The 126,103-nt window shown below is 49.0% G+C and overlaps 2 protein-coding genes across 3 annotated transcripts; one reads left to right on the top strand and one right to left on the bottom strand.

The window, feature by feature from the left end:
* Positions 1-17,638: 17,638 nt before the first annotated feature.
* Positions 17,639-59,455, bottom strand: CHIC2 (cysteine rich hydrophobic domain 2). 2 transcript variants are annotated; one of them, XM_038769356.1, is made up of 6 exons: positions 59,095-59,449; positions 38,888-38,942; positions 37,423-37,578; positions 22,747-22,803; positions 22,521-22,580; positions 17,639-19,305 (listed from the first exon to the last, which is right to left on the bottom strand). In XM_038769356.1, the coding sequence occupies exons 1-6, from the start codon at positions 59,211-59,213 to the stop codon at positions 19,255-19,257; spliced, it is 498 nt and encodes a 165-aa protein (XP_038625284.1). In that variant the 5' UTR covers positions 59,214-59,449; the 3' UTR covers positions 17,639-19,254. The 2 variants fall into 2 exon arrangements, with proteins under 2 accessions (XP_038625284.1, XP_038625285.1); XM_038769357.1 differs by lacking the exon at positions 22,521-22,580 and having other exon boundaries at positions 59,095-59,455.
* A 20,505-nt stretch (positions 59,456-79,960) lies between these two features.
* Positions 79,961-85,919, top strand: GSX2 (GS homeobox 2). Its single transcript, XM_038769120.1, has 3 exons — positions 79,961-80,393; positions 83,121-83,439; positions 85,907-85,919. The coding sequence occupies exons 1-3, from the start codon at positions 79,961-79,963 to the stop codon at positions 85,917-85,919; spliced, it is 765 nt and encodes a 254-aa protein (XP_038625048.1).
* Positions 85,920-126,103: the final 40,184 nt, after the last annotated feature.

A 126,103-nucleotide genomic window follows, 5' to 3' on the forward strand; every position in this document is an offset into this window, starting at 1 on the left:
AGCGCTGGGGGATACATGGTAATCAGGTTGTCCCACGTGGGGCTCACAGTCTTCATCCCCATTTTACAGATGAGGTAACTGAGGGCCGGAGAAGTGAAGTGACTCGCCCAAAGTCACACAGCTGACAAGTGGAGGAGCTGGCATTTGAACCCATGACCTCTGACGCCGAAGTCCGTGCTCTTTCCATTGAGCCACGCTGCTTCTCTGGTAATAATGTTGGCATCTGTTAAGCGCTTACTATGTGCAAAGCACTGTTCTAAGCACTGGGGGGATACAAAGTGATCAGGTTGTCCCACGTGGGGTTCACAGTCTTAATCCCCATTTTACAGATGAGGTAACTGAGGCTCAGAGAAGTTAAGTGACTTGCCCAAGGTCACATAGCAGACATGTGGTGGAGCCGGGATTCGAGCCCATGACCTCTGACTCCAAAGCCTGTGCTCTTTCCACAATCACCTAGGCAGCTATGGATGGCTCAGGCCCAGGTTTCTGGTCCCCTCTCCCCGCTTCTACAAACTCCTCTAGGGCATTGATGCGGTCCTTAACTTCCTCTGAACGATGGTATTTGTTAAGCACTTACTATGCGTTAGGCACTGTACTAAGTGCTGGGGTAGATAAAAGCAAATCGGGTTGGACGCAGGCCCTGTCCCATATAGGGATCACAGTCTTAATATTCATTCTACAAATGAGGGAACTGAGGCACAGAGAAGTGAAGCAAGTTGCCCAAGATCACACAGCAGGTGAGCGGCAGAGACGGGATTAGAACCCAGATCCTTCTGACTCTCAGGCCTGGGTTCTACCCACTAGACCAACTGATCGAGCAGCCGACTGATGATCAATAGTATTGATTGTGAGGGTACAGTAGAATCAGTACATTTGATCCCTGCCCTCAAAGAGTTTGCAAACTAGCGTTTGGGGCAGGAGAAGGCAGACACTAAATCCTTCTGGCCAACTGGGTCCTCACTCAACCAATTTCCTCCTCCCCCTGCCCCAAGATTGTTTCCCAAATTACCCCAGTAAGAGGGAGGAAGTCGGCTCAGCCAAACCGGCCTTGGAGAGGGTTCGGTGAGATTGAACGGGCTTTGAGGAAGAAAAGCCTTGGAGACCCCATCCACCCGGGTCTCCCCACCCTGGCCTGCCCCGATTTCCTCGGCGGGGCCTTGGAAAAAAAGCGGGACGGGACAGGCGGCAGGCCCGGAGTCCAGGCACACACGCTTTTCTATTTGACTTGCATTAGGCATTGTCTCTGCTCCAGAGGGACGAGGCTCCCGTCTTGAGTAAACACGCTTAGCTCCCTCTCAAAGGTGGAGGGTCTGGTTTTCCAGAGTGCTCAGAAGTTTTAAGCCCTAAACCCTCTCCGGAGGAAGAGAAAGCAGAAGGGGCTACTTGTCCAAACAAACACGGACGGAGGCTTAAATGTTACTTGAACACAAAGCGGCGGAGCCTCTTTGGCTTCCTCCAGTCCCCGGCCCTGGGGAGCTGTGCCGGGACATCGCTCTGACACCTCTGTTCATCCTCTCTCCGCTCCCCCTCCAAGCCTCTCATTCCCAGGAGGATGTCCCTCATTCCCAGGGACAAGGGGAGCCAGTGGGAAGTCACTGGAAATTGGGGAAGATCCGGGGTTCTGGATGGGAGGTGGTCCCACCACCCCCAATAGTCCTCCAGCGGGTATCCTAAGGTCACTCATTCACTCTCAGGGGGAGCCTTTTTTATGGCATTTATTAAGCACTATGTGCAAAGCACTGTTCTAATAATAATAATAATGGCATTTATTAAGCGCTTACTATGTGCAGAGCACTGTTCTAAGCGCTGGGGAGATTACAAGGAGATCAGGTTGTCCCACGGGGGGCTCACAGTTTTAATCCCCATTTTACAGATGAGGGAAATGAGGCACAGAGAAGTGAAGTGACTGGCCCAAAGTCACACAGCTGACAAGCAGCGTGGCTTAGTGGCAAGAGCCTTGGGCTTGGGAGTCAAAGGTCCGTAGGTTCTAATCCCAGCTCTGCCACTTGTCAGCTGTGTGACTTTGGGCAAGACACCTAACTTCTCTGTGCCTCGGTTCCCTCATCTGTAAAATGGGGGTTAAGACTGTGAACCCCCTGTGGGACAACCTGATCACCTTGTAACCTCCCCAGTGCTTGGCACATAGAAAGCGCTAAATAAATGCCATTATCATTATTATTATTATTATTATTATTATTGTACTCTCCTAAGTGCTTAGGACAGTGCTCTGCATGCAGGAAGCATTCAGTAAATTCACTCAATCGTATTTATCGAGCACTTACTGTGTGCAGAGCACTGTACTAAGCGCTTGGGAAGTACAAGTTGGCAACATATAGAGATGGTCCCTACCCAACAGTGGGCTCACAGTCTAGAAATAAATACCACTGATTGATGGATATGATTAATGAGAAGCAATAATGAGAAGCACCATGAGCTAGCTCTCTTCCTCCCTTCAAAGCCCTACTGAGAAGTCACCTCCTCCAAGAGGTCTTCCCAGACTGAGCCCCCTTTTTCCTCTCCTCCTCCCCATCCCCCCGGCGCCCTACCTCCTTCCCCTCCCCACAGCACCTGTACATGTTTGTACAGATTTATACTCTATTTATTTTACTTGTACATATTTACTATTTTATTTATTTTGTTAATGACGGGCATTTAGCTTTAATTCTATTTGTTCTGACGACTTGACACCTGTCCACATGTTTTGTCTTGTTGTCTGTCTCCCCCTTCTAGACTGTGAGCCCGTTGTTGGGTAGGAACCGTCTCTATATGTTGCCAACCTGTACTTCCCAAGCGCTTAGTACAGTGCTCTGCACACAGTAAGCGCTCAATGAGTACGACTGAATGAATTAATGATCTATTGGATAGAGCACTGACATGGGAGCCCAGAGGACCTGGATTCAAATCCTGGCTCTGCCACTGGTCTGCCGTGGGACCTCGCGTAAAACACAACTACTCTAGGCCTCAGTTACCTCATCTGTAAAATGGGGATTAAGACTGTGAGTTTCACATGGGGCCCGGACTGTGTCCTCCCTGATTAGTTTGTATCTAATTAGATCTAATTGTTAGACCTAATGTTCCAGGAATAGATTGAGTGAAGGACCAATGTTCAGCCTTTTTGGTTGAAAAATGCAACTAGAATGTTAATTTCCTGGGCAGAATCGATCAATGTTGTTCTGGTCATGTTTAAGCTCAGGAAAAGTTGTTTTTAATTTCAGTTCCCCTCCCCAACATCAGTGGTACTTATTAAGCATTTATTGTGTGAGGAGAACTGTACTAAGCGCTCGGGAGAGTACAACACAACAGAACCCAACAGTGTTGCCTAATGGATAGAGCACAGGACTGGGAGTCAGAAGATCTGGTCCCCCTCCTCCCCCTCTCCATCCCCCCCCGCCCCGCCTTACCTCCTTCCCTACCCCACAGCTCCTGTATATATGTATATATGTTTGTACGTATTTATTACTCTATTTATTTTCCTTGTACATATCTATTCTATTTATTTTATTTTGTTAATATGTTTTGTTTTGTTCTCTGTCTCCCCCTTCTAGACTGTGTGCCCACTGTTGGGTAGGGACCGTCTCTCTATGTTGCCAACTTGGACTTCCCAAGCGCTTAGTCCAGTGCTCTGCACACAGTAAGTGCTCAATAAATACGACTGATTGATTGATTGATTGATTGATCTGGGTTCTAATCCCTGCTCTGCCAGCTGTCTGCTATGTGAGCTTCTCTGGGCCTCAGTTAGCTCATCTGTAAAATAGGGATTACGACTGTGAGCCCCTTATGGGACATGGATTGCGTCCAACCTGGTTAGCTTGTATCTGCCCCCAGTGCTTAGTACAGTGCCTGGAACACGATAAGCACTTAACAAGTACCATAAAAGAACCAAACCATCCTAACAGGAGTGTGAAGTTAGAAAGTTCTGCGTTTTCCCCCTCCACCCCAACATTTTTAGGATCAAAATCATAATGTCTCCCTCTTAGGTCATTCCCTCTGGCAGAGAACGAGCTTAATTTGATGCGAAGTTGGCTTCTGAACCATCTAGCGTGTGCTGCGGGTCTCTAGGGGACAGCCAGCCTCCTGAAGTGTTGGCATGTTGCTTCTCCCCCTCCAGCTCTTCTGCGAAGGCTGAGGCCATGGGCAGGATACTCCCGAAACACCAAGGGACCACAGACGGGACTGGGAGGGGCCTGAAATCTCAGGTTCAGGTTTGCAGATTTGCCTCCCGCAAGTGAGGTGAAGTCTGCACAGCACCCGGGTCACTGAGGCTCAAAAATGGTCTGGATTATTTCAAGGTTGGCAGGTTTGGAGAAGGCAGGGTGGGAAATAGTGGGATAAGGCAGGCCAAAGGACACTGCAGGCCTCCGGGACCGTGGAGATGTAGACATGGGCAGAAGGGTACGATCTGTTCTAAAATGTTTCCTGTCTTTAACAGAGGACGAAGTAGTGGGAAAAGAGGTGAAGGAGCGGGAGGAGGAGGAGCCCAGGACTTAAGTCCATATCCTTGATTTATTGATTTATATTAATATCTGTGGCCCCCTCTTGACTGTAAGCTCTTTGTGGGCAGGGTAAATGCCTACCACTTCCGTTGTAATAATAATAATGGCATTTATTAAACGCTTACTAGTGAGTTGAGCCGCAAGAGAAGATATAAAGTTCTTAAGAGTGTTTGGGAAGGAGGAACCCAGGTTCACTAGGGGAACTGGGATGGGGGAATGCCTGGTTTTAATTATTATTATTATAATTGTTATCGTACTCGTTAAGTGCTCACTTGGTGGTAAGCCGTATTCTAAGCACTGGGGTAGGTTCAAATTAATCAGACTGAACAAAGCCCCTCTCCTAAGTGGGGGCTCACGGTCCGAATTGGAGGAGCTAGGCTTGAATCCACATTTTACAGATGAGGTAGCTTGAGGCCCAGAGAAGTTAAACAACCTGCCCGAGGTCACATGGCAGGCAAATAGTGGAGCCGGAATTAGAACCCAGGTCCTCCGTCTCCCAGGCTTGTGCTTTTTCCAGTACGTTACCCTGCTTCTCAACAGAGTTGAGAACAAACAAGGAGAAATAGGGTTTCTCTAACAGTCTTTAAGGGGGGAGCAGGGGTGTAAAGGAGGATAAGTCTACATGTTTTGTTTTGTCACCTGTCTACATGTTTTATTTTGTTGTCTGTCTCCCCCTTCTAGACTGTGAACCCGTTGTTGGGTAGGGACCATCTCTATATGTTGCCGACTTGTACTTCCCAAGCGCCTAGTATAGTGCTCTGCACACAGTAAGCGCTCAATAAATGCGATTGAATGAATGAATGAATACAAAGCACTGTTCTAAGCACTGGGGAAGTTGCAAAGTGATCAGGTTGTCCCACGTGGGGCTCACAGTCTTAATCCCCATTTTACAGATGAGGGAACTGAGGCCCAGAGAAGTGAAGTGACTTGCCCAAAGTCCCACAGCTGACAAGTGACGGAGCCGGGATTTGAGCCCATGACCTCTGACTCCAAAGCCCATGTTCTTCCCACTGAGCCACGCTGCTTCCAAAGCACTTAGGTACAGTGCTCTGCACATAGTGAGCACTCAAAAAACAGCATGGATTGATTGACTGAGAAGACTAACTGGGCTGGTCCAGTATGTGGGGTCTATTCTACCGCCCGCCTCTACCATCCCACTGATTTAAACCTCCCTCTGCCCCCTACTCTCTCTCTCTCTCTCTCTCTCTCTCTCTCTCTCTCACACACACACACACACACAGACACACACAGACACACACACAAACACACACAAAAAAACAAAACAAAAACAAAACAAAACAAAAAAACGGGCAGCCTCCTCACATATGGAAGAAGCTTTGCCTACCGGATTGATGAGGTGCTGGTGGGGAGCTGGGGGATGAAATCGTTTCATTCTTTCTGATTTTTCTTCACCCCAGGCTCTCTAATATGCTGAGGTAGCGCATCTCTATGTGTCTGTAGCAGTATCACCAGTGCTTCATTAGTGTAAGCCCTTTGTGAGCAAGGAACATGGTATTTCTTTGTTTTGTACGTTCCAAGTGCCTTAGGACAGTACATTTTTTCCCACTGGGCATTCAATAAATGCTGCTGCTCCTAATTCTACAACAACTACTACTATTACAGCATGGTGTAGTAAGAAGCAAAATGGTGTAGTGGACAGTGGTGTAGTGGAAGTCAGGAGGTCATGGGTTCTAATTCCAGCTCTACCACTCGTCTCCTGTGTGACCTTGAGCAAGTCACTTCACTTCTCTGGGCTTCAGTTAACTCATCTGCAAAATGGGGACTTGAGATTGTAAGCCCCACATGGACAGGGACTGCATCCAACCTGATTTGCTTATATCCACCCCAGCGCTTAGAACGCTGCCTGGCACATAGTAAGCATTTAACAAATACCATCATTATTATTACTATTATAGTGGCTGCCTTTAATTTGGTCTGGGCAGACGTAGCAATCCACTTCTATTGATGCTCTTGATTTTTAAAGTTCTCAGAGAGCCAGAGTCTGGGTATCAAATCCTAAACTGATCTTTTTTGTCTTAAAATGGTATCTGCTAAGGGCTTACTATGTGCTAGGCCTGTACCAAGAACTAGGAGTAGAGACAAACTGACTAGGTTGGACATAGTCCATGTCCCACATGGGGCTCACGGCATTAAATCCCCATTTTACAGATGAGGTAACTGAGGCCCAGAGAAGTAAAATGCCTTGTCCGAGGTCACACAGCAGACAAGTGGTGGGGCTGGGATTAGAACCCAGGTCCTTTTGATTCTCAGCCCCGTGCTCTATCCGATCTGTTGAGGAAGGTCTGGAGAGCCACGCTGTCTGATCCCAGACTGGGCAACACAAAGAGGTCACTCTTTCCCCAGACCCTGGGACATTTGGGCCAGTGGATGGGTGCGTGGGCACGTTGGAAAGGGGCACGATTGCCCCAGCAGAGCCGGTCAGATTTGTCTCCAGACCAGGAAGGGTAAAGCACATGAAGCCACCTCAAGGTCCCAGCTTGAGACAACTCGAAGTGTCAAAATCCTAAGTGGGAGAGAAAAGAACTGTTCGCTCGCCAGTGCTCTCTGATGAAGAGGGGGTTCATTCATTCATTCAATAGTATTTATTGAGCGCTTACTGTGTGCAGAGCATGGTACTAAGCACTCGGGAAGCACAAGTTGGCAACATATAGAGACGGTCCCTACCCAACAGTGGGCTCACAGTCTAGAAGGGGGAGACAGAGAACAAACAAAACATATTAACAAAATAAAATAAATAGAATAAATATGTACAAATAGAGTAATAAATCCGCACAAACATATATACATATATACAGGTGCTGTGGGGAGGGGAAGGAGGTAAGGCGGGGGGGGGGAGGTGAGGAGGGAGAGAAGGGGGAGAGGAAGGAGGGGGCTCAGTCTGGGAGCCTGGTTACATTCTTGGCGAGTGCCCTGCCCAGTTGTACAACTACGTCACATTCTGAACAGACGCACGCATGTTGCCAGACTGAAGAGCCCTAATTACAGCATCCTGTCCGAAGAGCAGAGTGAGAACAGATGCTGCAGGACCACTGAGTATGCATATGTGTGTACCAGATCTGTGAGTGGACACGGGGCCCGTTGGGGTGCTGAGTGTCGGGCTTAGAATGGAAGCTATCAGCCAGGGCAGGGGGTGGTGGTGTGTGGGCATGTGTGTGTTTGTTTTGCACTACAACCCACCACACTGAAATCACCATTTCGGACGGAGTTGCTTCAGGACAGGTTAGCCTCTGTATATAGTAAGTGCTCACTGTACCTCGTTCTCGCCTGTCCCGCTGTCGACCCTTGGCCCCCGTCCTCCCCCTGGCCTGGAATGCCCTCCCTCCGCACATCCGCCAAGCTAGCTCTCTTCCTCCCTTCAAAGCCCTACTGAGAGCTCACCTCCTCCAAGAGGCTTTCCCAAAATGAGCCCCCTTATCCCTCTCCTCCTCCCCATCCCCCCCGCCCTACCTCCTTCCCCTCCCCACAGCACCTGTATATGTTTGTACAGATTACTCTATTTATTTTATTTGTACATATTTACTATTCTATTTATTTTGTTAATGATGTGCATTTAGCTTTAATTCTATTTGTTCTGACGACTTGACACCTGTACACATGTTTTGTTTTGTTGTCTGTCTCCCCCTTCTAGACTGAGCCAGTTGTTGGGTAGGGACCATCTCTATATGTTGCCAACTTGTACTTCCCAAGTACAGTGCTCTGCACACAGTAAACGCTCAATAAATACAATTGAACGAATGAATGCTCAATAAATACAATTGATCGATTGATTGGTTAGCTTCCGAGGCCGGTCCCACTTCCCTAGCCGAGTCTGGCTTGGGGCTCCGGATGGATCGAGCCCGCAGAGAGCAAGGCATGGAGAGTTGGCCGTACACTGAGCTGCTTTCCGCAGTGTCCTGGTGCCCGGAAGGGTGATGCCCAGGCCACGTCATATCTGCAGCGGGGTGGGAAAAGTACGGGAATGCAGCCCATTTCGTAGGCTGCTGAGTGGTTGGCCCTGATCGCTTTTGCAGACATCAAAAGGGGACTGGTCACTCGTGGGATTGGAAGCATGGCCACGGCAACTTACAGATCAGGCCACGGTCCAGTCCACCTTCCCTCGCGGGCACCTTCTGCTGGAATCGGGAGCCGGCCCAGCCACTTGCCCTCCAACACCGACCCTTCGTCACCAGCCCTCCTCCCATTCCCATACAGGCCCAAACTCTGGAAAACCACTCTGCCTGTGGAGTCAGAAGCGAGCCGGGGGATGGAGACAGGGGAAGTAGACAGCTCCAAAACGCAACCTGTCAAACACCGTGACAGGTGTGGCCCGGACCCTTGGGCTGAGCTCAGGAGCCATCTCGAGGGACAACCACGTCCATCCGACCCAAACGCCACGAGCAAGCACCTGTGTCAGGCTGCACCGGTGCATTACCAGGGTCTCCGCGACCTCAGGGTCCCCCGGGCCGGCCAAGCATCAGAGCTCTCTGGCAGTTACCTACTGGGCCCCGGGTGGCACCGGGCCGTTCGAACCATCCCTCTCCGACCCCGGGAAGGGCCGGGTCCCACGCTTTGTCCCAGCCCCAACTTGCTCAATGAGGTAATCCATGGCATGCTAGCCGAGAGTGGGTGGTCCCCGAGGAGGGAAGCCCTCTCCCCGCTCTCTCCCCCGGCCTCTGGCCGGGGCTAGTTCCTGCAGCTGGGGCGCGGGCAGCCTGTAGACTGCGCTCGGCACATTTCTTCATTTCTCACTTGAGTGCTCTCCTTTGCTTCCCTTTCAACTGTCCACTTTATATCGGCTTCATTACACCACCGACCCGTTTGTCATGCAAATGGGGCAACTCGGGGAAGTTTTTCTTTTGGCCTTGTCTACGGAAGAATACCGAGAGGTATTCAAAACGTATTAACACAAATCAATGGCACCAATAAAAGCAAAATCTCCTTAGCAACATAATCTGGATCGCCAAAAGAAAACTGAGAGCATTTAGCAGACCACTGCCCCACACGGAACGCGCATTTGTCTGGAAGAATCCGGCACAAAAACCTCGAAGAGAGATTTTGAAAAAATCCAAAATGAACTCGGAGGGAACAGTTACTCTTTTTTTCAGAGGTCCACAATTGGCCACGTTAAATCTATCGTGTGCTTTTCTGCTCGGCAACATTGTATCATACTGCTTTGCAAGCCGAAATTACAACCCCCTGCATGCTTCGCAGGAGCTGTTACAGGGCTTTTCTTTTTTCTCTGTAAGGAGGGCGCAGGGGTTTCTTTAGGAGGGCAATCAAAAAAGCCTCCATGAACAGGCACTGCGCCCACAGAGGGGACGGTGTTTCCTGGCCAGGAGACCGGCCGCCAAATACAACGCCATGTCGCCGAAGGGCCGGCGTCAGGGAAGAAGGGCGGGTGTCGACCCCCATGTCCAGGGCCGGTGTATCCCACCTGAACTGAGTCCATCAGGAGGGAAGGGACTTCCCACTCGGTTTTCAGGGAAGAAGCCGCACCGTTTCCACCGAGGGAGAGGGAATTCACGTCTGGGAACACCAAAACGGGCTCAGGGTCCACCCCGGCCAAGCCTCTCATTCATTTGTTCAATTGCATTTATTGAGTGCTGTGTGCAGTCCACTGAACTAAGCGCTTGGGAGAGTACAATGCAACAATAAACGGACACATTCCCTGCCCACAACGAGCTTACAGTCGGGGTGGCGGGGGAGACAGATGTTAATATAAATAAATTGCAAATATGTACATAAGTGCTGTGGGGTTGGGAAGGGAGAAGAACAAAGGGAGCAAGTCAAGACGACACAGAGGGAGTGCGAGAAGAGGAAAGGGAAGGCCTCTTGGAGGAGATGTGCCTTCAACAAGGCTTTGAAGGGCGGGAGAGTCATTGTCCGTGGGATTTGAGGAGGGAGGATGCTCCAGGCCAGAGGTTGGATGTGGGCGAGGGGTTGGTGGCGAGACAGGCGAGATCGAGGCGTAGGGAGAAGGTTGGCGTTACAGGAGTGAAGTATGTAGGCTGGGTTGGAGTAGGAGAGTAGTGAGATGAGGTAGGAGGGGGCAAGGTGGTGGACTGCTTTAAAGCCAGAGGGGAGGAGTTTTTGTTTGATGCAGAGGTGGATGGGCAACCACTGGAGTTTTTTTGAGGGGGGAGATGTGCCCTGAACGTTTTTGAAGAAAAATGATCTGGGCAGCAGAGAAGTATGGACTGGAGTAGGGAGAGACAGTAAGTTGGGAGGTCAATAAGGAGGCTGATGCAGTAATCCAGGCAGGGTAGGATGAGTGACTGACTCAGAGGCTTCTGAATACTGCCTGAGGGGCTCACCGACCACACTGTGGGATTTAATCAGTGCCACTGATGAAGCTAAGATAACAAACATTAACCCAGAGCAGTTTGAATCCGGTGGGGAAGAAGCACCATGTCCTCCCAGAAGGGTCCGGGGGTCTTTATTACTCAGTAAAACACATTTTGTGTTGTTCCTTCCCAAGTGCTTAGTACAGTGCAGCAGGTGCTCACTAAATACCACTACTCCTCTTTTCCTCCTACTCGAAATAAAAATAACTGGAGTTTGGTAAAGCACACTTCCTACACGCATGTAAGCTAGAGCAGTGGTCTGACTGCACCCCAATCCGGACCTGGGAGCAGAACAAGATGCTTCGGTTCCAAATCGAGTCACGGGCACAAGGGTGAGAGCTTGGGGAACGGAAGCGGACAAGGCTAGATCTGGCTCAATATGCTGACGGGCAGCTGGGTCCATTTGGTAGGATTTCGGCCTTTCACTGAAAGTAGAAATCTCAACAGCCCCGTGTTCACAGAAGGGGACTGGATAAACTCATTAAGGGGACACTGGGGATAATAATTATAATAATTGTGGTGTTTGTTAAGCACTCACTATGTGCCAAGCACTGTTCTAAGCGCTGGGGTAGATGCGAGATAATTGGATCGGACACAGTTCCTGTCCCACGTGGGCTCCCAATCTTAATCCCCATTTTCCAGATGCCGTGGCTGAGGCACAGAGAAGTTAAGTGACTTGCCCAAGTTTACACAGCAGACACGTGGTGGAGCTGGGATTAGAACCCATGTCCTCGGGTTCCCAGGCCCGTGCCCTTTCCAGTTGGACATGCCGCTTCCCTACAACTGATTTAAAAACAGCACAGGCCCGGCCCTTAGCAATATGGGGTTTGGAGAAAGGAGGAGGCTTGCTTATGGCTATTTCTAAACGGACATTCACAGCTGCAACCCACACTTATTTTTCTTGTGGTAGTGCTTAATGTACATCGGCAGTCCCCCAAATTCAGCATGTGGCTAATACAGCCAGTTTGTCGGGTTGGCAGGCTCATCTCTTATCCAGTGTGCAGATATGAAGAACCTACATTCATGGGTTGTTCAAAGGTCGCCTGTTCGGCCAATTCGACAGAAATAGCTGAAGAGGAGATGGAGGACTTTAGTTTCACTTTCTCTAAAGTCCTTGATCTTCTCCTCCTCGGCTTCTCCATCTTACAAATCAGTTTCAAAATTCTATAATCCATGGAGACCAATAAGCAGTAAATCCAGGACGTGCTTTACGCTGGTGCCTGGGAAAATCTTGGAACAGTACATTTCTGCAGGAATCAATGTTTTTATTAATCCATGTAAACTCAGCTGCTGCATTAACCTTGGATAAGACACAACTTCTCTGGGCTTCAGTTACCTCATCTGGAAAATGGGGATAAAGACGGTGAGCCCTATGTGGGACAGGGATTGTGTCCAACCTGATTGTATTTAACCCAGAGTTTAATACAATGCCTGGCACATGATAAGTGCTTAATAAAAAACATAAAAAACCCCAAACCCTCAATTAGGGCCTTCATTCGGCTACCTGAAACAATTTACCCTGTGCTCTCTTTTAGTACGATGAGCACTTTGAGACCATGAAATGCGGCACTGTCATCACACCTGAAAATCACTTTAAAAAGTTCTCATTTAAATTCTAGACACATAACAAAAAGCAGCTCTCAACGGGGGGGTCCTGGAAACGGAGAAGAAACAGACAAACTTTGATCGGCCGCTCTGAAAAACGGCACATTTGACGAAAGGGTCTTGGAGTGAGCGGCTAGAAGAATATCGCTTACCTTATGAATGTGTCGCCTGCCAGTGTAGCTAGAGATCATTCCTCAGAGAACTGCAGCTGTCGGAACAGTCAAGTATTTTCTCTGCAAAATAGACCAGTCGCTGCTCAAAGTACCGGCTCGGGACTCTGCCACCCCCCACAAATGATCCCACTTTCTGCTGGTTTTGGACCCCTGAGTCAGAATCAGCATTATATTCATTTATATTCAACTTGTACTTCCCAAGCGCTTAGTACAGTGCTCTGCACACAGTAAGCGCTCAATAAATACGATTGAATGAATGAATGAATGATACCCAACCTAACCCAGAATAATTTTCCCCACCCTCAGGCCCACAGCCCTTATGGACATATCTACAAGTTATATATTATAAATTAGTTATTTATATTAATGTCTGCCTCCCTGTCTCGACTCAGTTCGTTTTGGGCAGGGAACTTGTCCACCAACTCTCTTGTATTATACTCTCCCAAGTGTTTAGTACAGTGCTCTGCACACAGTAAGCACTCAATAACTACGATTGAATGAATGAATGAATGTTGGGTAGGAACCGTCTCTATATGTTGCCAACTTGTACTTCCCAAGCGCTTAGTACAGTGCTCTGCACACAGTAAGCACTCAATAAATACGATTAGATCATTCTATGAATTACACCCACCTAACCCAGAATAATTTTCCCCACCCATTGGCCCACAGCGCTTATGTACGTATCTACAAATTATATATTATAAATTAGTTATTTATATTAATGTCTGCCTCCCTGTCTCAACTCAGCTCGTTTTGGGCTTGGAACTTGCCCACCAACTCTCTTGTATTATATTCTCCCAAGTGTTTAGCACAGTGTTCTGTGCATGATAAGCACTCAATAAATACCACAGATGATGATGAAGAGAGGAGTTTTTGAACAAGAGTAAGTCAACTCCTTATTGCTACTTAAGTAATGGAACGTATCATGTGCTTACGATGCGTCAAGCGCCGTGCCAAGAGCTGGGGTAAGATACAAGATAATCAACACTGCTCTCTGTGCCTAATCCATCAATCGTATTTATTGAGAACTTACTACGCATAGAGCACTGTACTAAGTGCTTGGAAGAAGACAATACAACAGCCTACGTATTCCTCGGTGCGTAGCTGATCTCCCCATTTTAAAAGACATACACGGGAGCACCTGTCTCTTAACTTCTGGCTAAGAGAAGACGTGATCCCCCGGGGTGAAATTTTAAGAAGCAAGGGCCAACCACGGCGAAAACTTCTGTATCGGGGTGACCGTCCCGGCAAACGAGAAAGCCACCCCCGCGGCCTTGTTCCGGCCGCCTCCCCTACTCACGTTCGCAGGGCTTAACTCCCGTGGGAGAGTTCAAGGCCGTTCACTCCCACAAAGGCTAATCTTATGTCAAAAGAAACGCGGGCTTTCGAGGGGCTCGGGCTCCTCCGGTCCGACCGAGCCTGGGTCGGCGGAGAGCTCCCCGAGCTGTAACGACTCGGGGAATACTCTTTAAGGGATACGAAGGCTGTCACCGTCCTCCACTCGGAGCCATTTCTCCTCAGGCCTGGCCAACTAGGCCTGAGAAAGAGTGGCCTGGCGGAGTCAGAAGGACCTCGGTTCTAATCCCGATCCTGCCACTTACTTGCCTGCTGTGGGACCTTGGGTAAAACCCTTCATTTCTTGGCACCTCAGTTAGCGGTGTTCAGAAGGGCAGGGTAGTGCGGGAATGTGCTATCAGAAAATAGTGAAACATGTTGGGGTCTTGAAGCCTCCCATCTCCAAACTATTCATTTTCTTGGGGATAATTGTGGTCATCAAGTGATTCGTGGCTCGGTGGAAAGAGCCCGGGCTTTGAAGTCAGAGGTCATCGGTTTAAATCCCGGCTCCGCCACTTGTCAGCTGTGTGACTTTGGGCAAGTCACTTCACTTCTCTGGGCCTCAGTTCCCTCATCTGTAAAAATGGGGATGAATCAATCAATCGTATTTTTTGAGCGCTTACTGTGTGCAGAGCACTGTACTAAGCGCTTGGGAAGTACAAGTTGGCAAGATATAGAGACAGTCCCTACCCAACAGTGGGCTCACAGTCTAGAAGAGCTTTAGTGAAAAACAATCAATTGCCCATTATCCCATACGGCAGGAATCCTACCATGCAAGCCAAATAACATCATTTTCAAGGGCACAGACTTTAGTCATTTTTTCATTTATTCGATCATATTTACTGAGCACTTACTATGTACAGAGCACTGTACTAAGCACTTGGGAGAAATAGAATCTAATCAGGTTGGACACAGTCTGTGCCCCATGTGGGGCTCACAGTCTTAATCCCCATTTTACGGATGAGGTCACTGAGGCCCAGAGAAGTGAAGTGACTTGCTCAAGGTCTCACAGAAGACAAGTGGCGGAGTTGGGATTAGAACCCAGGTCCTTCTTCATTCATTCATGCAATCGTATTTATTGAGCGCTTACTGTGTGCAGAGCACTGTACTAAGTGCTTGGAAAGTACAAAGCGGCAACATCTAGAGACGGTCCCTACCCAACAACGGGCTCACGGCCTATCCACTAGGCCAGGCTGCTTTCCTTCCTTTTGAAACTGGGATTTCTCTCCCAGTCACCCCGTGAGGAAACCACACCGAGGGACTGAAATGGAGGTCAAGCGGGAAGACACGGACTGATTTTTTTTTTATTTTTTTTTTTAGAAAAATGATCTATGCTGCAAAGTATGCACTGGAGCAGGTAGAGTCAGGAGGCAGGGAGGAGGAAGACACAGTAGTCAAGGCAAGATAGGGTAAGTGGGGGTCACGTCCTGGGTCAAATCTAGATTCCAGTGGCTGACCCCCGCCGCCCCCAGATCTAACCTGGGCCCCCCGAGAAGCCGTGCTACCGCTCCACTCTGAAGTTGCTTCTACTGTTCTTGACGGATCTTACGCCGAGAGCAATTTGGGCCTCACCAGCCCCAGGACACACTTCCCACCCCTAGAAAAGCGGGGGCAGGGTTAATATTTGGGGAAATGCCTCCCATTGGACATCAGGATGGGCAAGAGTCTTCGATCACTCTTGGACAAACAAGAACCAAGATGGAATTTTATCTACTGATTTACGGTTAATAAACAAGTCTGCAAATGTCTTCTGCTATTGCCTAAACTCTGATATCCAAAACATCAACCCCAAACTGCCCAAAATTCATTCAGTCACTCATTCATTCAATCATATTTATTGAGCACTTAAAATTCATTCAATCGTATTTATTGAGCGCTTACTGTGTGCAGAGCATTGTACTAAGCGCTTGGGAAGTACAAGTTAGCAACATATAGAGACGGTCCCGACCCAGCAACGGGCTCACAGTCTAGAAGGGGGAGACAGACAGCAAAACCAAACATGTGGACAGGGTTCAAGTCAGAACAAATAGAATTAAACCTAAATGCACATCATTAACAAAAGTTCACTTCCTCCTCTTCCTCCTCCTTTTCCCTCTCCTCCTCCTCCCTATCCCAGAGTGAAGGGGAGGCGCTCTTTCGGGGGGGGGGGGGGGGGGGTGTCATTCATTCATTCATTCATTCAATCGTATTTATTGAGCGCTTACTACGTGCAGAGCACAGCACTAAGCACTTGGGAAGTACAAGTCGGCAACACATAGAGGTGGTCCCTACCCAACAGCAGGCTCACACCAGCAGACCCCCCTAGAAAGGCAGGGCAGCAGCCTAGTGGCTAGAGCCTAGGCCTGAGAGTCAGCAGGACCTGAGTTCTAATCCCGACTCCGCCACTTGTTCGCCGGGTGACCGCGGGCAAGTCACCTCTCTTCTGCGTGCCTCAGTTCCCTCATGATTATAATAATAATAATGGCATTTATTAAGCACTTACTAGGTGCAAAGCCCTGTTCTAAGCACTGGGGAGGTTAAAAGGTGACCGGTGGCCCCACGGGGGGTTCCCAGTCTTCATCCCCTTTTGACTGATGAGGCCACTGAGGCCCAGAGAATAATAATAATGATGGCATTTCAAAAAGTACTGACCCCCTCCTTATGAACCTCCAATGGCTATCTGCTTCTCCTGCCTATTAGTGATAATAATTGTGATATCTGTTAAGTGTTTACTGTGCGCTGAGCATTATACAAAGAAGAAGGTGGGTACGAGATAATCAGGTCAGACAATCCCTGCCCGACGTGGTCTTAGAGTTTAAGAGGAGGCTCCTGACTGGTGGATGGCAGCAGGCGCCTCCTCATTACCTCCCTGCCCTCTTTCTCTCACTGCACCGCAACTGACCCTTTTCACTTCTCCCGAGCTAACCTAACCGTACTTGCGTTCGACTCTCCCACCTCCGGTCCCAGGTTCGCACTCTTTCCCTGACCTGCAGCCTCGACCGTGGCACAACCTATAGGATAAAGTGAGAGGGAAAGGGAGAAAGGCTATTGGAAAGTGCCACTGCTCCTTCACACAGTGGGCCAGAGGGAAGCGTCCATCCAGCCCAATGAAGCCCTGAATTTGGAAACATCTCACAAAATATGCCCCTCAAGCCCACACACTCCCCAGCAACTCAACTTTCCGCTGGTTTGTTATGTTGCCAACTTGTACTTCCCAAGCGCTTAGTACAGTGCTCTGCAAACAGTAAGTGCTCAATAAATACGACTGATTGATTGATTGATTGATTTGCAAGCCCTGAGGCAGATTCGACATTCCCCCTGCCATCCCTCCCCCAACACCCCAAGAATAAAAAAGCAGGAGAACATTAAGGGGTTTTTTTTGAATAGGAAAGCATCTGAACTGCACTATTCAAAGGCATCTGCTAAATCACTTGAGATCTGTGTTTGAGCGGGTTGCACTTTGAGCTCTTTGGAAGAAAGGCATAAGATGAACCCATGTTGCTGCCAGTACTGAGAATGTGGCTGTGTGACACCAGGGAATTCAGAAGGGAAAGAGTGCTTGACCTTTTTTCCGCAAATATCTGAAGCCGAATAGCCTGGGACAGGAGAGCTGACCACTACAATTCATAAACTATACAGTACATTAGAGTACACAGAAGAAGACAGAAGCTCACGGAGAAAAACAAAACAGGACATAAATTAACACAACTGGTATTTAAAAGGTTTAATAAAAGGAAGAGGGGATTCTGTAGTGGTACCAACTCAATACAAATCATTAGGCAGAGTATATAGTTTTTCCAAAGTTATTCACATTATTGCTCGATACCACAGCTGTTTTGGAACAGTTTCTGAACAGACATTAAAATTCATATAATTCCAGGCTTATAAAAAGAAAAAAAAACTTACACATACACCACTTGGTTATTAAAAAAAAGGAGGGAGAGAGAGAGAGAGAAACTTTTAAAAATGCAAGAAGGTATATACAACCAACAGAAAAGGAACTACAATGACATCGCTGGCCTGAAACTAACGAACAGGTCTCATCCGGTCTTAACGGTTCGGGAGCGGCAGAAACCGAACCAGGTGACCCCACGGGCAAAGACCAGATCCACCTGGAGGTCTGTCAGTCGAATCGTCATTCTCCGTGGGGCTCCTGTGCCAATCGGGGGGAAACTCTGGAGCCTTGGGTAGCTCTCTCCAAGTTGGAGAGATGGGGGTTTGGGAAGGAGGGGTTACGATTCCGGATCTCAGGGATGCCCCCTCCCCTCAGCACCCTCCTGTTGTTCTGTGCACCGGCAAGGGGAAGCGAGGCAGTGGGGATTTCAGGCTGGGCTTTGCAGCCCATCACACTCCCTCCCCCGGGGCCGACAGGGCCCAGGGAGTCTGGTTTTCAACGTCTCTGGCACGCTGGACCTGTCTACATCTTCACCCAGAATGTCACTGCTGCAGGGTTTTGTTTGTTTTTTGTTTTTTCTACAACAAAATAAAGATTTTTGGAACGACGAAAAAACAAGTTGTCCTCGGACAACTGATGTAGCAAAAAGAATCCCTCTGCACCTTTACGTAGGAGGTCTCGTAAACGATAAAAAGTAATGCAAGTAAGGCCATTATTCATGACGTCGCCTTGAAAAACCAAGATGTGGTGCTATGATGCTTCTGTGACCCCGAACTCTAAAAACCATTAGCTGCATGCATATCTTTCACTGGGTCTTCTATTCTAAATACAATACTTCACTGTCCTCTTTCTTAAAACCGAGGAGAGAACTGAAGTCAGGAAGGACTTCTTCGGGAGTGAATACAGGTAATACTCGAGGAGCAGAAAAGGGGCAAAGGGGAAAGTTTAAAAAGACGGTAGCCAGTATGACGTCAAGAGGACATTTTAGAAATGGCAAATTGAAGTGCCTGGCAAGATGACAAGGAGTGGGAAGCCACTTTGTTCTAGGTCAAAGGGAGCTACAGAATGACATTATGTGCAACAGTTTTCAAATCAAAAGGCCTGGCCATTTGGAGGCTACGTTCAGATGTATTTGCTCAAACGCTTGACAAAAAAAGGGGGGGAGGGGTTGTTATTTCTTTTCTGCAAACAAATGAAGATCCCCAAACAGAAACAAAGCACAATAACTTAAGTATTTAACACATGTATGATAGAACGGTCGCAACGTCGGACAAAAACGCACACTGGGAACATGCGGTTACAAACCCCAAAGCCCAGGCCACGACAGTCTGGAGGGCGAATGCTATGCCACCACCAGGAGAGCACCACGCAAGGCACCGTTGGAAAGACAATGTACTTGGGTAAGTCTCTATAAATAAAAACGCACAATGCTAATCGGGTCGGAAAATCGGTGTCTTTGGTAAGAATTCTATGAGGATGACCTGAAAGAAAACAGAGGGAAAATGCGTCAGGGCGGATTTCACTGGGCAAAACGCTAGCCTTTTCCCGATCGCTGAACTGGACAAAAAAGCCCGTTGGCTGGCTTTTTCGATCCTCGGAAACCCCCTGGTGAACAAGCCAACACTTACTGTCCCCTCCCTCCGATGTTTAAATGCCAGGAAGGGACCGTGACTCTTCTCTCCTCCCCAACCCCAAGCCAGAAAGCAGGGGTTTTGCCCCCCGGGGAGTGATGGGGTCCGGGTGGCCAAGCCAAGGCTGGAATCCAGCCTGCCTCTTTCTCAGGCTAACGCCACATTGGCCCTTTCCTGCTTCTGAGTGAAGGAGGACCCGGGGATGGTGGTCAGGGAAGAGATAGGAGGAGAGTCTGAAGAGGAATAAGCAACCCCTCACCCCAGCCTCTTAGGACCCAACAGAGAGGCTGGCAGATCACTTCACAGCTTCAAGAGAGTCCCCTGCAAACTGCCCACTGGCAAAACCGCCCACTCCCCACCACAAAAAATAAAAACAAGAAAAAAAAACACAAGACAAATCGGCAAATCAGCTCTCTGTTAGACATTTCCTCTTACAAAATATTTCAACATTGATGGCAGGAAGACCAAATCAGCACGTCTAATGCCTGCAAATGCTATTTTCATTCAAATATTTGAACGAGTCGTAAGGAGGCAAATGCCAAACATTCATTAGTGACTTATGACTGAATTATGCCCCCAGCCCTGTTCCAAGGAGAGCTGGTAGGCTGCCAAGCAGAAGGTGGAGGCCCAGGCTCTGGTCTCAGAGTCCTCGGTGGGGAGGTGACGGTGGGGGACGGGGCTACAGTGAGCCCAGCCTATGGCATTTGGCCATGAACGCTCCGCCCCAGTACTGGCTTGGTTCTCGTTAAAGAGAAAGAGCCTGGAGACAGCGGCCTGGTCTCCTGAAATCGGGAAGGTCAGGGCTCGTACCAGCCCGGTGCCCCCTTAAGCCTCCAAAGAACAGAAAAGTGGAAGTCGCTTGACGGTCTCCTGGCCTGCCAGAGGGCAAAGGAGGAGGAAGAGGAGAAGGAGGAGGAGGAAGGGGTGGGGGTCTGTTTTGTCTGTCCTTTGAGAAGAGCGGCAGTCTTTTACTTCCTGAATGTGGAATTTGAGCTTGGGAAGGGGTCCAGATCGGATTAGGCAGGGGAAGTCAGGTTCTGATTTCTGAGCCCTCCTCTTCGGGATGCCTAGGCGCTTCCCCTTAGACTGAAAGCTTGTCGTGGAGAGGGAACGTTTCTATGAACTCTACTGTACTCTCCTAAGCGCTTAGTACAGTGCTCTGCACATAGTAAGTGCTCAATAAATACGATTGACGGATTGAGTCCCTTGGACACAATCCATCCATCAACCACCGGTATTTCCATACCCGCACACTTCCTCACCTCCCTGAACGGGCCTTCACCGTAGAAATTGTTGTAGGAAAGCAAAACTTGGGGAAAATGACTATAATTTAACAAAAAAAGTTTTCATGGGTAGCTACAATTAGGAAATGCAGCCGAACCCTCTAGTCAAAAATGTTTTATGCTGGAAAGCCACATACAAGGAAATTTGCTTCATAGAGGCGTATAAGTTAGATGAAGGAACTGGTTAGATGGGGTACCCAGCTCAGCCTTCTCTTACTTTTAAACACCTCCAGTCATCGTGACTCATTCCTGGGCCTGCCGCTCATTCGAATAAGCAGCAGGGAGGGAAAGAGTTATTATGTACAAACGCAGCTTAAAAAGATGAACAGTGCAAGCTTGGCTTTTTGTGCTTCTTTCTCAATGGCAGATTCAAGTCTGCAAAAGTTTCAGTTAAATGAGAAAAGTGTTTGGGGTGACTGTGTTAACCACTTTTGTTAAAAGAAAAAAAAATCAGATTTCTGGTGAAAATAAGAGCACCGTTTTCATAGGTCAAGCTTAAAACAACCTACTAGGGTTTGCTTTTTTTATGGATTCAGAAGTATCGTGTGTTTCTCTCATCATCATAAATTAACATGTTTGATATAATAGATAATACAAAAAAATCTACATTATTCGGTTCACTGAATAGAGCTATTCTGTAAAAAAAAAAAGAGGCATTTTAAAAAAGGTCTTTTATGCTTCTAGGCTACAAATAGGACTCAATGGTAAGAAAATGGAAGAAAGGGGAAATGCTAGTAGAGAAAAGAGGATTTTTAGGCTAATTTCCAACTATTTAAACACCGCTTTAATCCATCTATCTCATATTGTCTCTGATGGTTGCATTGTTTCACAGACTAGACAGAATATCATCGGCTCATAAAAGACCGTGTGCCAGGTACTTCTTGAAGGTTTGGTCTTCATTTTCAATGATTAACCCCTTCTAAGATATCTCTCCCTCAACTGGAAGCCCCTTCACATTTCAGACCGAGATCCCAGTTTCAAAGCGGAATTCAGTCGACCAGAAATTTCCTACTTATGGTCGGTGTGTTTTTCAGAAGCGCCGTTCCCCCCGCCACCCCTCCCCACACCCTCCCTCCCCACGCACCCCGCCTCGGCTGAATTTTTTTTTTAAAGTTTTAAAAAATAATAAAATCAAAAGAATCGAGGGAGCCAGCCGGGAAAATTCCAGCCCAAACTCAATGGCTGCAACACCGAGGGAACAATAACGGTTGCACCGCAAATCCTTTTAGGCGCAAACCCGGTAAGAGATGGTCTCATCCTGTGGCTTCACTTCAAGATGAACTTGAATAAGAGCAACATTCTGGTGACACTTTCAAAGCTGCTTTGGAGGGTGCTGAGGTATGGGGCAGTTAAAATCTATAAAGGCTAAAGGTTTCTTCAGCTCCAGCAGCTTGGCTGAAAGGTCTCCTCCCATCCTCAGAGACCTGATTAGCATTATATAAACCGGCCATATCTGACTTGCTGCGGAACCAAAGTTGCGCTTATTCTTTATCCCGAATCTAAAATTTCACACTCCATCAACACACGTTCAGGCCATTTTATCTTGGCAATTAATTTATTATTTTTCAGAACACAGTGAAGCCTTGTTTTCAAGTCATTCATAACTTTATAAATCAGCCTTGCACAGGAGACCATGCATCTGTGAACCGTAGAAAATCCCTTGCGCTCGGGAGATTAAGCTCCTGACACCTTTGCTGATTAATAATCATGCAAAGAATAAGATCAGAGGCAAAATAAATGATCATTTAATAGAGAAACTCACAAAACAGCCCTTTAACTTACATATTCCATCATGTTATTCGTTTCACATTTCCTTTTGCTCAGCTTCCAGTGCAAGCACAGCTAGACAAGGAGGAGAGTAAAAGAAGAAAAATGAGGCCCGTTTTACTGCGGCCCGCAGACTCGCCCATTTGTCCACCTTTCATATTTTTAGCTCAACAAAAGCATCTGTTTCCATACTGTGCCATTCAAGCCGCAACAGTACGAAGCTGCTCCCTGCGGCACTCACCTTGTGGTATAACCGATTGTTTTCCCATTCTAATAACTTCTCAATCGATCTTCGTGTCTGCAAGACAAATGGGAAAAATTTTTACTCTTGACTGGTTTTAGAAAAACTTGGTTCTGCAGCTGCTTTGGGTGTGAAAGGGGGAGAGGTGCGGGACAGTGACTGAGTATGGGGTGGGCCACGGCGAGAGCAGGCGCTGAGAACGGAGATTCTCGGGTGTTGAACACTGGCTTCTGTTTATTGCTGTCTTGCACTCTCCCAAGTGCTTAGTACAGTGCTCTGCACACAGTAAGTGCTCAATAAATACGATTGAATGAATGAATTGGCACGGGAGCAGTTACACACACATACCCACCCACCCCCACACCCCCAAAATCCAGGTTTTTGGAGCACTAAAGTTTCACAAATGTCACTTGGGGCCTTAAGCGGGTGGATCTTAAACATTATGAACTCAGAGGGCTAGCTGATGTTCCTCAGATGGCATCCGTCTGAATGTCCTGTCCTGTAACTCTGCTTTCTCAGCAATGCGTGCCACTAGCGACACATCCCTAAGATCACGCACACGACTCCGGGTTGAGTTCCCATTTGGGGTTTTGCTTACTGAACCGAATTGCAGGCTACTTCTCACAATTGGAGAACCAATTTAAATTACCCAGGGACAAAATAAAAATCACGGGCACCCAAAGATCCATGCATATATTATGGCTCATTAACACAGACAGCCTATAAAGTGGAATTTGCTCCACGTTTCGGAGTCAGATTTCACCCGTGCGGGACCAGATGCCATTTCCAGAAAGCCACGGGTCGTGGCTGGGGGCTGGTCCAAAGCGGGAGCCATCGGCTCTCTGCCCTCCAAAGTTCACACTTGGGCTTGCCACGCAACCTGAGCTTCTTCCCCGGCGGGGCCGTTGGGCGAACCCCGCTTGGGTAGGTGCCCCCGGTCCGCCCCGACCGCTGAAGCCCTGAATGCGCCCGGCTCAGGCGAGAGAATGAAAGGGGGGATAATTCATGGTGCCAGGTGCCAAAGATGAGGCGGACACAGCTGCAGGTGCAGGAGGACCAGGCTCCGTCACGAGGATCAACCGCGACTCCGTGCAGCTGCAGCCCCTTTACAAGGCCTAAGGGGGGAGGGGGCACCACCCCGCCCCGGACACTGCCGCCACCACGACTGGAAAACAGCAGAGTCGCCATAAACAAACACAAACAAGCGCCCGCTGCAAATCTGGGCGTCGGGCAGGGATGATTTGTGGGTAAGTAAAGATGGACGTCCGGGGTGGACCAGTCTGGCGTTTCTTAATTACACTGGCCCGTATTTACGTCCGGCGACCGTTGCTATTCGGTTACCGTGCCACTTCTCGGTGCCAGAGGCCCGAACGGCTCCATTGGAGCCTTCTGGGTGCCAATTGCGACTCGTAACCATCTAAGGATAACTACTGCGTTCCCCTACGCTGGGTCATAAAAGCAGGAGCTGAAGTTGCTTTGTAGGTAGCGGTGTGCCAGCCGCTAATTTACTGCCTCTCCCCATCCCTTTTTTTTTTTTTTTGATCATGGTCTTTTTGCCCAGAATTTTTTTCTTCTTCTTTTTTATTTTCTTTCCTCCAGAAACAGTGCCCTTGTTAACAATGATAGGCAGACCTCACTTGTTTCTTTGTAAAGATAGCCTTTTAGAGGGTGCTCCCCTTTTAAATGAAAATAGGGCAGCAGTTAGGGTCACACTTTTTGTTAATTTAGTTGCCAGTCAGCTCCAAATCAAAAGAAAATAAGGCTGCAGAGTGTAATTAACATTCAGTTCAGTCGTTTTGTCCCTTGTCTAGCCCCCGAGCTTTGTTAAAATTGCCATCTGAATACTGAAGGCTGTAGGGAAATCGATTTGATTCTAATCGCACCATGAAAAGAACATGATCTAACTGCTTTCAGCCCTCGGTAAATCTGTACTAGGTCTTTTAGCACAATGCAACTTCCAATTTAAAAAGCACTGAATGTCTCGTCAATGACTTTGTGAAGAAAAAAGGACAAGGAGCAGACATAAAAATTCCAATAGTTGTTTAAGCATTAAAGTTCATTTGCATCACAGCAAACCTGAAAAGGGCTGACCTCTCAAACCGCCTCTCAGGTCTATGAAGTTGTAGCCTTGACAAGCTCACATTGACAGAGCTCATTGACTCTGAAAGGCTACTCTATCAATGGTGAAAAATGGCAATAGGGTCTACTCGGAGCAGGCATCTGCCTGCCCACCCGCTGCTAGACCAATGGCAAAACCGATTCAAAACCTGAGTCTACCTTGTAGCCGGCCTTTCTGGGGCCTTTTAAGAATAGATTAAGATTACTACACAATTTAAGGTTTTAATTTTACTGGTGGTTTGAAAAAGCAGAGGAGGTGGAGGGGTGGGGGCGCGGAGGGAGAGAGCGAGAGGCGGGGGACCCAACCCAAGCTTCCCAAGAGCTACTTTTTCCAACGTTGCGTCTGAAACGGGACTCGGTGGCGGCCCAAATTCCCCAACGGCCCAGCCGGCAACAGGGGCTTAACCACAGGCTGTTCGAAGCTGGAGAGGCCTAAACCACTCTAGAAAGCGCCTTCGAATCCGGCTCTGGGCGCCTGAGGAAAGGGTGTCCTCGTTTCCCGCGGCCCGGCCCACGCCCACCGGTTACGGCTCGCTTCACAACTCTGCCTCAACAGAGGCCGTCGCAACCGGCCCGGTGACGTTTGGGATTTTTCTATGTTGAGAACCACCCGGGGCTCTTTGGGTATAAGCTCGCTGAGGGCGGGGAATGTGTCTGTGATACTGTACTCTCCCAAGTGTTTAGTACAGCGCTCTGCACACAGTACACGCTCAATAAATGCAATCGACTGAGGGAATTTGTTTTATTCTTATATTGTCACAATAACTGTGGTATTTGGTAAGTGCTTACTAGATGTCAAGCATTACACTAAGTGCCGGAGTGGATACAAGCAAATCGGGTTGGTCACAGTCCCTGTCCCACGTGGGGCTCACAATCTCAATTCCCATTTTACTGATGAGGTAACTGAGGGATAAAGAAGTAAAGTGACTGGCCCAAGGTCACACAGCAGAAACGTGGAGGAGCCGGGATTAGAACTCATGACCTTCTGGCTCCCAGGCCCATACTCTATCCACTATACCACACTGCTTCTCCCAAGTGTTTAGTATGGTGCTCTGCACACGGTAAACATTCAATAAAACAACTGACTGAGGGAATGTGTCTGTTATACTGTACTCTCCCAAACAATTAGTATAGTACTCTGCACACGATAGGCACTTAATAAATACGACTAACTGAGGGAATGTGTCTGTTTTATTCTTATATTGTACTCTTCCAAGTGCTTCGTACAGTCCTCTGCACACAGGAAGCGCTCAATAAATACGACCAACTGAGGGAATGTGTCTGTTTTATTCTTATATTGTACTCTCCCAAGTGCTTCGACCAGTGCTTTGCAAATGGTAAGTGCTCAAAAAATATGACAATGAATGAATGACGTGCTTCGTATAGTGCTCTGCATTCATTCATTCATTCACTCGTATTTATTGAGCGCTTACTGTGTGCACAGCACTGGACTAAGCCCTTGGGAAGTACAAGCTGGCAACATCTAGAGACGGTCCCTACCCAACAGCGGGCTCACAGTCTAGAAGGGAGAGACAGACAACAAAACATATTAACAAAATAAAATAAATAGAATAAATATGTACAAAAAAGTAAATAGAGTAATAAATATGTACAAACATATATACATATAAGGTGCTGTGGGGAGGGGAAGGAGGTAGGGCGGGGGGATGGGGAGGGGACACAGTAAGTACACAGTACTTGCTGCACACAGTAAGCGCTCAACAAATATGACTGACTGACGGTGGACTTGACCGGTGTGTTTCTGCCAGCGGCACAGGCCGGGGCGGGCCCCGCGGAGGAGGTAGCATCGACACCTTAGAGCAAGACTTCTTTCCCGCTCTGACAGGTGAACAAAAGCCCGTGCACGTGTGACTCCATTAATCACCGTGCCGGGCAGCTCCGAGATTTCTGGTGGGGAGCAGGTGAGGACGACGCACCAAAAATCAATCAATCGTATTTATTGAGTGCTTACTGTGTGCAGAGCACTGTACTAAGCGCTTGGGAAGTACAAGTTGGCAACATATAGAGGCGGTCCCTACCCAACACTGGGCTCACAGTCTGGAAGGGGGAGACAGAGAACAAAACCAAACATATTAACAAAATAAAATAAATAGAATAGATATGTACAAGTAAAATAAATAGAGTAATAAATATGTGTAACCTACCAAAACAACCTGAGAGGCACACCCCAGTCCGGGGGATGCGCCCCCAGCCCGGGCAGAGAGTTGGACAGAGACCTGAGCAGCGCCAATTCCCGAAACCCTACACTCGCGACCCCCCCCCTTCTTCCCCACCCCTCTGTCCTCGAATGATTTGATAGTCACAACAGCAGCAGTGCAAATTCATTGGGAGCGCGCCTTAATTGTCGGGAATGTTTAATACTCTGCAATTATTTTGTTCGCAGAAATCAAAATATCATTTCACAAACAAATACAATGCTAATTTAACAGACTTTGGGAAGAGTACATCTGTGGCAGCTGGATTTCATTAGGAGCCTTTCATCGCCGCAAGTGTCTCGCAACTCCACTCAAAAAACGAAGCTATCGCAACATCCATGGGGCCCTTGGATGTTTCGACTGAATGGAAAACCGAGCTCAAAGCGGCCAATTTGGGGTGTTTAGCCTCTCTGGTCGAATCGAGTACAATCGAGTTAAACGGCCTTTCTGCGACGGAGATGTTTATTTGGGTTCAATATTCCCCAGGGTGCAGGAAATATATAAACATTAATTGCCAAGGGAGGTGCAGTATGAAGGGTGGGGGTCTGCTCAGCCTGACCCCCGTGCCTCCCCTCGCCCCCAAGACCCGGGAATACCAGTCCAGTTCTTAGAACAGTGATTGCACACAGTAAGCGCTTAATAAATGCCAACGTTATTATTATTATTGAGGCTCTGGCCACCTCCCACCTTTGATTACTGGCCTGAATTCTGTGCTTGAGGGGGGGCCCTGGACTATCTGGTGCCCTGAAACCCTTCAGCCACAAGGAAGAACAGCAAGGCAAGGACACTGGTGCCCACTCGCCCACCGTGTCCCACAAGTGTGCGTTGATCCTTTTTGGGCCTACATCCTGGCGTGGGGGTGGAGAACACAGGGGAGTTTCTCTGCCATCCTACCTCCCACCCCAGCCCCTCTGCTAAGCTAAATGGTGAGTGAGGAGTGAGTTAAAGGTACGTGGGATTCCGGCCATGGGGAAAAGGGAGCCAGGTGACCCTGAATTCCCTCCCCCTGAGCCCAGCACTCTGGATCGGACGCAAGGCCCCGGAAAGGGGAGCCCCGGCAGGCACTCAGCCGACCTGCGTCCTAGAGCTGGGAGCCTCCACCACCACTGTTACAACCTCCTCCTCCTCATCATCATCAACTCCCAATCACCGGGCTTTTCTCATATGCTTATTTCAACTTGTGAAGACTTTTCTTCATGCCGTGGCCTTTCCCTTCTCTTTAACTCCAAACCCGGGCGGGGGGAGGCAACTCTCCAGGACAGGGACGGCCTGCATCGCATCGCTTGAAGCTACAGCTAATTCAAATGACTGGTTCTGGCAAAAACTCAAAGCCTCCCCCCACATCCCTCACACCTCCCAATCCCATTCCAGGAAGCCTCAGGCTAGAGCTGCTAACAAGGAGTCATATGAACTGACTGGAGTTGCCTCCCTTTATTTCCTGCTGAGGGGCAGCAGGCCGGCAGGAAGCCAGCTAGGAAGGAGGGCAGCAAGGGCCTGGACAATCAGGCTCAGAGAAACAGAGGCAGTGGTCTGTCTCGGACCCTCTCCTGGTCCGTCCTACCAACGGGCCTGGGTCCCTGGTGGTGAAAAAGTCATTTTCTGGCCCCAGCTAACTCCTGGCCCAACCAGGCATTTGGGCTTCTGGGTCGGGCGGGTCCTCCCCGACGCTGAGAGCTCTTGCTAAGGTCCCCGTCGGGCCCCGGCCACCACGTTGGACATCATCCCCAAACCCAATTTCTGGGCATGCTCCTCGGCAGGCTCGCACATGAGTCGGAAAGAGTGTGCCAGGAGTGAGCTCGGACAACACGCCAATGCACACAGAGCTCCCCCACCAGCCAACCCATCTCTCCCTCCTGCCCTGCTCACCCTGGGGTTTGAGAAGGAAACCTGGCCTGATCTTGTGTCACACACACACGAAAAACCAGTAGGTGAATCACAAAAACAACTTGTTGAGCAGTCCTTTAATAATAACTGTGGTATTTGTTAAAGGTTTACTACGTGCCAATCAATCATATTTATCAATCATATTTATAAGCACTATAAGTATTTATATTTATATGCACGTATTTATGAGCACTATAAGCCAAGTGCTATACAGGATCATCAAGCCTCACATGGGACTCACAGTCTAACAGTAGTGAATCCCCATATTGCAGATGAGGCAACTGAGGCCCACAGAAGTGACTTGCCCAAGGTTACTCAGCAAACAAGCAGCAGAGCCAGAAGTAGAACCCAGGCCCTCTTGACTCCCAGTCTCATACCCTTCCCACTAGGCCACACTGCCTCCCCTTTAATTCACTGAACAGGAACACTTATTCTTTAAGAGAGAATTTTCCTCCAAAAGATGGGAGCTTGGTCTCAGAAAAGTTCATTCACAAGTGGAGTCAGAGTCAATAACAATAATAATCCTCTGAGTTTATATGATCCCCAGCTTCAAGGAACAAAAAGTGCTTAGAGATTAGTCACACACATGCAAAAAAAAAAAAAATCTAACTGGAAAATGTACCAGAGGAAGTCACAATGAGGAAATTTACCCAAAATTATTCTCAGGAACAATAAGTGCACCAAGATCATTTACATTTAGACTTGTTAAAAAGCGCCGTATTGACAGAGATGCAGAAATAAAAGTTTTTACCTCCTATATTGAGGCGAGGGGTCTCGGTTGTGTGGTTTTAAAATGGTAAATTGACATTATTCACAGTATCACAGGATACTAAAGTTCTAATCTCTAAGCGCTTTGTAAAAATAAAGGCCTTTTAAGTTTATAATGGATTAATGAGGTTTTAACATGAAACACCTTGAATATATTAATTTCAAAAAAGCATGCCAATACCATGCTTGCCTTTTCAACTATATGCAAATTAGCAGTGCTAAAATAAGTAGATTAAAAAATTGGAAAGAGCAACATTGTCTTCAAAAAAGGCAAAACCATACACCTTTCAGAGGACATTATTTCAGTATTGGCACAGATGCTCTTTCAGGCTGAAATAACGTCTAAGAGAAATTCAATAAGGAAGACCCCACTGTTAAGGTGTAAGAAATGTGCGAGACATGGATGATAAAACATCTGTAGCTTACTCACACACAGATTTATTGTTTCCATTTAAAAAGGAAGAACGTTGCTTGTGCACACAACTGATTGGAGGCTATCGATTCGAGTTGCAAACTGGGGAAACCCTTGAATGGGGTGCCCCCAGAGTCAATCCCCGGCCTGAATTAAATACCAGTGGTCTGGTTTGCTCATCCTTGACACCCGGGAATAAAGCTCAGAGTGGCCCAGATGAAGTCGGGAAAAGGCCCGTTCCAACAGGTAAAACTGTGGGGTGGTGCAGCCTAGTGGAGACAGGATGGGCTTGGGAGTCAGAGGACCTGGGTTCTAATCCTGGTACTGCCATCTGTCCACTGGGTGATGTTGAGCAAGTCAACTGCCTTCTCTGGGTCTCAGTTACCTCCTCGGTAAAATGAGGATTAAGTACCTGTCCTCCCTCCCCCTTAGACTGAGTCTCACGTGGGAGACAGATTGGGTCGGACCTGATTATATCTACCCCATTGCTCAGTAAAGGGCTTGGAACCTGGTAAGAGCTCAACAAATACCGCAATTATTATTATAAAATGAGGAAGAGGAGCAGGGCACAGGTAGGGCAGAATCAGGGAGGCGATGCAACTTAGTGGAAAGAACACAGCACAGGGAGCCAGGAGACAGACTGTAGACATGGTTCAACTGGCCCCACTTAACCTCTCTGTGCCTCCATTTCCTCATTTTTAAAATCGGGGGAAAATATCTGCGCTCTCTCCCCCTTAAACTGTGGGCCCTATGTGGGACAGGGAGTGTGCCCAATCTCATTATCTTGAGCTAAACCTCAGTGTTAAGCACATTGCTTGGCACCTAGTAAGTGCTTCATAAATGCCACAAGCAGAATATGAGCCTGTCAAGCATGAACACCCATACCCAGTAATTCTGATCATCTGTTTCCGGACCGTGCATCTCCCCGCTGAAAGAGCCGTGTCTTACCCTCAACAGGTAAGAAGAAGTGTGGCTTGCTGGATAGAGCTCAGCCCTGGGAGTCAGAAGAACCTGGCCTCTAGTCCCGGCTCTGCCACTTGTCTGCTGTGTGACCTTGGGCAAGTCACTTCACTTCTCTGGGCCTCAGCGACCTCATCTGTAAAATGGGGATTTCGACTGTGAGCCCCATGTGGGACATGAGCTGGGTCCAACCTTGTATCTACCGCAGCAGTTAGAACAGTGCCTGGCATATAGTAAGTACTTACTAAATATCACTAAAAAAGAGAAAAAGAAATGGTCCAGTAAATAGGAAGACTCAAACCTCAACGCTCTGCCTGCACTCCCAGGCAGACAGGAGAACGATTCTCTGGGCACTAATTCAGCACTTTTGGCTCCATGAGCTTCGTGGCGGAAAGCTCACTCAATGAATCTCTGTCAGAATTCAACGAACACTTAAACGGTTTTCAGCAGCTTCTTCTGAACACGCGACACAGGCAACCCGGTTCTTAAAATGAGTGAGAGGTCTTAATAGAGACAGCAGCTCTTAATCTCTGCCGTCTGACGGTTGAGTCCAGCTTTTAAAAGCTCCTTCTTTGCTTTGTGATGTCTTAGAGAACTGCTGCCAGTGAACTCATCTTTAAACAACCAGCGCTAGCTTTGAAAGCAGATCCTACGGTGGAGTCTTTTCTGTTTGGGTTTCGTATTTATAATACAGTGCTTGGATTTCTGACTGTAGCATAATTTAACTGGAAAACTTCCCTTACTATTTTGAAAAAGAGACTTCTCAGAGAAGTTCTGGGATTTCCGTGAAATTTCAGTTTGTAGGTATATTTTTCCATGGAGAACAGGAGTGGCCTAGTGGAGAGAGCCCGGGCCTGGGAGTTAGGGGACCTGGGTTCTAATGCCGCTTCTGCCGCCTGCCTGCTGGGTGACCTTGCGTAAGTCACGTATCTTATCTGAGTGGCAATTTCTTCATCTGAAACCAGGGATCCAATACCCTGGGCCTCATGTGGGACAAGGACTGTGTCCAATTTGATTACAGTGTACCTATGTCAGTGTTCAGAACAATGCTTGGCACAGAGCGCTGAGGAGGAGAGGTGGCGAGGAAAGAAAAAAAGCCTAGAATGTTTTGTGGATTTGGACTGGCATTTTCACAGTCCCCCAGTGTCTGCTGCCTGAGGTAAATGTTCAGGGGTCTGCCTTTGTTTTACGGTAAATACATGGTCTGAAAATGAGCCCGCTCCTCGGATCGGGGCAATGGAGGAAGGCCACGCAAGAGGTTAAAGTTATTACTGTATTTGTGAGCCAAGGTTGGGGCTTTATTAATGTCTGCCACCACCTCTAGGCTGTAAGCTCGTTACCGGCAAGGAACGTGTCTGCCTTTTCTATTGCACTGTACTCTCCCAAGTGCTTGGAACAGTGCTCTGCACTTAATCAGAATTCGATAAATATCATTAATACATTAACTGATTGATTGGGGCCTCAATCAGTTAATTCGGTGGTCCCTAGGTGCCAAGCACTATGCTAAGTTCTGGAATAAACACAAGATCATTAAATTGGACACAGTACCCATCTCACAGGGGGCTTCTAGTCTAAGAGGTTGGAAGGAATACTTATGTTTCAGTTTCTAAACACTTTTTAGAACAATACGCCACTCCTACGGCATCTACAGACAAGTGGCTGGAGGGGGAAGGTGGTCACTTTAGAAACTCTCAAAAACAACCCACCATATCAGGGAATTTTAAAAAACGTTCTTGAAGGAATGAATACAAGCTTTCATTTCACAGGCCAGTTTAGCCCTCACTGTCAAGGAAGTTAAGAGGGTCAAAATGGAGAAAAAGCAGTAATTAACTCTACGACAACTGAAAGAGTTATAAAGAAATGCCCCTAAAATTGTACTAGATAAGTACCTCACAGACCAATTTAAAATGCACTCACACATTGCTGGAGAGAAACTTGGAAACTGCAAGTCACAACGCTGTATTTCTAGGAACCAAAGTGTCTAGCAAGATATTAAAAGGACTACCGAGAGACGGTGCTAGGACACTGGGCAGATTAAAAGACATTGTCCTCCAAAGGAGATTGTAAAGGAGACACACAGAGGACCAAAGAGCCAATGTCCTAGAGAAGATGGCCCACTGAAACCACATGTGCAACACCTGTCATCATTTCTGCTGGCTGCTCTACATGTTAAAACAACCCAAACTCCCCAGGTTTGCTCATGGAATACATTTTCCTGGATTATTAAATGACTGACATACGAGACGGCTTTTCTACATTCAATAATATCACACCCAATATCCGGAAGAGGCCCACCGAAGGACATTTAGAGACCTAAAAGATCCCACAGCAAGATGAGTCTATTTAACAATTTAGCATTTTCAGTTTTCAAGGGACTCTTCTTTCTACTTACTAAACCACGGTGCAGATATTACAGTTGTGATAATTAAGATCTTACAATGTATAAGACCTGTGATTAATTCTATAAATATGTTTATTTCCAAATGTGAACAACACAGCAGGATGGGTGCCCAGCTCAGCTGGGTTTCCCCTTCATTTTCAACTTTATTATTATTATTATTATTAGATTTTTAAGGGCTTAATCGCTCTAAGGACTGGAGTAGGTACAGATATATTAGATCAGACTCTGTCTTTGCCCCATCTTAGACAGACACAGAGTAGCAGGATTTCTGGGTTACAGAAACCCAAGGCCCAGGGAGGTAAAGTGACTCATCCAAGGTCACACAGCAAAACAGGGTCAAAGCTGAGACGAGAATCCAAGTCTCCTAACTCCCAGTGCCATGTTCCTTCTACCAATTCTTATATCTGCTCCCCAAAGTTAGCTGATGAATACCTTTCAAGAAGGCAAGCGGATATTCTAAACTCGCCTTACTAGGGTTTGAAAAGCAGCACTGTCTACTGGATAGGACTTGGGTTTTAATCCTGGCTCTACTACTTGTTTGCTGTGACACCTTGGGCAAGTCACTTCACTTCTCTGTGTTTCAGTTCCCTCATCTGCTAAACGGAGATTAAGACTGTGAACCCATGTGGGCCAGGGACTGTGCCCAATCTGATTACCTTGTACCTACCCTGGCGCTTAGAACAGTGTCTGGCACTAGTAAGTGCTTAACAAATACCAGCTCCCCCCGACCCAAAAAAAGAAGGATGGCCACGTAAATGTCCAAAAATTAAGTGATATCAAATTGGGAGAGAGCGAAGTCGAGAGAGGGAGAGGTGTGTAGAAGAGTGAAGAAGGCAGGATGGAGCAGTGGCCCACAAAACCTCCCAAACCGGCAGCCAGGGTCAAGAAATACTGTCAGATGCTCTGGGCAGCAGGCGTCTGCCCCTCCTCCTCAAAACCCCTGACCCTCAAAGTTCGGCCTCCCCCTTTCACGTCATGAACATACGCTCGGCCTGCCGCAAGGAAGAAATCTGAACTGCGATGAGTCTGAGTCTCTGGTTCTGCTCTACTCAGCGGTCATGTGGAAGCAACTCTCCCAGGGGATTCGCATGCGAAACTGTAAATCACTGAATCACGGGTTTCAGGGTCGGCAAACCCTGTTGCAGAAAGGTCTATGGAGAAGTGGCGTCACCAGGTAAATGGAAAAAAAACAAATGGCTTCTGGAGACCAATGGACCTTTCCAAAAGGGTTTTCTGAACATAGGTCGGTGATCCCCCCCGTTACACAGAGGGGTGCATTTTCAATCTGAATTTCCTTCTTGGAATTCTGAAGCACCTCCTTGTGTAACACAGGGCCAGAAATGCTTGGGGAATTCCCACTTTCCTCATGTTCCCAGATTTGCAGAGTTGGAACCTGAGTCAGAAGATAGCTCTCTTTTTTCATTCTCTTTCCCTCTTTACATGGTATTTGTTAAGCGCTTACTATGTGCCAGTCACTGTGCTAAGCACTAGGGTAGATGCAAGATAATTGGGTTGGACCCAATCCATGTCCCACATGAAGCTCACAGTCTTCATCCCCATTTTACAGATGAGATAGCTGAGAACCAGAGAAATGAACTGACTTGCCCAGGGTCACACAGCAGAAAAGTGGCGGAGCCTAGATTAGAACCAAGGTCCTCCTGATTCCCAGACCCAGGTTCTATCCACTGGGCTGTGTTTCTTCCCTCTGGGGGAAGGAATGGAAGCTGAGCAAGCAGGCTCCTTCACAAGTTCCTTCCCCTTTTATGAGAACACAGCCCAAACTCCTGGCAGCCGGCTTGGAGATAATCAACTCTCTGCCTCCTTACTATCCTCTCTCTTTGCACGCTGCCCCCCAGCTCGCCCTCTTCAATCCCCCTAAGTCAAACTACTCATGTGCGTTCTTCTCTTCTCTTCCTGAGGCAATCAATTGCTCATGCCCTTTCTTCAGTATGCAACTTCCTTTCTCTCCCCACCCCGGCAGACTATAGCTCTCCCCTCTTCAAAGTGCTTCCGAAATCACATCTCCTCCAGGAAGCCTTTCTGATTAGTCATTCATCTCATCCACCCTATATCGTCCCCAAATACTACTTCTGCACTATCTCATCTCCCAATTTAGGTACTCACCCACACCCAACATATATATATATAGCTATAGATATCTTTATATTCTATTGCTTCCCCATACAAGTAATTTATTTATTTTAGGGCCTGTTTGCCCTGCTAGCCTGTATGCTCCTTGAGGGCAGGGATCACGTCTATTAATTCTAATGTACTCTCCCAACCTCTTACATAAAGCTCAACACACAGAAGGAGTTCAAAAAATACCACGGATTGACAACACAGCTGCTCCCTTCTGCTCTTTAAGTGGGAAAAGTCTAGAGAGCACCGAACTATAATCTCAGAATCCTCTGGAGCTCATTTTTACCATGGATTTATTTCCTCAAAAAACACTGTTTAGTTAACAGACCTGAATGCTTATCCTCTTTAAACATTATTTCAGCGGCCCCAACCAATACGCTTCTGACCCTGGGTGGTCTCCCAATGCTAACTGAAGATGTTCTACTTCTATAAGCAATAAATCTAACGTTCAGAAATTCTGATTTTTTTTGGCAGGTGTGCTTTTCTGAGGTTTTTAAAATTTTGTTTTCATTCAATTGTTCATTCATTCAATCGTATTTATTGAGCGCTTACTGTGTGCAGAGCACTGTATTAAGCGCTTGGGAAGTACAAGTTTTGTTTTTAATAAAGTGGATGTCAGAGAAGAAGAAAAAGAAAATGATCATGCTGGCACTAAGTGGAAATAAGGTTTCCTAGCTGTCAAAAAGATTCATGTTTTATTAATAATTATGGTATTTGTTAAGTGCTTACTATGTGCCAAGCACTGTTCTAAGCGCTGGGGTAGATACAAGGTAATCAGATTGTCCCACGTGAGGCTCACAGTCTTAATTCTCATTTTACAGATGAGGTAACTGAGGCACAGAGAAGTTAAGTGACTTGCCCAAGGTCACACAGCAGACGAGTGGCAGAGGTCAAACCCATGACCTCTGACTCCCAAGCCTGTGCTCTTTCCACTAAGCCACGTTGCTTCTGCATCCGTCCCAGACTCATGAATGGCTATGGCCAATTTCATGTCTATCTCTCCCCTGTACAGGGTATAAGGCCTCCTCGCAAACAGCCCCAAAGGAAATAATCGCTAAATAGCACAACCCCCGGCCCCTGATCCCGGGGAACTTACACTCTAACACAGCCCTTCCTTTTCTTCCAGTGGTTTTTGGCTATTTTCTCCTTATTTGTAGTTACTAAGTTGGCTTTCATTCTATGCCCCAACCAGGAAGAAGCCCCATTTAAGGCAAAGGTATAATAGGCACAGAAGTGTCCACTTTCCACCAAGCAGAGAAGAAGCACAGCCTAAAGGATAGAGCACAGGCCGGAGAGTCATAAGGGACTGGCTTCTAATTCCGGCTCTGCTGCTTGTATGCTGTGAGACCTTGGACAATTCACTTCTCTGTGCCTCAGTTATCTCATCTGCAAAATGGGGATTAAGACTGTGAGCCTCTTGTGGGACAGGGTAAACCCCACTAGCTCTTATCTATCCCAGTGCTTAGCACAGTGCCTGGCACACAGTAGGCATTTAATAAATACCAAAAATTAAAGTCAGAGGGAGAAGGCACTGGGGTGGGGGATGAAAGACTAGAGTAAATCATTTTAACTAGCCGCTTCATTGTCACCAACTTAAAATGACCAATTCATTCACCTGGAGAGATTAATGCCACTGGACAAAAAAAATGGAAAGAGCTGACAGCCCTTCTATAACTCAAATACTTTTCCTCGCCACATCAGTTCTGGAAAGCTATGAAATAAGGCAGAGATAACCAACACCCGGTGTAGCTCCAAACATAGCGTAAAATCTGACTTACTCTTTTACTGAGGCAAATGACTGGCCACATACTGCAACCCAACGTACAGCAGCAACAAAGGCAGCCACACAGTAGCCAGCGCACGTTCACAGGGAGGTTCTTCTTAAGACAGCTGTTCACTCTGTTGATGCTGGCTTTAAACTCCTCTGGGGCAACCTGCAGGTTAAAAAGAAAATGCACTAAAACATTGGTGGAAAAGAGGAGGCCCCTCCACTTCTCCCCAACTTCAAAGTCCTCCAAGATGTCTTCTCTGATGACTTTCTCCTTTCCCCCTGAAAATGCACCCCAACACTATGAACCAATGACACGGTTGGGTATGCACAACCACCTGTAGCACTTTTCCACCCACCTTGTTACTTAGGCCCTCACTCGCAGATCCTTTCCTTCCTCCTATCTGTAATCTATTTGGTGTCTGTCTCTCCTGCTAGATTGAAAAGCCCTTGCAGGCAGGGATCATGCCTACTGTTGTACTCTCCCAGGCGCTCAGGACACTGCACAAAATAGGTGCTCAAAAAATACCGTAAAATGAATGGGAGTGGAACTGATGCTGCTGTCCTTGTGCCGCTTCCTTTAAGCAATTTACCCAAGTTTCCCTGGTTCTGCTGAGCCAGAGAAAGTCAATGGATCAATCGTATTTACTGAGTGCTTACTGTGTGCCGAGCACTAAATTAAGCACTTGGGAGAGCAGAGTATAACAATCAGCAGGCACATGCCCTGCCCACAATGAGGTTACAGGTTACAGGGGGAGAAATACATTAATATAAATAAAATTACAGATATGTACATAAGTGCTTTGGGGCTTGGGAGGGGAGGTGAATAAAGGGAGCAAGTCAGGGCGACGCAGAAGGGAGTGGGAGAAGAGGAAAGGAGGGCTTCGGGAAGGCCTCGAAGGAAATGTGCCTTTATTAAGGCTTTCAAGAGGGAGAGAGTAGTTGTCTGTAAGATATGAGGAGAGAGGACATTCCAGGCGAGAGGCAGAATGTGGGCGACAGGTCAGTAGTGAGAAAGGTGAGACTGAGCTCTAGTGAGAAGGTTAGCATTAGGGGAGCAAATTGGTGAGTGAGTTCCCTGGGTGGCACACTAGAAGCCTCTCCTCAGGCTAGCCCCATGTGGGCCCTGGGGAAACCCCTCCTGCATGCCCCTTCTGCGCCACTTTCCCACCAACTCTAGCTTGAAGGCCCACCGTGGGCAGGGAACTTGTCTACCAACTCTGTTCTACTGTACTTTCCCAAGTGCGTGCTTACTACAGTGTTCTGCACCCACAATGCTACCACTTGCTGACTGACGGCCCCGGAGGACTAGGAGCTCAGGCGATCCCAAGGGAGAGAGGCCTGCAGTTAACCGACCCTCAGGCCCAGAGACCCCCACAGGCACCGCTTCCTTGGGGATCCACTTCCACGACCCAGGTTCCCATCCCACTGTCTTGATGGGGTGCTCCCAACGTCAATCGCTCACAGACACTCACTTTTCCAGTTAATGATGAAGGGAATTCAGCTTCAAATTTGTTGCTCAGTCCAAACCTGAGAAAGTAAAAACAGAAAATCATTACACAAGAAAAACAGTGGCTATTGAAATATCTGCTTGTCCACGACTCTGAGATTTGAGATCCCTCTCGATTTAAACTGCTGTCAATTGCCCTGCAAGCATGATCTCTCTGTGTCTCTTCCTCTCCCTCCCTCACTCACTCACACACACAGCTTCGATACCTTTTGCAAACATTCCAGCCAGCAATACAGGAAATATCTGCAGCCTACACTTACAAGCAATGATTTTGACGGTTAAATCACACCCAGTTGTTATAACAACAATAAGCGAAATGGTAAATTCATGCATTTCATTCATTCATTCATTCAATGGTATTTATTGAGCACTTACTATGTGCAGAGCACTATCCTAAGCGCTTGGGAGAGTACAATACAACAGAGTGGGCAGGCACATTCCCTGCCCAAAAAGAGCTTAAAGTCTAGGGTCTAGCTTATAGTCTAATGTCTAGACGGATGTTAATATAAATCAATAATTTATGATATACAATTAAAAGTATGTACATAAGTACTGTAGGGTTGAGGATGGGGTGAAAATCATGCCCAAAGGTCACAGAGCCAAGTGCATAAATGATGCAGAAAGGAGAGGGAGCTACAGGAAAGACAGCTTAACTGAGGAAGGCCTCTTGAACCAGATGTTGACCTTAACAATGCTTTAAAGGTGGGGTCAGTGGTGGTGTGGCATACATGGAGGGGGTTCCAGGCCAGAGAGAGGATGTGGGAAAGGGGTGAGCAGCAAGATAGACAAGATCAGGGCACGGTGAGTAAATTGGCACTAGAGGACTGGAATGTGCGGGCTGCGTTGCAGTAGGAGATTAGTGAGGTGAGGTAGGATGGGGCGAGCTGACTGAGTGCTTTAAAACCGATGGTAAAGAGTTTCTCTTTGATGCAGAGGTGGATAGACAACCACTGGAGGTTCTTGAGGCGTGGGGAGACATGGACTGATTTTTTTTTTAGAAAAATGATCTGTGCAGCAGAGTAAAGTATGCACTGGAGAGGGTAGAGGCAGAAGCAGTAGTCAAGGCAAAATAGGATAAGCAGTTAGATTACAGTGCTCTGCACATAGTAAGCACTCAATAAATACCATTGATGGATGGACTGAACGGCATGGTAGCAGTTTAGGTGGAAAAGAAGGAGGATTTTAATAATGTTGTGAAGATAGAACCGACAAGATTTGGTGACAGACTGACTAAGTGGGTGGAATAAGAGATGAGTTGAGGACAAAGCCAAGGTTATGGGCTTGCTGAGATGGGGAGGATAGTGGAATTGTCTACAGTGACAGGAAAGACGGGGGAGGACAGGGTTTGGATAAGTAGCAGAAACATACACGAAAGAATAACCTTTTCATTCATTTGTCCTATGTAATTTGAACTGTTGCCCTCTATTTTAAGAGATATTTCAAAACTTACTTCTGTCTTGGGAACAATCTGGTGTGACACTTTATGGTATTTGCTAAGCGCTTACTATGTGTCAGTGTTCTAAGTGTCAGTGTTCTAAGCGCCGGGATAGATACAAGTCAATCAGATGGGACACAGTCCCTGTCCCATATGGGGCTCACAGTCCAAGAGGGAGGACAGGTATTCAGTCCCCATACTAAGACGAGGTAACTGAGGCATAGAGAAGTTAAGCAATTTGCCCATGGTCCCACAGCAGACAAGTAATAGTAATAATAATAACAGTAGTACTTGTTAAGTGCTTATTATGTGCCAAGCATTGCTCTAAGCACTGGGGTAGATACAAGGTTGTCCCTCGTGGGGCTCACAATCGTAATCCCCATTTTACAGATGAGGTAACTGAGGCACAGAGAAGTTAAATGGCTTGCCCAAAGTCACACAGCAGATAAGTGGTGGAGCCAGGATTAGAACCCAGGTCCTCTGATTTCCCAGCCTGTGCTCTTTCCACTAGGCCATGCTGTTTCCTTGTTACATCCAACTGTGCAGTGTAAGGGTCACACCATTGAGGTCACCCCATATATACTCCAAAACTCTTTCGTTAACTGGAGAGGTCACAGTGGACTGGAGGGTTACCTTTATTTTCTTTTTTAAAAAACTAAAGTATCCTGAATAGGATTGTGTCTTTTTTCTAGTTACTTTATAAATTCATGCCAATAAAAGTAAAGCACACCTTGCATGCTCTTTAACCACACCACTTTTTTAATGCATCATGAGTTCTGAAATAGGCACAATGTCCCCACATTAGATGAACAGGGAAGCTGCACGGAGCACAGGTTTGTACTAAGTCACCTTGGATGATGTGGACTAGAGTAAGGATATCCACCTGTCAGTTGGCTATTCTAGGCACACTGATTAGGAGGCCCTGCCATTGACCTCGCTTCTCGGATTCATCCATCACCTATTTCCCCTAAATGGTGGAGAGAAATCTTACCCCCAATTTACCAACAAAGGATGGACTTCCAGGACAGCAGCCACGGTGGAAGAGTAAAAATCAACCTACAGGAGCGTCTAACCCTTTCCAAGGCATTACTGCAGCAGAAATGATTCCCACTGGACAATTTGAGGCATAGGGATGTGCTGAGCAGAGATGGGGATGGAGAAGCTTTGGTGGGGTGTTTGTCAATCACTCAATATCAACCAATGATATTTATAATAATTTAAATAGTAACAATGGTATTTGTTAAGCGCTTACTATGTGCCAAGCTCTGTTCTAAGCCCTGGGGTAGATTCAAGGTAATCAGGTTGTTCCACATGGGGCTCACAGCTTTAATCCCCATTTTACAGATGAGATAACTGAGGCACAGAGAAATTTAGTGACTTGCCCAAGGTCACACAGCAGACAAGTGGCAGAGCTGGTATTCAAACCCATGACCTCAGACTCCCAAGCCCAGGCTCTTGTCACTAAGCCACGCTGCTTCTTTGGGCAAGTCACTTGCCCAAAGTCAAACAGCAGGTATGTGGCAGAGCCAGGATTAGAACCCAGGGCCTTCAGGCTCCCAGGCCCGTGGTCTATCCACTAAGCTACACCACGGGCTTCCTGCCGGTGCTGACTCGGCACTTTGGCTGGAAAAACACGGCTCTTCACCTGCTCATTTGAAATCCCGTTAAAAAGAGCCTCGTGAGAACTGACCGGACTAACCAGAACCCTCAAAGACAGGTTTTCCTTTTCCCCAGTACTCCATCAGGCCCAAGGTTACGATCGCTTCCAAGACTGTTTGGCTCTGGGAAGGAAGCCACGTTCCCAGGACGGAGGATTCATCAACGCTGGAGGAAGGACCCTCTGGCTGACCCAGCGAGGCTTAGCAAACTGATCCCGGTGCTGGTCTTGGCCCGTACAGGCCCACGCTTGTCAAACGGCCAGGATTTCCAAAATGCTTTGTGGAAGGGAGACCTCTCATGAAAAGAGAGAGTCCAGCACTGGCATTCCCTGGCACACCCACCCCTGTGAGGCCTGCTCTGCCAAGCCTGGGGTGACCTGCCACTGCCCCTTGGGCACCAGGGCACTTGGGCGGCTTCTGGTAGGCCCCCAAGGCGGCCGCCTCTTCCAGATCCAGGTTGCCGCTCCTGACCCTGTGGCAGCGGGCTTGGCCGCCCCTACCATCTCCAGGCACTCTCAGCCTCTGGGGCGAGCAGAAAGTGCCTACATGTGGCTCCCAAGCCAATAACGATAAAAATAATACCTGTGGTATTTATTAAGCTTTTACTATGTGCCAGCCACTGTACTAAGCGTTGGGGTAGATACAAGGTATTTGGGTTGGACACATCCCCTGACCCACATAAGGCTCAGTCTTAATCCCCATTTTCCAGATGAGAGAACTGAGGCAGAGAGAAAAGCTGGACAGACCTCAAAAAGCCATCCCCAATCACAACTCCTCATCTTCCCACCCAAATCCTGTTCTCCCTCTTTCTCATACCTGTAGGCACCACCACCATCCTTCCTCTCACAAGCCCATAACCTTGATTCCTCTCTCTCTCAATAAATCCACATATTCAATCTACCACTAAAACCTGTAGATTTGACCTTCACAACTGCTAAAATCCATTCACTCCTCTCCACCCAAACTGCTACCACGTTAATCCAAAAGCACTTATCCAATCTCACCTTGATTACTGTATTAGCCTCCTTGCTGACCTCCCAGCCTCTTGTCTCTCCCCACTCCAGTCCAGACTTTACTCTGCTGTCCAGATCGTTTTCCTACAAAAACGTTCAGTCCATGTTTCTCCACTCCTCAAGAACCTCCAGGGGTTGCCCATCCACTTTCCCATCCAACAGAAACTTCTTACCATAAGCTTTAAAGCACGCAATCCCCTTGCCCCCTCCTACCATACCTCACTGCTCTCTCACTATAACCCAGCCTGCACACTTTACTCCTCTGATGCTAAATCTACTCACTGTACCTCGATTTCTCGTCTCTCTGGCCACTGACCTCTCCCCCATGCCCCGCTGCTGGTCTGGAACACCCTCCTTCTTCATATCCAACAGACAATTACTCTCCCCACCTTCAGAACCTTATTGAAGGTACATATCCTCCAAGGGGCCTTCCCTAGCTAAGCCCTCATTTCCTCTTCTCCCACTGCCCTCTGCATCACCCTTGCACTTGGATTTCCTCCCTTTATTTACCCCTCCCTGAGCCCTACAGCCCTTATGTCCTCCTCTGTAATTTATTTATATTAATTTCTGTCTTCCTTTCTAGACTGTAAGATCACACTGGTCAAGGAACATATCCACCAACTCTGTTATATTGTACTCTCCCAAGCACTTAGTACAATGCTCTGCACACAATAGACTCTCAATTCGTTCTAATCCCGGCTCCACCACTTGTCTGCTGTGTGACCTTGGGCAAACCACCTAACTTCTCTGTGCCTCAGTTACCTCATCTGTAAAATGAAGGACTGTGGGCCCCACATGGGTCAACCCAATTACCTTGTATCTACCCCAGGGCTTAGAACAGTGCTTGGCAGTGTAAGTGCTTAACAAATACCATAATAATACTAATTATTATTATTAATACAATTAAGCTGCATAAAGCAGCGTGGCCTAGTGGACAGAGAACAGGCCTGGGAGTCAAAAGGATCTGGGTTCTAATCCCAGCTCCGTCACTTGTCTACTGTGTGATCTTGGGCAAATCACTTGATGTCTCTTTGCCTCAGTTACCTCATCTGTAAAATTGGATTAAGATGGCGAGCTCCATTTAGGACATAGACTGCATCCAATCTGCTTAGCCTGTATCTACCCCGGCGCTTAGTACAATGCCTGACACATGGTAAGTGCTTAACAAATACCATATTAAAATAATAATAATAATAATCAAGCGATAAGCCACACAGCGCTTCCCCTTAGTCACACTTGCCATCGTGTGGGGTTTCAGTCTGTGATTTGGATAAGGAACGTTCTATCACACGTGTCCATATGGACGGAATGGAGCGTGGCATCGGTCAAGCAGTGAGCCCGACCACACCGGGTTTGTCGGGAACACCATCCTCAGGATGCTCTTGGAGGACCGATTGGGTCTCCAAGTAGGGCTTGGTCCAAGCTTCTCCTGACCCCCCCCACCCACCTAATCCTGGACAGCTGCCCCCTCTTTCTTCCACTTCTGAAGGCTCGCAGTCCTTAAAGGCAGGACTAAGGAGGTTTCCCTCCATATCTGGACCTTGAAATTCCATCTCATTTGGCTTCCAACTGGGTTCTACCCTCCCCTGTGGTCCCGGCCTCCCTGACAAAAGACAGATGCTGACCACTGCCCGACAATCTCTCTCCAGAGACTTGTAGACTGACCTCCTCTGCCATCTCTTTCCCAGCCTGACCACCCCAATTCCTGGAGCTTTTCCTGACGAGGCCCATTTCCCAGACTTTGAGTCATTCATTCGTTTATTCATTCAATTGTACTTATTGAGCGTTTACTGTGTGCACAGCACTGTACACTAAACGCTTGGGAAGTACAAGTCAGCAACATATAGAGACGGTCCCTACCCAACAATGGGCTCACAGTCTAGAAGGGGGAGACAGACAACAAAACAAAACATGGAGACAGGTGTAGTCACGTAGTCATATCCATTGCTCACCAACTCCTGTGTCTTAGGGAAAGACACCTCCTCCATCCACTCCGCCCTTCCACCTCCCCACCCTCCCGCCAAATCAGTGACCTAGTAGCTCCTCGATGACCTCGACAAAACCAAAACAGATTCAGCAGGCAAATTAGTGATGACACATTCTAGTATCATGAAAACAGCTGGGTGCCCCACGTTCCTGGGGCAGATGCCCTAAGTGGGCAGGAGTCTATCTGAGGTCAGTGGACTGGTATCCACAGGGATAAGGGAGATGGAAACTTAAAAAAGGGCCCAAAGGAACTTCAACTATTGACTGAACTGCTGCCACTGACCTCGTGTTAACTGAGAACCCCTTGGGACAAATTGGAACACCTCTGTCCCTTAACAAGCAAGATGGCACAGTGGAAAGCAGCTTGGCCAAGTGAATAGATCATGGGCCTGGAGTCAGAAGGTCATGGGTTCTAATCCTGGCTCCATCACTTGTCTGCTGGGCAGCCTTGGGCAAGACACTTCACTTCTCTGTGCCACAGTGACCTCATCTGTAAAATGGGGATTGAGACTGAGTGCCATGTGGGACTGGGACTGTGTCTAACCGGATTTGCTTATATCCACCCCAGCGCTTAATACAGTGGCTGGCACATAGTAAGCGCTTGACAAAAAGCCATAATTATTATTATTATTAGTCTCAGTGGAAAGGAATTCATACTCAGGGGGCTTTACCCATGGACCCAAGGATGGATGAGCGCTTGCTTGGTGGCTGGGGAGAATGTGTGAATCCAGTCATTTTGTTAGGTGAACAGGGCAAGTATTTGCCAAGCTTGACAGTTCTTCGGAATATTAAAAATTATACTTCTACTCTCCTGCCCTATTTGTGACTTTTTACTAAGGTGAGTTTGTCAGTATCTTAGTTATCACCCTTAAATTAACTGTGCTTAACTTCTAATAGGACAGGACCTCAACTGAATCACACTCAAGTCCCTCGCAGATTCATATTGTGTTTCAACCGAATTTAAAAGCCATCTTTCCTGGTTTAGACACGCGTTTTCTGACAATTCTCTATATTTTAGGGACAGGCCCACTGAAGGGAAATAAATTATAGTAACTGACAATTTGGAAGACAAAAGCCAAGAATGAACCGGTTTACAATAGACCCTGCCAAAATAATTTCTCTCTCTCTCAGAGGATAACTGTCCTGTTAATGGCTTCCACAGATTCTAATAAAGCAAATTTAATATAAAAATATGAGGAATACATTCCAGGTCATGAAGTCTTACAAAAAGCCACTTAATCAGAAACATGTAGGAGGAAGAATGGACTGAACTGCTGTGGAATGGAAAAGTGGTGGCATTTTGAGAATCTGGGGAAACACTGCCCACTGACCCAAGTTTCAGAGAACAGATAAAGGCACTTTGCCCATAAAGGGACTGGGCTTTATGACCTAGCCCCGGTCAGCACTGGGGATCTGGGTCCCAGACAAATGATGGAAAAGTTCCATCCCAATTTTTCCTAAGGGGTTTCATTGGAGACAATGTCATTACGCCTGCCTTGGCAGTGCTTAACACTTTGCTGAGAATGAACTCTCCCAGGTCCCAGATTCACAATGGGTTGGAAATGCCGTGCAGGGATAGATTTTTTTTTTTTTGACTATGAAGAACTGGATGGCTCTCCTCAGCGTAGACTGGACTGACTGTGCATAAAACTGGATTTTAGACTTGCTAAAATCACTAATTAAAGAATTAACATCAGTCTGGGCTTTAACGAGATGTTTTCAGACTAGAAGCCTTCTTTTACAATAACACACGCAGATGAGTTATTTTCCATTGCCAATCATTTATTCTTCACCATTCACTTAGCTATTCACTTTGAGAAGATCGTTGACATTTCCCTTCTTGGGGACTGGAAAGTGTGAACTGCAGCCCAAACAGGGAAAGTTTTACTGTGAAAATGGTGTAACCTTGATAAGCCCCCATTTAGAAAGCTTTCCCATAAGATATATTCAACGTCTTGGTTCTGTCCATGAATTTTCATTTCCTTCCTATCCAGTTTTACATCACAGATTCCTTGATAAACATCTTGAAAGGATTTCCTTTATCAAAATGGACAAAAACATTTCTGTTGGATGGGAGAATACACAAACATGCCAGTGTTCACCCTGTCCAACATTCCATCTCAACAGTGGCAACAGGGTCAATCAAGCTATCAATAAATGGTATTACTGAGCACTCTCTGTATGCAAAGCTCTGTATTAAGCAGTTGGGAGAGTACAGTAAACTAGTAGGCATGATCTCTGCTCTCGAGGATCTTACAACCTAGCAGGGGAGACAGACACTCAAATAAAATAGATGGGAAGAAGCAACAGAGTATAAAGATATCACCAAGTGGCTACTTGGGGGTAAGGGGATTGGGAGGAGGGGTGAGTACCCAACTGCTTGGCTGGCAGAGAGGGGCTGATGTGGCAGGAAGGGTGGCTATGAAGGTGGGGAGACTACAGAGGAACTGAGGAAGGAGGCAGTGTGACTTCAAAAGGGCTTCAAAGATGGAGAGTGCTGTTAACTGACAGATAAAAAGGGGAGAGTGTAAGAGGCCGGCGGTGGGAGGTATGAGAATGAAGTACAGTGAGTAGACTGACTTGAGAGGAAAGAAGTGTGAGAACTGGGGGTGTAGTGGGAGAGGGCTGATTGATGACCAGGAGTTTCTGCTTGATTGTGCTCAATCCATTCCCAAAAGTTGAACTGGCCTCTCGTGAATTTTAGTAGATTCACAGGAGCCGAGATGAGTGCTCCAACTTCTCAACATCTGGAAAGACAGTGAGGCTGGTCCTGCCCACCGCAGTGAAGAGCCCGAAGCCTCTGCCCTCCCTGGAGCGATGGGCTACTATTTTTATTGCTGCTGTTTTCACGGATATTCCACCGGACAGTCTTCCCCTAAGGAGCTGTTCTGTCCTCTCCCCATCACCCACTTCCAGACCTCAAGCCAGGTAAGCTGCAGTCAAAACCAGTATCCTTGCACTGCTCCACAGCAAGTGGTAACTTTGCTGGTGCTAAACATTATGGTGAACGACGAAGACCAACGCCAGACCCTTAGTTGTTGTTTCAGGAGAGGAACTGCCACCACTTGGAGTAAATGGCACCCCATATCTGGGACAATGGCACCCGCCCTCATCAGATGCAAACTCAGGCCGCCCAGAATGGAGGGAGGTGATTAGCAGCATCGGTTCAACCCACAAAGCCAATGCCCCAGATAGGCCGAGAGTCACCGGCCGATCCCAATGACCAGCTGCGATTGACAACTGTGGTGAGCCGGTCCCTCATATCTCACGTGATTTCTCACCAAAACACTGCGGTACGTGGGTAGGAAGCGCAGGCTCCAGGGGAGACATGATAATGGCGTTGGGTGAAGGAAGCAAGTTCGGAGTGCGGTGAGGGAAGAGGCGGCAGGTGCACAGTATGTTGCCAAGTCTCACGTGCGGGACTCTTCGAAGGCTGAAATGACCGCAGCCCAGTGCCAAGCATAGCACAGTGCTCTGGCACACAGCGAGCGCTCAATAAATACGGACTGATTGATGGTCTCAGTTCACCCCAGATGAACCGGGTACCCAGTTTATACCATGGAAGAGGCAGGTATCACGGCAGGAAGGAGCTGACTGCTGTACTCATGCTTCAATTACCGATTGTTCTCAGAAGTGGCTCTGGAGAAGGAAGCACTGTAGTTCAGGCTTCCTTCTCCCCTAGCCCATCCCCAAGGCAGGGCTTGTTGGATCTGGCCTCAGAACAAGGAACGCTGCTTGAATGCAGTCGCAGAGGGAGGAACTCAAACCTCTCATCACCAAGCATAAAAGTGCCTAGACCACCGTTACTAACGGCTGCCTATCACCCAGACTGTTCTGCCCTGGGATGGACAAAACAAGGCTGCAGATTAGCCTAGAGGAGAGTGGCTGGGGAGGATGGGTTGGAGAACACAGGTTCCAAGGGTGTCGCACACATCTACCCAACAAAATAAATGTTCTCAGTTAAAATTTTGCCTCCCATGTTCTCTGTTAACTTATCCTTTGCCAGGATACTTCAATTGAAAACAATTTATCACAATTAGCCTGATTTTAGCAAAGAGCAATTCCAGCAAAATTTTCTTTGGCGTAATAGATGGGTTTGAGACACAGAGTACTTTTCTCCTAGATCCTGTTTCCTTACGAAAGAGAGAGGAAGGGAAGGAGAAAGGTCTTGATTACAGCTAACCACTCAAGGACACGCTTTCTATTCAACAGCCTCTAAATGACCACTAAATTCATACAAGCACCCCTACATGGAGGAATGATGTCTCAGATTCAGCTTCCCAATTAACATGAGCAGAGGTGCCAACTCTTCATTTTGAAGAGCGGCAGACGGAGCATACAGACGGGGTGGGGTTGGGAATGGCATCCAGGCTTCAAAAAGTTAATGGGCCTTACGGGTCCAAGTCTGGGTCTTTTCTGTTTTGCTCGGAAACTCTCAGGTCAGAGATCTGGGGGTGGCTGGGGGAGGACCAGCCCCCCAAACTGTGAAACAATGACTTCCTCTACACAGCTGGAAACCCACAGCTCTCACCACTCCCCTGCCTCACCCAAGTTGGTTCCTACGAATATTAGCTGAGACCTAAAAGAAATAATTCTGTTTTACTCTTTCCGGTTGGCTTTTTTGTTTAGTTTTTAAGGTATCTGTTTAGCACTTACTGTGTGCCAGACACTTATTAAATGCTGGGGTAGATACAAGTTAATCAGGTTGGACACAGTCCACATCCCACATAGTGCTCACAGTCTTAATCCCCATTTTATAGATGAAGTAACGGAAGCACAAAAAAGTGAAGTGACTTGACCAAGGTCACACAGCAGACAATTGGCAGAGCTGGAATTAGAACTCGGATCCCGATTACCAGGCCCACGCCCACTCCACTGGGCCACGTTGTTTGTTCAGCTTCCGTGGGAATTTCTCTCAGCCAAATCCACAAACAACAAGAGAATGGGGACGGGAGTCAAAAGCAATGTTATCCAGCTTGCCATGGAATTCCTTTCCCTTTCTACTGAATCTTTTTAAAACTAACTTACAATTCTCCAGATTGCTTGGTCTTGACCCCAGACTCTCATTTCTCTGGAAAACTGAGTTCAGTGCGCTCAGTAAATATGATTGAATGAATGAATAAAGAAATGATGCCCAACTTGTTGTCCAGCTCACGTCAAGATTTGGTTCTGATTCTTTTGAGGCAATTCACATATTTACTATTTTATTTATTTTAATAATAATAATAATGATGGCATTTGTTAAGTGCTTACAATTTGCAAAGCACTGTTCTAAGCGCTGGGGGGGGGGATACAAGGTGATCAGGTTGTACCATGTGGTGCTCACAGTCGTCATCCCCATTTTACAGATGAGGTAACTGAGGCTCTGAGAAGTTAGGTGACTTGCCAAAGGTCACACAGCAGATATGTGGCAGATCCGGGATTTGAACCCACGACCTCTGACTCCAAAGCCCGGGCTCTTTCCACTGAGTCATGCTGCATCATTTTGTTAATGACGTGTATCTAGCTTTACTTCTATTTACTCTGATGACTTGACACCTGTCCACAGGTTTTGTTTTGTAGTCTGTCTCCCCCTTCTAGACTGTGAGCCAGTTGTTGGGTAGGGACCGTCTCTATATGTGGCCAACTTGTACTTCCCAAGTGCTTAGTACAGTGCTCGGCACACAGTAAGCGCTCAATAAATATGAATGAATGAATTCGGATCTGCAAGGATGAAAAGCGTTAAAATGAGGTGGAACGACCCTCCTACTGGATGAGCAGTCCCCTTGATTGACAGCTGCTCCCAGAGGTCCAGCGGCCCTGCAGCCATAGGAAATTATGAGGGCTGCCCTGCCCATAGCCCCATTCGCGGAGACAGCAGAACAGGGGTGGAAAGGCACAAAAAGGTTATCTGTCACTTCAGCGCAAGGCAGATTCTGGAGTTTCTGGGGCCGACTCAGGAGGAGATGGCTGCCAAGGGCTCCAGAAATTTCAGGTCTTCATGCCCAGCACGAGCCCTACAAACACAAGACTCGCAAACAGAATAAAGTTTACCTCATGAATATTTAGACCCAAGGCGGAATTTCTCCTGAGAAGTGGTCTTTGGAAAACAAGGTTAGCCTTGGCTTTCACAGAAGAGTTTTCAGAAAACCTCTTCAAATCAAAACTGGGGAAGCATCTGATGCCCTTTCCTTTGGACCTGGTCTTGCCAGCAGCTCCCTTTGGGTCTGGAGCCTAACCCTCTTCTTACACAGGCAATAAACTGGGTTCATTTAACCCTCCACACTGCCCCAACGGGTGTCACCACTCCGCTTTCTGGTGGCAGCACGCCAACATAGCGTGGTACGTGCCCTGCATTGGGATGGCTGCGTTCTGAGGCCAGAGTTTTCCTCCATGCAGAATTTGGCGAGAACGCAACCCGTGTACCTCAGGAAAGCCGGAGGTACTGGCTTTTCTCAGAAGGGTTCTCGTTGGACATATGGAGGTCAGAATGATGGTGATTCCTCCCACTCAGTTAGGTTTACCTCCGGTTCCACCCTTGAGACACCTCCTGGGGAATGCCCACGGATCACAACTTAATGCACAATGATTTGTGCTGACAAAATGCTGAGCAGAGGGAAACAACCCAGTGGGCCTACATGCCACTCCAGCCTTTTTTTAATTTAAACAGTATCTGTTAAATGCTTACTATGTGCCAGGCACTATATTAAGCACTGGGGCAGATACAAGCTAATCGTGTTGGACACAGTCTCTTTCCCACATGGGGCTCAGTCTTAATCCCCATTTGACAGATGAGATAGGAGGCACAGAATTGAAGTGACTTGTCTAAGGCCGAACAGCAGTCAGGTGGCCAGGATTAGAACCCAGATCCTTCTGAATTCCAGGGCCCCGTTCTATTTGCTACAACACACTGCTTCCAGCTGGGATTTTTAGGTGTTCCTGGTCTCAACCCCAGTGAAGCCACCCGGTCTGGGGCCCCTAGGCTCACTGTGGCCCTTCCTAGGAGAGCTTGGCTGGCCAGGAGAGTGGAAGACCACACAAAAAGTCCCCTAAGGCAATGAGAATCCCCAGGAAGCATAGGAAACCACTCAACCTGGGCTTCCAGCCTGGAACTAGAAAAGAATCAATCAATCAATCAGTTGTATTTATTGAGCGCTTACTGTGTGCAGAGCACTGTACTAAGCGCTTGGGAAGTACAAGTTGGCAACATACAGAGACAGTCCCTACCCAACAGTGGGCTCACAGTCTAAAAGGGGGAGACAGAGAATAAAACCAAACATACTAACAAAATAAAATAGAATAGATATGTACAAGAAAAATAAATAGAGTAATAAATATGTACAAACATATATACATCTATACAGGTATGTATAGATGTATATATATAAGGCACCCCTCTCACCAGATCTGGCTTGGACTCCAGGCTGAGGGGAGCCAGTGCTGTCTCACTGCCGGGCACACCTCTGCCTGGACCAAAGGGTCCCATCAAGCAGCCTGAATATTTTCATGGCCAAAATGAAGATTGAGAGGTTGCCTGGACCTTCCAGTGATGCCCATGCTCTTGGCTAACTAGCTTATGCTAGCATATTCTCACGGTTAGTTATGCTGACTTTAAAGACCTTGTCCAGGATGAAGCCTTGGTACGGGGGCACTTTCTCCTGTGGGATCTTAGCTGGGATGGGAAACAGCAGTCCCCTGGCCCAGAATTCAAACTTGGGGGATTCCTGGCCCTGAGAGAATCCCTGTAGATGGCCCCTATGTCTCCTGGTGGCCATTCCCTTCCACCCCACAAACAGGTTCAAAAGAAAGGCAAAGTAGGATTAGGCGGACCTGTTCCTATAACTCCCACTGTCCTAACAACACTCTCCAACAGAAATACCTACATTCTCATTCCTCCAGTCTGGAGTGGCACAAAACTTAAAAACAGCAGCTGAGCCATGCCAAAGAGTTAATGGTTTTAAAGAAATTACTTGAAAGCAGCTCCTCCCCTAGATCCCACCACTGTGACTGGGCTGGCTGGAATTAACCATTTTATGACTACTACTCATGGCAGGATCATGTAAAAAAAAAAAAAAAAAATCACAGCCAACGCCATAGCTCCCGAGAGCTTCAACTCGAGGGTAACACGTACACATGCCAAACTCATGACCATTATGTGAGCTACAACCCGAACAGAGAGTCAAGGCCCTGAAACAGAGAACTTCTACGTTAACCCCTTGGCACCAGGTGAAATTACCCCTCCTGAGTTCCTCCCTCTCCCCAGGAAAGTGCCCCATCTCAGTATTTAACTGTGCTTAGTTGGTAAATTCTCATTCCTAGTCCAAACCCCTGAAATGTCATTTGAAAATGGTAGCCAGAGGTTCTAACTTAAAAAATGAGTCGATGGCACACTTGGGAATAGTAATTTGGGTGGGTGCCCAACCTCTAGGTTCTAATTCAAGGATCCCACCCTCCTGATTCTCCAGGTACAAAGGTAATAGAAAATTTCTTCACCTAAAAACGGAAAGGGAATTTTTCTTAATGGGTCAAATGATAACCCCTACAGTACTGGGGAACTTCTGTGACACTTTATGGGCACACGTATTACATTCTGCATGTTTGAAACTTTGATCGATAGTTCTAGTTAAATCATTACACAGTTGTTTATTGTGGTGACAAATTCTACATTAGAGTAGTGGCGTTTCAGTCTCCCATGCACCCAGGAGTGAACTTAATCATGAGTAGCTTCTTCAAGTGCGAATGACAACTATACATAGAGTAGGGTGTGACAGTTACACGTAACTATCGTTTATATAGAGAGCTATGGGTGCTAAAGAAATTAGTGTTTCACATTACGGCACTCCATAAATGCTATGGAATAATGGATACCTACTCCCAACAGCCTCAGGGCCCAGTGAAATATGGAGAGATACAAGCATTCAGAAATCAAAACTCTTGCATATCTTGCTACATACACTTTACTCTCCATAAAGCAATACTAATCAGACTTTCTGCCCCCTGCATTTTGCCAAAGACGGTAAAGAATTAACTGGCAAATCTGACGTCCGGTTTCCCCGAGCAGTTGTGCCAAGGGATCATGAACAACAGGAATTGGGGGGTAAATGTCCCAAGTCAAGCTCTGTGCTTTCCACAGAAACGTTACCAAACTTCCATACAGTCCAATCTCTGGTTCAACTCTTCCCAATCCTAGATCGGTCAGTACCTTGGGGTGAAATTTCTCAACTGTTGTCACGCCAACGCCACACGGGCTTCCAAACGCAGCCGGGCAGGATGCCTGACAACCTCCCGGAGCCCGGCCCTGGAGGAGGTTTGGTTTTGAAGGAGGGGAGAGAGAAAGGGCAGAGGGAGGAAGTAGGTTCCGAATTCTCCACCGCCCCCGACCAAGGTGTATTGTTAAACAACTCGGCAGGGCGAAAACCGGCCCTCCGCCTCTCCAGATTGGGAAACCGGTCGGTTTGTTTATGTTTTTCCATAAGCAATCTCCTCCAGCCTCCACACGTTTCTGAGAGGAAGAGAGAGCCGCCCCTGCCGAAACTAACCAACACGGAAGAAGCAGGAGGAGACACACACACACACAACACTTTACACACAACCTACAGATGGTTTGCTCTCTGGGGAGAGGCCGGGGAGGGGAGGATAATTAGGGTGAGGGTACAGGAGGACCAGATCGCAAATTGGAAAAGAGAAGCCAAGGCGCAACCCTGGCTGCACGAGAAGCAGAACGGCCTGGTGGAAAGAGCTAGGGCTTCGGAGACGGAGGACGTGGGCTCTAATCCCGGCTCCGCCACTTGCCTGCAAGTTGCATCGCTTCTCTGGGCCTCAGTCTCCTCATCTGGAAAATGGGGATTCAGACCGCGAGGCCCCATGCGGGACAAACTGATTACCTGGTATCGACCCCAGCGCTTAGAACGGTGCTTGGCACAGAGTAACAGCGTTACAAATATCATGGCTCAATGGAAAGAGCACGGGCTTTGGAGTCAGAGGTCATGGGTTCTAATCCCATCTCCTCCACTTGTCAGCTGTGTGACTTTGGGCAAGTCACTTAACTTCCCTGTGCCTCAGTTACCTCATCTGGAAAATGGGGATTAAAACTATGAGCTCCCCGGGGACAACCTGATCACCTTGTAACCTCCCCAGTGCTTAGAACAGTGCTTTGCACATAGTAAGCGTTTAACAAATACCATCATTAACCGCCAACGACCGGGGGGGAGGGCATGTTGGCGTGGCTTAGTGGCAAGAACCAGGGCTTGGGAGTCCGAGGTCGTGGGTTCTAATCCCCGTGCCGCCACGTATCGGCTGTGTGACTTTGGGCAAGTCACTTCGCTTCTCTGGGCCTCAGTTCCCTCATCTGTAAAAGGGGGGTGAGAACTGTGGGCCTCACGTGGGGCAGCCTGATGACCCATCATAATAATGATGGTATTTGTTAAGTGCTTACTATGTGCAAAGCACTGTTCTAAGTGCTGGGAGTATACAATAAAAATAATAATAATAATGCATTTATTAAGCGCTTACTATGTGTAAAGCACTGTTCTAAGTGCTGGGGGGGATACAAGGTGATCAGTTTGTCCCACGGGTGGCTCACAGTTTTCATCCCCATTTTACAGATGAGGGAACTGAGGCCCAGAGAAGTGAAGTGACTTGCCCAAAGTCACCCAGCTGACAACTGGCAGAGCCTAGATTTGAACCCCTGACCTCTGACTCCAAAGCCCGTGCTCCTTCCACTGAGCCACCCTATATCTCCCCCAGCACTTAGACCAGTGCTCGGCCCACAGGAAGCGCCTAACCGACACCACTGTTATTATCTTCTAGACTGTGAGCCTGCTGTTGGGTAGGGACCGTCTCTATATGCTGCCAACTTGTACTTCCCAAGCGCTTAGTACAGTGCTCTGCACACAGTAAGCGCTCAATAAATATGATTGAATGAATGAATAGGGACCATCTCTCTATGTTGCCAACTTGGACTTCCCAAGCACTTAGTCCAGTGCTCTGCACACAGTAAGCACTCAAATAAATACGACTGAATGAATAGGGACCGTCTCTATATGTTGCCAACTTGGGACTTCCCAAGCGCTTAGTCCAGTGCTCTGCACACGGTAAGCACTCAATCAATACGATTGAATGAATGAATGAATAAATACGACTGAATAAATGAATGAATGACTAGGGCCCGTCCCTCTGTGTTGCCAACTTGTCCTTCCCAAGCGCTTAGTCCAGTGCTCTGCACACAGTAAGCACTCAATAAATACGATTGAATGAGTAGGGACCGTCTCTATATGCTGCCAACTTGTCCTTCCCGAGCGCTTAGTCCAGTGCTCTGCACACTGTAAGCGCTCAATAAATACGACTGAATGAATAGGGACCGTCTCTCTATGTTGCCAACTTGGCCTTCCCAAGTGCTTAGTCCAGTGCTCTGCATGCAGTAAGCGCTCAATCAATACGATTGAATGAATGAATTACTAGGGCCCGTCTCTGTATGTTGCCAACTTGTCCTTCCCAAGCGCTTAGTCCAGTGCTCTGCACACAGTAAGCGCTCAAATAAATACAATTGAATGAATGAATGACTAGGGCCCATCTCTGTATGCTGCCAACTTGTCTTTCCCAAGCGCTTAGTTCAGTGCTCTGCACGCAGTAAGTGCTCAAATACGATTGAATGCATGAATGACCAGGGCCCGTCTCTCTATGTTGCCAACTTGTCCTTCCCAAGTGCTTAGTCCAGTGCTCTGCACACAGTAAGCGCTCAATCAATACGATTGAATGAATGAATGACTAGGGCAGGGACCGTCTCTATATGTTGCCAACTTGTCCTTCCCCAGTGCTTAGTCCAGTGTTCTGCACGCAGTAAGTGCTCAATAAGTACGACTGAATGAATAGGGACCGTCTATGTTGCCAACTTGTCCTTCCCGAGCGCTTAGTCCAGTGCTCTGCACACTGTAAGCGCTCAACAAATACAACTGAATGACTAGGGCCCGTCTATGTTGCCAACCTGTCCTTTCCAAGCGCTTAGTCCAGTGCTCCGCACGCAGTAAGCGCTCAAATAAATACGATTGAATGAATGAATGAATCAATCAATCATGTTTACTGAGCGCTTACTGCGTGCGGAGCACTGGACTAAGCGCTTGGGAAGGACAAGTTGGCAACATATAGAGACAGTCCCTACATAATGAATGAATGACTAGGGACCGTCCCTCTATGTTGCCTTGTCCTTCCCAAGCGCTTAGTCCAGTGCTCTGCGCACAGTAAGCGCTCAATCAATACGATTGAATGAATGAATGACTAGGGCCCATCTCTGTATGTTGCCCACTTGTCCTTCCCAAGCGCTTAGTCCAGTGCTCTGCACGCAGTAAGCGCTCAATCAATACGATTGAATGAATGAATGACTAGGGCCTGTCTCTATATATTGCCAACTTATCCTTCCCCAGCGCTTAGTCCAGTGCTCTGCACACAGTAAGCGTTCAAATAAATACGACTGAATGAATGACTAGGGACTGTCTATGTTGCCAACTTGTCCTTCCCAAGCGCTTAGTCCAGTGCTCTGCACGCGCAGTAAGCGCTCAATAAATACGATTGAATGACTAGGGTCCGTCTCTACGTGTTGCCAACTTGTCCTTCCCGAGCGCTTAGTCCAGTGCTCTGCACACTGTAAGCGCTCAATAAATACGATTGAATGACTAGGGACCGTCTCTATATGCTGCCAACTTGTCCTTCCCCAGTGCTTAGTCCAGTGCTCTGCACACAGTAAGTGCTCAAATACGACTGAATGAATGAATGAATGACCAGGGCCCGTCTCTCTACGTTGCCAACTTGGACTTCCCGAGCGCTTAGTCCAGTGCTCTGCACGCAGTAAGCGCTCAACTAAATACGATTGAATGAATGAATGAATGAATCAATCGCGTTTACTGAGCGCTTACTGCGTGCGGAGCACTGGACTAAGCGCTTGGGAAGGACAAGTTGGCAACATAGAGAGACGGCCCCTACCCAATGAATGAATCATCATCATCATCAATCGTATTTACTGAGCGCTTACTATGTGCGGAGCACTGGACTAAGCGCTTGGGAAGTACAAATTGGCAACATATAGAGACGGTCCCTACCCAACAGTGGGCTCACGGTCTAAAAGGGGGAGACAGAGAACAAAACCAAGCATACTAACAAAATAAAATAAATAGAATAGATAGGTGGAATGAATGACTAGGGGCCGTCCCTCTATGTTGCCTTCATCATCATCATCATCAATCGTATTTATTGAGCGCTTACTATGAGCAGAGCACTGTACTAAGCGCTTGGGAAGTACAAATTGGCAACATATAGAGACGGTCCCTACCCAACAGTGGGCTCACGGTCTAAAAGGGGGAGACAGAGAACAAAACCAAGCATACTAACAAAATAAAATAAATAGAATAGATAGGTGGAATGAATGACTAGGGGCCGTCCCTCTATGTTGCCTTCACCATCATCATCATCAATCGTATTTATTGAGCGCTTACTATGAGCAGAGCACTGTACTAAGCGCTTGGGAAGTACAAATTGGCAACACACAGAGTCCCTACCCAACAGTGGGCTCACAGTCTAAAAGGGGGAGACAGAGAACAAAACCAAGCTTACTATGAGCAGAGCACTGTACTAAGCGCTTGGGAAGTACAAACTGGCAACATACAGAGACGGTCCCTACCCAACAGCGGGCTCACCGTCTAAAAGGGGGAGGCAGAGAACAAAACCAAACATACGAACAAAATAAAATAAATAGAATAGATATGTACAAGTAAAATAAATAGAGTAATAAATATGTACAAACATATATACAGGTTAGAGGATCTGAAGGTACTAGAGGCCCAGAAAGGACTCAGAGTTTTGTGGAGGGTTTGGAGGCTCTAAAATAATAATAGAGCCTTGTCCTTCCCGAGCGCTTAGTCCAGTGCTGTGCACGCAGTAAGCGCTCAATTAATACGATTGAATGAATGAATGACTAGGGCCCGACTCTCTGTGTTGCCAACTTGTCCTTCCCCAGCGCTTAGTCCGGTGCTGTGCCCGCAGTCAGCGCCCGGTGGGTACGATGGCCGTCGGCCGGCCGAAGGGAAGGGGGCAAGCCGAGGCCCGTCCTTACACGGTGACGTGCCCGGAGCCGCGGACCACCACCGGGTCCGGCGAGTACTTGAGCAGCTGCTCCTCCAGGGCCCGCTCCTCGTCCTCCTCCTCCTCGTAGATCTCGTCGAAATCCGCCATGCCGGCCGGAGGCCGGAGGCTGAGGCGCTGCGGGAGACCGGCACGGAGGGACTTCCTCGCCGCCTTCCTCGCTCTCTCGCCTCCCCGGCTACGGGGGAGACAGCAACAACGACAACGCCGCCATTACCGGGCCGAGAAACGACACCCAACTGTCAACATCCCCTCAGGGACGACGACGACGGCCTCCTCCTCCTCCTTCTCCTCAGCCGCCTCTGAGGCAACCACGGCAACCGCCCGGCCCGCTCTCGCGAGACCGCGCGCGTGAGCGAGAACGGGCTCGCGGCGGACCGCAGCAACCGCCCGTTCTCGCGAGACCGCGCGCGGGAACGAGAACGGGCTCGCGATGGGGGGGGGGGAGAGGAGGAGCGGCGGACCGCAGCAACTGCCCCGAGCGGTCTCGCGAGATGACGCGCGTGAACGAGAGCGAGCCCGCGCCGAAGGGGAGGGGGGGAGAGAAGGAGCGGTGGGCACCCTCGCGCATGCGCGGGACGCGAGCCTACTAATGAAAAGGAGCGGTGGGCATCCTCGCGCATGCGCGCGACGCGCGCCTATTAATGATAGCATGTATTAAGCGCTTGCTATTCATTCATCATCATCAATCGTATTGATTGAGCGCTTACTGTGTGCAGAGCGATGGACTAAGCGCTTGGGAAGGACAAGGCAACATATAGAGACAATCAATCATATTTATTGAGCGCTTACTATGTGCAGAGCACTGGACTAAGCGCTTGGGAAGGACAAGTTGGCAACATAGAGAGACGGTCCCTACCCAACAGTGGGCTCACAGTCTAAAAGGGGGAGACAGAGAACAAAACCAAACATATTAACAAAATAAAATAAATAGAATAGATATGTACGAGTAAAATAAATAAATAAATAGAGTAACAAATATGTACAAACATATACATTCATGAACACATTCATTCAATCGTGTTGATTGAGCGCCTACTGTGTGCAGAGCACTGGACTAAGCGCTTGGGAAGGACAAGTTGGCAACATAGAGAGACGGTCCCTAGTCATTCAATCGTATTGATTGAGCGCTTACTGTGTGCAGAGCACTGGACTAAGCGCTTGGGAAGGACAAGTTGGCAACATAGAGAGACGGTCCCTATTCATTCAATCGTATTTATTGAGCGCTTACTGTGTGCAGAGCACTGGACTAAGAGCTTGGGAAGAACAAGTTGGCAACATAGAGAGATGGTCCCTATTCATTCATTCAATCGTATTTATTGAGCGCTTGCTGTATGCAGAGCACTGGACTAAGCGCTTGGGAAGGACAAGTTGGCAACATAGAAAGACGGTCCCTAGTCATTCATTCATTCAATCGTATTTATTGAGCGCTTACTGTGGGCAGAGCACTGGACTAAGCGCTGGGGAAGGACAAGTTGGCAACATAGAGAGACGGGCCCTATTCATTCAATTGTATTGATTGAGCGCTTACTGTGGGCAGAGCACTCGACTAAGCGCTGGGGAAGGACAAGTTGGCAACATAGAGGGACGAGCCCTAGTCATTCAATCGTATTTATTGAGCGCTTACTGTGGGCAGAGAACTGGACTAAGCGCTGGGGAAGGATAAGTTGGCAACATAGAGAGACGGTCACTAGTCATTCAATCGTATTTATTGAGCACTTACTGTGGGCAGAGCACTGGACTAAGCGCTGGGGAAGGACAAGTTGGCAACATATAGAGACGGTCCCTACCCAAAAGTGGGCTCACAGTCTATGTGCCAAGCACTTTTCTAAGCGCTGGGGAGGTTACAAGGTGATCAGGTTGTCCCACGGGGGGCTCACAGTCTTCATCCCCATTTTACAGATGAGGTAACTGAGACACAGAGAAGTTAAGTAATAATAATGATGGAATTTATCAAGCGCTTACTATGTACAAAGCACTGTGCTAAGCTCTGGAGAGGTTACAAGGTGATCAGGTTGTCTCACGGGGGGCTCACAGTTCATCCCCATTTTACAGATGAGGGAACTGAGGCACCGAGAAGTTAATAATAATAATAATAATGATAGCATTTATTAAGCACTTACTATGTGCCAAGCACTGTTCTAAGCACTGGAGAGGTTACAAGATGATCAGGTTTTCCCACAGGGGGCTCACAGTCTTCATTCCCATTTTACAGATGAGGTAACTGAGGCCCAGAGAAGTTAAGTAATAACAATAATAATGATGATGATAGCATTTATTAAGTGCTTACTAAGTAATAATAATAATTATAATGGTATTTATTAAGCACTTACTATGTGCCAAGCACTGTCCTAAGCGCAGGAGAGGTTACAAGGTGATCAGGTTGTCCCACGGGGGGCTCACAGTCTTCATCCCCATTTTCCAGATGAGGTAACTGAGGCCCAGAAAAGTAATAATTACAATAATAATAATGGCAGTTATTAAATGCTTACTCTGTGCAAAGCACTGTACTAAGCGCTGGAGAGGTTACAAGGTGATCAGGTTGTCCCACGGGGGGCTCACAGTCTTCATCCACATTTTACAGATGAGGGAACTGAGACACAGAGAAGTTAATAATAATAATGACATTTATTAAGCGCTTACTCTGTGCAAAGCACTGTCCTAAGCACCGGAGAGGTTACAAGGTGATCAGGTTGTCCCACGGGGGGCCCACAGTCTTCATTCCCATTTTACAGATGAGGTAACTGAGGCACAGAGAAGTTAAGTACTACTAATAACAATAATGGCATTTATTCATTCATTCAATCAATCATATTTATTGAGTGATTACTCTGTGCAGAGCACTGTACTAAGCGCTTGGGAAGTACAAGTTGGCAACATATAGAGACGGTCCCTACGCAACAGTGGGTTCACAGTCTAGAAGGGGGAGACAGAGAACAAAACCAAACATATTAACAGAATAAAATAAATGGAATAAATATGTACAAGTAAAATAAATAAATAAATAGCGTAATAAATCCGTACAAACATATATACATATATACAGGTGCTGTGGGGAAGGGAATGAGGTAAGGCGGGGGGATGGAAAGTGGGAGGAGGGGAAGAGGAAGGAGGGGGCTAAGTGTGGGAAGGCCTCCTGGAGGAGGTGAGCTCTCAGTAGGGCCTTGAGGGGAGGAAGAGAGCGAGCTTGGTGGATGAGCAGAGGGAGGGCATTCCAGGCCCGGGGGATGAAGTGGGCCGGGGGTCGACGGTGGGACAGGCAAGAACGAGGCCCAGTGAGGAGATTAGCGGTAGAGGAGCGAGGGTGCGGGCTGGGCTGAAGAAGGAGAGAAGGGAGGTGAGGTAGGAGGGGGCGAGGGGATGGATGGACAGCCTTGAAGCCCAGGGTGAGGAGTTTCTGCCTGATGCATAGATTGATTGGTAGCCACTGGAGATTTTTGAGGAGGGGAGTAACATGCCCAGAGTGTTTCTGGACAAAGACAATCTGGGCAGCAGCATGAAGTATAGATTGAAGTGGGGAGAGACAGGAGGATGGGAGATCGGAGACGAGGCTGATGCAGTAATCCAGTCAGGATAGGATGAGAGGTTGAGCAGAAAGGATAGCGGTTTGGATGGACAGGAAAGGGCAGATCTTGGCGATGTTGCGGAGGTGAGACCGGCAGGTTTTGGTGATGGATTGGATGTGAGGGGTGAACGAGAGAGTGGAGTCGAGGATGACACCAAGATTGCGGGCTTGTGAGACGGGAAGGATGGTAGTGCCGTCAAGCACTATTAAGCTCCCTGTGGGCAGGGAACATGTCTACCAACTCTAGTATACTGTACTCTCCCAAGCACTTAGTACACTGCTCTGCACACAGTAAGCACTCAATAAATAGAAGTAGCATGGCCTAGTAGATAAGAGCACTGTCCTGGGAGTCAGAAGACCTGGGTTGAAGTCCCGGCCCTGCCATTTGTTTGCTGTGTAACCTCGGGTAAGTCACTTCACTTCTCTGGGCCTCAGTTCCCTCATCTGTAAAATGGGGATTAACTTTGTGAGGGACAGTATCCAATCTGATTATCTTGTATCTACCCCAGCACGTAGTACAACGCTTCGCACAAAGTAAGCTCTGAACAAACACCACAATCATTATTATTACATGGAGTGATTTCAAACTGATTACCTCGTATCTACCTCAGCGATTAGAACAGTGCCTGGCATATAGTAAGCACTTAACAAATACCTTAAAAAAAAATTAAAAGGCCCAGCTTCCCTCCACCAGAATCAAAAGTTGTGCTCATGTGAACAGGAACCTTGGAAGGGAAGAGAAGCAGCGTGGCTCAGTGGAAAGAGCACGGGCTTTGGAGTCAGAGGTTGTGGGTTCGAATCCCGCTCCACCACAAGTTTGCTGTGTGACCTTGGGCAAGTCACTTAACTTCTCTGAGCCTCAGTTCCCTCATCTCAAAAAATGGGGATTAAGACTGTGAGGCCCACGTGGGACAACTTGATCACACTGTATGCCCCTCAGTGCTTAGAACAGTGCTTTGCACATAGTAAGCGCCTAACAAATGCCATTATTATTATTATTATTAAGGGACTCTGAAGCAAGGGAAAGATCAGGGGTTGACGTGGGCACGTGCGCTAGGCTCCAGGATTTGGGCGGACTCGAATGACATCATTACATTAGGTTGAATATCTGGGGTAAAATATGAATGTCACGTAATGATGTCATATGGCACAGCAGGGATAGGGCGGTCACTATTTCCCCACATTAAGGAGGATGAATATCTGAAGCCAAGCATGCTCAAAGCCCTCAGAATCTGCAGTTGCAAAAGGCGAACTAGACAGGCAAATAAATGATTTTTGTGTCCTTTGGATTATCCTTCCTGTTTCCAGTTTCTTCACAAGCACCAATTTATGTTGATGGTACTTTTTCTCCATTGGTCTCTCTCCCAGACCCAAGACCACTTCACAGGAATTCCGTTCCACGAGGCAGTTCCCTTAGATAAATTGTTGTTCTCAGAGCAGAGAGGTTATTGTAGTTCCTCAAGTTATCAGGGGTTTGGTCAGGCCTATGTCAGAAGGGGTCACTGAGTCAGGGATGGAGAGGAGAAAATCAGTGGTGCTGGAGGGTTCATGCTGGGTCACTGGGGAGAGACAAGGATGGAGAGGAGAAAATCAGAGCAAGCAGCATGGATTAGTGGAAAGAGCACGGGCCTGGGTTTTAATCCCAGCTCTGCCACCTGCCTGCTGTGTGACCTTAGGCAAGTCACTTAATTTCTCTGTGCCTCAGTTTGAATCCCTTGTAAAATAATAATAATAATAATGGCATTTGTTAAGCACTTACTATGTGCAAAGCACTGTTCTTAGTGCTGGGGAGATACAAGGTGATCAGATTGTCCCACGTAGGGCTCACAGTCTTAATCCTCCTTTTACAGATGAGGTAACTGAGGCTCAGAGAAGTTAAGTGACTTGCCCAAGGTCACACAGCAGACATGTGGCGGAGTCGTGGGGATTCAATATCTGTTCTCCCCCCTTGTTAGACTGTGAGCCCCAGCTGGCAAAGGGACTCTGTCCAACCTGCTTGCCAGGTACCTAGCCCAGTGCTTAGAAAAGTGCTTGGCACAGAGTAAGTGTTTAATAAATACCGTAATTAATATTATTGGATGGTCTGTTGGGTCACTGTGGGGAGAGTTTATAAAGGGAGAGGGGTGGGTTGGGAGTGTGGGATAGTCCATGCTCAGTTACCAGTGGGAGAGTCAGGGATGGAGAGAGGAGAGTCAGGGGAGGTGGAGGGTCCGTGCTGGGTCACTGGAGAAGAGCCAGGGATGGAAAGAGGAGATTCAGGGGAGTTGGATGGTCTGTGCTGGGTCACTAGGGGAGAGTCAGGGATGGAAAGGGGAGACTAAGGGAATTGGATCAATCAATCAATCAATCAATCATATTTATTGAGTGCTCACTGTGTGCAGAGCACTGTACTAAGAACTTGGGAAGTACAAGTCGGCAACACATAGATACGGTCCCTACCCAACAGCGGGCTCACGGCCTAGAAGGGGGAGACAGAGAACAAAACCAAACATACTAACAAAATAAAATAAATAGAATACATATGTACAAGTAAAATAAATAAATAAATAAATAGAGTAATCAATCAATCAATCGTATTTATTGAGCGCTTACTGTGTGCAGAGCACTGTACTAAGCGCTTGGGAATTACAAGTTGGCAACATATAGAGACAGTCCCTACCCAACAGTGGGCTCACAGTCTAAAAGGGGGAGACAGAGAACAAAACCAAACATACTAACAAAATAAAATAAATAGAATAGATATGTACAAGTAAAATAAATAGAGTAATCAATCAATCAATCAATCAATCATATTTATTGAGTGCTTACTGTGAGCAGAGCACTGTACTAAGCGCTTGGGAAGTACAAGTTGTCAACATATAGAGACAGTCCCTACCCAACAGTGGGCTCACAGTCTAAAAGGGGGAGACAGAGAACAAAACCAAACATACTAACAAAATAAAATAAATAGAATAGATATGTACAAGTAAAATAAATAAATTAATAAATAGAGTAATAAATATGTACAAATATATATACATATATACAGGTGCTGTGGGGAAGGGAAGGAGGTAAGATGGGGGGGATGGAGAGGGGGACGAGGGGGAGAAGAAGGAAGGGGCTCAGTCTGGGAAGGCCTCCTGGAGGAGGTGAGCTCTCAGTAGGGCCTTGAAGGGAGGAAGAGAGCTAGCTTGGCAGATGGGCAGAGGGAGGGCATTCCAGACCCGGGGGATGACGTGGGTCGGGGGTCGATGGCGGGACAGGCGAGAACGAGGCCCGGTGAGGAGATTAGCGGCGGAGGAGCGGAGGGTGCGGGGTGGGCTATAGAAGGAGAGAAGGGAGGTGAGGTAGGAGGATAGTCTCCCCATAGTCTCCCCAAGGACCAAGGATAGTCCTTGGTGGAGAGTCAAGGATGGAGAGGGGAGAATCAGGGCTGTTGGATGATCCATGTTGGGTAACTGGAGATGAGAGAGTCAAGGGTGTCGGATCTTTAACTTTGCAGATGAGTATCCATGAGGGTGACCACACACAATTCCTTCAGTGTTCTGGTTCCCTTGTCAGAGACAGAGTCTTGACCCAGACAGGTCATGGAGCTAACCTAGAAATGGCAGTGCTTGTGGTCACATATTAAAAGCCAGTCATTGTTTTGACTGGGAAGCAACAAGAAGGAGTGGAAGAAGAAGACGATTCTGAATTCGCCTGCTACATGACCTTAGTTTGAGCATCTCCGTTTTGTACATTAGGTTCTGTGTCTACGTGGGCGGAACTGCTGTTCCACACTTGTTTATTCCGCCTCTCTTAACAAAATAAAAAGGAACTTCACCCTTTAACTATGTTTTTCAGAAGGAACGCGCATGGCATGGCTTAGTGAAACATCTTTTCAAAGTAAAGGAGATGTTCTCCTTCCCCTCTCCATCCCCCCCCGCCTTGCCTCCTTCCCTTCCCCACAGCACCTGTATATATGTATATATGTTTGTAGGGATTTATTACTCTATTTATTTAATTTACTTGTACATATCTATTCTATTGATTTTGTTTTGTTAATATGTTTTGTTTTGTTCTCTGTCTCCCCCTTATAGACTGTGAGCCCACTGTTGGGTAGGGACCGTCTCTATATGTCGCCAACTTGTACTTCCCAAGCACTTAGTACAGTGCTCTGCACACAGTAAGCACTCAACAAATATGATTGATTGATTGATTGATTAAAGAATCTGTCTCGTTGACGCTTCTACTCTGCCCTCTGTTCCAAGAGCAGATGGAGACAGCGTGACTTGGTGGAAAGAACCCAGGGCTCCGAGGCAGGAGACCCAGTTTTGGCTCCCAGTGCTGCTCCTGGGTCACTTTGGGCAAGTCACTTAGCCTCTCTGAGCCTCCATTTCCTCATGGGTAAAATAATAATAATTATGGTATTTGTTAAGCACTTACTATGTGCAAGGCAGTGTACTCAGCGCTGGGGTGGATACAAGCAAATCAGGTTGGACACAGTCCCTGTCCTACGTGGGGCTCACAGCCTCGATCCCCATTTTACAGATGAGGGAACAGAGGACCAGAGAAGTAAAGTGACTTGCCCAAGGTCACTCAGCAGATAGGTGGCAGAGCACGGATTAGAACTCATGATCTTCCAACTCCCGGGTCCATGCTCTATCCACTACGTCATGTTGCTTCTCTAAAATGGGGAGACTAATCTCCTCTAGACTGTAAGCTCGCTTGGGCAGGGATCGTGACTACCAACTCTGTTATAACATACTTTCCCAAGCATTTAGTACAGTTCTCTGCACTCAGTAAGTGTCAATAAATATGATTGATTGATTAATTCCAGTCTCCCAGGAATGATGTGATGAGAGTCACAGTCTTTTAGACTGTGAGCCCACTGTTGGGTAGGGACTGTCTCTATATGTTGCCAACTTGTACTTCCCAAGCGCTTAGTACAGTGCTCTGCACACAGTAAGCGCTCAATAAATACGATTGATTGATTGATTGAGAGAAAGAGAAAATTAGGGTGAAGAGAGCTTTGGAAAATAAAACTGCTTTGAAAGTTCCAGGTGTTATTTTTATTACTGTTGTTTTTTGTTATTTTTCCAAGGACCAAGACTTTAGTCTGTACCTCATCTTCAATCCTACTGGGTGCTACATAAGTGAAACTGGGCTCAGTTTAGAACAGTTAGCCCTGGGAAAGCTCTTGCTACCTTAGGCAAGTCACTTAACTTCTTTGTGCTTCAGTTCCCTCATCTGTAAAACGGGGATTAACACTTTGAGCCTCACGTGGGACAGGGATTGTGACCAACCTGATTAGCTCGCGTATCTACACGGCGCTTAGAACAGCACTTCACGCAGGGTAAGCACTTAACAAATATCATCATTATTATTACCTCTGTTTTCCAAGCAGACTCAGGGGACCAGCATTCCTTACCAAATAGGCACAAAACACCACGGAAGCCTCTGTGACTCGTCAGCATTTTACTCATTTGCACAAGGGCTCTCTCTAATGAAATTTTGGTTGGTGGTCTCCTGGTGACTGCCTTTCCTCTCTCCCACTCCTGCCCCCTGGTCCCCAGCTTCCAGCTTCAAGGGAGTGGAGAATACAGCTTCTCTCTCCCCACTGCAGGGACCCAGAAATTCAACTTCATCCAACAATTCCTCAGACCGAGATCTTTACAGTCCAGGAGTGAACTGATCAAGAAAAAGCGTGGTGTAGTGGAAAGAGCATGGGCTTCAGAGTCAGAGGTCATGGGTTCTAATCCCACCTCTGCTACTTGTCAGCTGTGTGACTTTGGGCAAGTCATTTAACTTCTCTGTGCCTCAGTTACCTCATCTGTAAAATGGGAATTGAGACTGTGAGCCCCACGTGGGATGACAACCAGATTTCTGTGTATCTACCCCAGTGCTTAGAACAGTGCTTGGCACATAGTAAGTGCTTAACAAATACCAACATTATTATTATTATCTCATTAATCGATCAATCAATCAGTGATGGGTGGATGATTCCCAAATCTACATCTCCAGCCTTGATTTCTCGCCTGCTCTGTAGTCTCACATTCTCTCCAGCCTTCAACACCAATTCTACTTGGATGGCCTGCTGACACCTCAAATTTAACATGTCCAAAACAGAACTCCTTATCTTCCCACCCAAACCATCCTTCCCTGTTTTTTTTTTTATTTTAGGCACATAGTAAGTGCTTAACAAATACCATCATTATAATTAATTATTATTGACCACAGCTCAGGCCTTCGGCTTCCCGCACCTTCCACCCGCTGGTCCCGCCTGCAGCTCCCTCGCCCCACGGCTCCCGTCCGCAGTGCTTGACCGCAGGTCCTGTGAGGAGTCCCTTCCTGCAATTTTCCACAGCTCCCTCCCACAGTTTTCCACAGTTCCACCCGATGGCTCCCAGGGAAAGCTGAATGGCCAGCGGGCGGGAGGGCATGCGGGACATGCGAGAGGAAACCGCCTTCATCCTCCGCGCCCATCCAACACGCACCTGCTTGGTCCAGAGGGAGAGCAGGCAGCGACCAAAGGGAGAGAAGGATGGGGGCAATACGGGGAGCAGGAGACACAAGGAAGAAGAAGCCTTCCCCTCTAGACTGTGAGCTCGCTGTGGGCAGGGATGATCACTCTTGATTGCTGTATTGTAGTTTCCAAGCACTTAGTACAGTGTTCTGCCCACAGTAAGCACTCAATAAATAGGATTGAATGAAAGAAGAAGAGAACAGTGCAGTAAGTGCTCAATAAATATGATTGAATGAATGAGGAGGACCAGGTTGGGTGTTAGGGAAGGAGGGGGAAGACGAGGAGAAACAGCAGTATGAGGAAGAGAGGAGGGGGAGGAGGATGAAGGAGAGGAGAAAAGAAAGAAGGAGAAGTAGGAATAGGGAAAAGAGAAGAGGAAGAAAAAAGAAGAGGAGGAGGGGAAGAAAAGGAAGATGAGGAGGAGGGGGTGGAAGAGAAGAAAGAAGGGAAGAAGGGAGAGTTGGAGAGCAGCAAAAGAAGATCGAGGTGGGAAGAGAAGGAGAAAAAAGAGAAGAGGAGGAGGAAGAAGAAGAGGAGAAGAGAAGAGGAGGAGGAAGAAGAAGAGGAGAAGAGAAGGAAGAGGAAGGAAAAGAGGGGGGCGGTGCCCCTCTTTAAAATCCACAGTGCAGAAAGAAGGAGCGCGTGCGTTGCTGGCCTTTCCCCCCTCACTTTCTGACAGACGCAAGCTGGGAGCGTTTCGCCCTGGTCGAAGAAGCGGTAGCCCGGCCTCCCGCTCCGGAAAATCACAATTTATGATTATTCAAATGTTGGGGGACTGCGAAAAGCGAAGGAGAAAGAGAGAAAATTAATATTGCAGCTGTTCCCCTGATTAATGAGAGATAATTGCTCATGAAAAGTCACCCCCGTGGCATTTTGTTGTCTCTGGATCTTTGTTCTTTTCCCACTATTATTGAGGACTTTCTTGAAGACTAAGCGGCTCTTTTCAGTTTTGAGTATTCAGCGCGGGTTGCCTGGTTACGAGTAACGGGCAAATCCGGGCCCTCCGAGGGACTGGCGGCCGGGGGCTGGTTGGGGCCCGGGGCTCTCTTGGAGACGACTTGGGGGACGCCAAGATCGGGAGAAACGAGACGAAGTGGGTGACTCTCCTTACTGAGAGCTCACCTCCTCCAGGAGGCCTTCCCAGACTGAGCCCCCCTTTATCCTCTGCTCCTCCTCCCCTCCCCATCGTCCCCACGCCCCCCTTCTGCTCCACCCTCTTCCCCTCCCCACAGCCCTTGTGTATGTATTATTCGCTTTATTTTATTAATGATGTGTATATATCTATAATTCTATTTATAATAATAGTGATGATGGTATTTGTTGAGCGCTTACTATGTGCAAAGCACTGTTCTAAGCCCTGGGGAGGTTACAAGGTGATCAGCTTGTCCCATGGTGGGGGGGGGCTCACAGTTTTAATCCCCATTTTCCAGATGAGGTAACAGGCACAGAGAAGTTAAGTGACTTGCCCAAAGTCACACAGCTGACAGTTGGAGGAGCTGGGACTTGAACCCACGACCTCTGACTCCAAAGCCCGCGCTCTTTCCTCTGAGCCACACTGCTTCTCCATTTTGATGCTCTTGATGCTTGTCTACCTGTTTTGTTTTATCTGTCTCCCCGTTCTAGACTGTGAGCCCAGTGTTGGGTAGGGATCGTCTCTGTTGCCAAATTGTACTTTCCAAGCGCTTAGCACGCAATAAGCGCTCAATAAATGACTGAATGAATGAATGACAAGAGATGGGCCGATGTCACCGCCCACTCGGGGCGAGGAGACCCCGACAACGGGCCTGGCCAGAGACCTCAGCTACGTAGGGGTGACGGGGACAAGGACGCCAGGGGTCCCAGCTTTAGGGCGAAGAGTGCCTGAGTCAATCAATCAATCAATCAGTCGTATTTATTGAGCGCTTACTGTGTGCAGAGCACTGGACTAAGCGCTTGGGAAGTACAAGTTGGCAACATATAGAGACAGTCCCTAACCAACAGTGGGCTCACAGTCTAAAAGGGGGTGACAGAGAACAAAACCAAACATACTAACAAAATAAAATAAATAGAATAGATATGTACAAGTAAAATAAATAAATAAATAGAGTAATAAATATGTACAAACATATATACATATATACAGGTGCTGTGGGGAAGGGAAGGACAAGTTGGCAACATATAGAAACAGTCCCTACCCAACAGTGGGCTCACAGTCTAAAAGGGGGAGACAGAGAACAAAACCAAACATACTAACAAAATAAAATAAATAGAATAGATATGTACAAGTAAAATAAATAAATAAATAGAGTGATAAATATGTACAAACATATATACATATATACAGGTATATATACAGGTCCCCGAGTTCCTAGCTGTGGGATGATGCGGGGGGAAGGGGTCCATGTCTCCTAGTTCCTAACTTTGGGATCATGGGGGTCCGTGTCCCCGGGATCCAGCTGTGAGATGATGGGGTGGCCCGTGTGCCCGAGTTCCTATCTGTAGGATGATGGCGGGGAGTCTCGTGTCCTCGAATTCCTAGCTGTGGAGTGATGGGGCCTGTGTCCCCAAATTCCTAGCTGTGAGGTGATGGGGCGGCCCATGTGCTCGAAAACTGCAGAGTGGCTCAGTGGAAAGAGCCCGGGCTTTCGAGTGAGAAGTCATGAGTTCAAATCCCGGCTCCGCCAATCGTCAGCTGTGTGACTGTGGGCAAGTCACTTAACTTCCCTGTGCCTCAGTTACCTCATCTGTAAAATGGGGATTGAGGCTGTGAGCCCCCTGTGGGACAACCTGATCACCCTGTAACCTCCCCAGCGCTTAGAACAGTGCTTTGCACATAGTAAGTGCTTAATAAATGCCATCATTATTATTATTATTATTATTCGCTGTTCCTCAGTTACTTCATCTAAAAATGGGGATTAAGACTGTGAGCCCCACGTGGGACAACCTGATTACTCTGTATCTACCCCAGTGCTCCATAATTATTATTATCATTATTATTATTATTCTCTATTCCTCAGTTACTTTATCTGCAAAATGGGGATTAAGACTGTGAGCCCCACGTGGGACAACCTGATTACTCTGTATCTACCCCAGTGCTCCATTCTTATTATTATTATTCTTATTCTTATTATTATTATTATTATTATTATTATTATTCTCTGTTCCTCAGTTACTTCATCTGCAAAATGGGGATTAAGACTGTGAGCCCCACGTGGGACAACCTGATTACTCTGTCCCAGTGCTCCATCATTATTATTATCATTATTATTATTATTCTCTGTTCCTCAGTTACTTCATCTGCAAAATGGGGATTAAGACTGTGAGCCCCACGTGGGACAACCTGATTACTCTGTCCCAGTGCTCCATCATTATTATTATCATTATTATTATTATTCTCTGTTCCTCAGTTACTTCATCTGCAAAATGGGGATTAAGACTGTGAGCCCCACGTGGGACAACCTGATTACTCTGTACGTACCCCAGTGCTAAGAACAGCGCTTGGCACATAGTTAAGTGCTTAACAAATAACATCATTATTATTATTAGATATGGGGAAGGTGGTGGCGGGGGTCAGTTTTCCCGGTTCTCGTTGTGGCTGAATGGGGGCCCGTGCCCCCGAGTTCCTAGTTGTGAGGTGGCAGGGTGTCTGTGTGTCCGGGTTCCTAGCTGAGGGGAAGATGAGGACCAGTGCCCCCCAAATCCCGGTGTGGGTCCCCCTCCAGCTGTCTGGGCAGGCCTCTCAGCCTCACTTACCCCATCCGAGAGCTTCAGGGGGTGGCTGGAATAATAATAATAATAATAATAATGGCATTTATTAAGCGCTTACTATGTGCAAAGCACTGTTCTAAGCTCTGGGATGGTTACAAGGTGATCAGGTTGTTCCACGGGGGGCTCACAGTCTTAATCCCCATTTTACAGATGAGGTACCTGAGGCACAGAGAAGTTAAACAACTGGCCAAAAATCACACAGCTGGCAATTGGCGGAGTCGGGATTTGAACCCATGACCTCTGACTCCTAAGCCCGTGTTGTTTTCCACTGAGCCACGCTGGAAGAACCCCCAAACCGTGTCTCTGCCCCCGCTGCCTCGCACATGTCTGCCCCCTTTTAAACTGTGAGCCCACTGTTGGGTAGGGACTGTCTCTATATGTTGCCAACTTGTACTTCCCAAGCGCTTAGTACAGTGCTTTGCACACAGTAAGCGCTCAATAAATACGATTGATTGATTGATTGATGTCCGCCCTTCCCCTTCGACCCCCTTGCGGCCTTCACCCTCGCCCCCCCCGTACGTCCAGGGTGCGCTTGTCCCCTTCAGCCGGGTTTGGCCCTTGGGTTTGGGGGTGGCGTTCGCCCAGGGCCAGCAACAGTGATCCAAATTTTAAGGGCGAGTTTAGGAATCGCCCCTACATTTGGGGCGGGGAGGGAAACTCGGGTCGGGGGCGTGTGTCCGCCCTTTCCAGGCCCAGGACTGGGAATTTTGGGGGGTCCCAGCTGGCGATCCGGGGGTCTCTGGGTCCGGCCCTGGGCTCGAGGCAGAAGGAAGGGAATTAAAGGCTTTTCCCTTAAAAGGGCTCATTTTCCCCTTGAATTATGAAAGCAGCGACTAGGAGATGGTGGGCGCGCTCGCTCGGCCCCACCGCTTAATGCCGGCTAAACCCTTCCACGTGGCCCCAACCCGGGCAATCAGAGCTCATTAGGGGCTCATAAGAGCTCTCATTTCGGGGATTACTTAATGAGCAGGGAGATGTCATCGGGAAAAATGATGGGGGAATGAAATTGGGGAGGGGCGGTGGGCAGGGAGGGTGGAGAGACAGGGGAACGGGAGAGATAGGGAGACCAGGGGCTTGAGGAGATTAGGGTAGGGGGACAGGGAGGATGGAGAGACAAGGGAAGAGGAGAGACGGGGAGAGCGGGGATTCGGGGAGACGGGGGCAGGGAGGATGGAGAGACAGGGGAACAGGAGAGACAGGGAGAACGGGGCCTTGGGGAGACAGGAAGGATGGAGAGATAGAGGAACGGGAGAGACAGGGAGAGTGGGGGCTTGGGAAGACGGGGGGAGACAGGCAGGATGGAGAGACGGGAAGGGGATAGACAGGGAGAGCGGGGATTCGGGGAGACAGGGGGCAGGAAGGATGGAGAGACAGGGGAACAGGAGAGAAAGGAAGAACGGGGGCTTAAGGAGGCAGGGAGGATGGAGAGATAGGGGAACGGGAGAGACAGGGAGAGTGGGGGCTTGGGAAGACGGGGGGAGACAGGCAGGATGGAGAGACGGGAAGGGGAGAGACAGGGAGAGCGAGGATTCGGGGAGACGGGGCAGGAAGGAGGGAGAGACAGGGGAACAGGAGAGACAGGAAGAGTGGGGGCTTGGGGAGGCAGGGAGGATGGAGAGATAGGGGAACGGGAGAGACAGGGAGAGTGAGGGTTTGGAAAGGCGGGGGGAGACAGGGAGGATGGAGAGACAGGGGAAGAGGAGAGACAGGCCATGGGCATGGGGAGACGGGGGAAGAGGAGAGACAGGCCAGGGGCATGGGGAGAGGGGGGAGACAGGGAAGATGGAGAGACAGGAGAAGAGGAGAGACAGGGAGAGCGGGAGGTGGGGGCGAGCCCGGGGATAGAAGTCAGAGGGCTCCGCTTCTAGTCCTTGTGGGTGACTTAATAATAATAATAATAATAATAATGATGATGACATTTGTTAAGCGCTTACTATGTGCAAAGCACTGTTCTAAGCGCTGAACATTGTTCTAAGCGCTGACTTGGAGAGCGTCTCTGAACCTCTTTGGGCCTCGGGGTCACCATCTGCCAAAGGGGCCGGGAAAGGCCTGAGCCTCCCTGCCTCCCGGCGATGCTGAGGGGAAAAGAGCGAGAACGGCCGGAAAAAGGGGAGAAACCCCCTGCGAGCTGAAGGGCCGGGAGGCTCGTCCTTTCGGGGGTCGTTCTCCAGGGGTGCGGCGGAGGAGACCCCCATCGACGAGGCGAGGGGACGGGGGACTGGACCCCCCGGGGGGTCCCCCAAATCTGGGCCGAAAACCGAGACCTCCGGGGGTAAGCGGACCATGGAGAGGAAACGCCAACGAATCTCCATCCTCAACGCAGGCGCATCCTGGAACCCAGACCCCGCGGGCGGGGACTGGTCCCGAAATTGCCAGTTCGCGGGGGTCTCGTCCGAGGGTCAATCAATCAATCAATCGTATTTATTGAGCACTTACTGTGTGCACAGCACTGTACTAAGCCCTTGGGAAGTACAAGTTGGCAACATATAGAGACAGTCCCTACCCAACAGTGGGTTCACAGTCTAAAAGGGGGAGACAGAGAACAAAACAAAACATATTAACAAAATAAACTAAGTAGAATAAATATGTACAAGTAAAATAAATAAATAAATAGAGTAATAGTCCCAGGGGGGCTCGGGAAGCTGCGGGTGAGGAGGGGTGATCGTGCAGTTGGACCCGGGCCGTTAACATCGACCAGAACCGTCTGTGGCCTAGTGGTAAGAGCACGGGCTTGGGAGCCAGAGGTCGTGGGTTCTAAACCCGACTCTGCCACTTATCTGCTGGGTGACCTTGGGCAAATCACTTAACTTCTCCGTGCCTCTGTTCCCTTATCCGTAAAATGGGAATTGAGACTGTGAGCCCCACGCGGGACAAGTTGATTATCTTGTCTCTCCCCCAGCGCTTAGAACAAACCTTAGCACATAGTAAGCGCGTAACAAATACCATCATTAGTATATGCAGAAGACCGGACGAGGGTTATACGAAGTAAACCCATCTGTAAAATGGGGATGAAGACTGTGAGCCCCATGTGGGACAACCTGATTACCTTGTATCTACCCCAGCGCTTGGAACAGTGCTTGGCACGTAGTAAGCGCTTAACAAATACCATCATCATCATTACAACGCGCTTGGATCCGCCGGGAATTTCCCTCTGTGTTCCCGTTCCCGTTGTCAGTGTATCCCTGGCTGTGAGCCCACTGTTGGGTAGGGACTGTCTCTATGTGTTGCCAACTTGTACTTCCCGAGCGCTTAGTCCAGTGCTCTGCACACAGTAAGCGCTCAATAAATACGATTGATTGATTGGAGGGGAGACCAGGTCGGGGGGCGAGAGAGGGGGAGGGGACACGGTCCAGGGAGGGTTTAGGGTAGAAGGTAGTTCAAGCTAACCCGCTTTAAGCCTCGAAACGGGCTAATGGTTGTCACAAGATGCTGGATTAGCGCATTTCTGGAATTGCTGTCTGTTTACACGCCCGAGACCCGCCGTTCGCTAAACACTTTCTAATTGAATCCTAATCGCATTCAAATAGCTCAATAACCAGCCTCAGCTGCAATTCATAAAACTTTAATTGCCATCCATAAATCCTCAGCTCCCGAGCGCGGAGTGTCCCTTCGAACCAATTACCACCCCCCACCCCCTTCCCGCTTCGCCCCCCGCCCCTCTTGCCAAGGAGAGACAGAAATGATGGTGGGGGAGAGGACAGACACAGAGACAGAGAGAGGGGGTCAGAAAAAGAGATAGGCAGAGAAGCAGACAGAGATAGAGAGACAGACAGACTAACCGAGACAGAGGTAGATGAGGAGAAGCAGGCAGAGAAAGACAGACACAGCGAGACAGAGAGATCACCATCATCATCGTCAATCGTATTTATTGAGCGCTTACTATGTGCAGAGCACTGTACTAAGCACTTGGGAAGTACAAATTGGCAACATATAGAGACAGTCCCTACCCAACAGTGGGCTCACAGTCTAAAAGAGATGGAGAGAAAGAGATAGGCGGGGACAAAGATAAGGAGATAGAGTAGGTGTCCATCACAGAGAGCGAGGCCTCCTCCAGGAGGCCTTCCCAGACTGAGCCCCTTCCTTCCTCTCCCTCTCGTCCCCCTCTCCACCCCCCTCGTTTTACCTCCTTCCCTTCCCCACAGCACCTGTATATATGTTTGTACATATTTATTACTCTATTTATTTATTTATTTAACTTGTACATAACTATTCTGTTTATTTTATTTTGTTAGTATGTTTGGTTTTGTTCTCTGTCTCCCCCTTCTAGAGTGTGAGCCCACTGTTGGGTAGGGACCGTCTCTATATGTTGCCAACTTGTCCTTCCCAGGCGCTTAGTCCAGTGCTCTGCACACAGTAAGCGCTCAATAAATATGATTGATTGATTGATTGATTGATTGAGAGAGAGGCCCAGAGACGCACAGGTACAGACACAGACAGAAGGGCAGACGGGCGGAGATGGAAACAGAAGGGAAGCAGAGATGGGCCTTTCCGAAGCCCACCTCGTCTCTCCCCCGGGCTGGATATCGCTGTCTAAGGACCCCTGGTCCGGGGGTGGGGCGGGGTCCCCTCGAGCTCTCACCCACTCGGGAGGCTGTGGAGCCTGGTTCATTCATTCATTTAATCTTATTTACTGAGCGCTTACAGTGTGCAGAGCACTGTAAAGCGCTTGGAAAGTACAAAGCAGCAATACAATACAGCCTGGTCCTCGCCCAGGCCAGGGGACCGAGGAAACGTCTTTTCCTCACCGGGATGCCTGGGTCCCTCCGCTCGACCTCGCCCTTCCCACCCCTGGGGTCCCGGGGTGACGGGAGACTCCCTCCCACCCGTTGGGCCCGGTTCCTTAGTACAGCGGGGCGAGGATAATTCCATTTATTTATATTGACGTTTATTTACTCGTATCGATGTCTATCTTCCCGCCCCCACGTTAGATTGTGAGCCCGTGGTGGGCAGGGATGGTCTCTATTGCTGTATTGTACTTTCCAAGCGCTTAGTACAGTGCTCTGCACACCGTAAGACCTCAATAATACGACTGACTGACTGACTGAATGAATAATTATATTCATTTATATCGATGCCTGTCTCCCCCATCACCCCGCTAGTCTGTGCGCCCATGGTGGGCAGAGATTGTCTCTATTTCCTCGGTCCAAGAGCTTAGTACACTTCTCTGCACACAGTAAGCACTCAATAAATACGACTGAATAACTGAAGGAATGAATAATTCTATTTGTGTCGATGCCTGTTTACTTGTGTCGCTGTCTGCCTCCCCCACGCTAGACTGTGAGCCCCGCTAGACTGTGAGCCCGTTGTGGGCAAGGACTGTGTCTCTTTATTGCTGTATTGTACTTTCCAAGCGCTTAGTACAGTGCTCTGCACACAGTAAGCACTCAATAAATACGATTGAATAACTGAAGGAATGAATAATTCTATTTATGTCGATGCCTGTTTATTTGTGTCGATGTCTGCCTCTCCCCCTCACCCCCCGGCTAGACTGTGAGCCCGTTGCGGGCAAGGACTGTGTCTCTTTATTGCTGCACTGTACTTTCCAAGCGCTGAGTCCAGTGCTCTGCACACAGTAAGCACTCAATAAATACGATTGAATAACTGAAGGAATGAATAATTCTATTTATGTCGATGCCTGCTTACTTGTGTCGATGTCTGCCTCCCCCCCGCCCCCCGCTTGACTGTGAGCCCGTTGTGGGCAAGGACTGGGTCTCTTTATTGCTGTATTGTACTTTCCAAGCGCTTAGTACAGTGTTCTGCAGACCGTGAGCGCTCAATAAATGGGATTAAATGAATGAGGTAGGAGGCTGGGGTGCAGGGGCAGCCCCTGTCCGCCTGAACGGCCACCTGCCCGTTCCGGGGGGCACGCGGGGGAGGGGTCTCCAGAGAGGGGAGGGGGTGGGGGTCTCCTTGAACAATCCTTCCACTTTGCCAAGTTTCTCTCTCTGCCTTGTCTTGTGTGTCTGTGCTGTCCCCTCCCCTCTCTTTTGGTGGAGAATAGAGGGAGAGCGGCAGCCTATCCCGAGGGGGGGGCTATGACGTGCCGGGCCGGGGGGCGGGGGGCTATAAGACGGCGGAGCGGGGAGCCGGCCGGCCGGCGGGCGGGCGGGGGACTGGAGACCAGCCCTCTCTCTCCCGGGACCCCCCTCTCGCCTCCCGCGACATCGGCGCCCCCGCCACACGACCTGACCTCCGGGCCCGGACGACGCCAGGACCGGACAGGACAGGACAGGCCCGGACAGGACAGGACAGGAGAGAACAGGACAGGACCGGCCAGTCCAGGACAGGACCGGACCGGCCAGGACAGGCCAGGACAGGACAGGCCAGGACAAAAGAGAACAGGACCGGACAGGCTAGGACAGGCCAGAACAGGACAGGACAGGCCAGAACAGGACAGGACAGGACCAGCCAGGACAGGCCAGGACAGGAGAGAACGGGACAGGACAGGACCGGCCAGGCCAGGCCAGGACCGGACAGGACCGGACCGGCCAGTCCAGGACAGGACAGGACCGTCCAGGACAGGACAGGACAGGACAAGAGAGAACAGGACCGGACAGGCCAGGACAGGCCAGAACAGGACAGGACAGAAAAGGCCAGGATAGGGCAGGACAAGAGAGAACAGGGCAGGACAGGACAGGACTGAGCAGGACAGGACAGGCCAGAACAGGACCGGACAGGACAGGATAGGACCAACCAGGACCGGCCAGAACAGGCCAGAGCAGGACAGGACAGAACAGGACAGGACAGGACCGGGCAGGACAGGACAGGACCAGCCAGGACCCACCAGGACAGGACAGGACCAGCCAGGACCGGCCAGGACAGGACCAGCCAGGACAGGCCAGGACCGGACAGGACAGGACAGGACAGGCCAGGAAAGGACAGGACCGGCCAGGACCGTCCAGGACAGGACAGGACAGGAGAGAACAGGACAGGTCAGGCCAGGACCGGCCCGGCCAGCTCCGTCCAGGCCCGTCCCGCCCGGGACCGTCCAGGGGGTCCGGGTCCGGGGCCGTGCCCCCGCGCCCCCGGGCCCGGCCCGACATGTCGCGATCCTTCTACGTCGACTCTCTGATCGTCAAGGAGTCGGGGCGCGGGGGTTCGGGCCCCCTGGCCGTCCAGGAGGCGGGTCCCGGGCCGGGCCCGCTGATCCCGCTGGGGGTGCCGGCCCCGCTGGTGGTGGCGATGGGCGGGCCGGGCTGCCCGCAGCTCCGCAAGGCGGCGGGGGCCTTCTGTGTCTGCCCGCTGTGCGTCACCTCGCACCTGCAGGGCGGCCGGGCGGCGGGGGCCGGGCCGGGGGCTCCCGCCCCCCTGCTCAAGGGGCACTTCCCCGCCGGGACCCCCGACGACGGCCCCTTCTGCCCGCAGACGCCCCCGGTCCCGGCCCCGGCCCCGCCGCCCCCCGCACCTGTCTGCACGGCCGCCGCCACCGCCTACAGCCTCTCCGACCCGCGACGCTTCCACTGTCTCGGCTTGGGTAATAATGACCGTATTTCCGAAGCGCTTACTACGTGCCCAGCAGTGGTAGGGCCCCCTCCCCACCTCCTTCGCCTCCCCGGGGTCGGGCCCTGCCCCCTCCCCAAGTTCGGGGGCTGCGCTCCCCCGGGACGCGGCCTTGGGAAAATGCCCAGGGAACTCAACGAATCCAACTGGGAAAGGGGGAGTGGGAAGGGGTGGGTGTGGAGCTGGGGGTGTCCCCCACTTCCTTCGTCTCCCGGGGGGCCTGAGAGAGGGGGATGCTAATCTGAGGTCCCCCTCAGCCCCCTCCCCAAGTTCGGGGGCTTGGGGGGACGGAGGGGTCCCCCGGGACGTGGCCGTGGGAAAATGTCCAGGGAACTCATCGAATCCAACTGGGAAAGGGGGAGTGGGAAGGGGTGGGTGTGGAGCTGGGGATGTCCCCCACTTCCTTCGTCTCCCGGGGGGCCTGAGAGGGGGGGACGCTAATCTGGGGTCGGCCCCTGCCCCCTCCGCCCCCTCCCCAAGTGCGGGGGATGGGGGGACGGAGGGTCCCTCGGGAATTCCCCAATTGATGAATTCAATTGATGAATTCCCCAATTCCTTGGGGAAGTGGGAAGGGGTGAGGATGGAGCTGAGGGGTGTCCCCAACTCCTTCGCCTCCCTGGGGGCCTGAGAGAGGGGGACGCTAATAATAATAATGGCATTTATTAAGCGCTTACTATGTGCAAAGCACTGTTCTAAGCACTGGGGAGGTTACAAGGTGATCAGGTTGTCCCATGGGGGGCTCACAGTTTTCATCCCCATTTTACTGATGAGGTAACTGAGGCACAGAGAAGCCTCAACGTCACACAGCTGACAATGTGCAGAGCCGGGATTTGAACCCATGACCTCTGACTCCAAAGCCCGGGCTCTTTCCACTGAGCCACGCTGCTTCTCTAATCTTCGCTAATCTGAGGTCGGTCCCTGCCCCCTTCCGCCTCCTCCCCAAGTGCGGGGGCTTGGGGAGACGGAGGGTCCCTCGGGACGCGGCCTTGGGGAATTCATCAATTCCAATTGGAAAAGGGGGAGTGGGAAGGGGGGGGATGGAGCTGGAGGTGTCCCCAACTCCTTCGCCTCCCTGGGGGCCTGGGAGAGGGGGACGCTAATCTGGGGTCGGCCCCTGCCCCCTCCGCCCCCTTCCCAAATTCAGGGGCTGGGGGGTCGGGGGGATCCTCTGGGATGCGGCCGTAGGAAAGTGCCCAGGGAACTCATCAAATTCAACTGGAAAAGGGGGAGTGGGGAAGGGCGGGTGTGGGACTGGGGGCGTTGGGATATGTGTGAACACGGGAAGGGGGGTGATGCTGTGCGGATGGGGGTGCGTAGGGGTGTGTGTGTGTGTGTGTGTGTGTGTGTGTGTGGCTCAGTGGAAAGAGCCCGGGCTTTGGAGTCAGAGGTCATGGGTTCAAATCCCGGCTCCGCCACATGTCAGCTGTGGGACTTTGGGCAAGTCACTTCACTTCTCTGTGCTTCAGTTACCTCATCTGGCAAATGGGGATTAAATGTGAGCCCCAAGTGGGACAACCTGATCACCTCGTAACCTCCCCAGCGCTTAGAACAGTGCTTTGCACATAGTAAGCGCTTAATGAATGCCATTATTATTATTATCCCACTCGTGGACGCGACCTAACCGTTAGTCATTCATTCAATCGTATTTATTGAGCGCTTACTGTGTGCGGAGCACTGTACTAAGCGCTTGGGAAGTCCATGATGGCAACATATAGAGACGGTCCCCAACAGCGGGCTCATAGTCGCGTCGCCTTTGGCAACCAAGGCCGCCTCGATCCTCGATTAGGGGGTGAAGTGGGGGCATCAACGCGGGTCTATAAAAATGGGTAAACGTGTGGGTGAGGGGCGGTGGTGAGATGCATTTGAAAAGCAGCGTGGCTCAGTGGAAAGAGCCCGGGCTTGGGAGTCAGAGGTCATGGGTTCGAGTCCCGCCTCCGCCACTTGTCGGCTGGGTGACTTTGAGAAAGTCACTTCGCTTCTCTGGGCCTCAGTTCCCTCACCTGGAAAATGGGGATTAAGACTGTGAGCCCCACGCGGGACAACCTGATCACCTTGTATCCACCCCCTCAGCGCTTAGAACAGTGTTCTGCGCATAGTAAGCGCTTGACAAATCAATCAATCAATCAATCGTATTTATTGAGCGCTTACTGTGTGCAGAGCACTGCACTGAGCGCTTGGGAAGTACAAGTTGGCAACATATAGAGACAGTCCCTACCCAACAGTGGGCTCACAGTCTGAAAGGGGGAGACAAATGCCATCGTTATTATTATTATTATTTGTGTGCGTATGCTAACTGTCGTGAGCTGTGTGACTTTGGGCAAGTCACTTAACTTCTCTGTGCCTCAGTTCCCTCATCTGTAAAATGGGGAATAAGACTGTGAGCCCCCCGTGGGACAACCTGATCACCTTGTAACCTCCCCAGTGCTTAGAACAGTGCTTTGCACATAGTAAGCGCTTAATAAATGCCATCATTATCCCAGCGCTTCGAACAGTGCTTTGCACATAGTAAGCGCTTAATAAATGCTAGCATTATTATTATTAGGGGCGGGCAGGTGCAGGGCCGCGGGGTGTCCCTGTGCGTGTGCCAGGGGGTGAGGGTGTGCCCTGCGCTGAGGACAGCGCTTAGTACAGTGCTCTGCGCACAGTAAGCGCTCGATAAATACGATTGATTGATTGATTGATCCGTGTGCCGCTCCCGCAGGCGGCTCCGACGGCAGCCAGCTCCCGCCCGGCAAGAGGATGCGGACGGCCTTCACCAGCACGCAGCTGCTGGAGCTGGAGCGCGAATTCTCGTCCAATATGTACCTGTCCCGGCTGCGACGCATCGAAATCGCCACCTACCTCAATCTGTCCGAGAAGCAGGTGAAGATCTGGTTCCAGAACCGCCGGGTCAAGCACAAGAAGGAGGGCAGGGGCCTGCCCAGGGGCAGCCACGGCCCTTGCAAGTGTGTGGGCCGCTCCGAGGACGAGGAGTCCCTCTCCCCGGCCTCGGCCCCCGAGGACAGGGACGTCTCCCCGCGGTGAGTACCGGCTGTGGGGGCGACTCCCCCAAGGGACCCGGCTGTGCGGAGAAAGCCACTGGCCGTCCCCTACACCGTCCCCCTTCCCCCTCCAGCTGTCACGACTGATGATGATGATGGCATTTATTAAGCGCTTACTATGTGCCAAGCGCTGTTCTAAGCGCCGGGGTAGTAATAACAATGATAATGGCATTTATTAAGCGCTTACTATGTGCCAAGCGCTGTTCTAAGCGCCGGGGCAATTATAACAATGATGATGGCATTTATTAAGCGCTTACTATGTGCCAAGCGCTGTTCTAATAATAACAATGATGATGGCATTTATTAAGCGCTTACTATGTGCCAAGCGCTGCTCTTAGCGCCGGGGTCATAATAACAATGATGATGGCATTTATTAAGCGCTTACTATGTGCCAAGCGCTGTTCTAAGCGCTGGGGTCATAATAACAATGATGATGGCATTTATTAAGCGCTTACTATGTGCCAAGCGCTCTTCTAATAATAACAATGATGATGGCATTTATTAAGCGCTTGCTATGTGCCAAGCGCTGTTTTAAGCGCCGGAGTAATAATAATAATAATCATGATGGCATTTATTAAGCGCTTACTATGTGCCAAGCGCTGTTCTAAGCACCGGGGCAATAATAACAATGGTGATGGCATTTAATAAGCGCTTACTATGTGCCAAGCGCTGCTCTAAGCGCCGGGGTCATAATAACAATGATGATGGCATTTATTAAGCGCTTACTAGGTGCCAAGCGCTGTTCTAAGCGCCGGGGTCATAATAACAATGATGATGGCATTTATTAAGCGCTTACTATGTGCCAAGCGCTGTTCTAATAATAACAATGATGATGGCATTTACTAAGCGCTTACTACGTGCCAAGCGCTGTTCTAAGCGCCGGGGTAATAATAATAATGATGATGGCATTTATTAAGCGCTTACTATGTGCCAAGCACTGTTCTAAGCGCCGGGGTAATAATAATAATGATGATGGCATTTATTAAGCGCTTACTATGTGCCAAGCGCTGTTCTAAGCACCGGGGCAATAATAACAATGATGATGGCATTTATTAAGCGCTTACTATGTGCCAAGCGCTGTTCTAAGCGCCGGAGTAATAATAACAATGATGATGGCATTTTTTAAGCGCTTGCTATGTGCCAAGCGCTGTTCTAAGCGCCGGGGTCATAATAATAATGATGATGGCATTTATTAAGCGCTTACTATGTGCCAAGCACTGTTCTAAGCGCCGGGGTAATAATAATAATGATGATGGCATTTATTAAGCGCTTACTATGTGCCAAGCGCTGTTCTAAGCGCCGGAGTAATAATAACAATGATGATGGCATTTTTTAAGCGCTTGCTATGTGCCAAGCGCTGTTCTAAGCGCCGGGGTCATAATAACAATGATGATGGCCTTTATTAAGCGCTTACTATGTGCCAAGCACTGTTCTAAGCGCCGGGGTAATAATAATAATGATGATGGCATTTATTAAGCGCTTACTATGTGCCAAGCGCTGTTCTAAGCACCGGGGTAATAATAACAATGATGAGGGCATTTATTAAGCGCTTACTATGTGCCAAGCACGGTTCTAAGCGCCGAAGTAATAATAATAATGATGATGGCATTTATTAATGCTTACTATGGGCCAAGCGCTGTTCTAAGCGCCGGGGTAATAGTAACGATGATGATGGCATTTATTAAGCGCTTACTATGGGCCAAGCGCTGTTCTAAGCGCCGGGGTAATAATAATAATGATGATGGCATTTATTAAGCGCTTACTATGGGCAGAGGACTGTTCTAAGCGCCGGGGAGGTTACAAGGTGATGAGGTTGTCCCACGGAGGGCTCACAGTCTTAATCGCCATTTTACAGATGAGGGAACTGAGGCCCAGAGAAGTTAAGTGACTTACCCAAAGTCAAACAGCTGACAGTTGGCGGAGCCGGGATTCGAACCCATGACCTCTGACTCCAAAGCCCGAGCTCTTTCCACTGAGCCACGCTGAGATAGAAGGTCATCGGGGTGTCCCACGCGGAGCTCACGGCCTTCATCCCCATTTTACAGATGAGGTCGCTGAAGCACAGAGAAGTTTAAGCGACTGGCCCCGAGTCACAAAGCAGCCAAAGTGGGGGATTCGAACCCACGACTTCTGGCTCCCAAGCCCGGCCTCTTTCCACTAAGCCAGGCTGCTTCTCACAAGACTGGACGCCCAGCCTCGCTCACCTGGCTGTCCGACTACAGCGGGGCTTCCAAGAGGGGTTGGAATAACCCCAAGTAGTAATTCGGGTGTTTCGGCCTGTTAGCTCCGCACAGCTCACGATAATAATAATAATAATAATAATAATAATAATAATAATAATAATAATAACCGGCATTAAGCCGGTTCTAAGCGCCGGGGTGGGGGGGAATACAAGGTGATCAGGTTGTCCCACGTGGGGCTCACAGTTTTTATCCTTATTTTACAGTTGCGGTAACTGAGGCCCAGAGAAGTGAAGTGACTCGTCCAAGGTCACACAGCAGACGTGTGGGGGAGCTGGGATTAGAACCCAAGGCCTCTGACTTCCAAGGTCGGGCTCTTTCCACTGAGCCACGCTGCTTCTCTAGGCGATGAGCAGGTGGAGCTATGGCCCTGGAATGGGGAGGGGGCTGCTGCCTCGACACCCCTCAGGGCTTCACCCTAACTGGTCCAAGGGGGCACGGTTTGGCTCTGATCTCTGGTTCCCTTCGCAGCGAAAAGGGGCTTTGGGGAAGGCTCCTGGGGGGCTTCTCAATCTCCCGGCAGAGACCCCAGACCCTCATCTCTCTGTTTCCCATTCCCTGTCTCCCCCAACCTCCCCCGCATCCAGGTATCCCCCCCCCAACTCTTTCCTTCCCTGCCTCAAATTAAGCCCCGCTCCCCCGCGTTCGTTTGGTTTTCCGGGGGTAATTCATTTCGGAGTTACCAACGATTTAACCTCGTAGGCCCTTGCCCTGAGATGGCCTCTAAAGAGCTACGAAACCAGGGGTGGGAAATTTCTTTGGATGTGAATAGTTTTCCAGCAGATTTATATTTCTATTTATTTAAATAAACGAAGGTGGAAAAAGGCCTTTGGGTTGGTGATTCCCGCCTCGCCCGCCCTGAGGGACCGCGAAGTCAATCAATCAATCAATCAATCGTATTTATTGAGCGCTTACTGTGTGCAGAGCACTGTACTAAGCGCTTGGGAAGTACAAGCTGGCAACATATAGAGACGGTCCCTACCCAACAGTGGGGACAAGAGTTTGTGGCTGGTCCCGGATTCAAGTCGCCCCAGGCCTGAATCTGCGGCCGAAACGTGTCCTAGCAGCCAGGAGCCCCCCAAACCCCCGAAGAACCCCGTGGCCACGATAATAATGATAATAATAATGATATTTGTTAAGCGCTTACTATGTTCCAAGCGCTGGGGTGGTTACAAGGTAAATCAGGTTGTCCCACGTGGGGCTCACAGTCTAAATCCCCATTTTACAGATGAGGTCACCGAGGCACAGATAAATTAAGCGGCTTGCCCAAGGTCACCCTGCAGACAAGTGGCGGAGTGGGGATTTTAGAACCCATGTCCTCTGACCCCAAGCCCGGGATTCATTCATTCTTTCAATCGCATTTATTGAGCGCTTACGGTGTGCGCTTGGGAAGTACAAGTTGGCAACATATAGAGGCGGTCCCTACCCAACAGCGGGCTCACGGTCTAGAAGGGGGAGACAGACAACAAAACAAAACATATTAACAAAATAAAATAAATAGAATAGATATGTACAGGTAAAATAAATAAATAAATAAAGAGTAATAAATATGTACAAACATATATACAACATATACCTAGTAATAATAATAATGATGATGGCATTTATTAAGCGCTTACTATGTGCAAAGCATTGTTCTAAGCGCTGGGGAGGTTACAAGGTGATCATGAACTAATATATATATCAATATAACAGACAAAAGATACACCGTTGCCCCTTCCTTGTTTAACTTATCTGTGCCTCAGTTACCTCATCTGTAAAAAGGGGATGAAGACTGTGAGCCCCACGTGGCACAACCTGAATACCTTGTATCTACCCCAGCGCTTAGAACAGTGGTTGGCACCTAGTAATAATAATAATGATGATGGCATTTATTAAGCGCTTACTATGTGCAAAGCACTGTTCTAAGCGCTGGGGAGGTTACAAGGTGATTAGGTTGTCCCACAGGGGGCTCACAGTCTTAATCCCCATTTTACAGATGAGGGAACTGGGGCATAGAGAAGTTAAGTGACTTGCCCGAAGTCACACAGCTGACAGTTGGCAGAGCCGGGGTTTGAATCCATGAACTCGGACTCCAAAGCCCGGGCTCTTCCCACTGAGTACTTATTATTATTATTATTATTATAGGCTGGAATTTAGCATCTCCCCCTCGCCCGCGGCGTCCTATCCAGAGGTTTAGGACATCCCCTCCAGCTCCAGGGCCTTATCTGTCCACTGGTTTAGCCCCTCCCTCTCCCCCGCGGCGTCCAGTCCAGTGGTTGAGAACAGCTAGTCCAGCTCCGGAGGCGTTATACCCAGCAATTTAGAGCCCTTTCTCCAGCTCCGGGGCGGTCCTAACTAACAGTTTAGCGCCCTCAAAGCCGTTTAGATCCCGCCCTCCAGGATGCTCGCAATCAATCAATCAATCAATCAATCAATCGTATTTATTGAGCGCTTACTGTGTGCAGAGCACTGTACTAAGCGGTTGGGAAGTACAAGTCGGCAACACATAGAGACAGTCCCTACCCAACAGCGGGCTCACAGTCTAGAAGGGGGAGACAGAGAACAAAACTAAACATACTAACAAAATAAAATAGAGTAGATATGTACAAGTAAGATAAATAGAGTAATAAATATGTACAAACAAGAAGAGAAGCAGCGTGGCTCAGTGGAAAGAGCCCGGGCTTTGGAGTCAAAGGTCACGGGTTCAAATCCCGGCTCTGCCGATTGTCAGCTGAGTGACTTTGGGCAAGTCACTTCACTTCTCTGTGCCTCGGTTCCCTCATTTGTGAAATGGGGATTAAGACTGTGAGCCCCTCGTGGGACAACCTGATCACCTTGTAACCTCCCCAGCGCTTAGAACAGTGCTTTGCACAGAGTAAGCGCTTAATAGATGCCATTAAAAAAAAAGGGCAGAGAGGAGGGGAGACGGGAGCTCTCGGACCCTCTCCCGGGTTGGGGGGCGGGGGTGAGAGCGGGGACCCTCCGTTTCCGCTTGAAATTGTTTTTCTCAGAGGGAGTTTTCTTTAGCCACCCACGCAGACAGGTAATAATAATAATAATGACGATGGCATTTGTTAAGTGCTATGTGCCGGGCGCTGTATTAAGCGCTGGGGAGGATAGCAGCAAATCGGGTTGGACATGGTCCCTGTCCCGCTTGGGGCTCACCGTTTTAAACCCCCGTTTTACAGATGAGGTGACTGAGGCACAGAGAAGGGAATCAATCAATCAATCGTATTTATTGAGCGCTTACTGTGTGCAGAGCACGGTCCTAAGCGCTTGGGAAGTACAAGTTGGCAACATCTAGAGACAGTCCCTACCCAACAGTGGGCTCACAGTCTAAGTGACTTGCCCAAGGCCACACAGCAGACAGTTAGGGATTAGAACCCATGACCTTCTGACTCCCAAACCCGTGATGTATCCACTATGCCACGCTGCTTCCCACCCGATTTCTGTCTCTCAATCTGGCCCTGAGAAGAGATGGGGTCATTAGCCTAGGCCCAGCCACCGGTCATCGGGACAGACAGGCGGCTGTCCGGCCGGGGACCACCCTTGGATGCCCGGGCACCTAGCCCAGCCGGAGGGGCTACTGTGAGGACGCCCAGAGAGGACTCACTAGGCCGGGGGGCCAACCTTCAAAGAAAGGCCGGGGGTCCTGGGGCGTGGAGCTTTTGGGAGGGGTGATCTCTGGAGCCACTGGGTGGGGAGGGGGCTGCCCGGCTCACGAATTGACCCCTTTAGTGCCATCCGACCAGTGGCACTGCCCCTGTGCGTGCCACACTGTGCGGGTGCGGTGGGCACTGCGGGGGGCATTGCGGCCGGCGTGCACCGACAGGTGCTGGGAGTAATAATAATAATCAATCAGTCGTATTTATTGAGCGCTTTACTGTGTACAGAGCACTGTACTAAGCGCTTGGGAAGTCCAAGTTGGCAACATATAGAGACAGTCCCTACCCAACAGTGGGCTCACAGTCTAAAAGGGGGAGACAGAGAACAAAACCAAACATACTAACAAAATAAAATAAATAGAATAGATATGTACAAGCAAAATAAATAAATAAATAAATAAATAGAGTAATAACTATGTACAAACATATATACATATATACAGGTGCTGTGGGGAAGGGAAGGAGGTAAGATGGGGGGGATGGAGGGGGGACGAGGGGGAGAGGAAGGAAGGGGCTCAGTCTGGGAAGGCCTCCTGGAGGAGGTGAACTCTCAGTAGGGCCTTGAAGGGAGGAAGAGAGCTAGCTTGGCGGATGGGCAGAGGGAAGGCATTCCAGACCCGGGGTAGGACGTGGGCTGGGGGTGGGGATGACGTGGGCCGGGGGTAATAATAATAATAATAATAATAATAATAATAATGGCATTTGTTAAGCGCTTACTATGTGCAAAGCACTGTTCTAAGCGCTGGACCACTTTCAGTGGGGAAGGCCGGGCCTCCTCCCCAGTCTTCCAGCCCAGGGGGTCCGAAGCAGCAGTGTCCCTGACCCCTCCCCCCCTTCAGTCTGTCGAGGAGCTTCGGGGTTGCCCTTCGTAGATCCAGAAAAGAGGAGAACAGGGCGAATTCCGGCCTTCCCATTCCCTCCCCACCGGGGAGCAGGACATCCATCGGAACAGGAGGACCACGGGATCGGAGCAAAACTTCTTCCCCTGTGGGAGGAGGGGTGAGCACGGGGTACCTGCTCCCACAGGGAGCTGAGCAGATCCCCGAGTGACTGGGGAGATCTTGGACGAGTGGTCCAGGCTGGGGCACTGGGGGACAGTCCGGGATGGAGAGGGGACAGTCAAGGGTGTTGGATAGTCCGTGCTGGGCCCCTGGAGGGGAGAGTCGGAGATGGAGAGTCAGGAGTGCTGGATAGTCTGTGCTGGGTCAGTAGGGGAGAATCAGTGAGGGAGAGGGGAGAGTCAGGGGTCATTCAATCGTATTTATTGAGCGCTTACTAATAATGATGGCATTTGTTAAGCGCTTACTATGTGCAAAGCACTGTTCTAAGCGCTGGGGGGATACAAGGTGATCAGGTTGTTCCACGTGGGGCTCACAGTCTTAATCCCCATTTTACAGATGAGGGAAATGAGGCTCAGAGAAGTTAAGTGACTTGCCCAAGGTCACACAGCAGACATGTGGCGGAGCCGGGATTCGAACCTATGACCTCTGACTCCAAAGCCCGGGCTCTTTCCACTGAGCCACGCTGCTTACTGTGTGCAGAGCACTGTACTAAGCACTTGGGAGAGTACAATACAACAACAGACACATTCCCTGTCCACAACGAGCTTGCACTCTAGCGGTAAGCTCTAGACGGTCCATGCTGGATCACTGGGGAGAGCCAGGGGTGGAGAGGAGAGAGTCAGGGGTGTTGGATGATCTGTGTTGGGTCACTGGGGGAGAGTTAGGGATGGAGAGGGGAGAGCCAAAGGTGTGGGATCATCCGTGCTGGGTCACTAAGGGAGAATCAGGGATGGAGAGGGGAGAGCCAAAGGTGTGGGATCATCCGTGCTGGGTCACTAAGGGAGAATCAGGGATGGAGAGGGGAGAGCCAAAGGTGTGGGATCATCCATGCTGGGTCACTAAGGGAGAATCAGGGATGGAGAGGGGAGAGCCAAAGGTGTGGGATCATCTGTGCTGGGTCACTAAGGGAGAATCAGGGATGGAGAGGGGAGAGCCAAAGGTGTGGGATCATCCATGCTGGGTCACTGAGGGAGAATCAGGGATGGAGAAGGGAAGAGTCAGGAGTGTTGGATGGTCCGGGCTAGGTCACTGGGAGAGAGTCTGGGATGGAGAGTCAGGGATGGACACTTCATGAGGGGGAGTGTCCAGCACATGGTTCTTTTAACTGCCCTGGTGCTGCTGTTGGAGATAAGAAACTGGTCTGGACTCCTCCCCCCAGGGCTGGACCTCTTAGCCACACACTCCCCCTTCCTCAACACTCCCCCTTCCTCAGACCACAGTAACTCACCAACAGCCCGTTAGATCACTAAATAGGTGCAGCATTTGATTTTCAAATGCCCCAGCTCTGCCTTTGGTAAGCTTCCTCCTTGTGCACTGTGAATGTGTTGATCTATTGGACTCTCCCAACGGCTTAGCACAGTGCTCTGTGCACAGTAAGTGCTCAATAAATACGATTGGCTGACTGACTCCCTCCCTGCTCCTTCCTCCTGAGTGGAAGCATTCCAGGACAGGACCAGAGAAGAAAACTGACCGCATCCTCGTTTCCAGTTCTGAGGGCCCACCCCTCTCCCCCTCCACTGTGGCCTTACCCTGGACGCCCGGCCCCGGCTCCACTGTCCCGGATTCCTCGGCCCTGCTCCGCAAGCGCAGGCTCGGGGCTGGTGAGCAAGGCCTTGTTGGGCACAGGGACAGGAGAGTCCTTATCAGGATAGGGTGGGCCTGGACTATCGCCAGAGAAAAAAGGATTAAAGATGAATACTTTGGGAGCTGGCACAGTTCAGAGGGATGGAAAGACGGACGGCGAGATGGATAGACAACAGATGATGTATAATAATTATGATGGCATTTGTTAAGTGCTTACTATGTGTCAAGCACTGTTCTACACACTGAGGGAATTACAACCTAATCAGGTTGAACTCAGTCCCTGTCCCACATGGGTCTCACAATCTTAATCCCCATTTTACAGATGAGGTAACTGATATGGACATAAGGGCTGTGGGGCTGGGAGGGAAGGATGAATAAAGGGAACAAGTCAGGGTGATGCAGAAGGGAGTGGAAGACAAGGAAGAGAGGGCTTAGATATGGAAGGAATATCTACGGAAGGAAGTCTTCTAGACTGCGGGCCCGCTGTTGGGTAGGGACCGTCTCTATATGTCGCCAACTTGTACTTCCCAAGCGCTTAGTACAGTGCTCTGCACACAGTAAGCGCTCAATAAATACGATCGAATGAATGAATGAATGAAATACAGATAGATAGGCAGTTAAGGAGTAGGCAAAAATAGGCACAAATGCTGTAGATCAATAACCCAGCAGACAAATGCTGATCCATTGATTGGATCTGATGATTCCCTGCTCATCTCTGGCAATACCAAGCAGAATTCTGTGGATTCCGAGTACGCACATACAAACACACACGCACACACATACATCATCTTCCCCACCCTTCCCTATGAGTGCCCCTCCCTCATCTAATAATAATAACAACAATACTAACGATGGTATCTGTTAAGCGCTTACTACGTGCCAAGCACTGTACTAAGCACTCAGGAGGATACAAGGAAATCGAGTTGGACACAGGCCCTGTCCCACGTGGGGCTCACAGCCTCAATCCCCAGTTTATAGATGAGGTAACTGAGTCCCAGTGAATCAATCAATCAATCAATCATATTTATTGAGGGCTTATTGTTTGCAGAGCACTGTACTAAGCGCTTGGGAAGTACAAGTTGGCAACATATAGAGACGGTCCCTACCCAACAGTGGGCTCAGAGAAGTGAAGTGACTAGCCCCAGGTCACCCAGCAGACATGGAGGAGCTCCTAATCTCTGAGCCTGCCATCCCCCACCCCTGTGCCCAATTTGTGGCCCTGTCGGTGGCCCCCAGGGACCCAGGCACCCTCCCTCCAACCCCCAGGAGCACTTTCTCCCACTCTAGGCAAGCGGGGATAGGAAGTTAGGGCCTTCCGCCGGCTCGGGCTTGGATGGAGGGTGGGGGGAGCCGGCCCCAGATTAATGGAGCCGTGACAACTGCAATCTGCTCGGAGGCGGAGGTTGGCACTGCCCGTCCCGAGCGTGGGGAGTTCACCAGACTCCGCGCTACATTGTCCGCCTTTCTGCAGGGCAGACAAAGATGGATAGAGCGACATTGAAAGGCGGGGGGCGTATTTCAAACAGGCCCCTAAAGGGGGCTGTCACTTGAAGACAAGAACCATAGTGCTTTGATGACTTTGTATTAGCCTTCCCGTTTCAAATAGTGACTCAAATCCTGAGAAGGGGGCGGGGGTCGACGGAGGGGGTGAGGGAAAGAGGGGAGGGGGGAGAAGGAGAGAGACTGAGGCACAGAGATCTACAGAGCCACGGGGAGGGGGAGAGCGACTGGAGAGACGGAGAGACAGAGAGAGGAGGAGGCCTCAGGCCTCTTGAGTCCTCTTGCTTTTAAACCTGCATTTTGGCAGGTGAAGTTGATGGAAGAGCGCAGGTCTGGCCGGGATTCAGGAGGGGTGAGGCCCTGAGAGCCAGGAGAGAGTGGATAGGAAGTCTGCTCCTCTCCAAGCCCAGCCCAGGAATCCCTAATAATAATAATAATGATAATTATGGTATTTGTTAGGCTCTTAACTAAGAGAAGCACTGTGGCTTGGTGGAAAGAGCACAGGCTTGGGAGTCAGAGGTCGTGGGTTCTAACCCTGGCTCCGCCACTTATCAGCTGTGTGACTTTGGGCAAGTCACTTAACTTCTCCGTGCCTCGGTTCCCTCATCTGTAAAATGGGGATTAAGGCGTCGGCGACCTGATCACCTTATACCCTCCCCAGCACTTAGAACAGTGCTTTGCACATCATCATCATCATCATCAATCGTATTTATTGAGCGCTTACTGTGTGCAGAGCACTGTACTAAGTGCTTGGGAAGTACAAGTTGGCAACATATAGAGACAGTCCCTACCCAACAGTGGGCTCACAGTCTAAAAGGGGGAGACAGAGAACAAGACCAAATATACTAACAAAATAAAATAAATAGAATAGATATGTACAAGTAAAATAAATAAATAAATAGAGTAATAAATATGTACAAACATATATACAGGATATACATATATACAGGAAGAAATACCTATCCTCCCTCCTCTTTAGGCTGGGAGTCCAATGTGGGGTAGGGGCTATGTTCAACCTGAATAGCTTGTATCTACCTCAGTGCTTAGTACAGTGTTTAATGTAAAGTAAGCATTTAAAGAATACCACTAAGTGACTTGCCCAAGCAGCCGGCTGACGCAGAGTCAGGCCTAGTTACCTCTCTGGGTACTGTACTTCTCTGGGTCTCAGTTCCCTCATCTGTAAAATGGGGATGAAGACTGTGAGCCCCATGTGGGACAACCTGATCACCTTGTAACCTCCCCAGCGCTTAGAACAGTGCTTCGCACATAGTAAGCGCTTAATAAATGCCATCATTATTATCATTATTATTGTTACCTGGGAATCCTGACTCCCAACCAGTGCTCAAAATATGCTAAATCACAACATTAATTTACAAACCACAACCACGGGGTTTTGCCAACAGAAAATAAACTATGATGACCAACACTTTTTTTCTATTTAATTATAAATCCCATATTTACATTAAAGCAAATTTAATCCATATGACTCTAATGATCTCATTTACCCTTAGCTCATCAACATTCCCTCCCTCCCACCCCACCTCCCGGAAATCTGCTTGGTATTCGAGGAGCTTGTTGTGCTCTGGGAACTCTTTCTTCAGAAGGCAGCGCCCTGAGTTGGTCATAAACTGAACTGGAGCCCAGAAAGTGGGGTCCTGGGGGACTCGTAGCAATTCGTTCTGAGTGGATTTCTCCAGCCCCCATGTGAACTATAATTTATTTTAGTGTTGGACTCCCTTGCTGAGCTGCAAGCTCCTTTTTTTAAAAAAAAAAAACAGAAAATGGTATTAAGTGCTTACTATGCGCTAGGCGCCACACTAAGGGTAAATACAAGAGCGTTACATTGGACACGGTCCTTGTCCCACGTGGGGCTAACGGTCTTAATCCCCTTTTTACAGATGAGGTAACGGAGGCACAGAGAAGTGACGTTATTTCCTTAAGGTCACACTGCAAATAATAATAATGATGATGATCATCATCATCAATCGTATTTATTGAGCGCTTACTGTGTGCAGAGCACTGGACTAAGCGCTTGGGAAGTACAAGTTGGCAACATATAGAGAGACAGTCCCTACCCAACAGTGGGCTCACAGTCTAAAAGGGGGAGACAGAGAACAAAACCAAACGTACTAACAAAATAAAATAAATAGAATAGATATGTACAAGTAAAATAAATAGAGTAATAAATCTGTACAAACATATATACATATATACAGGTGCTGTGGGGAAGGGAAGGAGGTAAGATGGGGCAAATGATGATGGCATTTGTTAAGCTCTTACTATGTGCCAAGCACTATTCTGAGCATGGATGACGGAGGTGGGATGAGAACCCAGGTTCTTCTACTTGGGAGCAGAACCGTGAGCCCACTGTTGGGTAGGGACCGTCTCTATATGTTGCCAACTTGTCCTTCCCAAGCGCTTAGTACAGTGCTCTGCATGCAGTAAGCGCTCAATAAATACGGTTGAATGAATGAATGAATGAACTGTAGCCTCATGGAAAGAGTCCGGGCCAGGGAATCAGGGGACGTGGGTTCTAAACCAAGCTCCCCCACTTGCCTGCTCTGTGGTCTTAGGCAGGTCACTTCATTTCTCTGAGCCTTCTCTGTAGAATGGAGATTCAATACCTGTTCCCTCTCCTATTTTGACTAGGAGCTCCTTGTGGGACAGGGTTATCTGACCTGATTATCTTGTATCCGCCCCAGGGCCTGGCAAGATCAAGATATAAGCGCTTAACAAATACCACAATCATTATTAATCATGTCTACTCACCCAGTTGTCCTCTTTCAAGAGCTCAGTACAGCGATCTCTGCATATATTAGTTGCTCAGTAGGTGTTCAATCAATTAGTTGCTCAATCAATAGGTGCTCAATCAATACTATTCATTTATTCATTCATTCAATCGTATTTATTGAATGCTTACTGTGTGCAGAGCACTGTACTAAGCGCTTGGGAAGTACAAGTTAGCAACATATAGAGATGGTCCCGACCCAACAACAGGCTCACGGTCTAGAAGGGGGAGACAGACAACAAAACCAAACATGCAGACAGGTGTCAAGTCGTCAGAACAAATAGAATTAAACCTAAATACACATCATTAACGAAAGTTCACTTCCTCCTCTTCCTTAGTGAGTGCTTACTGTGCGCAGAGCACTGTTCTAAGCGCTTGGAAAATACAATTCAGCAACAGAGACACAGTGCAGTGCTCTGCGCACAGTAAGCGCTCAATAAATACGACTGAATGAAACAGAGACAATCCCTACCCAACAATGGGCTCACGGTCTAGAAGAGGGGAGACGGTCAACCAAACAATACAAAGCAATGTTCCTCTGTTCCTAGAATATGCAAGCTGGCTTCTAGGAAAACCATGTGTTGTGAGAAAATCCCGCCATAGTAACCACTGACCCAAGGGAGATGGAGGGGTCAGGGGGTAGGGGCTTCAAACACATTTTTTTAATCCTCAGTTATTGTTTTTTAATTCCTCAGTTATTGTTGTCTCCCCCTAGTCGAATACTTTTTCTCCCTTGCTACTCATTGCTGTTTCACTGTAGTAAATTCCACAAAATTTCAAACATACAAAAAACCCACAAAGTTCTGTATAGGACACTGCTGAGGCAGGGGCAGGGCTCCTGCCTTAACAGACAGCACCCACTCCAACTCTTCTTCCCAAATCAAGAGAGTGAGGGTGTTTCCTAAGTGCCTACTCTAGGCCAACCACCTTCCTAAGCAACGGGGCAGATATAGGACACCCAGATTGGGCCCAGTCCCATATGGAGCTCACCGTCTACTAGGGAGGGAGGGCAGGGATCTTATCCCCATTTTACAGAGGAGGAAACTGAGGCCCAGAGAAAGGTTCAGTGCTGGGCCTGGAACCTGATTCTCCTGACTCTCAGCCCCATGCTCCTGCCCCACTAGAATAATAATAATAATGATGGCATTTGTTAAGCGCTTACTATGTGCAAAGCGCTGGGGGGGAGACGAGGTGATCAAGTTGTCCCATGTGGGGCTCACAGTCTTCATCCCCATTTTACAGATGAGGTAACTGAGACTCAGAGAAGTTAAGTGACTTGCCCAAGGTCACACAGCAGACATGGACAAGCCATCACCTGGACAGGGAAGTCATTCCCAGCCCAGCATGGACCAAGGCGTGGGGGAGGTTTGGGGAGGAGACTGTGAGCTCGTTTTCTTTTTCCTATGGTACTTGTTAAGCACTTACTATGTTCTAAGTACCGGGATAGATACAAGGTTGGACACAGTCCCTATCCCACATGGGGCTCACGGTCTAAATCCCCATTTTACAGATGAGGGAAGTGAGGCACAGAGAAGTGAAATGACTTGCCTAAGGTCACAGAGCAGACAAGTGGCAGAGCTGGGATTAGAACCCAGGTTCTTCTGACGCCGAGGCCCGTGCTCTCTCCACTAAACTATGCTGTTTCCCTTCGTTGTGGGCAGGGAACCTGTCTACCAACTACCAAGAGTTATGCTGTACTCTCCCAAGCGCTTAGTACAGTGCTCTACACACAGTAACCACTCAACCACTACTCAACCACAGTAACCACTTCTATAATAATAATAATAATGATGGCATTTATTAAGCGCTTACTATGTGCAAAGCACTGTTCTAAGCGCTGGGTGATTACAAGGTGATCAGGTTGTCCCACGTAGGGCTCACAGTCTTAATCCCCATTTTACAGATGAGGGAACTGAGGCCCAGAGAAGTTAAGTGACTTGCCCAAAGTCACACAGCTGACAAGTGGCGGAGCCGGGATTTGAACCCATGACCTCTGACTCCAAAGCCCGGGCTCTTTCCACTGAGCCACGCTACTTCTCTAACACTTCTAGACTGTGAGCCCACTGTTGGATAGGGACTGTCTCTATACATTGCCAGCTTGTACTTCCCAAGCGCTTAGTACAGTGCTCTGCACACAGTAAGTGCTCAATAAATATGGTTGATTGATTGAATAAGTACCATTGATTGATTCCCCAGGGAAACACAAATTCAGACTGATGCCTGAGTCGTCCATGTCCATATTTCTCATCATTCACCATCTCCCTCGTTCTCATTCCACCTCTCTGCCTATTTCGAGTCGATCATCATCAATCGTATTTATTGAGCGCTTACTGTGTGCAGAGCACTGTACTAAGCGCTTGGGAAGTACAAGTTGGCAACACACGGAGACAGTCCCTACCCAGCAGTGGGCTTACAGTCTAAAGCAGTCGATCACGTCAAGCCGCGGGTTTCTAAGCATTTGGATTTTTTCCAGTTTGGAGGGCCTGCCCCTATTTCCAGGCATAAGGATCCCAGCCCCGAAAGAGGCCTTTTAGTATCGTCAATCAGCTCCGAAGCTCTGGAAGCAGGCTTTATTCTCTCCTCCCGGACTCCAATCTCTCGTCGTCTACACTTGGTAAAAGCTCAGAAGTGAACTTGGTGGAGACGGAGGGTGTTTCGGCTGGCTCTCGGGTGGCCCGACCAGCCGGAGCCCTCCGAGTTGCTTTACAGGGCTGGGAGTCAGAAGGACGTGGGTTCTGACGCTGACTCCGCCACTTGTCTGCTGTGAGAACTTGGGTAAGTCACTTCACTTCTCTGTGCCTCACTTAACTCATCTGTAAAATGGATTTAAGACTGTGAGCCCCATGGGGGACAGGGACCGTGTCCAACCTGATTATCTTGGATCTACCCCAGGGCTTGGAACATAGTAAGCGCTTAACAAATACCACAATTATTAGCATTATCACTATTATAAAATGGCCACGCCTTCTGCACTTAATGATTCGTCTCAAGTGTTCTCCAAGGCTCACCGGTAATAATAATAATAATAATGATGGCATTTGTTAAGCGCTTACTATGTGCAAAGCACTGTTCTAAGCGCTGGGGGGGATACAGTGTGATCAAGTTGTCCCATGTGGGGCTCACAGTCTTAATCCCCATTTTTACAGATGAGGTAACTGAGGCTCAGAGAAGTTAAGTGACTTGCCCAAGGTCACATGGCAGACTTGTGGTGGAGCCGGGATTCGAATCCATGACCTCTGACTCCAAAGCCCGGGCTCTTTCCACTGAGCCACGCTGCTTCTCTACTCAATTATTGGTCAATGCAGTGACTTCTGTGCTCTCTAGGCTACAAGAGTGAGCTCGTTATGGGCAGGGATTGTCTCTCTGTTGCTGTACTGTACTTTCCCAAGTGCTTAGCACAGTGCTCTGCACACATTCCATAAAAATGATTGAATGAATATCATTTTTTTACCGGTACCTAAGTTTGAAGAGGTTTGGGTATATTCTTGGATGAGTGGTCCCCTCTGGGTGGAATAATAATAATAATAATTGGCATTTGTTAAGCGCTTCCTATGTGCAAAGCCCTGTTCTAAGCGCTGGGGAGGATACAGGGTGATCAGGTTGTCCCACGTGGGGCTCACAGTCTTCATCCCCATTTTACAGATGAGGGAACTGAGGCACAGAGAAGTTAAGTGACCTGCCCAAAGTCACACAACTGACAGTTGGCAGAGCCGGGATTTGAACCCATGGCCTCTGACTCCAAAGCCCGGGCTCTTTCCATTGAGCCACGCTGCTTCTCTAAGGTAATCAGGTGGTCCCAAGTGGGGCTTACAGTCCTAATCCCCATTTTACAGGTGAGGTAACTGAGGCACGGAGAAGTAAAGTGGCTTGCCCAAAGTCACACAGTTGACAAGTGGCGGAGGCAGGATTAGAACCCATAACCTCTGACTCCCAAGCCCGGGCTCTTTCCACTGAGCCACGCTGCTTCAGTCTAGAGGGGTAACCCCCTTTTGGGCAACACCAATCTCCCCAGCCAGCCCCATTTTAAGCACTTATGTACATTTTTTTGTATTCAATTACTCCTCCTGTTATTAATTTATGTCAGTGTCTACCTTTCTTGCTACACTGTAAACTCCTTATGGGCAAGGATCATGACTGCTAACTCTATTATACTTTCCCAAGCACTTAGTACCGCTGCACATGGTACTTTTTTATGGTATCTGTTAAGTGCTTACTATGTGCCAGGCACTGTACTAAGCACTAGGATACACACAAGCTAATCAGTTTGGACACAGTCCCTGTGCTACATGGGGCTCACAGTCAATCAATCAATCAATCATATTTATTGAGCGCTTACTGTGTGCAGAGCACTGTACTAAGCGCTTGGGAAGTACAAGTTGGCAACATATAGAGACGGTCCCTACCCAACAGTGGGCTCACAGTCTAGAAGGGGGAGACAGAGAACCAAACCAAACATATTAACAAAATAAATAGAATAGATATGTACAAGTAAAATAAATAAATGAGTAATAAATCATCATCATCATCAATCGTATTTATTTAGCACTTACTGTGTGCAGAGCACTGTACTAAGCGCTTGGGAAGTACAAGATGGCAACATATAGAGACAGTCCCTACCCAACAGTGGGCTCACAGTCTAAAAGGGGGAGACAGAGAACAGAACCAAACATACTAACAAAATAAAATAAATAGAATAGATATGTACAAGTAAAATAAATAAATAAATAGAGTAATGAATATGTACAGGTGTATATACATATATACAGGTGCTGTGGGGAAGGGAAGGAGGTAAGGCGGGGGGGTGGAGAGGGGGACGAGGGGGAGAGGAAGGAGGGGGCTCAGTCTGGGAAGGCCTCCTGGAGGAGGTGAGCTCTCAGTAAATCTTAATTCCCATTTTAGAGATGAGGCAACTGAGCCCCTGAGAATTCAGGTCTTAGCAGCCAAGTGGCAGAGCCGGGATTAGAACCCAGTAGATGCTTAATAAATACTATTAATCATATTTCACTGCGATAAAATGAATAAAGCCCCTTCCCTGCCCACTGCCAAGACCTCAGAAAGCCCCTCCCCAAGGCCTTGCGGTCTTGTAAATATGCCCTCCTTGCCAAGTATCCTGGGACCCAGAGGGAGAGGGGTGGGGAAGGGATACTCCGCACTCAAGATGCTCTTCTGCCCCCTTGGAAGTCCTGGAGGAAACCTGTCCCTTCTGATTGGACAATCTCAAGTTGTCAATTTAAACACTAATTCACTGCCATGTCTCCTCCTTTTCCTTCTCTTTTTTAAAAACAGTATTTGCTAAGTGCTTACTATGTGCCAGGCGCTGTAGTAAGCACTGGGGAAGATTCAAGCCGGTCAGGTTGGACACAGTCCCTGTCCTCCTTAGGGCTCACTGTCTTAATCCCCATTTTACAGATGAGGTAACTGAGACCCAGAGAAGTGAAGTGAGTTGACAGTAGATAAATGGCAGAGCCAGGATTAGAACCCAGGTCCTTCGGACTCCCAGGACCAAATTCGATCCACTAGACACTTCTCTGAGGACAAGTAGCAGAGCTGGGATTGGAATCCAAGTCCTTCTGACTGACATGCCCATGCTCTACCCATTAGATAATAATAATAATGATAATAATAATAATAATAATAATAATAATGGCATTTGTTAAGCGCTTACTATGCGCAAAGCACTGTTCTAAGCGCTGGGGGGGGATACAATGTGATCAAGTTGTCCCACGTGGGGCTCACAGTCTTAATCCCCATTTTTACAGATGAGGTAACTGAGGCTCAGAGAAGTTAAGCGACTTTCCCAAGGTCACACAGCAGACTTGTGGTGGAGCTGGCATTCGAACTCATCTGACTCCAAAGCCCGTCCTCTTTCCACTGAGCCATACTGCTTCTCTAATTAGATCCTGCTGCTTCTCCTTTCCCTGGTTTCAACAATTCTCCATTTACAATCCCTTCACATTCCAATCTTAGTAAATCAATTTTGGAATAAAAATCCTTCCAGCAGCAAAGGGAATAATCCACCTTCCCAACAGCCCCAACCGGATGGACTTTGTCTTCCAATGACGGTAGAGAGCAAGGCTTCCAGCCCCAGTGAGAAACGGCCTTCAGGGAAACAACAGATCCTCTTACCACGGCAAAGTCATTTTACCAACAGCCACGACTAGGACTCTGAAAGCAAAACAATTTCTTCATCTCTCTTTCAAAAATGGCTATTTAGTGTACTTTTATTTGCGCATAATGCAGTAGAACTGCTGGGAGAAGTGGGAGAAACCAGGCAAAGGGCCTTTCTGGTGAATGGGAAAAAATGATTTTTTTTTTCAATTTAAAGGAAACCGTATTTAAAACACAATTTTCGGAAACTGTAATAAGGTGGAATATAAATATTGTGAACAGCTGTTTCTTAAGAAGTCTCTGAAGTGAACAGCAGCCATCTGGAAGCAGGCACAATGCAGAGAAGGTAAGCAGGCACCTGCTCCTTTCTTGGAAAAATGCAGCATCTTTTCCACCAAATTATAAACGCGTCTGATGATCTCTGAAATCGTACTTTTGGATGCGCCAACTGGCTGGCAATGTACGGATAAGAATGGAGGGGCTTTAGGATGCTCAGTTTGTGAAAGGCGCCAGGCAGAATGGCAAGACCACATGGATGCACAATGTTTCTGATATTCTTAATGTGTGTGTGTGTAAGAGAGAGAGAGAGAGTGGGTCCAGACCCCCTGGGAGGATGGTACTCAGGGGTCCTAGAGAAGGAGGAGGAGGGACACACCTTTCGTAGAATATCGGGAAAGGAGTTTTCGGGGAGAGGGAGGGAGGGAGGATCCATCCAAGGACCTCAGGAAAGGAGTTTTTCCGTCTCTTTCAGCAGCCGGATCCTGCCTTCAATGCCTTCTCTTTGCTTTGGAGTCGCCCGGACCATCCAACGCCCCAGTTCTCATTCATCCACTCAATTGTATTTACTGAGCGCTTACTGCGTGCAAATCAATCAATCAATCAATCGTATTTATTGAGTGCTTACTGTGTGCAGAGCACTGTACTAAGCACTTGGGAAGTACAAGTTGGCAACATATACAGTCCCTACCCAACAGTGGGCTCACAGTCTAAAAGGGGGAGGCAGAGAACAAAACCAAACATACTAACAAAATAAAATAAATAGAATAGATACGTACAAGTAAAATAAATAGAGTAATAAATATGTACAAACATGGCAAAACATTGTACCAAGTCCCTGCCCACAATGAACTTACAGTTTCCCCTCTCCATTCCTGATTCTCCCTCCAGTGACAATGCACAGATCATCCAATATCCCTGACTCTCCCCCAGTGACCTAGAAAGGACCATCCAATGTACTTAACTCTCTCTTCTCCATCCCTAACTCTTCCCCAGTGATCCAGCACGGACCATCCACCACTTCCCACTTCTGATTCTCTTTTCTTTCAGATGTTATTTGTCGAGTGTTTGCTCTTTGCCAGGCACTGTTCCAAGGGCTGGGGTGGATATAAAAGAATCAGGTTGGACACAGTCCCTGTCCCATGTGGGGCTCACAGTCATAATCCCTGTTATACAGATAAGGTAACTGAGGCTCAGAAAAGTGAAGTGACTTGTCCAAGGTCACACAACAGATGAGTGGCGGGGCTGGGATTAGGACCCAAGTCCTTCCGACTCCAAGGCCTGTGCTCTATTCACGAAGCCACTCTAACCCTGACTCGTCCACCAGTGACACGCTTAGTACAGTGCTCTGCACACAGTAAGTGCTCAATAAATACGATTGATGATGACACAGTATGGATCATCCAAAACTCCTGACTCCCTTCTCCATCCCTGACTCTCCCTTCAATATCCAGCATGGACCACTTGACACCTCTGACTCTCTCCGCTACATCTATGACCCTCCTTTCAACGATCAGGCACAGACCCCCCCTCTTTACTTTCTCATTTTCATTTTCTGTATCTGAACCACATGCCGTTGGGTGCGGGAAGTGGTGGGACTGGACTCTTTCATTCATTCATTCAATCATATTTATCGAACACTTACTGTGTGCAGAACACTGAACTGAACATTTGGGAGAGTACAATACAACCACAAACAGGCACATTCCCTGCCCACAGTGAGGACATCCCGTGAACTGCCATGATCTCAGTGGAAAGAGCCCCGGCTTTGGAGTCAGAGGTCATGAGTTCAAACCCCGGCTCCGCCAATTGTCAGCTGTGTGACTTTGGGCAAGTCACTTAACTTCTCTGGGCCTCACTTATCTCATCTGTAAAATGGGGATTAAGACTGTGAGCTCCCCGTGGGACAACCTGATCACCTTGTAACCTCCCCAGCGCTTAGAACAGTGCTTTGCACATAGGAAGCGCTTAATAAATGCCATCATTATTATTATTATTATTGTTATCCACCTACACGAAGAAATGTAGGACCCTAAGCCCAAAGCAAATTGACACGTTTCCTAAAATGGACTTCCCTAACTTCCCTAAGAAAGCCCACCTTCCCCAGCTCCATTCTCTCTCCCAACGAGTCTTTCTGACTCATTACTGCAATGAGGCCGTGTTTCTCGTAGGCCCCTGGCAGAGGAAGGGCAAATAACAGTAATAATAATAATTATGATATTTGATAAGCACTTACCATGTGCCAGGCACTGTACTACAGCTGGGGTAGATATGAGGCAATTGGGTTGGGCACATTCCCTGTCCCACATAGGGCTTGCAGTCTTAATCCCCGTTTTCCAGATGAGGTAACTGAGGCTCAGACAAGTGAAGTAACTTCCCCAAGATCACACAGCAGACAAGGGGTGGAGCTGAGATTAGTAGCCTGTGCTGTATCCACTAAGCCAAATTGCAAAGATTCGGGCTGAGACTGTAACACAGGTAGAAACTAAGGCTACTCAGGAAGTTTGGGGTAACGAATATCCCTTTCTCTTGGTGGCAACTGGGGATGAAGTGTTTTCTGTCCCTGGCTGCCGTGCCTACAATAATAATAATAATAATAATGGCATTTATTAAGCGCTTACTACGTGCAAAGCACTGTTCTAAGCACTGAGGAGGTTACAAAGTGATCAGGTTGCCCCACGGGGGGCTCACAGTTTTAATCCCCATTTTCTAGATGAGGGAACTGAGGCCCAGAGAAGAGGCCGGGCTTTGGAGTCAGAGGTCAGGGGTTCAAATCCCAGCTCTGCCAATTGCCGGCTGTGTGACTTTGGGCAAGTCACTTAACTTCTCTGTGCCTCAGTTCCCTCATCTGTAAAATGGGGATTAAGACTGTGAGCCCCCCACGGGACAACCTGATCACCTTGTAACCTCCCCAGCGCTTAGAACAGTGCTTTGCATGTAGTAAGTGCTGAATAAATGCTATCATTATTATTATTATAATTGGCAGAGCTGCGATTTGAACCCACGACCTCTGTCTCCAAAGCCCGGGCTCTTTCCACTGAGCCACGCTGCTTCTCTTGAAGCAAGAGAATGCAATGCAAGCGGACAACGGGTGTTCAGCTTTTAAAATCATCGTTATCGTAATTCCAGCTGGACCTGAAAGGGTAGTAGAACAGCTCAGAGTGACTGGCTGGGAGGGAGACGGGGAGCAGATGGTGAAATTTCCCGTAATAAGTGGGAAAACCCCTCATCATCGCTATTTCCAAGATGCGCGGTTTGAAAGTGGAAATACATCAAAGCCGAGATAACCAAAACATAAATGATTCAGTCTACCGTGTGCAGAGCACTAGACTGGATGCCTGCTGTAGTGCAGAGCACTAGGCAGGATGTCCGACGTGTGCAGACTACTGTACTGGAAAAGCAGCGTGGCTCAGTGGAAAGAGCCCGGGCTTTGGAGTCAGAGGTCATGGGTTCAAATCCCGGCTCCGCCAATTGTCAGCTGTGTGATTTTGGGCAAGTCACTTCACTTCTCTGGGCCTCAGTTCCCTCATCTGTAAAATGGGGATGAAGACTGTGAGCCCCACATGGGACAACCTGATCACCTTGTAACCTCCCCAGCGCTTAGAACAGTGCTTTGCACATAGTAAGCGCTTAATAAATGCCATTATTATTATTACTGGATGCCTACTGTGTGCAGGGCCCTGGACTGGATGGCAATTGGGTGCCGAGCTTCTAGACTGTGAGCCCACTGTTGGGTAGGGACCGTCTCTATATGTTGCCAACTTGGACTTCCCAAGCGCTTATTACAGTGCTCTGCACACAGTAAGCGCTCAGTAAATACGACAATGAATGAATGAATGCAGAGCCCTGGTCCGGGCACCTACTATGTGCAGAGCACTGAGAAGCAGCATGGCTCAGTGGAAAGAGCCCGGGCTTTGGAGTCAGAGGTCAGGGGTTCAAATTCCGGCTCCACCAATTGTCAGCTGTGTGACTTTGGACAAGTCCCTTCACTTCTCTGGGCCTCAGTTACCTCATCTGTAAGATGGGGATTAAGACTGTGAGCCCCCCGTGGGACAACCTTGTAACCTCTCCAGCGCTTAGAACAGTGCTGGGCACATAGTAAGCGCTTAACGAATACCAACGTTATTATTATTACTGTGTGCAGAGCACTGTACTGAATGCCTACTGTAGACAGAGCCCTGGACTGGATGCCAACTTTGCAGAGCACTGGACTGGATGTTTACTGTGAGCAGAGCACTGAGCTGGATGCCTACTGTGTGCAGAGCACTGGTTTGGGCACCTAACGTGGACAGAGCACAGGCTTAAGTGACTAGGATAGTACACAGCATAAGCCAAACGGCCAGTCCCTACCCTCTGGAGGCTTACAGTCAGAATCAATCAATCAATCATATTTATTGAGCGCTTACTGTGTGCAGAGCACTGTACTAAGCGCTTGGGAAGTACAAGTTGGCAACATATAGAGACAGTCCCTACCCAACAGTGGGCTCACAGTCTAAAAGGGGGAGACAGAGAACAAAACCAAACATACATTTGTATGTACATTTGTATGTACATTCGTACATATTTATTACTCTATTTATTATTTATTTATTTTACTTGTACATATCTAGTCTATTTATTTTATTTTGTTAGCATGTTTGGTTTTGTTCTCTGTCTCCCCCTTTTAGACTGTGAGCCCACTGTTGGGTAGGGACTGTCTCTATATGTTGCCAACTTGGACTTCCCAAGCACGTAGTACAGTGCTCTGCACACAGTAAGCGCTCAATAAATATGATTGATTGATTGATTGAGTTAGACGCAGTCCCTGTTCCACGTGGGGCTCACGGCCTTCATCCCCATCCCCATCTTCTCGACTGTGAGCCCACTCTGCGAGACTGTGAGCCCACTGTTGGGTAGGGACTGTCTCTATATGTTGCCAACTTGGATCATCATCATCATCAATCGCATTTATTGAGCGTTTACTGTGTGCAGAGCACTGTACTAAGCGCTTGGGAAGTACAAGTTGGCAACATATAGAGACAGTCCCTACCCAACAGTGGGCTCACAGTCTAAAACTTCCCAAGCGCTTAGTCCAGTGCTCTGCACGCAGTAAGCGCTCAATAAATACGATTGAGTGAACAAATACAATTAAAAAAAAAAAAAGGAACTGGTCTAATTTTGAGGCGGTGCCCTTTGACCTCCCCTCCCGGCTTTCTGCCCCAGCACAATCTCCCCAGGCACATTCCGGGGAAAGTCTTCTGAATTCTACAATTCAGGGATTGAGTGACTCCGCTGATGGAGAGGGCCTGAAAGTCGCCCTGGCCTCCGGGAAGGCGGCCATCCCTGGTGGGCTCCTTTGTTCCCCTCCCACCCTCTTCCTCTTCTTCCTCCTCCTCCTCTTCCTCTCCACTCTCCCCCGCGGGCACCCCAGAACAAATCCATTCTATTTATTTTATTTGGTTAGTATGTTTGGTTTTGTTCTCTGTCTCCCCCTTTTAATAATAATAACGATGGCATTTATTAAGCGCTTACTACGTGCAAAGCACCGTTCTAAGCGCTGGGGAGGTTACAAGGTGATCAGGTTGTCCCACGGGGGGCTCACAGTCTTCATCCCCATTTTACAGATGAGGTCACTGAGGCCCAGAGGAGTGAAGTGACTTGCCCAAAGTCCCACAGCTGACAAGCGGCGGAGCCGGGATTTGAACCCATGACCTCTGACTCCAAAGCCTGGGCTCTTTCCACTGAGCCACGCCGCTTCTCTAGACTGTGAGCCCGCTGTTGGGTAGGGACCCTCTCTATATGTTGCCAACTTGGACTTCCCAAGCGCTTAGTCCAGTGCTCTGCACACAGTAAGCGCTCAATAAATACGATTGATTGAATTCACCTCTTCCAGGAGGCCTTCCCAGACTGATCCCCCTCTCCATCCCCCCCGCTTTACCTCCTTCCCTTCCCCACAGCACCTGTATATATGTATATATGTTTGTACCTATTTATTACTCTATTTATTTATTTATTTTACTCGTACCTATCTATTCTATTTATTTTATTTTGTTAGTATGTTTGGTTTTGTTCTCTGTCTCCCCCTTTTAGACTGTGAGCCCACTGTTGGGTAGGGACTGTCTCTATATGTTGCCAACTTGTCCTTCCCAAGCGCTTAGTCCAGTGCTCTGCACACAGTAAGCGCTCAATAAATACGATTGATTGATTGATTGATTGATAGGGACCATCTCTCTATGTTGCCAACTCGGACTGCCCAAGCGCTTAGTCCAGGGCTCTGCACACGGTGAGCTCTCAATAAATACGACTGATTGATTGATTGACTGATAGGGACCGTCTCTCTATGTTGCCAACTCGGACTGCCCAAGCGCTTAGTCCAGTGCTCTGCACACAGTAAGCGCTCAATAAATACGACTGATTGATTGATTGCTCGATAGGGACCGTCTCTCCTATGTTTCCAACTCGGACTGCCCAAGCGCTTAGTCCAGGGCTCTGCACACAGTAAGCGCTCAATAAATGCAGCGTGGCTCAGTAGAAAGATCCCGGGCTTTGGAATCAGAGGTCATGGGTTCAAATCCCTACTCCGCCACATGTCTGCTGTGTGATCTTGGGCAAGTCACTTCACTTCTCTGGGCCTCAGTTCTCTCATCTGTAAAATGGGGATTAAGACTGGGAGCACCACGTGGGACCACCTGATCACCCTGTATCCTCCCCAGCGCTTAGAACAGTGCTTTGCACATTCATTCATTCAATCGTCTTTATTGAGCGCTTACTGTGTGCAGAGCACTGTACTAAGCGCTTGGGAAGTCCAAGTTGGCACCATAGAGAGACGGTCCCTACCCAACAGCGGGCTCACAGTCTAGAAGGGGGAGACGGACAACAAAACGAAACATATTCATTCATTTCATTCATTCAATCCTATTTATTGCACATAGTAAGCGCTTAACAAATGCCAATTATATATATAATTGGCATTATATAATATATAATATAATAAATATAATATATAATAAATAATTAATAAATATAAATAGATAGATATATATTTATATCTATAAATAAATAGATAAGTATATAAAATAATAAATAAATATATAATAAATATGATTGATTGATTGGGCAGGACAAGTTGGCAAGCTAAAAGTACAAAAGTTGGCAACGTAACTTGATTATTAGAGGAATAAAGGGTGGCAGGCCCTGCTCCCCACCCAGAGAGGGGTCCCCTGGGCCCCCCCCCACCCCCCCGGGCTCCCAGAATCCACCGGGGCCTCCTCGCTCTGGGCTGGGTTCGGGCGCCCCCTAGCGGCGGCCCCCGGAACGGCGCAGGACCGGTCACCGCCCCGCGCAAGGCCGCGGAACGGCGCGGAGGATGGAGTCGACCAAGTGGGCGGCTTTGCTTTCCATTTCACTCATTCATTCAAGCATAGTTCTTAGTTATAATAGTTATACTAATATAGTTATAATAATCATCACAGTGATGGCATTTGTTAAGCGCTTACTATGTGCAAAGCACTGTTCTAAGCGCTGGGGGGGTTACAAGGAGATCAGGTTGTCCCACATAGGGCTCACAGTTTTAATCCCCATTTTACAGATGAGGCCACTGAGGCTCAGAGAAGTGAAGTGATCTGCCCAAGTTCACACAGCAGACATGTGGGATTTGAACCCATGACCTCTGACTCCAAAGCCCGGGCTCTTTCCACTGAGCCACGTTGAGCACTTACTACTACTACTACTGCTACTACTACTACCATTAATAATAACGATGACATTTATTAAGCACTTACTATGTGCAAAGCACTGTTCTAAGCGCTGGGGGGGGGATACGAGGCGGTGAGGTTGTCCCACGTGGGGCTCACAGTTTCCATCCCCGTTTTACAGATGAGGTCACTGAGGCTCAGAGAAGTGAAGTGACCTGCCCAAGGTCACACAGCGGCCATGTGGGGGAGCTGGGATTCGAACCCATGACCTCTGGCTCCAAAGCCTGGGCTCTTTCCACTGAGCCACGTTCAGCGCTTACTACTACTACTACTACTACTACTACTACTACTACTACTACCAATAATAATAATGATGGCATTTATTAAGCGCTTACTATGTGCAAAGCACTGTTCTAAGCGCTGGCACTATTCTAATAATAATAATAATGGTATGTGTCAGGCCTTCCCCAGACTGAGCCTTTCCTTCCTCTCCCCCTCCTCCCCCTCCCCACCATTCATTCATTCAGTCAGTCAATCAATCAATCAATCGTATTTATTGAGCCCGGGCTCCTTCCACTGAGCCACGCGGCTTCTCTAATATATGTGCTGTGTGACTGGAAGAGGAGGGAGAGCAAAGGGAGCAAGTCAGGGTAACGCAGGAGGGAGATGAGGAAAAGTGGCGCTTAGTCCGGGGAAGGCCTGTGGAGAAAATATGCCTTCAATAAGGCTTCCAAGCAAGGGAGAGTAATTGTCTGGTGGAATTGAGGCCAGAGGCAGGGCTTAGTCCAGTGCTCTGCACACAGTAAGCGCTCAATAAATACGATTGATTGATTGACATGGGCCAGGGGTCGGTGGCGAGATAGAGGAGATGGAGGCACAGTGAGAAGGTTAGCGCCAGAGGAGCGAGGTATGCAGCCTGGTTTGTAGAAGGAGAGAAGCGAGGCGAGGTAGCCCGGCCCGGGGAAAAGTCAGGCCTGCCTTGGGAGCTACAGTCAGGCCCAGGGCACAGTGAGACCAGCGGGGCATGGTCAGCTCGGCCCGGGGAAAAGTCAGGCCTGCCTTGGGTGCTACAGTCAGGCCCAGGGCACAGTAAGACCAGCGGGGCATGGTCAGCCTGGTCCGGGGAAAAGTCAGACCTATCCCGGGTGCTATAGTCAGGCCCAGGGCACAGTGAGACCAGCGGGGCATAGTCAGCACGGCCCGGGGAAAAGTTAGACCTGCCTTGGGTGCTACAGTCAGGCCCAGGGCACCGTGAGACCAGCGGGGCATGGTCAGCCTGGCCTGGGGAAAAGTCAGACCTATCTTGGGCACTACAGTCAGGCCCAGGGCACAGTAAGACCAGGGGTGGCATGGTCAGCCCAGCCCAGGGAAAAGTCAGGCCTGCCTTAGGTAATACAGTCAGGCCCAGGGCACAGTAAGACCAGCGGGGCATGGTCAGCCAGTTCTGGGGAAAACTCAGACCTACCTTGGGCACTACAGTCAGGCCCAGGGCACAGTAAGACCAGCGGGGCATGGTCAGCCCAGCCCGGGGAAAAGTCAGGCCTGTCTTGGGCACTACAGTCAGGCCCAGGGCACAGTGAGACCAGCGGGGCATGGTCATCTCGGTTTGGGGAAAAGTCAGGCCTACCTTGGGTACTACAGTCAGTTCCCAGGGCACAGTGAGACCAGCGGGGGCATGGTCAGCCCGGACCGGGGAAAAGTCAGACCTATCTTGGGTGCTATAGTCAGGCCCAGGGCACAGTGAGACCAGTGGGGCATGGTCAGCCCGGCCCGGGGAAAAGTCAGACCTACCTTGGGCACTACAGAAGCAGCGTGGCTCAGTGGAAAGAGCCCGGGCTTTGGAGTCAGAGGTCATGGGTTCAAATCCCGGCTCCACCACTTGTCAGCTGTGTGACTTTGGCCAAGTCACTTAACTTCTCTGGGCCTCAGTTCCCTCATCTGTAAAATGGGGGTGAAGACTGTGAGCCCCCCCGTGGGACAACCTAATCACCTTGCAACCTCCCCAGCGCTTAGAACAGTGCTTTGCACATAGTAAACGTTTAACAAATACCACTATTATTATTATTATTATTATTATTATTATTATTATTATTATTATTATTACAGTCAGGCCCAGAGCACAGTAAGACCAGCGGGGGGGGCATGGTCAGCCCGGCCCGGGGAAAAGTCAGACCTATCTTGGGCACTACAGTTAGGCCCAGGGCACAGTAAGCCTCTGCCAGTTGCCAGCTGTGTGACTTTGGGCAAGTCGCTTAACTTCTCTGCGCCTCAGTTACCTCATCTGTAAAATGGGGATGAAGACAGTGAGCGCCCCCGGGACAACCTGATCACCTTGTAACCTCCCCAGCGCTTAGAACAGTGTTTTGCACATAGTAAGCGCTTAATAAATGCCATCATTATTATTATTGTTATTATTAGTAAGACCAGCGGGGCACGGTCAGCCTGGCACAGGGTATAGTCAGCCCAGGCCGGCCTGCAGGACGCAGTCATCATCATCAATCATATTTATTGAGCGCTTACTGTGTGCAGAGCACTGTACTAAGCACTTGGGAAGTACAAGTTGGCAACATATAGAGACGGTCCCTACCCAACAGTGGGCTCACAGTCCTGCGGCTGGAGGCTCCTGGAGGCTGGAGGCAGGGGGTGGCCTATCTTTAGTTAGTTAATTAGTTAAGGCATTTCTTAAGCCCTTATTGCGTGCCCTGCCTTGGGCTAGATATAAGATAATCGGATCTGGACCCAATCCCTGTCCCACCAGGAGCTCACAATCTAAGAGGTTGGGGGAGGGCGGGTTACCTCACCCTCATTTTACAGACAGAGGAAACTGTGGGCCAGAGAGGTTAAGCGACTTGCCCAAGGTCACCCAGCAGGAGAGCTGGTGGATAGAGCATGGAGCCGGAGAGTAGAAGGACCTGGGCTCTAATCTCCAGTCTGCCACTCAGCTGCTGTGTGACCTTGGACAAGTCGCTTCGTTTCCCTGGGCCTCAGTTACCTCACCTGTAAAATGGGGATTACACTGTGAGCCCTCATGTGGGGAGGGCTGGCTCAGTGGAGAAGAGCCCGGGCTTTGGAGTCAGAGGTCACGGGTTCAAATCCCGGCTCCGCCAATTGTCAGCTGGGTGGCTTTGGAAAAGACACTTCGTTTCTCTGTTCCTCAGTTGCCTCACCTGTAAAATGGGGACTACACTGTGAGCCCTCATGTGGGGAGGGCTGGCTCAGTGGAGAAGAGCCCGGGCTTTGGAGTCAGAGGTCACGGGTTCAAATCCCGGCTCCGCCAATTGTCAGCTGGGTGACTTTGGGCAAATCACTTCACTTCTCTGGGCCTCAGTTCCCTCATCTGTAAAATGGGGATGAAGAGTGTGAGCCCCCCGCGGGACAACCTGATCGCCTTGTAACCTCCCCGGCGCTTAGAACAGTGCTTTGCACATAGTAAGCGCTTAATAAATGCCATCATTATTATTCCCTTCTAGACTGTGAGCCCACCGTTGGGTAGGGACTGTCTCTATGTGTTGCCAACTTGTACTTCCCAAGCTCTTAGTCCAGTGCTCTGCACACAGTAAGCGCTCAATAAATACGATTGAATGAATGAATGAATGAATGTGGGGCAGGGACTGTGTACAACCTGATTAGCGTGTATCTACACCAGCATTTAGAATCATCATGATGGCATTTATTAAGCGCTTACTATGTGCAAAGCACTGTTCTAAGCGCTGGGGAGGTTACAAGGTGATCAGGTTGTCCCACCGGGGGCTCACGGTCTTACTCCCCATTTTACAGATGAGGTAACTGAGGCACAGAGAAGTGAAGTGACTTGCTCAAAGTCACACAGCTGACAGTTGGCAGAGCCGGGACTTGAACCCCTGCCCTCTGACTCCAAACCCCGGGGTCTTTCCACTGAGCCTCGCTGCTTCTCCAGTGCATGACACATAGTGAGTGCTTAACATTCATTCATTCAATCAATCAATCAATCAATCAATCGTATTTATTGAGTGCTTACTGTGTGCACAGCACTGTACTAAGCTCTTGGGAAGTCCAAGTCGACAACATGTAGAGACAGTCCCTACCCAACAGCGGGCTCACAGTCTAAAAGGGGGAGACAGAGAACAAAACCAAACATACTAACAAAATAAAATAAATAGAATAGATATGTACAAGTAAAATAAATAAATAAATAAATAGAGTAATAAATCTGTATAAACATATATACATATATACAGTTGCAATCGTATTATTTTACTTGTACATATCTATTCTATTTATTCTACTTTGTTAATATGTTTTGTTTTGTTCTTTGTCTCCCCCTTCTAGACTGTAAGCCCGCTGTCAGATACGGACCATCTCTAGCTGTTGCCAACTTGGACTTCCCAAGCGCTTAGGACAGTGCTCTGCACACAGTAAGCGCTCAATAAATATGATTGATTGATTGATTGATTAACAAATACCATTATCATTATTACTATTAGCTGGGTACTACAGCTCAGGCCTCACAGCCCCAGGCTCTCTCCACTAGGCCATACTACCTCCCCTGGCCTTCCCCCTCGCCTCTCCCCGCCCCTCCCCGAGGAGTCTACTTTCTTCTTTAGAGGTGAGGAAGGCCGGAAGAGCACGACTCTAGATCAGTCACACCTGAGCGTCAGCTTGGTTTTTGAAGATCATTAAAGCTGCATTTCAAAAGCAGGAACGGTATCAATCAATCAATCAATCAATCAATCAATCGTATTTATTGAGTGCTTACTGTGTACAGAACACTGTACTAAGCGCTTGGGAAGTACAAGTTGGCAACATAGAGAGACGGTCCCTACCCAACAGTGGGCTCACAGTCTAGAAGGGGGAGACAGAGTACAAAATCAAACATATTAACAAAATAAAATAAATAGAATAGAAATGTACAAGTAAAATAAATAAATAAATAGAGTAATAAATATGTACAAACATATATACATATTATATACAGTGCTCTGCACACAGTAAGCGCTCAATAAATACAATTGATTGATTGATATATATATATGTATATATTCCCCGCAATGGACTCATCTCAACACAGCACCGGGATGCCTTTTGTTGAGGTCGGCTCAGTACTTTCTAGATGTGAGCCCACTGTTGGGTCGGGACTGTCTCTATATGTTGCCAACTTGGACTTCCCAAGCGCTTAGTCCAGTGCTCTGCACACAGTAAGCGCTCAATAAGTACGATTTAGTGAATGAATGAATGAATGCTTTGCACATAGTAAGCGCTTAATAAATGCCATCATTATTATTATTATGTGCCAGGCACTGTACTAAGGCCTGGGGTAGATACAGCCTGTACAGTAGATACAGTGAGAAGCAGCGTGGCTCATTGGAAAGAGCCCGGGCTTTGGAGTCAGAGGTCATGGGTTCAAATCCCGGCTCCACCAATTGTCAGCTGTGTGAATTGGTGGTCCCCTTGGGGCCTCCGGGCCCGGCTCGGCCCGGCTGCTCGGTCCCTCCCAGGAGGCTGGCCGCCCGGCCCACCTTCCCAATCCCCATGGAAGGGAAAAAGTTGCTCTCTCTCGATTAACCGGCGGCGGCGCCCATAAAGGTGTCACAGAAGACGAAGAGGCTGACCGAGTGACCGAGGCGACCGAGCCACCGGCCCCCGCGTCCCCAAGAGTCCAGCAGAACTGCCTCCACACAACCTCATCTTCCGATCCTTCCCCATCTTACCTCCTGTACCCCATCTTACCTCCTTCCCTTCCCCACAGCACCTGTATATATGTATATATGTTTGTACATATTTATTATTCTATTTATTTATTTATTTTACTTGTACATATCATCATCATCATCATCAATCGTATTTATTGAGCGCTTACTATGTGCGGAGCACTGTACTAAGCGCTGGGGAAGTACAAGTTGGCAACATATAGAGACAGTCCCTACCCAACAGTGGGCTCGCAGTCTAAAAGGGGGAGACAGAGAACAAAACCAAACATACTAACAAAATAAAATAAATAGAATAGATATGTACAAATAAAATAAATAAATAAATAAATAGAGTAATAAATATGTACAAACATATACATATATACAGGTGCTGTGGGGAAGGGAAGGAGGTAAGATGGGGGGATGGAGAGGGGGACGAGGGGGAGAGGAAGGAAGAGGCTCAGTCTGGGTACATATGTATATATGTTTGTACATTTTTTTTTACTCTATTTATTTAATTTATTTGTACATATCTATTCTATTTATTTTATTTTGTTAGTATGTTTGGTTTTGTTCTCTGTCTCCCCCTTTTAGACTGTGAGCCCACTGTTGGGTAGGGACTGTCTCTGTGTGTTGCCAATTTGTACTTCCCAAGCGCTTAGTACAGTGCTCTGCACATAGTAAGCGTTCAATAAATACGATTGATGATGATGATGATATCTATTCTATTTATTTTATTTTGTTAGTATGTTTGGTTTTGTCTCCCCCTTTTAGACTGTGAGCCCACTGTTGGGTAGGAACTGTCTCTATATGTTGCCAATTTGTACTTCCCAAGCGCTTAGTCCAGTGCTCTGCACACAGTAAGCGCTCAATAAATACGATTGATGATGATGATGATGATCCAGTGTGAGGAGAGGCTTCGGCTGCGTTCTTGGGGTCTCCTAGTGGGCCGGCGACCGGACAAGTGTCATCCGTCCTGAACCCAGCGCTCCCGGTTCGGCGTCCATGGTCTTCTCCGGAAAGATCACAGATGAAATCATTCAAGTCCGAGGTGGTGTTGGGGCGAATCCAGGTCCCACAGTCTTCCGGAACTTCAGTTCCATCAGAAGTCCAAAGGCAGATTCTTTTTCTTGCTCTATCTGGGTTCAATTTCTACCTCTGGTTGTACTTGGATTTGCTCCCTTTTTTCACCCCACCCACAGCCCCACAGCATGAATGGCCATCTCCGTCATTTATTGGTTTGTGTTCACATCTGTCTCCCCCTTCTAGACTGTGAGCCTGTTGTTGGGCCGGGACCGTCTCTATATGTGGCCGATTTGTACTTCCCAAGCGCTTAGTACAGTGCTCTGCACACAGTAAGCGCTCAATAAATACGATTGAATGAATGAATGAACTTCACTTCTCCGGGCCTCAGTTACCTCATCTGGAAAATGGGGATTAAGACTGTGAGCCCCACGTGGGACAACTTGATCGCTTTGCATCCCTCCCAGTGCTTAGAAGAGTGCTTTGCACATCGTAAGCGCTTAACAAACACCATCATTATTATTATACAAGCTAATCAGGCTCATTCATTCAATCGTATTTATTGAGAGTTTACTGTGTGCAGAGAACCTTTTGGGATTCCCAGTCTTAATCCCCGTTTTACAAATGAGTTAACTGAAGCACAGAGCAGTGACTTGCTCAAGGTCACACAGAGGACAAACGGCAGAGCTGGGATTAGAACCCGGGTCCTCCGACTCCTAGATTCCGGGCTCTTTCCGCTAGGCCACACTGCTTCTAATTATCATCATCATCATCAATCGTATTTATTGAGCGCTTACTGTGTGCAGAGCACTGTACTAAGCGCTTGGGAAGTCCAAGTTGGCAACATATAGAGACGGTCCCTACCCAACAGTGGGCTCACAGTCTAAAAGGGGGAGACGGAGAACAAAACCAAACATACTAGCAAAATAAAATAAATAAAATAGATATGGACAAGAAAAATAAATAAATAAAAAGAGTAATAAATATGTACAAACATATATACATATATACAGGTGCTGTGGGGGGATGGAGAGGGGGACGAGGGGGAGAGGAGAGGAGACTGTCGGGGAAGTCAGTGTCCGGACGGAGGGCTGCCTCGCAGGGCCCCAACCCACCCCTCTCCTCTGAGAAATAGCATAGCGGACTGGATAGAGACCTGGAAATCAGAAGGTCACGGGTTCTAATCCTACCTCTGCCACTTGCCTGCTGAGTGGCCCTGGGCAAGCCACTTCACTTCTCTGGGCCTCAGTTCCCTCAACTGTAAAATGGGGATTGAGACTCTGAGCCCCACATGGGACAGGGACTGTGCCCAACTCGATTTGCTTGTAATAATAATAATAATGATGATGATGATGGTATTTGTTAAGCGCTTACTATGTGCAAAGCACTGTTCTAAGTGCTGGGGGGATACAAGGTGATCAGGTTGTCCCACGTGGGGCACACAGTCTTAATCTCCATTTTACAGATGAGGTAACTGAGGCCCAGAGAAGTTAAGTAAGCGCTCAATAAATGCCATCATTATTATTAAGTGACTTGCCCAAAGTCACCCACTGTTGGGTAGGGACTGTCTCTATATGTTGCCAACTTGTACTTCCCAAGCGCTTAGTACAGTGCTCTGCACACAGTAAGTGCTCAATAAATACGATTGATGATGATGATGACAAGTGGCGGAGCCGGGATTTGAACCCATGACCTCTGACTCCAAAGCCCGGGCTCTTTCCACTGAGCCACCCCAGAGCTTAGTACTATGTCCGGCGCATAGTAAGCGCATAACAAATAGCACCATCATTACTATTATTATTTCTCTGAAACATGGGGAGCACAAAGTCAGGAATTGAGGCCCAGATCTGGAAATCCGACCCATCCGAAGACAAGAATGTCGGGGCTGGTCTCTCCCAACGTTAAATCCCCGGGGACCATTCATTCTTTCATTCACTCGTATTTATTGAGCACTTACCGTGTGCAGAGCACTGGACTAAGGGCTTGGGAAGTACAAGTTGGCAACATACAGACTTCTACACTGCGAGCCCATCGCTGGGGAGGGTACAAGTTGCCGACTCGTACTTTCCAAGCGCTTCATCTGGTGTTCTGCACGCGGTAAGCGCTCAATACATACGATTGAATGAATGGATAAAGGGACGGTCCCTACCCGACAGTGGGCTCACAGTCTAGAATCAATCAATCGTATTTATTGAACGCTTACTGTGTGCAGAGCACTAGACTAAGCGCTTGGGAAGTACAAGTTGACAACATATAGAGACAGTCCCTACCCAACAGTGGGCTCACAGTCTAAGGGGGACCGCAGGCCCCTTCTTTGAGGCCTCAGGGTTGGGTGACCTTGCGGGCCGGAGAAGTGACCGTGATTTTGAGGGAAAAGGCCGGGGGCAGGGGGGGACAACGGACCTTTAACTTCTTTTGTCTCCCTTTTGTCCCCCACCACCCCCCTCGGCCTCTCCCCTTCGATTCAAAGCTAAATGAAGTTGAACAAACAGAATGACCGGCTCTGATGTTGTTAAAAACTGCGAGTGCCCGGGAGTCGGCGTAGGGACGTCTAATCTCATCAGGCTGAATGGGAATGACAGGCCGCACAGAGGCGGTTTTCTTTTGTCTCGGACGGTTGTCATTTCTGGGAAGGGGTTGGGGAGAGGCTTCTGTCTAACCCACTCCGGAGAGTGAGCGCGGTTTCCTCCCCAATGGGAGAAGGGGGTTCACCCCGCTCTCCCGGCTCCCCAGTGCTCCGATATTTTGGTAGGTTTGGAGGCCTAGTTGGGCTTCGCGTCACAACTTGCCGGGCAGCTGGGCTGTGAGTCCACTGATGCCAATTTGTACTTCCCAAGCGCTTAGTACAGTGCTCTGCACACAGTAAGCGCTCAATAAATACGATTGATTGATTGATCGATGGATTGATTGAAGGGTCCTTGGGGAGGCGGGACGGCTGCCCCTCTGGGCTTGGGGAGAATTGGCCCCCAGGAAGCAATCAGCATCATCAGAGAAGCAGTGGAAAGAGAATAATAATGATAATAATAATAATGATGGCATTTATTAAGCGCTTACTATGTGCAAAGCACTGTTCTAAACTCTGGGGAGATTACAAGGAGATCAGGTTGATTGATTGATTGATTGATGTGCTCCTGTTTGAGGAGAAGCAGCGTGGCTCAGTGGAAAGAGCCCGGGCTTTGGAGTGAGAGGTCATGGGTTCAAATCCCGGCTCTGCCAATTGTCAGCCGTGTGACTTTAGGCGAGTCACTTCACTTCTCTGGGCCTCAGCTCCCTCATCTGTAAAACGGGGATTAAGACTGTGAGCCCCCCGTGGAACAACCTGATCACCTGGTAACCTCCCCGGCGCTTAGAACAGTGCTTTGCACATAGTAAGCGCTTAATAAATGCCGTTATTATGATGATGATGATGTGGAGGTACAAAAATGGGGTGAGGGTAGGAAGGAGGAGACGGGAGGAGAGCCTGAAATTGGAAGCGGGGCCGGGGACTGTGGCCCAGCCCTCCTTCCACCACGAGTTCATTCATTCAATCGTGTTTATTGAGCGCTTACTGTGTGCAAAGCACTGAGGAAGAGGAGAGGAGAGAGGAACTGCGTGCAAAGCACTGAGGAAGAGGAGAGAAGAGAGGAAGGGGTAGTCCGCCCCTGCCTGGGATTTGGTGGGGGGAGGGAGGGGAAACAGGCAGACAGGGCTGTGTGTTGCCCCCACCCCCCAATCCTGGCAGATGGATAGCCAGCCCAACTCAGCCCAGCCTGGCTGCTGTAATAGAGACCAGACCTCCCCAGGCCCAGCCCCAGCCTCGTCAGCACTTCTGAACCGCTCCCTCCCCATCCCCCCTCCTCATTTTCAAATGAAATGCGACTAAACCTGGGCTGGGGGTTGGAGGGGAGGTCCCGGGGAGGTCCTGGAGGCTCCGGCTCCTTGGTGGCTGTGGAGTCGCCCCCTCCCCAGGCCCCAATTCCCTCCCCTCCCCTCCCCCAGCTCACATCTGGGCGCCACATCCGCGCAGCCAGCGAAGACCTTTCCCAAGAAAAGGTGTCATCCCCTCCCTCCCCCCACCTTCCCGCCCCGAGGCTGAGAAATAGCCCCCCACCCCTCGACCCCATCCTCCTCCCAACCAGACATTTGCCCGGCTCCGATTTTAGCCACCTCCGAGAAATAAATAGCTCCCACCCCCAGCCCAATCCTCATCCCCACCCCGGCTCCGGGACGAGGGGGTATGCATGGAGGGGGGGGAGGTAAAGGAAAACCCCTAAACGCTGCAGGGGACGGGGGACGGGGGGCAGCCTGGGAGGGGTCCGGGGAGAGGGGAGAGACGGACGGGACTTCATTTTTTTTTAATTTTTATTTATTTATTTTACTTGTACATATCTAATCTATTTTATTTTGTTAATATGCTTGGTTTTGTTCTCTGTCTCCCCCTTTTAGACTGTGTTGGGTAGGGACCGTCTCTATATGTTGCCGACTTGGACTTCCCAAGCGCTTAGTACAGTGCTCTGCACACAGTAAGCGCTCAATAAATACGATTGATTGATTTCATAATGAGGATCTGAACCTAAAATCAAGGGGCTTGTCCTTCCCTTCGGGGAGGGGACGCTATTTAAAGCCCCCACCCCCCCGAATTACACCCCTCACCATCAGTCACACCTTCACACACAGGCCACAACTCACCCTCAAACACAGTCACTTCCCCCAACACACAATACACACGTGCACACCCAGGGACCACCCTCCATTCTGAGATTCTCTCCGACCTTCTCTGTTTTTTTCTTTTTTGTCCCCCCCAAGGCGGACGGGACACTAAAGCCTCCATTCAATCGTATTTACTGAGCGCTGTGTGCAGAGCAGTGTACTAAGCGCTTGGGTGATTACACGAGAACAATAAACCGACCCATTCCCTGCTCACAACGAGTTTACCGTCTAGAGGGGGAGAGGGGATTTAATAGAAATAAACAAATGACAGAGATGGACATAAGTGCTGGGGGCCTGGGGCTAAATAAAGGGAGCCCCGGCCCAAGACCCTGGAAATCAGGGAGGGGTGTGGGGCTGCATTCATTAATCCATTCAATCGTGTTTATTGAGCGCTTAGTGTGTGCAGAGCACTGTACTAAGCGCTTGGGAAGGACAATAGAGCAAGAAAGAGAGACAGTCCCTGCCCACAACGGGCTCACAGTCTGGGAGGGGGCGACTTGCCCCCTTTTCATTCATTCATTCAATCGTATTTACTGAGCGCTTACTGTGTGCAGAGCACTGGACTAAGCGCTTGGGAAGTCCAAGTTGGCGACATCTAAAGACGGTCCCGACCCAACGGCGGGCTCACAGTCTAGACGGGGGAGACGGAGAACAAAACATATTAACGAAATAAAATAAATAGAATAAATATGTAGACTAGACTGTGAGCCTTCTAGACGGTGACAGTTGGGTAGGGACTGTCTCTATGCGTTGCCAACTTGTACTTCCCAAGCGCTTAGTCCAGTGCTCTGCACATAGTAAGCGCTCAATAAATACGATTGATTGATGTACAAATAATGAATTTCTGTCCGGGCCTGTGGGTTTGGGGGGTGGGGGGCCCGAGGCGCCCCTCCCCCGCTACTCCGGCAGGGTCAGCCCGCGCTCCGGCGAACCCCCGCGGAATGTCACACATGGAAACCTTTAGCGAATGTTTGTTAATGATCAAAACAAAGACATCATTCAAATTAGGCAGGTAATTACAACCAGAGGGCCGGCCGAAGGACCGACCGACCGGCCGGACCCCGGGCTCGGCCCCCCCCCCCCCCCCGGCCCGGTGGAGAGGAGGGGGCGGCTCCGGGGGACCCGGACCCCCCAGGGGATGGGACGGGGGCAAAGTGGGCCCGAGCCCCCTCCTTTGGGGGAGGGGAGGGGAGGGGAGGGGAGATAGATGGGGGGAGGGGGGAGGGCCGGGTCCTGCGCGCCCGCTCCGGGAATTACGGTATCCGCATTCCGGACCCCCGGACCCACCAGGACCCCCAAACATGTGGAAGCAATAGCCGCCCCGGGGAGGGGGGGGGCGGGGAGAGAAAGAAGGAGGAGGAGGAGGAGGAGGAGGAGGAGGAGAGAAAGGAGGAGGAGGAGAAAAAGAAGAGGAGGAGGAAGGATGAGGAAAAGGAGAAGGACGGAGGAGGAGGAGGGAGGAGGAGGAAGAGGAGAAAAAGAAGGAGGAAGAGGAGAAAAAGGAGGAGGAAGAGGAGGAAGAGGAGAAAAAGAAGTACGAGGGCGAGGAGGAGGAGAAAGAGGAGGAGGAGGAGGAGGAGAAAAAGAAGAGGAGGAGGAAGGATGAGGAGAAGGATAAGGACGGAGGAGGAGGAGGGAGGAGGAGGAAGAGGAGAAAAAGGAGGAGGAAGAGGAGGAAGAGGAGAAAAAGAAGTAGGAGGGTGAGGAGGAGGCAGGAGGAGGAGGAGGAAGACGAGGAAGAGAAGGAAGAGGAGGAGGAGGACGATGAGGAGGAGGAAGAGGAGAAGGAGAAGGACGGAGGAGGAGGAGGAAGAGGAGGAAAAGAAGAAGGAAGAGGAGGAGGAAGATGAAGGGGAGGAGGAGGAAGAGGAGAAGGACGAGGGAGGAGGAGGAGGGCGGAGGAGCAGGAGGAGGGAGGAGGAGAAGGAGGAAGAGGAGGAGGGAGGAGGAGGAAGAGGAGAAAAAGAAGTCGGAGGGCGAGGAGGAGGAAGGATGAGGAGGAAGAGGAGGAAAAGGAGGAAGAGGAGGAGGACGATGAAGAGGAGGAGGAGGAAGCGGAGAAGGAGAAGGACGGAGGAGGAGGAGGGTGGAGGAGCAGGAGGAGGGAGGAGGAGAAGGAGGAAGAGGAGGAGGGAGGAGGGAAGAGGAGGAGAAGGAGGGGGAGGAGGAAGAGGGAGGAGGAGAGGCGGCTGCAGGGCGGGGTTGTCCCCCTCCCCACGTCGAGCTTTGGGTCTGCTCCCCCCGCCGGCCCCCAGCTCCGGGTCTGCCCCTTGAGAAGCCGCTTGGGGTAGCGGCTGGAACCGGGGACTGGGAGTCAGAAGGTCGTGGGTTCTAATCCCGCCTCCGCCCCTGGTCTGCTGGGCGACCTTGGGCGGGTCATTTCACTTCTCCGGGGAAACGGGGATGGAGGCCGTGAGCCTCGCGTAGGACAGGGCCTGCGTCCAGCCCGATTTGCCTGTATCCACTCCAGCGCCTAGTACAGAGCTGGACACACAGGAAGCGCTTCACATCATCATCAATCGTATTTATTGAGTGCTTACTCTGTGCAGAGCACTGTACTAAGCGCTTGGGAAGTACAAATTGGCAACATACAGAGACAGTCCCTACCCAACAGTGGGCTCACAGTCTGAAATTAACAAATACCGTTATTATTGTTGGGGGGGCGGGGGGAGATTGAGCCAGGCGAAGCTTCGCCAAATGGGGAGAGCAACAGGAGGAAAAGAGGGGGAGGCAGTGGGGGGACGGGGACTGTCCTGAAACACCTTCCCTTAATTGCCCACACTCTCTCACAACCCCAAAGCACACAGACACACACACACACACTCGAAACGCCCACAAACATTCATTCACTCAATCGTCTTCGCGCCTACACAAAACACACCCAAGTATTCCTACCCGCAAGGGAAACACACACGGGGACGCACACACACATCTCGGCGGGACTCTGACGCGGTGAGCTCCTCGTGGGCAGGGACTGTCGCTCCTTCCTGCCGTCTTCTTCTTTCCCAAGCGCTTAGTACAGTGCTCAGCACAGAGTAAGGGCTTGATAAGTAGGCTGGAATGATTGAATGACCCGCACTTACCCAAATGCGCACAGCACACGCACACCGTCTCTGTATGTTGCCAACTTGTCCTTCCCAAGCGCTTAGTACGGTGCTCTGCACGCAGTAAGCGCTCAATAAATACGATTGAATGAATGAATGAATGAATGAATGAGTACTCAAGCAGGGGACCGCGTTCCTGGAGCCGCAGCGCCCCCTGGCGGCCGGTGGCGGGTTCACTCCGACCGCAGCCGCCTATCTTTTGGACCCCCATCCCATCCCCAACTCCCACCCAAGGGCTCCCTTCCCTGGCCCCTCATTCTCCCTGCCCTGGGGGGAGGGAGAGTCACGAATAGAATAGCCCCCCCAAAAAATATAGTAACGATAATGACCACGGCATTTGTTAAGCGCTTACTATGTACCAGGCACTGTACTGAGCGCCGGAGTGGATCCAGGCAAACCGGGTTGGACACCGTCCCTGTCCCACGCGGGGCTCACAGTCCCAATCCCCGTTTTACAGACGAGGAAACTGAGTCCCGGAGAAGTGGAGTGACTTACCCGAGGTCGACCAGCAGACAAGTGGCGGAGCCGGGATTAATAATAATAACTCCTTCGTGCATTCAATCGTATTTATTGAGCGCTTACTCTGTGCAGAGCACTGTACTACGCGCTTGGGAAGTACAAGTTGGCAACAGATAATGATCATAATGGTATTTGTTAAGCGCTTACTATGTACATATCTATTCTATTTATTTTATTTTGTTAGTATGTTTGGTTTTGTCTCCCCCTTTTCGACTGTGAGCCCACTGTTGAGTAGGGACTGTCTCTACATGTTGCCAATTTGTACTTCCCAAGCGCTTAGTCCAGTGCTCTGCACACAGTAAGCGCTCAATAAATACGACTGATGATGCAAAGCACTGTTCTGAGCGCTGGGGGAGATACGAGGGGACCAGGTGGTCCCACGTGGGGCTCCCAGTCTTCGCCCCCGTTTTACAGATGTGGTAACTGAGGCCCAGAGAAGTGAAGTGACTTACCCAAAGTCACCCAGCTGACGTGGCGGAGCCGGGATTCGAACCCACGACCCTCCGACTCCCAAGCCCGGGCTCCGTCCATGATTAAGCTGTGTTGTGGCTCATCCCTGGGGTCCTCGCCCCCCGCCCACGGCTGGCTCCGCGGAAGTCTGGACCCCAGACGGGACCCTTTCGGGGGCGCTCAGTCCGCGTTCCCGGCGTCCCCCAGCTCGCACTCGCTGGGACCGCGTTGAAGGAGGATAAGAATGGCATTTATTGAGCGCTTACTCTGTGCTAAGCGCTTAGTCCAGTGCTCTGCACACAGTAAGCGCTCAAT

Source organism: Tachyglossus aculeatus, chromosome X5 (assembly GCF_015852505.1).
Source record: "Tachyglossus aculeatus isolate mTacAcu1 chromosome X5, mTacAcu1.pri, whole genome shotgun sequence".
NCBI classification, from domain to species: domain Eukaryota; kingdom Metazoa; phylum Chordata; class Mammalia; order Monotremata; family Tachyglossidae; genus Tachyglossus; species Tachyglossus aculeatus.

Bases quoted from the DNA above. Each gene is read 5' to 3' on its own strand.
- GSX2 (XM_038769120.1), top strand. From the start codon at position 79,961: ATGTCGCGATCCTTCTACGTCGACTCTCTGATCGTCAAGGAGTCGGGG. The intron at 80,394-83,120 runs GTAATAATGACC...CCGCTCCCGCAG, and splicing joins CTTCCACTGTCTCGGCTTGG to GCGGCTCCGACGGCAGCCAG.
- CHIC2 (XM_038769356.1), bottom strand. From the start codon at position 59,213: ATGGCGGATTTCGACGAGATCTACGAGGAGGAGGAGGACGAGGAGCGG. The intron at 37,579-38,887 runs GTGAGTGTCTGT...TTTAACCTGCAG, and splicing joins CTTCATCATTAACTGGAAAA to GTTGCCCCAGAGGAGTTTAA. The intron at 22,581-22,746 runs GTGAGTGCCGCA...CTCCTTGTCTAG, and splicing joins ACAATCGGTTATACCACAAG to CTGTGCTTGCACTGGAAGCT.